The following is a 144,179-nucleotide window of genomic DNA, read 5'->3' as shown; positions in this document are numbered from 1 at the left end:
GTCGGAAGAAAAGGGTCATTAGCGGTCTGACCCAGTCATCAACCCTATATAATGGCCGCCAGGATATGTGGGTAAGCAAGGACTTTCTGATTGGATTGAAGGCCTCCACCACAGAAGCAAACACATACCTGGTGCTGTAAATCTAGTCAAGAACCCATAATTGTGAAGGTCACAGGCCCCGGGGTGAATTGACCGGTAGCCAACTGCTCTCTAAATTCCTATTTCTTTTCCAATAGGTTTTCTCAGCTCTCAGAACTCATCAGAGAAATCTGTGAAGCCAATAGTGGTTGGCACAAAAATTCACAACTTGTCTAAGTACACAGAATGACTGTTAAATGGGATGCTTGGCTCCAAATGAGGCATCTTTATCACCTCTCTTCCCTCCCCAAGGCTCACAGACCGTGAAGGAAAAGGACGCAAAAAGATTGAAGGAACCAAGACCAAAGTAAAACGGTGTCTTAAAGACAAGATGGGGCCACTGTAATCTTGAACTCGGCGCAACTGGGCTCAACTGATGAGGATCAAGCCAGACAGCCCTCTAACATGGAGGGGAGAGGTCCTAAGTCCCTGTGTCTAACCGAGGCACTGTGGACAGCTGGTGGCTTCTGGGATACAGTCAGCTTTCTTTAAGGGTGCTGCCTCTGGTGGGTTGATCATACTTCAGCGGATGACCTCACAAGCAGGGGTCCATGGGCCCCACAACTTGAACTTGAAATGTTATAATTAAAAAGAATATGCAAGGCGGTGTGGGGTTGGAGAAGCAGAGGAGGCTCTGGAAAGAGTTAGTGGAAGGAGCAAGGAGGGGGAACATGAGGATACAGTGTCTGAAATTCTCAAAGACGTACTAAAAAATAGTTGAAACCAGCATTTATTTAGTTCTCAGTTTTTGTTTTGTTTTGACTCTTTTAAGTAAGATAGGGTCTCCCTATGCTGCCCAGGCTGGACACTAAGGAACTGGGACCAAGGTGCATACCACCACACTGTGTCAAATACCTTCCTTACAGTTCCTTCCTGTTTTGCTGACCCAGGGCTCCTATAATTTTCCTTGTGCCTAATTTAAAACAAAACAAATCAAAACAAAAAACCAGAGAGAGAGAAAGATTAAGTCGTTTATAAGGTAACACATTTGGTAAGTAGAGGAGCTAAGATTTAAGTTCCCGCTGAGCAGCAAAGCCAATCCTTCTTTAAAATAAATAAAGCCTGACACACAACAGCACAAGTGACAATAAAAGTGAAGGAAATGCCATATGTGTGATTTCCCCTGTGGGGAGAAGCCATCATGGCTTTTCCCATAATCGAAGCAGTTCTTCCGAGAGCCGATACTGAAGATTGCTAAAGGACCCACAGAGAAGAAGGAGTTTTGATGCGTGTGAAGATTTTACAATGGACACTCAGGCTGTGATATCAGAACTGCTATTGACTTGATTGATAATAAGGTTTGGGTAAGATGCTCTTCACTGCTGTGATGTCATCTTCCTCCAACCTACAACATTCAATTGAATTCAACCCAATGCCCAGCCCAAATCTTAAAAGCTCTGGTCCCATTCTTCCCACAGTGTGGTCACTACCAACTCCCTCCTTTTGCGTTCACAGCCGCCATGCTGTTATCATGAGCTAAGGGACGGAGGGGTTGTTGATTTCACATGAAGTCATGAGTCTAAATTCTAAGTATGCCCGACTCTACCTTTTAAACCATGAGTTAGACACCTGTTTACAAACGCTCCTCAGGCTTCATCACTGAAGAGAGAGAGAGACAAACTAAAACCCCTAAAAGGCAAACAGATGTGCTCGACTCTCTCAGAGTTTGTCATGGAACCAAGTCAAAATGTGAGCGGTCAGGCTGAAAACAAACCCTACCTATGCTGAGTCAGCCGTTCCCATCTGATTGTTATCGTGTGTTTTATGTGATGTCCACACTCACATTTTATAACACTGTTAATAATGAGATTCTTGTGCAAAGAGCATTGTAAAACCACAGTCATTTTATTTATAAATAAGGTGTTCATTGGATTTATTAAAAATATTCATAACAGGTTCACTTAATTTGAAATCTATCTACTAGGGGGAAAAACGGAAAGTTCTGTTTAAATTCCACACAAAGTGTAAACTAAGCAATTTTTATTTGGTTAAAATCTTCCTTTTTTAGTGTGTTTTCATACATTCTAATGGTTTGAAAAGAACCACGTTCTTCCCTAATAAATACATTCGTGAACACTACTGACAGTTTTTTGGACTTTGTTTAAGCTGACAGAGATTTTTGGCATTTGGCACAAAGACGAACTGCAGTGTTTGCAGGCCCCGAGAAACAAGCTTCCAGCTTTACAGAAGGGATGCAAGACCACAGAAGTAACATTCAGAATCATTCTACAGGTGAGACAGAGGCTGAGGGATGTTTTCAAGGTCACACGTAGAGCTGAGGGATTTTCTTCAACACTGCAAAGCCCTCCAAATGTCCTTCATTCTTCCGGCTACATGATGCACCACACAGAAAAGACCTACAAATAACTTTTGGGTATTCACCCTCCTCTCTGTGTCTGGCTGCCATGGGAAGAAACAAGCTGGAAGGTAAAGACAGCACTGGGAAAGCTTGGCTCTTAACTTGGGCAGCCACAGTCACATCTCGCTGTCGGGCCTGTTTATGACATGTTGTTTTTCTTCCCTCTCCGCTTTCGAGGAACTACGCTTCAGGCTGTTTCTAAAAACAAGCAACAAAACCATTTTTACATACACGTGTATATAAATAAAAATGCATGCAAATAGAATTCTCATCATAATAGAGCCCTTCAAAGAGACTTTCATGTCCCACAGAGTCGGGTCTCAAATGACTCCCTGGTATCATGTTCAAAACCAGAACACAGTCCATTTTTACAGTAGATTTACCCAATCACAGTTGCTAATTAGATTAGCACCGCTTTTATGTCCAGCAAATTTTAAAAGCGAAGGGCTCATTAAGGCTGCTCTCCATGCCGTGGTGCCTGCGTTATTTACTTGTTGGGCTTTATCTGAAAGAAGTCTTCAAAAATCTACTTCAAGACATTATTTTTCATTTTAAGCTATACTTAAAATTCAAATACATCATTAAAAAATGACATTATTGATGTCAAGTGATATAATTAGAATGTTTTAAGATATGTTCACTTTTCTACATAAATGTAGTTAAAGTTCCATTTCTACATAGATACTGGTTGAGATTAGCACAGAGATGTTCCCGAGGCCTTCTCAGATAGCTATCGTGGGAAAGTCCTTTATATTTGGGTGATAGAAAGCCTGTAATACTATCACCAAAGTTAATTTGGTGTTAATTCTTAAGTAAAAAATTCAATATATAAGAAAATCTATACAGTTTTAGACAGAAAATGTCCATGCTTTAAATTTCTTATAACTTAAATTCAAGTACCATTTAAGCCATTGAGGTTGCAGTGGATTTGCATTTGATTTTATGTTATCCTGCATACTACAGGAAACTAAACCTAATTATATCAATGGATAAAGGATGCTGTTTGACCATGAAAAAAAAGTATTTGAACAAATCAAAAGAAGGCAACGTTTGCTTTTGCCGATTATAGGGGCGGCAAAGCAATATGCCACAAAGTTTCTGTCCTGCCAAAAACTAATTGTTTCAAATTTCATCTACTGATTTCTGTGATTCATATTTTTGGAGGATATATTGAGAATTGGTCACAAATTTTGAAGCCATAATTAAAATTCAACATCAGAAAATTAGCCATATGTTGCCTTGGACAACACACCCAGGCGATATGGTCCTCCTTTGGGAAGCAAAGTCCAGAGAAAGTTGTAAGACTCCCCAGTGTGTCTTATCTACTTTGAGGTCTCTAGCTTTAATTTTTATTAAGAAATAGTTTATTTCACTATGTACGCTGACTTTAAACTAATTCCATGATGTTTCATGTACTTACTCATTATACTATAATATAAATATATTATTCATTATAAATGTAACTATGTATAACATAAACATATAATCCATCTATAAATATGCTGCATCTGTAAATACAAATGCATATGTATATGCCATGACTGTTTGAACAATAAAACCAGCCTGGAGGAAGCACAGTTTTTTAAGTTTCCTTGCGGCAAATTCCATTCCCCAACATGGCCATGGCAGGACTAGGGAAGGCGGAAGGAAGCTGGACGGTTAATAGACCATGTCCAGAGATCCCACAAATAAATGATCAGTTTTCAAAGGATTCTTAAGTATCCAGGTGTCTAATAGATTTCCCCATGGCTTATCTATTAAAATTCTAGATGACAGCAATGACATTCACAGACATGACTATGCAATTTGGGAGACACAGAAGTGCCTGGATCCTCATTAAAAGACATTCTTTGGGGAGGTCCTAGGAAACAGACTCCATCCTTCGTATCTCCAGAGGCTGAAGAGAGAATCACTAAGCCTTTGAGAAACATGTTTTCAGCCTAAACATGCAGATAATTGTTCTAGGATAAAGCATCTTTGGGGCATTTTGTGAAAGAATTTTGGGAGTTGTGTGAGGTACAAACACTGCATTAAACTCAGCAAAAAGCCTCAGACTTAATAAAAAGAATGAGATAAGGCTCCCTAAAAACAGAACTCAAAAGAGAGGTCAGACCAGCAAATATCTGAGCAGTCTAAAGAGGATATTCCATGAAGCAAGGATGAGCGAAACCCATCAACCCAGCTGAGAGCCCCAGTGGAAAGCAGAGAGTCCACAGGGTCAGTGAGGAAGTGGACAGGGATGGGCTATGGTTACGATCGGTCATTCACCTCATAACTCACAGAGAAAATAAAATCTTCCATGAAAGCAAAGCAAAGGCCAGTGCCAAGGGAAGTCCAGAGGAAGACTCCAGAGCCGTGATGAAAATGGGGCTTGATTTGGCTTAAAGCAACATTCGGAAACCACAGTGAACAATTTATCTGACCTGAAGGACTGAGAAAGCATCGAGGTCTAGGTGATGTCATTATTGACTTCCTGTTACCCTAACAAGTCCCTGTCTCTCCATCATCCCTCAATAACTGCTTTGATTTCAGTCAGTCCATTCGACATCTAGAGCTGTCCACCATAGTTCAAGAAGTCTAGAAAATACTTGCTTTATAAGATTACATGTATTCCCCAGGCACTAGTCTGCCTTTGTTAGCGAACCTTGCATAACGGCTAATGTTCCCTACATCAGATTTTTGAAAAGTGGAGAGAAGGAAGACAAAACTTTGGTGGACTTAGAGCTCAACTTCTTCATGTCTTTAGTCTGCAAACAGCTGGTAAGGGGCTTGATTAATAGACGGTCAACCCTATGTCCTCCTTTAGACTTTTGCACAGATCTATTGCTTGGGTCTAAATATAGAGGAAAGAGGAAGGCTAAGTAAGGAGGAGGTCATGAGAAAAGAAGAGAGCTAGAACACCTAATGAAAAGAAAAGAAAAGAAAAGAAAAGAAAAGAAAAGACAGGGGAGGGGTGAAAAGGGGAGGGGAGGAGAGAGGGGAGAGGAGGGGAGGGGAGGGGAGGAGAGGAGAGGAGAGGAGAGGAGAGGAGAGGAGAGGAGAGGAGAGGAGAGGAATGGAAAGGAAGGGAAGGGAAGGGAAAGGAAGGAAAGGAAAAGAAAAAGTGAACAGGGCTTCAACTTAGTAATCCCATGGCCCCTCCACAGCCAGCGTCTGGCTTGATATCTGTGACTCCTGGTATCACCAAAGGCCATGCAAATACCTGGATGGGGCCATCACCTGAATCCAGGTGGGGATCTGAGGGTCATATTGCAGCTGGGGCCATACAGCTCTGAGTGTCCTGCATTGCCACAAGGTGCCATGATGAGATCCACCGTGGGCTGTCGCTGAGGGCCATATCTCGGTCTGTGACCCTGCTGCAGCCAGGGTCTGTGTTGATGTCTGTAGCTATGCCAATGTCAGGGATCTGGGTTCCACCTAGGGCCATGTTGGTGTCCCAGAACCACACTGCCACTGGGGCCTTACCGATTGGAGTAGCCTGCGCTGCCACCTGAGGCCAAGGTGACGTCCAAGCCCAGGCCATGTTGATGTCCCAGGGCCATGCCGCCCCAATCTGAGTAGCATGTGCTGCCGCCTGGGGCCATGGCGTCATCTGGGCCAGGGCTGCTGCTGAGGGCCATGTCTAGGTCAGTGGTCATACCACAGCCAGGGTCTGAGCTGATGTAGGTGGTTCCTGATACTATTGAAGGCCAAGGGTCTCGGTTGCCACCTGGGGCCATGTTGGTGTCTGAGGGTTGCTCTGCTGCAGGATGGGGGGGGAGGGGGCTGCAGATTTGGGTGGCCTATGCTGCCACTTGGGGCCATGGGGATATCTAAGTGCCGTCTGCTAACTGGCACCATGTCTGGGTTCATGTCCTACCACAGTTAGAGGATGTAAAGTCTATGGCCCATGACGCCAACAAAGGCCATGCAGATGCCCAGGGTCTAGGCTGTGTCCTGTGGCCATGTTTATGTACAAGTGGAGCCTACTATGGGAGTCATGACAATTGAAGTGGCCTGTGTTCCCACACGGGACCAGGGCCAGGCTGCTGTCATGGCCATGTCTGGGTCCATGGCCCAACAGCAGCCAGGGCCTAGGCTGATGTCCATGGCTCATGTTATCACAACGGATTACAAGAACCACAAGTATTGAATCCAAAGGCCTTGCTGAGCCAGCTCTGTCCCTCACTGGACACAGAGGAGAACTGGTGCCTGCCCCCCACCAGAGCTGGCCCTAGCACTGGGGAAAGATGGCCCCAACCCTCACCACAGGCTGTCCGCAGGTAGATCACTGTCAAGCATCTCAGTTCCACTGTGTTTGTGGAACTACACTGGAGTCTGAAGGTAGGTAGAGTCAACGACCCTGGACAATGAAGGTATGTAGACATGGCATTGGACACACAAAAAACTTTCGTTTATGTGCACTATCTCCCATAGGGCAAACTGAGCATTTTCCCATCATAACGAAATTCTAGCAGGCAGAAATCTTGAATTTTTTCTAAGAAGCAAGCAATGGTAGACAGAAATTAATCACAAAGTATTTGTTACTAATATGGAGCAGGTGGGATATTGTGCTTCTCCGCATTTCACGTATTATGTTCACTGTTTTTTTGACCTTAAGATTATTTATAAGAACTTCAATAGATTCCTAAAACTCCATCCTGTCTATTTCCCTGATGATGTCTTATATTCTACCTGAATTTTCTTGCCCAAGAGCCATTCAGGTATTTGGTCCTGTCAATAGGAAGAATTCACTCTATCTGCATTCTAAGGGTGGGTCAAGTCTGTCACACATATGCTAATTGTACAAGCAAAAGCAGTTCATTAGGACGCATCCAAACAAGTTACTATGTATTTTGTGTTCACTCTCCAGGACTTTCTTTTGGTTTCTCTCCCTTTCCTATCTTTAGTGAAGACGAAGAGTTATTCTCTTAGAACTTACGATAAAGGGTCCTTTATAATTAAGACTAAAATCATTCTGATAAAATTTAGAAAGATATTCAAGATTGCTTTTAATTAAAATGCCAAGAATTATGTTGATTTTTTAAATCAAGTGGATATGACGTCCAAGCCACTTCTCCATCACTTTACAATAGCGGGCTAAGCCCATAAGTGTGTGTGTAGTCTCCTTCCGTGGATTTAAACAAATATTATCCTTGGAAACAAATACTCTGGAGAGAACAAAGTTTCTAGCTTCTCCTATCACTGGCTGAGGCCAGTAAACAAAAGACAAAGTATATAAATGTATTTTATGTTTAAGTGACACAGACTTCAGAAATGAAGACCCAAGGAAACAGGTACACTTGTTTGTTTTTACGTTTAAGACCTAGGGAAGGGGAGATGATCATCTGTGGGGAAACATGGTTATTTTAAGAAAGAGATGAGGTCCAACATTAATGAACCGAGGGGAAGTTGGCAGTTCTTCAGATTTTCCTGCATCCCTGAGTCTTCAGCCTTCCAAAATGAGTGTGTTCATTTCTTCCACTTTGGAGGCCAGTGCCTCTGAAAGGGATATCTTGAGCCCGCACTGGGGAGGAAGAACAGCTGAAGAAAGTGAACATCCTCCTTCTGCCCTTCCTATCAGCAGTCTGTGGTTCCCAGGAGGCTGGTCCAAAACTAGGATGAGAAAAGGGCTTCCTGTGATTAAAGGCTGGTAGACTGAGAAGTACTTAAAAGGCCCAAGGGTTTCTTCTCCACTCTCCAAATATCATCACAGAGACTGACACCTGCTTTGTCTGTGAGTGAGTGTGGCCCTGGAGGAATGACTAACTCGTGGTGATTGGAAAAAGTTGCTATTTTCTTTAACGGTGGGGGGACCTTGGCAAGGACAATAGCACTTTACATTTGCAAAGAGCTTCACAGGATACAAAATATTTTCATTTCCATTATTTTATTTGGTTCTTAAAGCAGCCCTATGAGGTAAGTAGCAGCTGGTATTTCTATTTTACTTAAGGAAATTGAGGCTCAGAGATGGTAAGTGGTTTGCCTGAAGTCCTCAAATTGTTAAGTAACGCAGTCATAATGCAAACCCTTCCTCAAGTTCCAGCAACAGCCATCTTCTCATTGCTGCTCCAAAAAAAAAAAAAAAAAAAAAAAAAAAAAAAAAAAAGAGGAAAAGGAAAAGAAAAGAAAAAAATCTGGGTACTGAAACACTAGCAACAGCCTTCCCAAAGCTCCTGGAAACAGTTGTCCTAGAAGAGAACAGAAACTCCACGTGATGCTGACAGATTAAAAAAGTTGAAGAGATGTGGTTCTGTCTCTCTTCCCTCCCTTCTCCCCATCCACTACCTTTTTCTCTCCCTAAAACAACACTAAATCTTTTATGTTGAAGAACAGGAGAGAGACAAGAGGAGTGTCTTCACCTCCAGTCCCTGCACGGAAAACTTTGACATCTGCAGCAATCTCATCAGAGAGTTAAGACTCCAAGAGGAAGCTGCAGTTTTATTGTAACAGACAAACCAGGAAATCTGTTTCTGTGCAGTACTAAACTAACAGCTCAAGGGGGTAAGAGAACAGATCCAAGCTGCTGCCCAACATGCATCCAGCACTCTTTCCTCACAGCTTCCTGGTATCCGTCTCTGCCTGTAAGCTGTGTTATGAAATGGTGTGATTTTAATCAGTTTTGACTGCACCTTGCTCTAAAGGTTTACTCAGTGCAGTCCTTAGAGGCACATTACCGCTCGGCTCCGTTCCAGGGAAGAAGTCTGTTCTTCATCAGGGTGAGAAAGACAGGACTTCTTTTGTCTCGCCATTCAGAGCCAGCGAAGGACCTAAGACCCAGATGGCCAACGGACTTCGTCTTGTCAAACTACAGCTACACTGTAAACAGAGCAGTGTGTAATTCAATTCTCTAGTAATGAATTATCAGAGATATGTCAAAAGGCTGGAGATTCAGTCTCCAAAATCCTGCTACATTCTCTAAAGTAACTCAGTGCAAATTAAAACCCCAGGCCATCAAGAGCATTCCACAAAATTCAGCACAAACACTGTCCAGTGTATACATCTTTCTGCCTGTGGATTTCATATATTTCTCCAGAATTTCTGCAGATATTAGTATACAGTCACTCAATGCCCGGTACATGCTTTTTAATTGGTTATTATGCAAGAAATAAAATCATAGCATCATGCTCACAGTCTCAGAGAGTGATGACTCCATGGTAAAGGGCTTGGTCTTGCAAGCATGATGACCTCAGATAAAAGGTCCAGCACCCACATAGAAAGGCAGGCATAGTAATATGTTTATACAACTGCAGCCCAAGCACCAGGAAATCAGAAACAAGTTGATAGCAGGGCCTTGCTGATCAGCCAACCTACACAAAACTGTGAGCTCTGGGTTTAGAGAGAGAGACACTGCCTCAAAAAACCAGAAAAGCAGTTAAGGAAGACATCCTCAGGTCTCCCTCTGGTTACCACACAGCCACAAAGACAAGTGAAGCCACACAGGTACATACACTGTATACACACAAAGTTTATTATCTAATCAATAGACAGTCAAGCAGGAAAATAAAATAAATGCAATTACAAAGTAAGAGAAGTATGCAGAATAAATTAAATAAGGAACTGTCATAGAAAGTAGCAGTGCATTGGTGAGAAAATATTTTTATATGGGATAACCACAGATAGAATTTCCGAGGGCTTAAGCTAATGCTTGAAGGTTGAAAAGGAGATACTTATGAGAAATGCATGAGGGAAAGTACTCAAATTAATGATCTGAATGAAGGTGCTAAAGTTTAAAGACCTATAAGAAGATCAGAGCAGGGCTGGAGAGATGGCTCAGTGGTTAAGAGCATTCCCTGCTCTTCCAAAGGTCCTGAGTTCAATTCCCAGCAACCACATGGTGGCTCACAACCATCTGTAATGAGGTCTGGCGCCCTCTTCTGGCCTTCAGGCATACATGCAAAAATAATATTGTATACATAATAAATAAATAAATATTAAAAAAAAGAAGAAGAACAGAGCAGATGCAATGTAGCAAAAGGAAGTATGCTGAGTTTGGAAAGGTATAGAATAGGCCAGATCTCAGTCTGTAGTCAAAATTGTTATATTATTCAAAAGAAAAGGGTTAACTATTTAAAATTGAAGACTACCCTATCCTTAGTGACAACGATGAGTTATTCTCTTGGAACTTATGGTAAAGGGTCCTATAATTAAGGTTAAAACCATTCTGATAAAATTTAGAAAGATACAAGATTGTGTTGCTGTTCTCACAGGTTTTCATGGTTTCCGTTATGGTAACAAGCCATTGAAGACCATCAATCCAACCTCCCCCTGGGATGCCTTTTAGAGGCCCTGAAACCCCAGGCCTCAATACCCTATGTACAGATACCCACACTTGTTTGTCTTTGCTCAAAACCGTGGCCTTGTTACCATTTAGATAACAATTTAAAGTGACCACCTAATGGCACCCCATCCTCTCAGGTGGACCCCTAGGTCCCTCTGTTGCTAAACACCATCCCCCCATTATTATCCAATTACAAGACACTACTAAGTTCATTACCCAAGCTTAGTACCCCCTCTCTCTCCAGAGCCCTAGGGAACTTAAGCCTCTTAACTCTGACCTTCTAAGAAAGAAAACTACTTTGTCCCACTTTTTCTCCCTTTAACACCCCTATACTTGTTGAAAAAAAAACTAATGGAACTTTATCACCTGGTCCAAGACCTCCAGCTCATTAACTCTGCAGTGGTCCCTCTTCATCCTGTAGTGCCTAACCCTTACACACTTCTTTCCACTATTCCTCCAGGAACCTCCCACTTCTCACTTCTAGATCTTAAGGATGATTTTTTTTTCTATTCCTCTTAGCTCTCAATCTCAAAATATCTTTGCCTTCACCTGGACTGACCCTGACACTCACCTCTCCACACAACTCACCTGGACCGTCCTTCCCCAGGGATTCCAGGATAGCCCACACCTGTTTGGTCAGGCATTAGCTTCTGATCTGCTCTTACTGTCTCTCCCTAAGTCTAAACTCATGCAGTATGTAAATAATATTTTACCTTGCAGTCCATCCTTAAAGATCAGCAAAACTGATACCTCAGCTCTTTTAAATTTCTTATCCAAAAAGGGCTATAGTGTCTCACTTTCTAAGGTCCAACTGTCTACCTCTCAGGTCATTTACTTGGGATTAACTATTATCCCAATCCAAAAAGCTATTACCCTAGACAGAAAAAAGCTAATTCAGTCCCTTGCAGTTCCTTCTACAAAAGAAGAGGTTTTATTGTTCCTAGGAATAGCTGGCTTCCTGCGTTCCTGGATCCCCTCTTATTCTCTCCTTGCCTGTCCCTTATACAAGGCAGCTCTCAGCTCTCTGCACGAACCCCTTCCATATCCAATTACTAAACCCTTCCAGAGACTCCAGCAGGCCCTTATCCAGGCCCCAGATTTAACTCGTCCTTTCTCCCTGTCTGTAACAGAGAAGGAGGGATATGCCCTTGGGGTCCTAGGACATCAGCTGGGACCTTCCTTTGCACCTATAGCATATCTGTCAAAGAAGCTGGACCTCACCACTCAAGGCTGGGCAACCTGCATATGCACTTTAGTGGCCACTGAGCTTCTTATTCATGAGTCAAAGAAACTAACCGTTGGGTCACCCACCACTGCCTTCTTCCACCACAATCTGTCCCATCTCTTAACTTACAAAGGCTTACAAACCTTACCCCTTCCCGAGTCCTTTCCCTCCATGTGGCACGAGTAGAAGATGCCACACTCACTTTCCAATCCTGCCCACCCCTTAATATCTCAACTCTCCTACCTCAACCTAACATTAATTATCCCCCATCTCATTCCTGCATAGAAACCCTAGAGGATCTACTGCCCCACCCCTCACATATACAGGAGGGCAAACTGTCCCAGGCCACTTATACCTGGTACACAGAAGGCAGCTTCTTTTCATGTGAGGGGACCCGTAGAGCAGGCTATGCCATAGTGTCAGATACTGGGGTGGTGTAGGCACAGGCACTCCCTGCCCATACCACTAATCAGCAAGCTGAATTAATAGTCCTTACCCGTGTCTTCCAGTTAGCAAAGGGACAATCTTCAAATGTTTACACAGACTCCAAATATACCTTTCATATCCTCCTGTCCCACACAGCTATCTGGAAGGAGCGTGGGCTTCTTACAACAAAAGGAGGATCCGTAACTAACTCGGGTTACATTATGGACTTGTTAAAAGCCTCCCAGCTCCCCAAGGCTATAGGAATTATTCATTGTCAGTCTCATCAGACCAACAGTTCCATTATTTACAAGGGAAATAACTGGGCTGACCAAGCAGCTAGAGCAGCAGCATTCCAGAGCCCAAACCTACCTCAATCACCTCAGGGGGTTCATACAGTAAAGCACACATTCTCGCAGACACCTGTTGACACCCAGCAAATTCTGTCTTACCTACATCAACTCTTTCATTCTGATAGAAAAGCTCTGTTTCATTTTGTCAAGGCTCACCTCCAACCCACCCCCGAGGACTTAGAGTTGTTAAAAGCTACACTGCCTCTTGTAAAATCTGTCAAAAGTCAGAACCCAAGACCAAATATCATAGCTTTCCTTTTCCCACTCACCAGGCCAAGGGCTCCCTTCCAGGAACTGACTGGCAGCTTGATTTTACTCATTTGCCCACAGTCAGATGAGTTAACTATCTCCTGGTTTTGGTGGACACCATGTCTTGGTGGATTGAAGCATTTCCCACCACTAACAAGAGGGCCCAGACAGTTTCCAATATTATTCTCCAAAAAATTATCCCCCAGTTTAAAATTCCAACCTCTCTTCAGTCAGATAATGGCCCAGTTTACCTCCCAGATCTCTCAGACTTTATCTAAGGCACCACACACAGCATCATCCGCTGGCTCATGACTATACAATGTGTTCATTGGTTGGCGCTAAGGACTTTTAGTGTTTATTTAAACATTAAACGAGAAACAGCCTGAGACATGTTATTTAGCTAGTAACAGAGTTTCTCTGTTCACAAATATTAGAGTGGTTTTAAAACCAACTATTGATATGTTGTGCTCAAATAAAAATATGAAAGTGGTTAAAAGTTAAAAGTATTTTACAAATATAAACTCTGATAAAACTGTTTCATTCCCAGGGATCAAAGGCCTTCATCGTGTCATTTAAGGCCGTCATCACTTTGTGAATTTAAAGATAACACATATTATAAAAATGTTTTGTAGATATGCCTACTTCTGATGTCTTTAGTTTTCATTTTTCATATCCAGTGAGTGTTTTAGGCACAATCCTCCTTCAGTATTAATGGTATTAGTTGGATTATATACTCATGATGAGTTCCTTACATGGCATACAAAAGCCAGTACTTATATAATTCTTAATCTCTGCTGGTCATTATTCTAAAATACTGTGAACAACTAATATAACTTGCCCATTTAATAGATGGCAAATTGAGGTAGGAGGAATCAGTGGATTCTTTAAGATCACATGGCTGTTAGAATACACAATCTGATTCACTAGACCAGAGTTTCTCCCTGCCTCTGTATGGTGTATCCCTGAAGTCTAAGGCTGTGGAATTAAAAATGATCACCAAATAATTTAGAAAACCGGTCTGATTGATTTATGCTGTTGTGTGGTTTGGATTTTATTCATTTGTTTTAGTTAGATACAAAGTAATGGGTTTCACTGTGGCATTTTTATACATATATCTATATTCTTTGTTCTTATTCATATCCCCATTGTCCTCTTCTCATTCCCTCTCAATTAACCTCTTCTCAAGATGAAATAATTCCCACTTGGGGGCTGGAGAGATGACTCAGAAGTTAAGAGCACTGACTGCTCTTCCAGAGGTCCTGAGTTCAATTCCCAGCAACCACGTGGTGGCTACAATCATCTGTAATGAGATCTGGTGCCTTCTTCTAGCCTGCAGGCATGGAGACTGAACACTGTGTACATAATAAAGCTATGGGGATGTTAACGTGGGCCAATCACAGGGCCTGGTCAGCCCAGGCTACTGGGATTGATCCCCTCAGGTAAGGGGCGGAGCCAACTCCTCTAAGACCATGCCATCAGGGTTAGTTCTTCCTCACCCAAAGTGAGGGGTAGGAACAGTTCTCCTGACTGCAGAATCTAGCTCCCCCAGGAAGGTCAGGGCCAGTTCTTCTGCTACAGTGTCCAGTGAGGGGCAGAGCCAGCTATCCCAGGGCTGGTGAAGGACAAGGTGGCTCAGCATGGCCCTCTGATTTTGTCATATGTGGTTCCTATAGTCCCCTGAGGTCATACAGGCCACGGACATCAATAAGGACCCTAGCTGCATCAAGACCACAGACCTAGACATGGCCCTTGGCAGCAGCTTGGGTCCAGATGATATTCTGGCTGTGGGTGTAAGCACAGGCCATCCAGATCAGGGTGGCTCTGGTGGTGACATTGACCCCCAGACACCAACAAGGCCACAGATTATGGCCCCAAACCTGGCCTTCCATGTACCTTTGGTGGCAACATGAACCTTGGGCTTCAACACGGACACTGGCTGCAGTTGGACGATGAACCCAGACATGGTCCTCCATACCAGCTGTGACTCGATGTCACCATTGCCTCAGGTGGCAAACATGGCCCCAGCAGCAGCCTGTCCCTTGAACACTAACATAGCCCCAGATCTCGGGTATTCATATGGCCTTCGACGGTAACAGGAACCTCAGACATCAACACAGACCCTGGATGCCATAGGACCACAGACTCAGACATGGTCCCCAGCTGAAGCCCTGGTCTGGACATCACCGTGGCACCAGTCAGTACTTCTGCATTTAAGGACACAGAGTAACATCTATCCATTAATAGTAGGTCATTTCAATAGACAGGTCATCTGGACAAAAAAATAAATAAATAAACCAAGAAACATTTGCATAAAGTGGCAACCTACATCAAATGGAGCTAACAGTTATTACCTGCAGCGTATTCCATGCAAACACCAAAGAATACACATTCTCTTCAGCAGCACAGGTGAGCTCTGCTGAGATGGACCACATCCTGGAGCACAAGACAAGCTTTACAAATTTAAAAAGATTAAAGTGACTTCATACACCCTATTCGAAGATAATACAATAAAGCTTAAAACTAATAGCAAGCAAATCTCTAATAAATACACAAACTCATGGAGATTAAACAACTCATTACTGGATGATGAATGGGTCAAAGTGGAAAACAAGACAGCAATGAGAAATTCCCTGGAACGATATGAAAACAACAAAATCACTCCAGGATTCTCATGTCCCACACTGGCCATCTTCCTTCTGCATATTTCTCTCTCTGTATCCAAGTGTCTCTCTCCTTCTGGTATTGATTATTGGATTAAAGTCGACAGTAACCCAGTCTGAGTTCCTGTTAAATAAATTAGCCTTACAAAAACTTTATTCCCAATAGGTTACAAAGCAGAAACCAAGGGTTAGAACATCTTTTGCAAGGATAGTCAGTACAACACTTTTAGCTCCTAGTTCATAAAAAATGAAAATAGATGTGTCTTAGTTAGGGCTTCTATTGCTGTGCAGAGACACCATGACCATGGCAACTCTTTTAAAGGAAAACATTTAATTGAGGTGGCTTGCAGTTTCAGAGGTTCAGTCCATTGTCATCATGGTGAGACATTGTGACGCTGCTAGCAGACACAGTGAGGTAGCTAAGGATTCTACATCTTGATCCAAAGGCAACAGGAAGGGAGCTGAGACTCTGGGAACAGCTTGAGCATATATGGCACCTCATAGCCCGCCTCCACAGTGGCACACTTCCTCCAACAAGGACACACCTACTTCCACAAGGCCACAGCTCCTAATAGTACTTCTCCCTTTGGGAGCCATTTCCCTTCAAACCACCATAGATGTTAAAGAAAATCTACGTATGAATGATTATAGAGTGTAACTCATAGTAACAAAAGTGTAAACAACTCATTATGACCAACAGCTGATAAATGGATCAACAAAATGAGGCATGTAAAAGTAGCAGGAAGAAGTGAATGCTGCCAAATACTTTGAAAATATTTTACTTTGCAAAGAGAAGAGGGCCACACACAGATATATAATTCCACTATGTGAAATGTTAAGGGTAAATAAATTCAGAATCAACCAGGCGGTAGTGGTGCACGCCTTTAATCCCAGCATTCAAGAGGCAGAGACAGTCGGGTCTCTGTGAGTTCGAGGCCAGCCTGGGCTTCAGAGCAAGTTCCAGGACAGGAACCAAAGCTACAGAGAAAGCCTGTCTCGAAAAACAAAACTAAATAATTAAATTCGGAGTCAGAAAACTAGGTGTGTGTTTGGTAGAAAGCAGAAAAAGGAAAAGTGGTGACCATCAACAGTCTTTGGGGTCACATGTGAAAGCTATGTAGTTAAGTAGAATCAGGGATTTAATAAATCTATTGAAATAGCAGAATAACCCTGAGTTCTATACTGTAAAGCAGTACATCTTTATTTGCAAATTTCATCTTCATAAAAGTAAAATTTAAAGAGTTGTAGATGCAAATCTACAGTGAAAATATATTGATTTTCTCTTTTAAAATGCCTCCATAGAGTTGAAGACCCAGAAATAAGTCCATATACCTATGGACACCTGATTCTTTTATTAAAAAAAAAAATCACTGGAAAAAGACACCATCTTCAGTGAATGGTGCTAGTCAAACTGGATGTGTGTATACTAGAATCTAAATCGATCCATACTTATTACCCTGCACAAAACTCAACTCCTCATGGACCCAGATACACTGAATCTGATAGAATAGAAAGTGAGGAGTAACCTTGAACTCACTGGCACAGAAAAGGACTTTCTGAACAGAACACTAAGATCAATAATAAATGGAACCTCACGAAACTGAGAAACTTCTGCAAGGGAGAGGGTACTGTCATTTGGACAAAGTGGTAGCCTCACAGAATGAGAATTTTGGTTTTTTACCAACTGCACGTCTGATAGAGAACAAAGAGCTAAAATATATAAAGAACTCAAAAAGCCGGACATCAAGAAAACAAGTAACCCAATTTAAAAATGGGGTACAGATCTAAAGAGAGAGTTCCCAGTAGAGAAAACTCAAATGGCTGCAAAACGGAGAAATGTTCAACATTCTTATTCATCAGGAAAACATACATCAAAACTACTTTGAGCTTCCATCTTACATCTGTCAAAATAACCAAGATCAGTAAAACAAATGGCAGCTCATTTTGGTAAGGATTTGGAATAAAGGGGATACTTGTCCATTGCTGGTAGAAATGTAAACTTGCACAGTTACTGTGGAAATCAATATGGCAGTTCCTCAGAAAGCTGAAACTAAATTTACCTTAAGATTCAGCTACACCGCTGCTGGGCATATACCCAAAGAACTCTATATCCCATTACAGAGACACTCGCTAGTCATGTTTATTAGTGGTCTATTTATTATAGACAGAAATTGGAAACAACCTAGATGGCCACCGATGGGTGAATGGATAAAGAAAATTTACATTTATGCAATGGGATATCACTCAGCCATTACAAAAAAAATGAATAATGAAATTTGAGGGTAATGGATGAAACTAAAAATTATCATCCTGCATGAGGTAACCCAGACCCAGAAAGACAAATATAGTATGTATTCACTTACTTGTGAATATTAGTTGTTAGTCAAGTCATTAATAACCAAGCTACAATCCCTAGAAGCACAGAGGTTAAGTATAGAATAAGGCACTGGTGGGGGAGGGATGAAGATGAAGAGATCTTCCTAGAAGGAGAAATAGGAGAGATAGGTATAGATGGAATATATAGTATTCTGGAATGAGAAGCTCAATAAAAAGAGGTCAAGGGAAGTAAGGGGCAAGGGAGAGAAGATGGGGAGGGACAGCTAAAATAAGAGGTTATATGGAAACCTAAAACAGTAGAAGATTCCTGAAATGCATATGTATATTAAAACGATCTAAATGAAATTGCCAAATAATGGAGAAGACAGAACCCCAACTGGACATCGCTCATCATCAAATGAAGCTTCCAATACTGGGACTGGGTTACACATAATTGAGTTGTTGGCCACAGGGTTCCTATGGGAACCCCCAAACAAACCAAGCTGTTGACAAGACTATTGGTTGCTCTCCACAAACGGACAGTAAGGCCCTATCTGAAGATAATACCTACACAGCTCACTCAACATGGAGAAGGTGAGCTGGTACCTACTTAGAGTCTTCACTCCTGGGCTATGTTCATGGTACTGGAAGGTACTCTGCAGCACACAACCAAAAGAGAAAGGTCAAACCAACCCATCCATAAGCCTTTTGGTCTACATCTGTCACCTGCCTGCAATATATGCTGGTGTAGTAGTGGCCCAAAGATTATGAGAGTAACTACCCAAGACAAATTTGATTTAAGGCCCACTCCACGAGATAGAACCCATATCCCACACTACTGCTTCAGTGGTTAAGAGCCTGAAACTAAATGACCCAGGGACTTTAGATAAAACCAAACACTACTATTCAGCTAGAGGAACATGGCAATGACATGACTCCTAGTGCCGTTCTGCTCTACTCATAGAACAGTGCCTTGCTCAGCCTTCTTCAGAGAGGCTTCCTCCTGCAGCAGATGGGAGCTCATACAGAGACCCACAGCCAGACAATGGGCAACGAATGATAGACTTTGAAACACTCTGCCCTAAATGGGATGTATCCATCAGATTCCTCCCCTTGGGGCACAGAAGAGGAAAAAGAAAAAGAACCGGTGGAGTTGTAGGACACCAAAGAAACACATTCTAAACACCACGTGACTATGTGCAGATGAGCTCACAGAGACTGAGGCAGCATGCACAGGGCCTGCCTGGGTCACACCAAAGCTGGGTGGACACACACCCCATCCCTGAGCCAGAAGTTAGCTCTAAATGATAACCACCAGCAAATGAAAATTACTTTTCTCCAAAGAAGTCTTAAGGCTTCAGTTACTCTTAAGAGTGGGCCTGAAGGCTAGCAGTAGACAGCCAATCCACATGAACTCAATGGCATCTTTGGAGGTTCTTTGTCTCATAATGTTATGTTAGGGGTTATGGCTTCCAGTCTTGTGCTCATACGGGATTCCTGTGCGTGCAACAGCGGTGTCTCTGTATTGATATGTTCCTCACATATTTTCTTTGACGTTTTCCTTCTGTTTGTTTTATCCTGTTCTAACTTGTTTGGTCTTGTTTCATCTTAATGTATTTTATTATTATTCTTTAGATGTCTGTTTGTTTTCTAATCCAAGAGAGAAAGCAGAGGTGAACTGGAAGGTGTTAGGAGTGAGGAAAACATAATCAGAACGTATTGGATGGGGAAAATCTACTTTAAATAAAAGAAAAACTAAAAAGTCTCTTCACAGAGATAGGGATCACCAAAATATATATTGTTATCAGTCTGATATCTGATCATTTTAATTGAATGTGTTCATTATTTAGAGGGCGTTTACAGAGCTCTGTTACAGTCTTTGAGTGTTTTTCCTCTGGTGTGTTATTATTGGTGATCAATTGTTACCGGAAGTTAGATGGAAACTTCTCAGGTTGCTAATTAGACAGATCCCAAAATACAGTCTCCCTTCTGTTTGCGTCATTTTACCAGCACACACACAGACACACTCTCTCACACACAAACACACATCCACACACACACTCACACACACTCACATACACACGCACCCCCACACAGATACATGCCCACACGAACACTCAAAGCTACTGAAGAATCCTGCTGCAAACTCCTACGTTGAGGGTGGATTTCATACTATGTCCTAACATCCGACAGCCCAGCAACATTGCAAAGCAGTATGTTACCATCAGTGATTCAAACGAGTCAAACGGCCTCGCGTCTACATGACTTTTCTCAAGTGAGCACAATTTGCCCTGGAATTTGGAGTTGAGAGCACTTAGGAACATACCTGCAGCATATCCAAAGACAATTTTCAAAGCCACTTCACTCCTCAACAACAGTCATGTCAGAAAGATTTTTTTTAAAAGAAATTATCTTAGCTGTGAGCTTAAAACAGAACAAAATCCCAAGGCTGTATGACCACTGCTACCCCATAGATCACTGTGTGGACAGCAAGCTAGGATACTGTGCTTGTGCGTCACAGACCTGGCAATGACAGGAACTGCAGACTCAAGCACCCTCTGAAACCGGGTTTATGCTCCCGACCAAGCCATTCCTGCTCCGTATACTTTTGCTGTTCCAGTACCGACACATTGTAGCAGAAGCACTCCAGGTAGATCAGTGTTGCCCCCACTCCTTTAAAAGTCTCCCCACTTGCAGTCATTCCTGGAAGACTGCAAATAGTGACAACACTTGTCACCTCAAACTTGGCATTCATCCTTCAAACAAACAAGACTGGAAAAAAATATCAGTATCATGTGTGGCTTTATGGAAAGCCAAAGGAACCCACTTGAAGTCGCTCACCCTGTTCCTTACCAGCAGTGCCCCAGGATCCTCCACTCACCAGAAAGGCCAATTATCTTAAATAAACAAACGTGTTTTCTCTAGACATAGTTCCCTGTCTGTTGCAATCAAGCATGATTCGCTTAATGCAGCATCAGTAATCCTTGCTTAACTAGCAAAATGAACCATTGAGGGAGCTCACTTCGGGTAAAACCTGCTTTGTTATTTTTGGACAGAAATGTTGCCGTGATGAGATAGTCTCTGCTGAATTTTCCGACTTTTCTAACAGCTGCTTTCCTCAGCGTGGACGACTGTGACGAATGGTCTGGTTATGTCCACGGGTGTGAGCAGTACAACCCCAGCGTAACTGCGGAAGAAACGCGATGATTGGCCAGCTGATTTGCTAACCAAACAATCCAGACTTCACAGTGCCTTAAAGGCATGATATCCAAATTCTACTCTTCAGATTCTGACATGGTATGGATGCAGTGGCAATGAAAAAGTAAATTAGATGTCATGGCATGATGGTACATGGTGAGTAAAATGCTGCTGCGGTCTAGCTGTATCACTGCGATTTAGCCACGAAACAGCCGTGGGAAACAACAGGCGTCACATATGGTCCCCATCACAGCCCTTCCACTCTGATAGCAGAGCCTGGAAGACACCGCCCACAGCGTATAAACAAACGAATGTGGCTCTGCTCCAATAAAACAGAAAGATGAATTTCATATGCTAGTAATTCATCAAGAAATATTATCATTTTGATTTTTTTAAATCAGATAAAAAGTGTAAAAGCCATTTCCAGTCACAGAGCAGCCCAAGTAAAACTGGAAATCTGAGGAAGGTTGGTCAATGGTATCAAAGCTGGTATCCTGAATGTGATAGTATGCAATGTAGTTTTTCAGTCTGTTACTAAAGGGATTCTCCCACTTAAAGCTAAGGTCCTAGAATGGTACACGATTAATAACAACTCAGAGACAGAGATTGGGCTTCAACCTGAAGATCAGAAAAGTAAAACAGTCAGCCACTGGATCTTATCTTTACCTCAGTCAGAATCGGCGATCCTGCCTTCAGGAACCCTCAGTATGAGATTGAGAGCTATCTCCTCCCGTTTTATAATCCTCTTTAGTTCTGGGATTAAAGGTGTGCACCACTACTGTCTGGTTTCTACAGCAAACTAGTGTGGCTACTGGGATTAAAGGTGTGTGTCATTGCTGCCTGGTCTGTAAGGCTGGCCAGTGTGGCTGTTTTACTTTTCTGATCCTCAGGCAAACTTTATTTATTAAAATATAAATGAAATACCACTACACTAAAACTACGTTCCAGGAATTCTGTACAACTCCTGGAATTGCTAAAGAAAAAGCAGCGGACACCGGCACCAGGTGATTGCAAAAAACAGACAACAGATGGGTCCCACACCCTGCAGTTCCAAAAGTGGTGTATCTAGAGAAAAGAGTTCACCACATCTTACTGCTCCTATTCTGCTAACTTCCCCCCTTGCCCCTTCCTAAGATATACACTTCCACTTCCCCGAGTCCACCCCTCCTGGGTAACTCAGAAACCAGACAAACGACATGATAGGAATTCTATAAGCCACTCTATGTGGCTGTACTGAGGAGAGGCTTCTGGGAAGGAAAATCAAAAAGTTAGTTATTCCTCTCATCTCTTTTTGGGTAGCTTGCAATGCCTGGGGTCTATCCAGGAGTAGGGTTAAAAAGAAGAACAAACCCACATAGCTTTGTCTCTTCAGGGACTGCTTTAGATCCCAGGGAATGGAGAAGCTGCAATTTACAAGTCTAGTGTTGCCAGGGAGATGGGAGATGAGGTGACCAACATCAACGGTGGCAGGCTACTGTGGCGGGACTACAAGTTCCAGGAACTGTGCTATGCGGGGAAAGGAGTGATTGCAGCCATGCTTCAGAAGATTCCCCACTGTGAGAACAAACTTCATCCCAAAATGTCTCCTTTCCCTCTCTGAGAGCTGGAGTCCTTGTTCAGATCTTATAAAGACACAAGGAGAGAGAGCACGAGCAAGAAACTCAGGACCGTGAGGGGGAACCCACACACTGAGACAATGGGGATGTTCTATCAGGAACTCACCAAGGCCAGCTGGCCTGGGTCTGAAAAAGCATGGGATAAAACCAGACTCGCTGAACATAGCGGACAATGAGGACTACTGAGAACTCAAAAACAATGGCAATGGGTTTTTGATCCTACTGCACGTACTGGCTTTGTGGGAGCCTAGGCAGTTTGGATGCTCACCTTACTAGACCCGGATGGAGGTGGGTGGTCCTTGGACTTCCCACAGGGCAGGGAACCCTGACTGCTCTTCGGGCTGAAGAGGGAGTGGGACTTGATTGGGGGAGGGGAAGGGAAATGGGAGGTGGTGGTGGGGAGGAGGCAGAAATCTTTAATAAATAAATTAATTAATTTAAAAAAAAGAAGGACAGGGGAACACAGCAGCTCTTCTTGCTAACATAATGCCTGTAAGTCTAATGAGATAATGCCTATATTTCAACCTTGAACCATAAAGGCAGAGTTAATCATCACTTAATTCATTTAGTCCATTATTAACTATCAACACGCCCCCAGGGACTCAGAAGTTCCCTATCTGGCTGCTGTCCTTTATTCATTATTTAACCATGACTCAATCAAGGAATATGCTTGTATTAGGTTGCTGGTTAAAGAATTCCAAGACTATTTCAGTGGATTAGTATATAGATTTCATATCTACATTCTATGAAATTGCCATTGTGATTGGGTCAGACCTGATGTGTGTTGTGCAAACATCGCTGAGCAAAGCTGTGAGAGGAGTCAGACAGATGTGTAATTCCTGGGCACGAGAGCAAACATCTGTCCCAATCGTTCTTTCTGTTTTTGCAAAATAAAGTTTGTCGAATGTATAAGAAAAAGAAGGAAGAGCCTCACCACATTCTCGGTTACAGGGCTTTTTTAAAGGAAGAAGGGGGGGAGCTAAAGGGTGTGTGCAGCAGCAGGAAAGATGCCTCTGGCAAGTCCTCTAGCCTCAACCCTTGACCAGACAGAGGTCAGCTCTGAAGTCTCAGATGCTCCAGGAAGCCAGCACTGCAGGGTCATATGTAGAAACCCAGCGAGAGGAATGCCTCTAGGCTGTGGGAAAGAAATAATGCCAGATGGCATTCCCAATGTTAGTAGGGAAGAGCAGGGGCGGGGGCCAGCGTCTACATCCTGGAACCAACCCATGAAGGATCGCTCACTGACAGCACAAGCATCTGGGACCTGACCTTGGCTGTGACTAGGACCATCCAGAGCTGTGAACAGCATCTGGGACCTGACCTTGGCTGTGACTAGAACCATCCAGAGCTGGGAGTAGCATCTGCGACCTGACCTTGGCTGTGACTAGCACCATCCAGAGCTGTGAGTAGCATCTGGGACCTGACCTTGGCTGTGACTAGAACCATCCAGAGCTGTGAACAGCATCTGGGACCTGACCTTGGCTGTGACTAGAACCATCCAGAGCTGTGAGTAACATCTGTGACCTGACCTTGGCTGTGACTAGCACCATCCAGAGCTGTGAACAGCATCTGGGACCTGACTTGGCTGTGACTAGGACCATCCAGAGCTCTGAGTAGCATCTGGGACCTGACCCAGGAAGGAGCACCAAGGAGTGTGACAATTTTCTGCAGGCCCAGAAAGGAATGCGGAACTAAGGTCTCAACCAGGGAAGACCCTGTCCAGACTCTACACTCCACAAGGGCTCTCTAGCCATTATATTTATTCCCCCTTTATTAAGTACCCAGTGTTAATATAGCAGACTAATTATGTCCTGCTTTGTTCTTGTTCTATCTATTATCTATCTACCTATCTATCATCTATCTATCTTTCATCTATCATTTATCTCTCCATCTTTTCTTCCTTTTTCTCTATTCTTTCCTCCCTCCTTGTTCCTTTTCCAAAGGCCATCTGCTAGCTTTTTTTGTGAGATCTCAGGTTGCCAGCTTCCTAAACCCTGATGCTCTCTTAGATTATCTGCATATTCTTACCTCCCTCTTTTCATTCTACCTTTAGCCACAAGGATCTCAACCCGCTCACATTCCCCTGCTGTTGGTCCCTTCAATGGACTTTTCCCTCCTCTGCTCCTTCTCTACATACCCAGTCTTGGCCGCAGCCTTGGACTTCTCTTTTCCTTCCCACTTTCTCCTGTGCTGACTAATACCTTAGTGCAAACCATACTACCAGTTTCCTTTACTTCCTAATGTAATAAGACTTTAAAGAGTGAACTGATTTCTTGTTACTTGGCATTACTGTATGCTCAGAGAAGGCCTACCCTTGGATAGGAATTAAGACAGTATTCTACGTGGACAGGAGGTGTAGAAGACCCTGGTGCTCTGAATACAAGTATAGCAAAGAAAACAACACCTAAGCTCTGATGAACTTAGCCACTCTGGAACATTGCAAACACTTCCAATGGTGATTAAAACAAGAACAGCAAAAATCTAAATAACCACCTTTCCCCATGTACACAAGTCCAAATGCAAAAATACAGAAAACATGAAAAAAAAAAAAACAAGGCAACAGGACTCCTCCAGAAGTCACTATCCCCTCAGCAATTTCCTCCAAATAAAAGTTCAGGAGATAAAATTCCAAACAAAGAACCCAAAGAAAACACCTATATGGTTCCAAGAGAACCCAAACCAACAGTTGAATGAGATGAGACAGCAAACACAGAATATGAAAGCAAATTCAATATGGAGATAAAAAATACTTGGGGAGAAAAAACTGAAACACTGGAAATGAAAGATAAAAATTCCATTGAAAGCCTTATCAATATATTGAATGAATGGGAGGGCAGAAAAACAGGACAACCAGGCAGGATAGAGGAACTGAGACTTCAACCCATTAAAGGGAAATGTTTGTAAGAAGCACAAACATAGCATTCATGGATACTGGATAGTGGAAAGACTCAATGCATAAGTTATGAGCGTAGAAGAATTTTATCTTAATTGTATAGAAAAGGTTTTCAATAAAATTATATCAGCAATTTTCCAAACTCTGAGGAAAGAGATGTCCATTGAGATACAAGAAGCACTTAGTAGAATATCAATATTATATCATATTATAGTCAAAACACTCAGAATACATAACAAAGAAAGTATAGAGAGAACTTCAGGAGAAAAATACCAAATTATGCATGAAGACAGACCCATCAGAATGAGAGAACCAACAAAAACTTTAAAGGAAAGCAGGGCGTTTCAAGGTCTAAAATACCAGAACCACCTTCCAGATTGCTATACACAGCAAAATACCTGCTATAACTGGAAGGGAAAAGAACTGTCCATGATGAAAAAGACTAAGAAATTCATAACCACTAAGCCAGTGCACAGACAATACTGGAAGGAAACTGAGAAGGACAAAAACATTGATGAGACTAAAGAACAGGATGTATCACAGTAGAGCAGTAGTTAAGCAAATGAAGAATCAAAAGATACAAGATCCAAAATAGATCAGAAATTTAAAATAATTTTAATAATATCCTAAAATATCAGTGGTCTCAATCCCCCAACGAAAACACATACACTAGCCTTTGGGGTTTTAAAACAGGATTCAGGCAAGGGAGATGGCTTAGTGGGTAATATGCTCACTACACAGCATAAGACATAAGTCAGTATCTCCAGAACCTACATGATGACAAGCATGAGGGTACCTGTCTGTAATCCAAGCACCCCTACAGAACTGGCATGTATCCCTTTTCAAATACATAATAAAATACACTACAACCAAAATTTGTCAGAAGATTGCTTTATAGAGATTAAGGAAACAAACCCTTAAGACAACATCATAATTTTAAACATATAAGCATCAAATATAGGTGTACCTAATTTCCTAAAGTCACAGATTAACCCAAACACAATAATAGTGGGTATCTTAGTGCTCCACTCTCAAAAGTAGACAGTCTTCTTGACAAAAAAAAATAGAGAATTATGTTAAAGTAATTCATAGATCTAATAGGCCCACCAGACATCAACAGACTCTTTAAAACACATGTTCTTCTCTGGAGCTCATGTAACCTTCTGTAAACTAGATAATAGAACACAAAAATTGAAATACTATTTTGTCTTCTATCTGACTTCAAAGGAATAAAACTAAAAATCATTAAGAAAAACTATAGAACAAATGCAAATTCGTGGAGATTGAACAACACTATTAGATGATAAATGAAGGCAATTAATAAGGAACTTTATAGCTATAAGTGCCTACATTTAAAAAAATCAAAGTCTCTCAGATAAATAACTGTACCTTAGGGCCTTAAAAAAACAAGAACAAACTAAATCCAGGATAAGTGGATGCAAAGAAATAATTAAGATTGGTGAAGAAATTAATGAAACAAAAATGTAAAATACACAAAGAATCAGCGAAATAAAGAAATAGTTCTATGTAGCCATGAAAGCTACTGGGGAGAAAAGCAATCTATGGTCTGATTTGCTATTAACTCTGCATGCTATAATACCAAGCCGCAAGCAAATGAGCCTACTTGTGAAATAGTGGCATGACTATTACTGGGCAACCAACCACTTTCTGATCAGAATTTGGGCCAATCCACTGTCATGTCTTCCACAGTAAACCTAATCAAAGCCCTTAGCTAGGGAGATCCTAGGCCCCAGGAAGTTTTGCTAAATAGACATAGTATAAAGCTGCCCTCTAACTATTTGGTTTGTACCTGTATATTAGTGCTACTCTCAGATTTTATCAGGGTAGTGTTCTCCCCCAGTAGGTGACAGTAAACATAGAAATTCATAATAATGAATTATGTCATTAAAGTAAAGAGAATAAATTATTGTTGACTGATCAGCCTTAAGTGGGGTATTAATATCAGTTCTTTCAAGGCTAGGGAAACATCACAGTTTTACCAACCATGCCATTATGGAATGTTGATGCACCCAGAATTGAGTAGGTCTTAGGTAGGCAACTATCACTGCTATGAGTTCATGGATGCAACAGCCATGCTATGTCCCCCAAACAGTATTTTCCTTCCTGTTTGTAATGGTCTGCTCTGTCCCTTTAAGAGACAAACCATGCCCACTCCTTCCCCCATCTGCCTAGGCAAACTGATCTTCAGCTTCAAGCCTGATTCCCCTCACCCCCCTTCCTCTCCTCTTTTTCCTTCTTCCCTTCCATAACCCATTAAATAAATATCCAACTTTCACTCTGCATGGTGTGCCTATCCATCTAGGTCTCTTACCCACCATGCAGCTTCCTGCCTGGGACTGGCTGCCTTCGTGGCCTGCCGTGGTCTCAGGACCCACAGCCTGCTTGGGGAACTGTGGTGTTGTTTCATGGCCCACTGCAGCATTTTACTTAAACCATCACACTGTCCTCCTCCTCTTCATTCTTTCTACCCACTCTTCTCAAAATTTGTCCTCTGAACTCCATATGTGCGATATGATTAATATGTGCCTACATACACATACACACAGCATGCATGCACGCACAAACATACATATGTAAACCTTGAGACAACAAAGGAAGAAAGGATCTTTCTGGCCTACCTTGTCTTGTCTGGTAGCTGGTTAGACCTGACTTCAGGAGCACCATACTTATAAGGAAGGGATGCTGAAGCATTTGAATGGCCTTACTGGGTTTTCTCACTCAGTCTATCAGCATGATGTCATTCTCTTTTAGTCCAATCACATAAAATCACTAAAGAAATAAGTTTGAAGAGTTTCTAAATCACAGAACACCTGGAGGCTTAGAGGAAAGCAAACAATACCTCATCTACATGCTGAGAGACAACCCACACTAACTCCTGGGGACAGAAACTCTCATCTGGGACATTTCCCACCATGACCCATATACCTGTTCATCCAGATGCTTATTTCCAAATATCCTTTATAATGAATCAGTAATTGTAAGACTAGTGTTACTAAGTTCTGTGAACCACTCTAACAAATAAACCAAGGCCAAGGCAGGTATCAAGAGACCTTTAATTCATGGTAGATTCCAGGCCTGGGCTTGCAAATGAGTCTGAAGTAATGGCAGGGATGGGGACTAAGACCTCACCTTTCAGGATCTGGTGCTATCTCCAAGTGAAACAGCATCAAAACTAAATCGGGAGCTTGTGTCCAGTTGTGTTCACTGTGGAACTGGCTTCTTGCTTGCTGGTGTGGAGAAATCCCCAGGCCTTTTGAGGTCACAGAAATTGCTGGACTGATAACATTGTTATGTAAGCAGAGGAAATGTAGCTTGTTTTATCTACAGTCTATTCAGTAGATTTATCATGCACATATACATTTCCATTGCATGCCTAAAAGAGCTTCTAACTTAGTATTTTCATTTTCAATTGATTTCTCACCCATCCAATGAATATAGCATTAAATACAATTCTCAGAATGATCTGATTGTATAGGGCCCAGATCTACCCCTGGTTACTTGAGGACAATTTCTGGTCAGCCAACTAAAACATTCTGTTTGTTTTTGTGCCCCCCCCCCCTCCCGTGATTAGCTGTGGGGCATTGTTTACTCCATCTTTGGTGTGGTAATTTCCCACCTGCCTAGGGGGAATTCCTTGTGCAGCAGCTAGGTATATAAGGATTTCCACAAAGTTGAATAAAGGCATTCAGCTGATCTCCTTTTGAATGACCCAGGTCTCTTTTGTGTTCTTTGAATCTCCAAGCCCTTGCCCGGCTCGCATAGGGTACAGTGGCTTGCAAACTACCAAGAGTGTAACACAGAATCAGGTGTTACACGATTGAAATTAACAATCTTTTATCCTTGCCATTGAAACCCTTTAAAAAGTCATATGCCAGCTACAGTCTTTTACACTATTCTAGAAAATTGAGAAGACTAAAAAATTTTAAGTCCTAAAAACAAAAACTTCCAACTTCAAAATTAAAACCAAAGGACTGATTTTGCTGTCCCTTTTTCTCACAGAATTTTTTTTTTATTTCTTAAAAGACTAGAATGTAAAAATAGCAATGAGATGAAAAATGTCATGGTATTATTTCACTATGAGGGTGTGGCCAAGAGTATACCAAAATAAAACCCCATACAGCCTATGTTGCTAACTCCTGTCAGGTCCCATGTCACAGAATTTCAGGCTTATTATATAACAGAAACAGCAATAACAAAGTCATTTCACACTTTTTAAAAACTGGGTTGGATTGCCAAGAAATCTGTTTTTAACTAAGTTTCCCTGTTATTACATTGGAGCATTCAGAACCATAACAGGGTCAACACAAATTGGAATCAAGATCTTGAGGTGCCTTTGTCAGGCAGTGTTGTCCCAAAAGTAGAACACTGAAGAAACATGTAGTTTCCTTCATGTTCTCTCTCAGAAATCTGTTCCTAGATTACCACGTATCTACACAGAAGCAATATCTATTAAGCATCTATGGTGTCTTACAGTCATGCTGGACTCTGGAGCAAAGCATGATCCTGGTCTCAAGTTTCTTACTGAGGAGCAGAGAAAACACATTACATAAAAACTAGAGACACTCTTCTGGTGTTATCAGCAGACTTTTAACAAAAATCTATGTATAAAAGTATTTAATAGGGCACTATACATGGCAGGGGATGCTTTATTCTGTTTATCTGAACTCTACATAGAAAAATTTATTAGGCTTTTTTTAATAAACCAACTTTAATTTTTCTAATTTTTCAAAGACATTCATGCAAAGATCTTATTGATACCTACAATCTTCTTTTTTACTATGTCCTAAAAAAAAAAATCACACTATCACAGGATTGAACCACATGCTTTACCCAGATCTCAAGAGAAATGAGCTAATAAAGAAGAATGGATTCTCAGAAAGACAATTTTCAAGATATTATTAAAGGCTGACCTTAAAGGAGTATTCACAAGTTCTGAATCCTCCATTTCTGTTTCATGTAAAGCAGACTTGAAATAGAGGTGTTCTGACCTCATGCTGTAATCTTTAGGCAAGTTTTATGTTCACTTGTGCAGGTTGGCTAAAACTGTTACTTTATGCACACGTGATGAGCATAATATTTTTAAGTATATTGCACTTTCTTATTTAAATTTCTTATAAATTCACCGAACTTTGGAGCCTGAAGTTTCCATCTTCCGTGAGGAATGAGATGTTTAGCAGATTATTACACTGGCAGTAGTCACTTGAGCCACAGAACACAATGTTGAAGACAACTAGAACCAAAAACAGTCCTAAAAATTAAGCTTCGTGAGAGAAAAATGAATTTTCTAAATTCTTTAATCTCTCTCTCTTTAATGAATGAAGAGGCAAATATAACTGACTTGCAAATATATTCACATATTTTTACACAGAAGACAGTCAAATAGGACAGTAAATATTGGGCTAGAGAGGTGTCTCGGTGGTTACTCTTCCAGAGGACATGGCTTCAATTCCCAGCATCCATGTGGTGGCTCACAGTCCTTAACAGGAACGTAAGTGGTTTGCAGACATGCAGGCAGGCAAAACACCCATGCATGTAAAAATTTAAAGACAACATGAATTATGAAGGTCTACTTCTTCTTTACCAACACGCTTTCAGGACAGAGGGGACGACAGATAGGGAAACACCAAAAACATGGGACTTTCTGACCTACCTTCTCCTAGTTGAGACCTAGGAAAGAGAAACTTTCAGACAAGATGGAAGGACTTCTGAGTGCTGATGGGTTTGCTTTGCCCTCTGGCTCTCAGAACCAAACTTGCTACCCTGCAGAATAAACAGAATGTTTTTTTTTTAAATACAACCAAGCAGAACCAAGGCCTAACAGTCTTCCCAAGCTCTCATTTCTGGAGCGAACCCAAGGTTCTGAACTTACTTCTAAGGAATAAATGAAGTAGCAAGAAGCAGTTGGCATGGGACACTTTTGGAAAGGGTCAATCAGAGCTCATAGGTAAGGCGGGAGACAGATGGTAGGCTCAGAGCTCTCTGCAGTAGACAGTGGAGACTCGAGATAAACAGGGCATATGGGGAATTGAAATAAAGCCATCCAGACAGGCTATATCTCCAGCTCTTGAAAAGTCTAAGGCTAAGGTTACATCAGGAATTATTAATCTATAAACAACATAAGCCAATGTCAACATATTACCTACAGATGCAGTTCACAAAACCTAGCAACCAGTTAGCAACCAGTGCATATCCAAGGACCATCACAAGGCCAGGGTGTAAAACCCTCTTCCCCAAGATACTTGATCATCAATCTGAAGAAGAGTAACTCCACCATTTGCATTTTTACTTCTACTAGCAAACAGAACAAGTCACTGAGTACATTTACTGTAACATGACTGGGGGAAATGGATTTTCATAAATGGCTTCCAGATTGCCTTTGAAATCTGGAATTTCCTTTTAGGACAAAATGTTCAAATTAATTGAATGTATGTCTTACTATTTTTATAAGAATCTGATTTACATCGACATGGAATATAGTCATTATATATGCTAACTATTCCTAAGGATATTTTCATACAAATATATATTAAATGTTACATTATTATTTATGAAAACTATGTATTATAAATAAAGAATAACACTAATGAGAACTCACTGAAACCAGAGCATCAGCTATGAATTCTCAAATTCTATTTCAGATAAAACATGTATGGGCCTGTGTGTGTGTTTATGTGTGATCTGGGGTGGCTCAAATATGGAATAGATAGAATGAGTCTTTCAATAAAGCTTTAAAAGGGCTGTGTTAAAAATTTAAACACAGAGCAAAATGTTGGACATAAAACTACCACATAATCCATCAGTTCAACTCTAATAGAACTAAGAGTGGGGAATTGTACTGGGGTCTATATACCAATATTTATAGCAACATTCTTTTTTTCACAAATATATTTTTAATTATTTTTATTAAGTTATATATTTTTCTCCATTTCCTTCCCTTCCTTTCCCCTCCCCTTCTGTCCTCTCCCATGATCCCCCCATATAGCAACCTTCTTCACAGAAATCCAAAGACAGAAACAACCTAATTATCCAACATTATTTTAATCAAAAATAAAAACAGAGCATAGACATACAGTGGAAAAGTGGCCATAAGAAGCAAAAAAAAAAAAACCTCTGATATCTGCTACAATGTAAGTTAACTTTAAAAATATTGGAAGTGAAATTAGTTAGTTAGAAATTAAAAAAAAACAATTCTATATGAGTCCACTTATACAAGGTACCCTGGGTGAGAGGAGAAGGAAGAGGAAGAAAGAGGCAAAGTCTGTCAGAGAACGGATAAGAAATCATTGTTTAATGAATACCTACCTTGTTCACAGTAGTTGAGAATGCCCAGGAAATAAATAATGGTAGTAGTAGGGTAACAGATAGTGTAATTAATGGCAGTGAATTCTACATTTAAAATTGTTAAAGTAGTCAATATAGATACTATTCCCAGAACAAAAAGTGGTAGTAACTACTAAGCCTGAAATAATATCTCATCAAATACTTTGTATCTGTGAAGTGGGCTGCTGCTAAGATTCTATAGCATACAAGATAAATACGGGGCATGTCTCATTTGCTACGTGAGAAACAAAGATTAGTCAATAGTAAGCAAACATTTAAAGTAACTGAATACTCATAAAGATCAAGGATAATTATCTTATCAATGACTTTACCATGCTACAAAGTGATTTCAAGCCAAGGTATGCTTTGTTTGGCTTAGAAGTAAACAGAACAGGTAAGCATATGTTGTCCTAAAGACTTTCAAATAGTTACAGATTTGTAACTATTACAAATAGTACCTGAAATCAAGAACCAAATGAAGATTTTAAAGGTCATTGAATTTCATTCAGTCACAAGTAAATACATGGCTAAATTTAATACATATTGTTTCAAAATAAAAGTCTAATAGAATATGGTGGAGATACATAAGTTAGAACGTTATGTCCAATGAAGAGTTAAAACGAGCTGCCGTCTTTGAGTGCTCGCCCTCCTCGAAACGTGGCTTCATAAATCTGATTCATTTATAGAGTGTTTTTGATGATAGGCAATTCTTTGTTGAAAGTTAAGTGCTCTTTTATATGCATAAATAAAGAAGACTCTGGTTTGAACTAATACATGACTTTGACAAATGTTTATTGGAAGCCCAATTATGGGTTCATAAATCAAAGTTCTTTGTGGTTCATCAGGTGAGCTTACCGATGCCACCAGAGGCTATGGTGTGTACCAACAGGGCGATTAAAACAAGTCCACAGATCGTCGCCCCTTTCCTACACAGTGACGTAGTCAAAACAGGAAGAGGTGGCTTATCACCTTTTATTAAACTTACTGGATATGTTTCTGCAAGATGTTATAGCCACAACTTCAAAGGAAAAAAAAAGCATTTGTTTTCTGTTTATTGTTAGATTCAAATAGCACGGTCAAGCACATGACATTCGGACATCTCTCACAGTGAAAGATGATTCATCTGCAGGTACCCAAAACCGAACTATATTCTTAGAATTATTACTTTTTCTTTCTGATCCCTTTTTTTCATTCCTTTCCTATCTTCCACTTTTTAAATTCCTGTCATTACCCAGCCCTTCTTTTCCTTATGGAAATCCTGTCTGTTTTTAAAGAAGTCACTCTGCACAGTGCCAACTATGCCCAACATAAGGCACTTTCAGCCGCCTAGTGCAGAAACTGGAGCTGTCTGAACATTTCTACAATGAACGCACATATTCTTCAGAAGCTAAGGAGGAGTGCTGGCAAGACAATTCCTACAGTGCAGAAAGCGCGTTTTCCGCTGAGAATGGGAAAGATGCTTTACTCTAGAGACTGTTGGCACATGCCTGTAAGCCAGCATTCAGGAAGCAGAAACAGGAGAATCCAGAGCTCAAAGTTATCCTCTACTACAGAGCAAGTCCCAGGCGAGCCTGGGCTACCTGAGGTTTGTTCTCTAAACCAAAATAACACAACAGGAGGCTATTAAAAGTCTCCATAAAGCCAAGCTCACAAGGAGCGGGGAATAAGGTTCTTAATGAAAACAAGCATTTGCATATTGTAGCTAAGTAAGGAGGAGTCTTTAATATTTGATTATCTTATCCTGGTAAAAACCATAGGGAAAGAATCACACTTGAGTGACCAGCATAAATACAATACAATCTACAGGGAAATCCCCAGGAATTCACAGAAATGATCCCAGCTAAGATTCCTAGCAATAGTGGAGAGGGTGCCTGAACTGGCCTTCTCCTATAATCACATCATAGAACCTTCACCCAGTAACTGTTGGAAGCAGATGTGGAGATTCACAGCCAAGCACTGGGCCGAGTTCTGGGAGTCCAGTCAAGGAGAAGGAGAACCGCGATAATATGAGCAAGAGGTGTCAACATCTGGAGGTGGAAACCCACAGAGACAGCGGACCTGAGCTCGTTGGAGCTCATGGACTCTAGACTGACAGCTAGGGAGGGTTGGACCCAGGCCCTCCGCATGTGGGTGACAGTTTTGTAGTTTAGTCTGTTTGCAGGGCTCCTAGCAGAGGGACCAGGATCTGCCACTGGTGCGGGAGCTGGCTGTCTGGAACCCATTCGCTACCGTGGGATGCCTTGCTCAACCTTGATGCAGCGAGGAGGAGCGCGGTCCTGCCTCGCCTTGGAATGGTAGGCATGGCTGACTAGAGAGAAGCCTTACCCTTTCTGAGGAGTGGATGATGGGTGGGTAGAAAGGAGGTGGGGCAGGGAACGGGAAGAGAGGAGGGAGGGGAAACTGTGCTTGGTATGTAAAATAAATAAAAAATGTTTAAAACCTTGCACTGGAGCACGCCTTTAACCCTGGCACTTGAGAGGCAGAGGCAGGTGGATCTCCGAGTTTGAGGCCAGCCTAGTCTATGGAGTGAGTTCCAGGACAGCCAGGACTACACAGAGTAGCCTGCAGTGGTATAATATTTGTATTTTGATAAATAAATCTCGCCTGAAGACCAGAGGCAAAGCTAAAGCCACTAGAGGTCAGGCAATGGTGGCACACACTTTTAATCCCAGGATTTGGGAGACAGAGTCACACAGTACATTTAAAGAGCAGAAGAAAGACCTAGTGAGTTGAAGATAACCTGGTAGTGACGACACAAGTCAAAGAATATGGAGAAACGTGAACAGAAATGTGGCAAAGTATGAAGTGTCTCGACATGCACATGTCTTAGTTAGGGTTTCTTTTGCTGTAAAGAGACACCATGACCACAGCAACTCTTAGAAAGAAAACATTTACTTAGGGTAGTTCTCTTACAGTTTCAGAGGTTCAGTCCATTATCATCATGATAGACATGGCAACATGCAGGCAGACATGGTGCTGGAGAGGGAGCTGCTAGTTCTGCATCTGGCAGGCAACAGGAAGTGGACTAAAACACTGGGCAGTATCTTGAGCATATATGAGATATTGCAGCCTGCCTCCGCAGTGACACGCTTCCTCCAGGAAGACCACACCTGCTCCAACAAAGTCACTCCCCGAATAGTGCCACTCCCTTTTGGGGCCAATTTCTTTCAAACTACCACAGCACAGAAAGCACATAAGAGCCTGTAGCGCTCGTCTCCAAGCCTAATGGTCAGAGTTCAATCCCCAGGATCCAGACTGCGGGTCACATTTGATTTCTTTTTGCTCTATTTGTGTGTACACACACATACATGCACACATGCGCGTGCGCTGCGCACACACACACACTGTAAATCTGAATGAAAACAGTAAACAATAACCATAAGACAGTCCCATAGAAACCCAGAATCCTTATGTCTAGGGACAGGAAAAGATGAAAGTCTATTCCAGAAAAGAGCAAATTCAACTTTCCACTATTGATTTTTTTCTTTCTGTGGTAATGTCAGGTATCAGCTGGTTGATGTCACCAAACCTGCCCAGACCAGGTAAGAGCAAACCTTCCTTGTTCAGGCCACAGACTCAATGCGCTTCTCTTCTGCCTCACAAACAGAACAATGCCTTACCTGTCACCTTTCTTCATCACTATGGCAAACTGCCAACTGAAGGAACTTGAAAATTTTTTATTTTGGCGCTTAGTTTCAGTTAGTGTAGCCCATCGTGGCAGTAAGGCATGGTCATTAGGGTGGCTTGGTTCACTGTGAAAGCAGCTTGTGGTACAACCTATTTACATATTGACAAGTCAGGAAGCAGAGCTCAGGCCAATGCCAGAAGTAGATCTAACCTGCAAGGTCTGCTCCTAGCAGCTCACTTCTGCCAGCTAAGTCACAGACTCCAAAGGTCCCTCAACCTCCCCAAACCGTGCCACCAGCTTGGAACCAAGTGTCCAGATACATGAGCCTGTGGGGGTCATTTCACACACAGACCATAGCACCAGCTATCTGAAGATTCCCTCTCCATTCTTGTCCCACCTAAAATTAACAATTACATCTATTTTGGAGGCTGACAAGACCGCAGTCTCCAATGTGGGCCCATAGACTGGAGACACAGAGTGAACCAAGGCTGCAGATCACGCCCAAAGGCCAGAGTTTTTCCTTGTCTAGCAGAGATCAATATTCTATCTACCCAAACCCTCAGTCAATTAGACGTGGCCCCTCCACATTAAGAGAAGGGAGATGATGTGTTTCGAGTTCATTAATGAAGTGCTAACATCATCCAAAAGTATTCATGAAAACAATAATAATGTTTAACCCCATTTCTGTATCTGATGGTCTAGGCTATGCTGGCATTTAAAATTAACCTAATTAACTATCACAGAAGTATTAGTTAATGGTAAGGGTTTCTTTCTGAGGTGGCAAAATTGTTCCAGGACCAACTGCAGAGATGGATGAAGTTCAGAAAAGGTCAAGGTGAAGGGCTCTAACTAGAAGAACTCTATGGTTCATGACCTACATACTGACGGAGCTCTTTTTGGGAAAGAGCAGACTGCGACAGCCACTACATACCCTTGAAGAGTGCCAAAATATTATGTCACATACAGTTCTTAAAAAGCTCATTTTTATCTACCAACCATCAGGAAACACAAATCATTCTCTGGAGTAATCATCTCAATTGAGCAACCAGCATTTATAAAGGCATCCTGGCACTGTATGGAATACTAGCCAGTCCTCGGGAAGATATACATACCCAGAGACTGGTTCATCGCCTTCGACCTCATTGTTGTCAACTTGACACAAACCTAGACTTACCTGGGAAGAGGTGAATTGCAACTGAGGAACTCCCTCTGTGGGAATATCGGTGGGGCATTTTCTAGACTGCTGATTGACAGAGGAGGCCCAGGCTGCTGTGGGTGGGGCCATCCCTGGACAAGTAATCTTTGCTACATACGAATACTGGCTAAGCACAAGCCAAGGAAGATGGCCAATAAGCAGTGTTCCTCTGCAGTCTCTGCTTCAAGTTCCTGCTCTGAGTTCCTGTCTTGGCTTTTCTCAATGGAGGACTACAAACTGTAAGTTATGTGATCCCTTTCTTCCCCCAGGTTCCAGCCACTGTTTGATCACAGCCACCTGAGACCAAGCTAGGACTCCAGAAGGAAGCAGATGGCTTTCCTGTGACATGACATGGACCATAGTAAACTTTTTGAGACTTTCACATAGTCTAGGCTTGCTCCAAATTCACCAGGTATTCAAGGAGAACCTTAAACTTCTGTTGTTCCTTTCTCACCTTTTGAGTCCCTGATCCCAGACAAATATCAACACACCTATTTATGTGGTGTTGGATATTGAAGTCTGGGCTTTGTGTACACTGCACAAGTACTTTACCAACCAAGCCCATATTCGCTTTTCTAGGGATTCAAAGAGTAACAGTATTCTGCTGCTAATGGAAAACCCTGTAGACACTATGCAAAGTCATCTGAGGGACTTAGAATTCTGATCCCTTATTCAAGTGGTCTACACTCAAGTTTACAAACACAACCAGGCACAAAATAAAATGTAAGCTGGACTTTTCTGGGTGAGCGTTACCCAGTGGTTAATCTTAGAACAACCACAACTCCAGAAACCTATGGTCTAGGAAAAAGAGCAAGAAAAATAATTTATATCAATATACGTTGAATGAAGTCTGCTAGTCATTTAAGCATATGCATGCATGCATACACCACAAACATTCTTAAATACTTCAAATGCCAGAAACTAACTTGCCAACCAATCTTTCTTCATTATCTCATTCATCACGAACTGGTTGTATTAAGGGTTTCTGTAGGCCGGGCATGGTGGAACATGCTTTTAATCTCAACATTAGGAAAACCGAGGCAGGCTAGTCTTTGTGAGTTGGAGGTCAGCCTGGTCTATATAAAGAGATCATTCTAAGAAACAAACAAAACAGTATCTGTATACTACATTTTCCACATGTCAGGAATAATATGCAGCATACAACAGTCTAATGAAAAACAAATAAGTTTATGCAAAAGGATTAAACTTGTCACTTTATTTTTCACATGATTATTCTTATTTCTACTTATATAGTTTTAAAAGTATATAATAATAGCATCAAAATTGCCCTTAAAAGTACTATATACAGAAGGAGAAATTTCAAAAATAGAAAATTTGGGGGACTATTAACAATTCCCAAAATATTGTTGCATATAGCATCTCTCAAGTTTTTCACAACAGTAATAACAATTATCATTATTATCACTACTGCTCAACTGTTCCAACTCCAAGAACAGAAGTTGTGTTTTTGGAGTCATACAAAAGTACTCCAATAGCTGGAACAGAGATGCCCTGCATGGGTAGATAAAGTTGTTTCTAGAAGTCATAGCCTATTCGATGAAAATCCCAATGTCATGGGTGGGCTACTTCCATATAAGTTGTTAGTGAGGAAGGTACCTGGGGCTCCCAGACAATACAGGCAATCGCCACTTCTGTTGAATTTCAACCTAGTCAAAGTGGTAATGATGCTTGATTATTGTCAATATGTCAAAATGTATTGTCAATAAATTATGGCTAATACTCAGCCATAAGTGGAAAATCTATATTATCTGCTCCAAGGTTTAGGGAACATCAAGGAAGAACGAGGAAAAAGATCTAAGGCCAGAGGAAGGGTAAAAATTGTTGCTCAAGCTGACTTCCTTCCAGGCATGACAAAGCTGTTGTACTCTTGAGCTCATGGTAGCTGCAATTAACTGGGCCTGCCAACATTCTATCTTGGTTGGAAAGGGCCTTGGGGGATGGTGCTTTCCTCTTCCTGAGGATTTATATGCAGTTTTGGTTGATGGGGAAAGGAGCAACATTGTCTTCAACGCTGTCACCATTGGTAAGACCATATGCCTATACACAAACCCTCACCCATGCTCCTGTAAGCAATCCTAATAAAATCTGATCAGCTAGAAAGGAAGGAAGGAAAGAAGGAAGGAAGGAAGGAAGGAAGGAAGGAAGGAAGGAAGGAAGGAAGGAAGGAAGGAAAGAGGGAGGGAGGGAGGGAGGGAGGGAGGGAGGGAGGGAGGGAGGGAGGGAGGGAGGGAGGGAGGGAGAAGGACAGGGCAGAACAAGGAAGGGGAGGGAGGAGCAGGAGGGAAGGGAAGGGAAATAGAGGGAGGAAAGGAAGGGAGAGAGGAGGGGAAGGGAGGGGAGGGTGGTGTGGGAGGTCCTTCTATATATGTGCTGCTTTTATTGGTTAATGAATAAAGAAACTGCTGAGGTAGGAATTGTGGAAGAGGAGCAAACTAGGAAACTATGCTTCATGCAGAGAATCCAGACCTGCAGTCACACAGAAGAACCCCCAATATAGGTTTGAAGCTAGTTGGGCAAGTGGTGGCTAAGAACTGGAACAAGAGGAGAAACTATGGCGTTGTGGCGTAAGGAGCAACAGGTGGAATAAGCCCAGTCCGTACACAAGCCATTGTAAGTGAAGGGTTCTCATCTTTTACAGAACTCAAGTGTCATTACTGTCTTCTGAATCCTTCGTATCTCAGGGTCTACTGTATTATATCTGTGTACAGCACTGATAAAATGTACATCCAATTACACAGGTAAGCAATAATCATAATAGCAATGGTAACGATATTTGCAACTATTGGCATGCAATACTCTGTTCTCAACATATTGTTCATTATGGAATAAAAGTGTGTATATAATAAAAGAAAAGAAAGGGGAAGAGGACAGGAAAGTAGAAGGGACCAAGGGAGAAGAAAGAAGATGAACAGGAGTGGAAGAACTAGACGGAGTAATGGGGAACAAATATGGTTGCGAACACTATGTACATGCATAAATTATCACAATGAAACACATTGCTATGTACTACCAATATACGTTAATAAAATTTAAGTCTACGATACAATGAAAAGTAATTGTTGGTCAAGTAACTAATTAAGAATTAGTTGCATGTTTCATTGCTGCAACGAAACACAAGATAAAGAGGGAAGGGTGTAGCTCGACTTAGAACTCAGTCCATCCTGACATGGAAGTTTTGATGGCAGGAACAGGACACAGCTGGTCACGTTGCACCCATATTCAGAGAGTAGGAACCAATGACTGACGATACTGTTTGCTTTTTCCTTTCAGTTCTGTCCAGCAATGAGAGGGGTCATCCCATCTCAACCAATCTAATGTAGAAAATCTCCCGCGTATATGCCCAGACACCTGGCTCCCTGAGGATGCTAGATCTTGTTGCCTTGACAATCAACATAACCTGAAACAGGTGTTTAACATCATGCTCCAAAAGAGAACATGGAAGACTAACAGCATCAGTAAAATCAGCTTTCAGTTTCCACACCAGACCACACAAAAAGAACATTTAATGTTCCAGCCGGCATCTTTTGGGTGGCTTCTCATCCTGTTATCCAAGTCCTATATATAGGATAAAGGAAGTGCAAACTCGCTATATTCTGTGATGTCTATCCTCTGTCCAGTTAGGCTTCTTATACATAAATTCAATATTTTAAAACATGTTTCAGCTTTACTTTCACAAAATTAAAGATGTATATTTTAAAAGAATAGATACCACACAGTATGCATAAATTTTTCTCTTGATAAAATAGATCTAATATCAGAATGGAGTATCTTTGGACACCACAAATAGTTCCCATTAACCTTTCAAGACTACTGGGTATATGTGCAAATATCTACTATGTATATGTGCAAATATCTGCCCATGTTTGACTGTACTGTGAGTATGAAGTAGATGTTAATCAGATTGGAAGACACAGAGTGTACCGCCGACTCCCACAGTCACAAAGAAACCTTTACTCTACAGTTCGGTTGGGAGTGGGCAATAACGTAAGAAATTGATGGTAGTTTTAATATTCTCGGGGCTTGTGGTTGGCCCGATAACTGAAGGAAGAGCAAGACATCCCATTGTCTGTGCTTCCGTCGCCCTCTAGCGGTTCCTTTGAAGTAAGCTCTAACAGCTGCACTTCCAGAACCCAGGGTGTAGTTCTTAAGGTCAGGAGACAGTGGCACAGCAGTGCCTGGGAACTTCAGACAAATGTTCAAGGCTCACCTTACTCTCTGACACTGATACCATCAGTCTGCTTTAGTGGCTTCCCAGGTAATTCTGTTCACAGACTCATACTAACAAGTCCAATACAAAACATACCACACACACACAAATAAAAATCACAAGCACAAATACAAATTAAAAAAAAAAAAACTAGCTAGAACATGCAGTTTTGATGGCTTTAAGGCTCACGTGACAGAATGTGCTGTGACTCCAGATGCTCAGAAGACAGAGGAAAATCTTGGAAATGAGAAAGTCACTCCATATACTAACTGTGCTTGTGTCTCTGGCTAGTTCTGAATTATATATATAAAGGACATACTTCAAGCAACCCACCTAAGGATAAAAATTACTTAATGTTCAAAATTTAAAAATCAAGTAAGCGCCTATCAAGAGGAATATAAAACTACTCTGAGAAACAAACAGAATAAAGAGAGTCTGGTATTTGGGACAGCCAAAATGGCTCAGCAGGTAAAGATGCAAGCATGACTGCCCAAGTTCCCTCCCCTGGACCCACATGATGGAAGGAGAGAACCCACATCCACAAGTTATCCTCCAATCCCACACACATATCCTGCCTCCACACACACACATAAAACAAATAAGTATAATTAAGATTTTTAAAATAAAAACAGTCTGATAGAAATTATTTATAAAGTTGAAACACAATTCAAAATTATTGTAAGTACAAGGAAACAAAATGTGTCCCAGACCCAAGGAAAACTGCAACAAATGCAGACTAATCCCAGAACGACTTGAATATTAGAATTACCATGTAAAAATTACAAAGCAGCTATTGGAATCATAATCAAGGATATAGAGGAAAATATGCTTATGGTGAATAAAATTATATAAAATGTTAGCATTCAGAAACCATGAGGATCCCAGAACATAATAATGCAATATATGAATTTTAATTAATGGAATCAACTCAACAGAAAATTGAAGGAAGAAAAAATGTTAATAAACTAAAAACAATCCAATCAGAGGAACAAAGAAAGAAATTGGGAAAGATAAGCTTCAAAGATGTGTAGGATACTAATAATAATGCTAGCATAACTTGTAACAGAGTTCAGAGACAAAGGAAAATGGAAATAATAGCCAGAGGCTTGCTAATTTGGTAAAAACTAAAATGTACATTTTCTAGAAACTTGAAGAAAGCAAGCTGAGACCCATATAAGGAAGAAACCACGCTCATTGACACAGCTGTCATACTAGTGCAGAACAAACCACCCTCACTGACATGATGGTCAGGAGAGTACAGAACAAAACTAATGGTAAAAACAATCTCAAAAAGTATCAAAAAATGACAACACATTACACAGAGGGGAATGTGATTTGAATAAACACCAAGTCTTCCCAGAAAACATCAAGGCCAGAAAAGAGTGGTATTATTACTTACTAATGAAATAAGTGCTTAAAGGTGAAAAATATCCTACCAATCCAAAATTCTGTATCTGGGAATTTTTTTCTAAAGAAAGAAAAGGAAATCACACACAATTTCAGCTTGACGGTAAGCAACTGCAATCCCAGAACTCACAAGCTAAGCAGGGGGATCATGAGTTCAAAGCCAGTCTAGGTAATGCAGAGAGAGATTTATAAATATGTTTTCTATATATGATTCAGAGATGTATAAGATAATATCCACAGGGCTAACATATATGTGTATGTATGTGTGTGTTTGTGTGTGTATGAATGTACAAGAATGAAGAAAAAAATAAAAACATTATCAGATAGAGGGATAAAAAGGAGCTAGTTCCAGGACAGGCTCCAAAGCTACAAAGAAACCCTGTCTCGAAAAACCAAAAAAAAAAGGAAGGAAGGAAGGAAGGCAGGAAGGAAGGAAGAAATTTATCACCAATGAACATAGACCATGAAAATGCTACGAAAGTATATAGGTTATACACAAACATTATGCCTCCAGAAATGAATAAAGAAACCATTTTAAAGATTTTTTTTATTTCTGCGTGTGTATGAATATTTGTCTGAATGTATGTACATACACTATCAGACAGAAAGAAAGTACCACAATACTCAAGACTTTAGAAACCATCGAGATGGCTGGGAGTGCTACTCAGTGCTGAAATACTTGTGTAGCGTGTACAAGGCTCTGGGCTTAATCCTCAGCAGCATAAAGAAGAAATATTTTAAATAATAAAATATTATGCTCTCACCATGTACCATAACTCACTTAATGTCAAAGGTGGCAAACATAACAAACAACACAAACATATAACAGATGTTTTCTTTACTAGTTAATGAAACAAAAATAAAACATTTCTCATAGATTCATAACTTAGTCCATTAGAAAATATCTCAGTCTACAATCTCTCTGGGCTGGTTTTCCATCAGTTTCATCGTGCTGTGTTTTTACATTTCTGTTTGGGTGAAAAACCCCATAATAAACAGTAAGAAAAATAATCCCAAGGAAAAGAGCGAGAACTATGGCGGCGCTGATAGGGATAAAATAGTCTGAATTAAAAATAGAGAGAGGATAAGCCCAAAACACAGTCAAGATGCCCAGGGTGCCCAGCACCCTTACAGTATAATAGCAAGACATCGGACATTTGGTATTCTGTCCCTTGATATTAAAAAACGTAAACACAAGGATGAATCCAACAACAGTCCTATATAAGAATTCCATATGTAGAGAATTACAAAACTGAGTTTGCTTTATAAATGCCCAAATGAAACCTATGATCCAAAGAAATGACAGCAGGAACAAAGCAACCTTCACATCCACGAAGAGCAGAAGCACCACACTCAGCATCCACGACAGCAAGGTGAACAGCTTATAGAAGAGATATGTGAGTTTGGGCCACAGTCCACTGAGGTGATTTTTATCAGGTAATGATTTCCTTAAAGCTATTTGATAATCGACTGTTGACCAAGAAATAGCACAGCAGGAAACCATGATGACCGCATCTGCAAAGGAAAACACAAAAGACAGATTGGCCTATGAATGGTAACAGTGGTATCAGGAAGAACAGTAATGACAATAGTAAATTAACTCGTGCCGTGCATGCTTTGGCAGTGTAGACACGCCAACACATCAGGCAGTTGATGTATCTAATTTGCTGGAGGTAGACTTTGATATCTCCACATATCATTAGGGGAGTCAAGGTTGGAAGAAATTTATTACTCGATTCTTAACATGCAACTATAGATTCACAGAACTGAGATTTGAAACTCAAACTTCTGAAAGTTAATACGTTAATGAACTATATCATACTGCTTTAGAATAATCTTGAATAGATTCAGTAAATAAAACCTTTGCTAAATAAACCTGTGCTAAGGCAGGGCCTTATAAGCACAGATTCTCCTCTCTTGATTTTGGCACAAAATACAATGAATCTGTATTCATTTTCTCCTCTTGTTTAATTAAAATATCACTTTCCTCTAAACTTTCCAGTGACATTTCAAAATTGTTTAAAAATCTTTCACCTACAGGTGCTTTTTGCCTGCATGTGCCTGATGCCCATGGAGGCCAGGAGAAGGCACTGGATCTCCTGGAACTAAAGTTAGAGATAACTGGGAGTCATCGTTTGGCTTCTGAAACCTGAACCTGGTCCTGTGCAAGAGCAGTAAGTGTTCCTATCTGCTGATCCCTCTTTCCAGGCCAGGTATATATTTTTGTATTTGCGCGATTTCTTTGTTTGTTTTGTTTGGTTGTTTTTGTGTTTTTTGTGAAACAAAATATCACTGTGTAGCCCAGAGTGGTTTTGAACTCATTCATAGCATTAAGGCTTCTGAGTTGCTGGGATTACAAGTGTGCACCACCATGCCTGGCTTTAGTTTCCAAATTAACACATGCTCATAGTAAAAGTTCTAGAAACCAGAAAAAAAAACCAGCAGTCACTTTCTTCAGGTCCCCAGGTCACTGATCTGCAACCCCAGTCCCAGAATTCCTTAGTTTCTTGTCATTCTTTGCTATGGATGGAGCCTTATTTAGTGTTGCTTATATGTATATAAATTCAGAACTGATTACTTAGTATTATTAGATAACCAGTTAGTGGTCTCATCCCTGGGAAAGACTATTTCTCCCAGTCCCAGAATTCCTTAGTTCCTTGTCATGGGTGGGACCCTGTGAGAGCTCCCTTCCACGCTAACATGTCTACTGCTGTTATACTTCTTTGGGCTTTGTTTAGGGAGCCCTACTGTTGAGGTACCGTGGGTGAGACCTCCCTTGACGTCATTTCTAGGAAACATATCTCACAGCAGACTTCCTGGACCTCTGGTTCTTAGAAGAACCTGCCCGTGCTTCTGCAATGTCCCCTGAGCCTTGGGTGTGGGAGTTGTGTTGTAGATGTATCAGCTGGGTCGGGCATCTCACAATCACTTGTTCTATAACGGGGTTGTGATGTTCTGTAACAGCCTCTTATCTACTGATTCTATTCTCTATTCTAAAGAGAAGTGTCTTTGATGAGGGGTAAGAGCTATATATGGGTACAAGGACAAATATTTAAAATACTGTTAGGAATTATGATGGCTTAGTAAAGAGGCAGAGGCAAGTTCTCCTTGAGGTCCTTGGTAGAAAATGCATGCTTTTCCTCCCACTGAGGTGGCCTTAGAGACCTTAGGACTGTCATGCCATCCTGGTTGTCGTAGTTGATAGTGTTATAGCTGGGCAGGATTATTAGCTGCTTCCCTCCCTTGGAAGCTTGCATAACAAGTTCAGTGCTATGAAAGCTAGTTCTCGGTGGGGGGTTGGGGGCGCTTTCAAGTCAGATCCAGCCTGGAATTCCTGGTCTTTTGTCAAAAGTGCCTGCTGCCTTCAGAAATAGTACCTTAACTTCTACCTCTGGGAGGCAAACAAGGTCAACAGCAATAACCTATATTGTCTGGGGAGTCTTTTGGACTTCCCAGACCAACAACTTGGAAAGAGGGTTCCTCATACCTGATATTGGGGTTGTTTTTAGATAGCTGTGGTTCTTTGGGGAGCACTATTAGGCCAAGCCAACACCGTAGCATGTTTTAGAAAACTTTGTCCACAATCAGGCAGCCACAGCTTATGGGTTTATCCCAGACCGTCTATTCTGTTCCATTGGTCTACCTGTCTGTTTTTCTATCAGCCCAAGGCTGCCTTTGTCACTACAGCTTTACTGTATGATCTGAGTGCAGATGTTATAATACCTCCAGGTGTGGGAGTCCTCGTTATTTCACTGCTATTTGTTTTGTGGACTTTAGGGGATCCATAAGAATTCTTAGATTATTTTTACTAGTTATAGGAAGAATGACACTGAAATTTAGATGGAAACCACATTGAATCTGTAGATTACTTTTGCTAACACAATAACACAGCCATTTTTACAACATTGAGTCTGCCAAGCCAGGAACATAGATAATTTTTCCATTACCTAGTATCTTCTTTGTTTTTTTTTTTTCCAAAGTCTCGAAATTTTCACTGTAGAGGTTTTCCCTTCCTTGATTGGGCTTATTCCCAGGTACTTTATTTTTGTGAGCTATTATAAATGGAATATTTTCTCTAATTTCTTTCTCTGTGAGTTATCTGTAAGTATATGAACAGTACTGGTTTTTGTATATTGATCTTATGTACCACAGTTATACTGAAAGCACTTTATTAAGTCTGCAAGCTTTATGGTCGAGTCTATGGAGTCTGTAAGTACGAATTATGCAGCTGCAAGTAGGGACAACTGAACTTCCTCCCTCCATATGTCTATCTCTTTTATGTCTTTCTTTTGTTTATATAACAAGGACTTTAAACTCTGTATTGAATAAGAGAGATGAGAGTAGGCATCATTGTCTCATTCCCAATTTTAGAGGTGATGCTTTCAGTTTTTCTATTAGTTTAATATTGGCCATAGGTGTCTTGTATATGGTTTTTTTACATTTTGAGGTATGAGCCATTCATTCATAATCTCTTCAGGACTTTCATCATGAAGGCATGTTGAACATTTTGCAATCTTCCTGCATCTCCTCCTTAAGCCTACTTATATAATATATTACATTTATTGAATTGAGTGTGTTACACTAATCCAGTAGCTTTGGGATCAAGCACATTTGGTCATCATGCATGATATTCTTTATGGCAACATGACATTTTTATATTTCAAATAAAATATCATTTTATATTTATTAGTTATATTAAATATATATTTAATTATATTAATTATTAATATATAAATTGAATATATTATAATTAAATATAAATGTTACTTAAATATATTTATTTAATTATATTAAATATATTTTATATATTTATCATTATCAAATAATGTCTAAAAAACATTAAAAAATGAAAAAATCATTAAAATTCCACTACCAATAGCAGCCATACTTAATATTTTGGCACACTTTCATACAAATGTTTCTTTCTAGTCAGGTATTTGTATCCTTAAGAATATACTGACGGAGGCGCTGGAGAGGTGGCTCAAAGGTAAAGAGCACTGGCTGTTCTTTCAGAGATTCTGACTTCAATTCCCAGAAACCACATGGTGGCTCACAACCATCTGTAATGAGAACTTGTGTCCTCTTCAGGTCTGCAGGCGGAGCACCACATACATAAAATAACACTTGTGTGTGTATGTGTGTGTGTGTGTGTTTGTAAAAAAAGAGTACGCTGACTAAAAACCTTATAAACAGTTTTTGATTAAATTTGATCACATAAATGTTTTCTATGTCATTAAAATTTCTCTGAAAAGCCCAGTGGTGGTGGCGCACGCCTTTAATCCCAGCACTTGGGAGGCAGAGGCAGGCGGATCTCTATGAGTTCGAGGTCAGCCTGGTCTACAAGAGCTAGTTCCAGGACAGGCTCCAAAGGTACAGAGAAACCCTGTCTCAAAAAAAAAAATAAATCTCTGAAAAGACTCTTCTAAGAGCTGTATGTTTTATTCTAAATGTCTTTGGTAGAATTGCCATTTTTACTATGTTGATCCTCCCAACCCAAGAGCATGGGAGATCTTTCCATTTTCTGATGTCCTCTTCAATTTCTTTCTTCAAAGCCTTAAAATTCTTGTCAAATAGATCTTTCACTTCCTTGGTTAGAGTTATCCCAAGATACTTTATGCTATTTGTGGCTATCATAAAAGGTGAAGTTTCTCTGATTTCCCTCTCTGCTTCTCTATATTTTGTGTATAGGAGGGCTACTGATTTTTTTGAGTTGATCCTGTAACCTACCACATCACTGAAGGTATTTATCAGCTGTAGGAGTTCTTTGGTAGAATTTTGGGGGTCACTAGTGTACACTATCATATCATCTGCAAATAACAAAAGTTTGACTTCTTCCTTTCTGATTCGAATCCTCTTGATCCCCTTATGTTGTCTTATTGCCATTGCTAGAACTTCAAGCACTATGTTGAAGAGATATGGTGAGAGTGGACAGCCTTGTCTTGTTCCTGATTTTAGTGGAATGACTTTGAGTTTCTCTTCATTTAATTTGATATTAGCTGTTGGCTTGCTATATATTGCTTTTATTACATTTAGGTATGATCCTTGTATCCTTAACCTCTCCAAGACCTTTATCATAAAGGGGTCTTGAATTTTGTCAAATGCTTTTTCAGCATCTAATGAAATGATCATGTGTTCTTTTTCTTTCAGTTTATTTATATGATGGATTATATTGATAGATTTCATATGTTGAACCAGCCCTGCATCTCTGGGATGAAGCCTACTTGATCGTAATGGATAATTTTTTGATGTGTTCTTGGATTTGGTTTGCCAGAATTTTATTGAGAATTTTTGCATCTATGTTCATGAGCGAGATTGGTCTTTCTTGGTTGGGTCTTTGTGTGGTTTGGGTATCAGGGTAACTGTAGCTTCATAAAAGGAGTTTGGCAATGACTTTTTTGTTTCTATTATGTGAAACACCTCCTACACCTTAAGGAGTATAGGTATCAGTTCTTCTTGGAAGTTCTGATAAAATTCTGCATTAAAACCATCTGGTCCTAGGCTTTCTTTGGTTGGGAGGTTCTTTATGACAGCTTCTATCTCCTCACGACTTATAGGTCTATTTAAATTGTTCACCTGGTCTAAATGTCTATAAAAATTTAGTCACATTCTCTATTGCTCTCTCTCTCTCTCTCCCTTTCTCTCTCTCTCTCTCTCTCTCTCTCTCTCTCTCTCTCTCTCCATTTATTCCTTTTTATTTTTTGTTTTTGGAACAGTATTTCTCTTTGTATCTCTGGCTGTCCTGGAACTTGCTCTGTAGGCCAGGCTGGCATTGAACTCAGAGATCCACCTGCCTCTGCCTCTGCCTCTGCCTCTGCCTCTGCCTCTGCCTCTGCCTCTGCCTCTGCCTCTGCCTCTGCCTCTGCCTCTGCCTCTGCCTCTGCCTCTGCCTCTGCCTCTGCCTCTGCCTCTGCCTCTGCCTCTGCCTCTGCCTCTGCCTCTGCCTCTGCCTCTGCCTTGCAAGTGCTGGGATTAAAGGCATGCATCACCACTACCCACCTTTTATTTTTAATAAACTCTTTAAATTCTTCCCTTAAGAAAAAAAGTAATAGATAAGAAGTGAACATGCTCATCCACTCCTACCAAGAAACTATCTCCATTTGATAATCCCTTGCAAATGAAAATTTAGTTTTCTCCAAGGAAGTCTCTCTGAGGACAGAAACTACTCTTAAGCGTAGGCTGCATGCCCATCAGTAAATGCCAACAGAAAATGGGCTCAGTGGCATCTCTGGAGAATCTTTGTCTCATATCGCCATTTCGGGGCTTTTTCTTTCTTTTTTCATTTTTAACTTTTTATCTATCTGTCTATCTATCACATTACAGGTCTTTTGTACATATATTATGGCTTCTGGTTTTGTGTTTTAATGGTATTACTGAGCATGCAAACTGGTGGGTTTCTGTGTCTATATCTGCTTCTTGTGCCCTTTCCTCTCTATTTGTTTATTTTGTCCTATTCTGATTTGTTTGGGTTTTATTTTATTATTATTATCCCTTAGATGCTTGTCTGCTTTCTAGGGGGGAGGCAGAAAGGGAGTGGATCTAGATGGGAGGGGTAAACTGGGAATGGGAGAGAGGAAACTGTATTCAAGACATATTGCATAAATTTTAGAAAAGAGCAAAAGAAAAAGCAATAAACATAACGACATAATCACACCATAAAGATGCAAAAGTTTACTTGTCGCATCATTTAATACTCAGTTGTCTCCAGACAGCCTAAATTAGCATAAATGACAGAGGCTGGTAAACTGTGGTTCATCTGCCATTTGTACCATGATGCGTGTAGTAAGGAGAAGGAGGGAACCCTCCCTGCACACTGCAGGATGTGCAGGTGAAAACAAAACAAAAAGCCAAATGCTGTCTTCTTTCTCTTAAGGGAAGAAGAAAAGAAAAGATAGCGTACACTTTTCCAGGCTCACTGAAGGATGATCTAGTGACCAACAGCAGAAGTTCCCTCTGGGCAGACAAGGGAGGGAACAGCAGGAACACAAATAGAGATTATACCTTCACACATTTTGTAATATTTGAAACATGTTGCTGAATTTCATTTCAATTAGTAATTAAAAAATTCAAAAACAGTCCTGAGATTTATAAAGGTATAATAAGATTGCGGCGGCATACCTAGCCGGGGGTATTAAGAAAGACTTACACTGACTTAAAGTTGCCTGGCCCCGCTCCAGAAAGGCGTAGAGCTGAAGAATGAGCTGTGGGCAGCTTTCCAGGTAGGCCTCAAACAGCCTGAGCATGCTCAAGTCGGTGGCTATGTCTATAGCTTCTTTGTGAGGGTCCATTTGCTCCTCCGAGAAATCACTCGTTCTGCTGCTGGGTTTGAAAACCACCTGGTAACCCTGTCTCAAGGCAAACCAATACCTAGAAAATAAACATGGGTATTTCTCTTCAGTCACAGACTTTTAGACACTAAATTCATTTTAATTAACATATGAAAGATAAAATTATGCATATGTATAAGATATGGATATTTCAAAACATGTACATGTTCAAAGTTTAAATCAAGTTAAAGATGTCTATCATTTTAAATATTTATTATTTTATAGTGAAAATACACAAAAATCCTTCTAGTTTTTTAAAATATACAAACTGTTGTATATTCATATCATTGTTTACCATTATCTGAAGGCATCCTACCTTGCAACAGGTCTTCTTATCTTTTTCTCTTACTCTCTGCACTTACGCATCTTTATGATGTGTATTTATACACATATTGAACAATATGTAAGTAAGGACTTTTCCACAGACCCTCTTCAGTGTGGGTGCTCTATACTCCCTTCATGGGCTTCACTCGGATTCGGACCTCATGAAATTTAACGGCTCAGTGATGTGTGTATTAAGCACAGATGATCATATCTCATTTTTAAAATCGTCAGTTGAGAAAGCTAAGGCTGCAAAATGTAAATGATTACAAACACTTCTACAAAGAAGAGTGGGCCGACAGAAAGTCCACACACAGATCCTTAACCACTGCATCCCAAAAGACAAATTATAATTTAGTGGTGTGGTGGTTTGAATGTAATTGGTCCCTAGAATCTCACAGGGAGTGGCACTATTAGGAGGTGTGCCTTTGTTGTGTGGGCATGGCCTTGTTGGAGGAAATGAGTCACTGCGGAGATGGGCTTTGAGGTTTGCTACGCTCAGGGTACAGTCCAGTGTCTCAGTCAACTTCCTGTTGCCTGTAAGATGCAGAGCTCTCAGCTGCCTTTCCAGTACCACGTCTGCCTGCATGCTGCTCCCCGCCATGAGGATAATGGACTGAACCTCTGAAAGTGTAAGTAGCTGCCCCAATTAAATGCTTTCTTTATGAGTTACCATGGTCATGGTGTCTTTTAGAGCAATAAAAACCCTAAAAGAAGTGTTTATCAGATTATCTTAACTACAACAGAGAAAATTTCCTAACAGAACGTGAAGGCTGAAAAGGAGATTGAATCTTTTTCCATTTAATTTAGTAAATCATTAATGACAACAAGGGATTGCTGAGCATTTTCAAAGTAGAAACACAAAAGGAAAACAAAATAACCACAACAAAGCCCCTCAAAGACTCTTAAAGTGGCCCTGCTCAGGCCCTTCTTCTGAAAGAACTTTTAGATAAATACTGGCTACCAGCCTACAGATAAGATTCAAAAAAAAAAAAAAAGTTGACACTTATTTAGAGGCAATCTGAGGCTAGGAGAAAGACAACCAAGACACTATTTCCAGACTTAGAATTCATTATCTGCCATCAGTTTCTTCACAGATTAAAAAAAGTAGATACACAGAGAGACAAATATAGAGACATAGATAGATAAAATTATAGAGGAATAGAGATAAGGACATAAATTTATATAGAGATGATAAAGATATAGATTTACATGATATGTACATAGTTACAATGCTGTCTAATCCAAAACTATGGGAAATTTGCAGAGCCCGTAAAAGTTGTTTCCAAATTTCCTGCATTTTAATGTCAAATATATCCAGACTCTAAACCACTTCATACCACTTATGATGTGACCTCCATCCCCAAGTTAATCAGTCAACCCCTGACCCAGATTATCTCACTAGTTCCATAATTGTTCTTCCTGATCCTATTTAGTCTTTCGGGGAGGGGTGTGACACAGCATATATGTGGAGTTCAGAAAGTAGCTTTGGGGAATGGGTTCTCTCTGCCATATGTGTTCAAAAAATCCGTCTCAAGTTGTCCAGCTTGTGGCAGCAAGCACCTTTACCTTCTGAGCCATCTTGACCACCCTGATTCTCTTCTGGCCCCTCATCTAACCTATTCTCTTAACATCTATTTTGAACCCTTTAAATATAATTCATATGGCATTCCTCTAGCCAAAATGCTCCAATGATTTCCAGCAGACCTAAACCCCCAAATTCTTCCATATCTTCTAAGGTATCATGACTGCCTCCACACACACGAGCATCACTGTCTTTCTACTTCCCCACCAGCTCCAGTGCATCCTTGCTACTTCTCACAACTTAAAGGCCTCCATCTTCACTACTACATCTACCTAGGACCCTTCTAAACCCAATATGTTTTCATAGTTGGCTCCTTAACTTTACTTAAGTTTCTACTTGGTTGTCACATCTATGAATTATATTCACTGTGGGCTAGATGCCAGGGTAGGGAAAATGTCAACAGCAATGACAACTACATGGTCTCCATCCTCAATGATCTTACACTTCAATAGGTGTATCAAGCATATATACCACCAGCTACAATAAAAGGCAGAAGAAATAAAAAACCATTAGAATAAAAATACCACACTGTGAAAGTATAGCATGGAGAAAAATTAACATTACCTATAATAGAAAGCTTTACTTGAGTCTCTTCTGGGTATCTAGCACAACAGGAAATATCTGCTTCCTATTTCTGAAGTGGTTTATAAACCAGTAGGTTAAATACTATTTAAAAACATAAAAACTGCATAAATATTATCCATTACACATAGAAAGCCTAATTAGCACAAGCAACAAAGAGTGGTAAAGAAGAAAATGTCAGTGTTAAGAGTAGAAACTCAGACAAATGTGGTAGCATGCACATGGAGGCATGGTATATGCATACATATCCAGGAGGATCACTTGAGCTCCAGGTGACAGTGAGACCACATCTGTATCAACAGATAGGTAGGTAGGTAGGTAGGTAGGTAGGTAGGTGATAGATAGATAGATAGATAGATAGATAGATAGATAGATAGATAGATAGATGATAGAAAGACAGGTAGATGTTCCCATGGTTAGCGTTAATGGCCTATTTGGCAGAATCTAGACTCACCTGGGAGTGGGGCATCTGGGCATGACTGTGGGATTATCTTAAAGTGGTCAATTGGTGTAGAAAGATTCAGCTTACCCGTGGCCAGGCTATTCCCTGAGCAGGGGATACTGGACTCTATAAAATGAAGAGCTTAACTAAACTAGCAGGCATCCATCACTTGCTGTTCCTCCTTGTAGATGCAATGAGGCCAGCTGTTTGAGGTTCCTACTTCCTTGAATTCCCCACAATGATGGATTACACCTTGAATTGTGGGCCAAAATAAACCTTTCTCTCTTTAATAGATTTTGTTGGAGTATTTTCAATCCCAGCAATGGGGGGGGTACTGACAGAGGCAAAAACTCTAACAACATCAAAATGTTTGGATTCAGATCCAGATTCTGCCCAGTTCTAACCTCTCTTTGCTCAGCATCCAGAATTGAAAGCTGGAGTTCTTCATCATCTTCCTTCTGGTCAGTGGGCTGTGTGTCACGTGATCTACAATATGGAAGATGCCCAAGCAGACCGTGTCAAGTGCTGTGTAAGTTCCTGGGAAACAGAGTGGATAAGCTGCTTACACTTCCAGGGATGTGATGGAGGAGCTTGGCTCAGTAGTGTAATGGTTCATGGAAATTTTACATAAATCTTTGTTTATTTGAGGTTAGTTTCATAGACAGGAAGATTTGAGTATAATTTCCTGACTGGTATTCCATTATTTCAGTTTATGGAACAAATAGTCAATAAGCCCAAGAAAAAGAAACACAGTGCTTTCTTAGCATACTTTATCCCCATATATTCTTTCATTTGAGGGAAAAAAATAAGTATCTGGTCTTTTTTCCGGGAATGAATTGCTGTTATCAGGCAAACTTTCCTAGTGACAACAGATGGATTCTGGGAAGCACACACTTACTAGTGAGAAAAAGAAAAACAACGAAAATCAGGAAGGAACCCAAGGGCGTTGTGTGAGCTGCACTGCATGGTTACTCGGTTTTTGCTCTGAAGGTATCCACAGTCCAAATGACACAAAGCAGATACAGCTCAAGACTAATCAAAATGTCCTGATGGGAAATCTGAGTGAGAATCTACAGAGTAGTTAGAAATTCAGGCCATTTCAGAAAAGAGGACGCCATTGCTAAAGAACCCCAAATCTATGCTTACTTTCCTCAAGCCTTTGCCTATTCTTCAGCCCTGCACACATGGGGTAAGACTTTGAGAAACAGGAGAAAACAAGTGAATGGAACCCCTAGAGATTTTACCAGCTGGCTTACATCAAAGAAGAGCTTAGAATCTGACTCTCACCAAAGTAGAAGTGACAGACAAGTATCTCAGAAATCCCCCAAGTCCCAGAAAATGTCACCGTGTAGAAGTATAAAGTCTAACTCAAAATGAAGAGATTTTACCATGGGCGAAAAACAAAAGAGATTTGCCTGAGCTAATCCTCAACCAAGCTTCAGTAAAATATCTAGGAAATTTGCCTGTAATTTGGCTGTTGCTTTGAAAGAAACCAATGTCTTTGCAAGGTATCAGTCACCTTGTAATAGTCACACTATGAAAAGAATTACTTGACATACAGCCAACGAGGAAATGTAACTGAAAACAAAGAGGGAGAGCAGTTACAGGAAACATCGGTTAAAAGAAACGCAGTGACACACGACACTGATCAAACACTAAAGCGTGAGAACTGTGTTAAGTCTATGAAGATAACAGAGGTGAAAGGCTGGAAATGTAGAGCAGACACATGGACCTTGAATAGAGTGTTTACTTGAACTCTTCTACAAGTAAAATACACAAAATCAAAATTAACTGGATAGAATTAACAGCAAATTTAGCCAAAACCAAACAGATCATTGAACTAAAGATGGGTCCTATAACTTGAATATTTGTGTTTCCGAAAATTCATATATATTGAAAACTAATTTCCATGTAATGTATGGGGGAGAGTGTTTCAGAAATAATTAAATGATGGGATTGATACCCTATTAATAAGACCCCAAATAGTGTCTTACCTTCTTACCAGCTAGCTAGACAACTAGAAAGCAACTCCTAAGAATGAGAAAACAGGACCTCTGTAGTAGTTTGAATGAGAATGGTCCCTATAGCTTTAAGTATTTAGGGAGTGGCACTATTTAAAAGGATTAGGTGTGACCTTGTTGGAGGACGTGTCACTGGGGGTGTGTCAGGAGCCGTGTCCCCCCAAAATTTACAGGAAGCACCGCCGTGAGGAGTTTTTGCAGAGGGCTTCACTTCTCAATTGTATTGAGAATAGTCTTATTGACCAAGCCTATCCCACACCCAAATTAACTGTTAATAGAGAGTTATCTCTTAGCAGAACCTGCCTCACATTCCAAACTATCTAGGCAACTAGGTGTGTCACCTTGTGACTTCCCGACCAAGGAATCGTGACCCGACCCATCGTAACCTCTCAGACTCTGTGGACCACGTGGCAAGATCCCGTGCCCCAGCCCCCCAAGCTATTCAGGGGCTATATAAGCTGTAACCATGACCCTAATAAACTGAGGCTTTGACAAATACGCTTAGCCTCCTTCTTCTCATCAGCCTATGCCTTTCAGGTGGTGCCTCTCCGTGACCCTGGAATAACTGGCCAGCCAGGCGGGTTACAAACCCTAGACAGAGTAACCCGTCGAGGCGGCTACAGGGGTGGGCTTTGAAGTTTAAAAACCCAAGCACGGCCCAGTGGTCCTCCTCCTGCTGCCTGTGGATCCAGATGTAGAACTCTCAGCTTCTCCTCTAACACCATGTCTACCTGTGTGCTGCCGTGTTTCCTGCCAAGGTGATAAAAGACCAAACCTCTAAACTGTAAGCCAGCCCCAGATAAATGCTTTCTTTTATAAAAGTTGCTGTGGTCATGGTGTCTCTTCAGAGCATTAAAACAAGACAACTTCACTAGATTGTAACCTGCCAGGACCTTAGTCTTAGAATTCACAGCCTCTAGAACTGTAAGTTGTGAATTATTTTTACTCACAAGCCACCTAGTCTTTTACACAGATTATTTTAAATGTTACATGAGCCTCATCAGACAAAGGTAATAGCTCAATAGAAACCAAATGAAATCAAGTAGGAAAAAAAAAGGGCAGGGAGGTGAGGACCTATGAGATGAACTTCAAAACACTATGTAGAATTCAAATTCCAGAAGAAAAGGAAATGAAAACAGGAAAGTCGATCTGACAAAATATTGGTAAAAATACATTTCCTCAACATCAAAACAGCAGTTTACAGATCCATGAAGTTTAATGAACCCAGACAGAAATAATATAGACAAAGACACACATTCAGGGCCACATCATTCTTGATTGCTCAGAGTTCAATATATAGAAAAAAGACATCTTATCTTCTACACAAACAACAAAAACATTAGTTGATTTCTCATCAGAAATAAGGTAAGCCAGAGGAACACCATATTAATAATTACAATAAACAGAAATAGGTTAAACACTTCAACTTAAAGAGGCTGTCAGATTTGATTTAAAAAAAAAAAAGATCAGGGAAGGAAAAATAGCTTAAAGATTAAAAGCACTGGCAACTCATCAGAGGACCAAATTCAATTCTCTGTACCTTCATGACAACTCACAACAATAACTACAGTTCCAGGGGATCCAACACCTTGGTCTGGCCTCTGCAGGAACAGCGTGCATGCAGAACATAGACATAATGTAGGCAAAACATGCATACACATAAAATAAAAATAAATAAATCTTTTTTAAAAGATGCAAATTCATGGGACTAGCAAAATACTTGCACATAAAACACAAATAGTTGCTGGGCGGTGGTGGCGCACGCCTTTAATCCCAGCACTTGGGGGGCAGAAGCAGGCGGATCTCTGTGAGTTCGAGACCAGCCTGGTCTACAAGAGCTAGTTCCAGGATAGGCTCCAAAACCACAGAGAAACCCTGTCTTGAAAAACCAAAAAAAAAAAAAAAAAAAAAAAAAAAAAACACACAAATAGTTTCAAAGGAAATCACACAAAAAAAGTTGATCTGCCTATACTGACATCCCAGACAAAACAAGACTAGGTGAGGACTAATAAGAATAAGAAGGGAATGTTATAATGACATAAGAACCAACTCATCATGATATCATAACACAGGCGGTGGTGGCTCACACCATTAATCCCAGCACTTGGGAGGCAGAGGAAGGTGGATCTCTGTGAGTTCAATGCCAGCCTGGTCTACAGAGCAAGTTCCAGAACAGACAGGGCTGTTCCACAGAGAAATCCTGTCCCAAAAAAAAAGAAAGAAAGAGTTGGCACGATAGAATAACACTTCTATATCTGTATGCCATGTTAAATAAGACATATCATACTTAGAAGCAATAGGCACATATACCTAATAAATAATTCATGGAAATATTCCTTATCATCCATCTACTAACACAAACACCGTTTATTCTTATTTTTTAAGGAAATGGCCCTACAATTCAGGAAATGCCACATTTTCCATACTTAGCCCAGACAAACCTGTGGATTTAACAAACTGATCTACTTTTACCCACTTCTCACTACTTGTCTCAGGGGTCTTCCACTTCCTAGACTAAGGGATTACAAAAATAGAGATTAACAAATGAAGGAACTTTTGTTACTTGTTTTTCACTAACAGCCAACATAATTCAGTGGTTTTTCTTTCTCTGCGTCATTTAGCTGTTTACACAGACAAACACTGGACATCATTTTTTAAAGCTGCGTTGTGACTAATCTCCACCCCACTCCTGATCCTACTGCTTGACCCTCACCCTCCTCCACAACCACGAGTCACTGTTATTTGTTTCCTGTGGACCTTCTCAAGTTTCTTAGGTGTGTAAAGAGACATAAACACAGATGCCTTTCATGACCTTTGTCATTTTACTCAGTATAAAGAATGAAACTGTACCACTTGCAAGAAAATAGATGGAATTGGAGACCGTAATGTAAGCAAAAGAAACCAAACTCAAGAAATAAAAGTGTCATATTTTGTCTAATATAACGAACCCTAGATAGTATGACATGAAGAAAGAAGGGGTACTAGTCAAGGGGAGAAAGGGGTCAAAGATGAAAAGGATTGAAAGACAAAGGATGTAAAAAAGGTGGGGAAAAGACAAATATCACAAGTGTTCTCCCATACATGGAAAGTCGAAACATAGAAAAGTCATGAAAACAGAAATAAGAAATAAGATTGGTGGGAGAAGATGAGGAAGAGGGACAAGAGGGATAACAGAAGGGCAAATGAGTGTGAGCAAAGTATAATGATAAACATGTATGAAAATTACTTAATGAAACACAGTATATTGCACATTAATGAAAAATATTAACATAAAAACAAGCCTCTCAAAGTGTGATCCTTACATCTTTTGACCTAGCATAGCTATATAATTCTTATTGGTTATGGGTACCATGCATTACATCTTACCTACTATAGATCTGTTTGCGTACCAGCACTAACCTCTACTCCATTCCTTTGCATCTAATGAGAATGTGCACCTCCAGAACAGACTAGAATACTGTCTTTTCAGCTTCCGTAAAGCCAAAAAATTCCTCGTTGCATATTTTGTCTCTCTTAAACACAGTAAAATACCTATTAAATGAAAATACCATATTAATGAATCTGGAAATTTCTGGCAATACAGCAATGATTCACACAAACAGCAAGAGCAAAGAGCAAGTAACCTTTGTGCTATTTTCAAATACAGAACCTTTGTACCTTTGCTCATCTGACTGCTTAGCTATAAAAAATGGTTATGTCTGTTTGGATTAAAGAATAACAACGTTGGTTACAATATCTCTAGGCGCGCACTCAGTCCTGTAGCAGCCCCTGTAGGAGCCCTCCTCCCACCTCATCTCCATTCCCTGGGGACTCCACCTTTTGGGACTGACCCAGGCTGACCCTACCCATTCATCTCTGTTGCTCCAGACTTACCCTTTGCCCTACTACAATCTGCCAGCCAGAGCCCCTCCTCCCCCATACCTCCATTTCCTGGGAACTCCCTCCTGGTGTTGACCCAATCCCTACCCCAAGCTCTCTCCTACTGCCCCTCCCATCTCATTTCCTCTCTGTCATTCACCAACTCGCTGAAGCACTCTCTCCCAAGGCCCAGATAGCTACGACATTTGCCTAGGATCCACAGAGCAACAATCGAAAATCAGAACACCCAAACAACAATAGCAAGACCAGATATCAACATGAAGAAACACATCAAACATCATAACCCAAGATCCTAGACCTGAATGCAAAAGCACAGGCATGAATAGCCAAGACAAGATGCCTACACCAGAACAGTAAGCTTATTACAACAAGCCTTGAAAGCGGCAATCTAGCTGAAATACAAGACAAAATTGTAATTAAGAATATATTCAAGGAGCTTAGTGAGAATATGAATAAATCCCTTAATGAAGTCTGTGAAAACACAGATAGTTGAATAAAAGAATGAAATCAATTCAAAACATGAGAGTAGAATTTAACGGAAAAAAAAAAAAGAATCACCAAAGAAAACCAAACTGAAATAAAACAAGTAAATATTCTGGGATTGCAAACAAAAACCCCAGGGGTAAACTTACCAACCATGATGGTTTAAATAAGAATGGCCCCCAGAGGCTCAGCTATTTGAATGTTTGGCAGGCAGCAGTGGCTCTACTTGAGGGGGATTAGGAGGTGTGGACTCATTGGAGAAAGTGTGCCACTGCGGGTGGGTGTTGGGGTTTCAAAAGTCCAAGCCAGCCCCAGTGCTCTCTCTCTTCCTGCTACCTTTAGATCTAAATGTAGAACTCTCAGTTACCACATCTGCCAAGTGCTGCCAAGTTCCCCACCATGAATAGATAATAGATAAAACCTCTGAAACTGTAAGCAAGTCCCAGTTAAATGTGTTCCTTTATAAGAGTTATGATGGTTACAGTGTCTCTTCATAACAATGAAACACTGGCTAAGACACCAACAAAGTACAAGTCATTGAAGAGAAAATCTTGGGTGTTGAAAACAAGTTAGAGGATATTGAGAACTCAGAAAAATTCAGGTTCAAAACACCCAGGAAATCTGGGACACTATGAAAAGACCAAATCTATAGGGATGGAGTAAAGAGAAGAAATCCATGTCAAAATAAAATATTTTTAACAAAATCATAAAAGAAAATTTCCCCAACCTAAAGAAGGAGGCACCTATTAAGGTCCAAGAAGTATATAAAACACCAAATAAACAGGAACAGAAAAGTCCCCATGGTACACAATAATCAACACTAAATGGTCAAACAACAATGAAAAGCTATTATTGGGGTCCACGAATCTGGAATTAATACACCCCAAAAGATCAGGTTTGAGCAAGCCAAAAATTTATTTAGAAAAACTTATAGGGAGGCAGCAGGGGTCACGTCCCTGAGACGAGGGCAGCAGCTGGTTTTAAGGGGAAAACCCCACAAAGAGACAGTTCCTGAGTACCATCCAATCATAATGTAATATGGGATGAGTGGTGGGGATTTTCCACAGTGGTACACTTCCAGCCTGCCAGGGAGTTGTGTGGTTTGGCAGCCCACACTACTCTTGGCAAACCACTCAGAAGAGGATTAAATATTTGTGATTTGACCTTTAGACACCTGTACAATGTGGTTGGGGGTTAGAGCCCAGCCTCAGGAAATTGTGGGTAATAGTTCAGAGTAGAACAAACTAGAACAAAATGGAGTTCTCACTGTTAAATAGAAGCTAACGCTGCAAGAGAAAAAAAAACAAGTGGGCTGGAGAGATGGCTCAGAGGTTAAGAGCATTGCCTGCTCTTCCAAAGGTCCTGAGTTCAATTCCCAGCGACCATATGGTGGCTCACAACCATCTGTAGAGGGCTCTGGTGCCTTCATCTGGCCTGCAGACATACACACAGACAGAATATTGTATACATAATAAATAAATAAATATTAAAAAAAAAGAAGAAAAAAAAAAGTAACATATAAATGAAGGCCTATTAGAATAGCATCCGGCTTCTCAATGGAAACTCTAAAAGCCAGAGGGGCCTGTAAAAATGTTCTACAAATTCTAAAAGACTTTGGATGCCAGCTGAGACTACTATAGCCAGCAAAACTATCACATTTGACAAAGAATGAAAAACATTCCATGATAAAACCAAATGTAAGCAATGTCTACCTACCAATCCAGCTCTACAGACAGCACTAAAAGAAACTTCAGTCTGAAGAGGATAAAAACAACCAAGAAGACAGAACTGATAAATGTCAGGACAGAATTAAAAACAGAAGAAAAAAAGTACCATAACGAAAAAGATCAGAAATCAATAAACACTATTCATTGATGGATGCCCAATATTAATGGTATCAATTCCCCAAACAAAAAACACAGATTAACAAATTGGATTAGAAAACAGGATTTATCATTCTGCTTTATCCAAGAAACACTTCTTAACATCAAGAATAGACATCACTTTGAGGTTTAAGGATGGACAAATATATTCCAAGTAAATGGGCCCCAAAAGCAAGCAAGTATAGCCACTTATGTGTTTTTAACAGAAAACATAGACTTCAAATGAAAACTAATCACAAAAGATAGAGAAGAAAACTATATACTATAAAACTATGGAAAAAATCTGCCAACAGGATAATGGAATTATAAATATGTGTACACCAAACATGGAGCACCCAAGTGCATAGAAGAAACACTACTACAGCTTAAATTACATATGGACCCTCACATGCTGATAGTGAGAGACTTCTTTTCTTCCCCCCCAGTCAGGGTTTTTCTGTGGCTTTGGAGCCTGTCCTGGCACTAGCTCTTGTAGATCTTGTGAGGTTGGCCTCGAACTCACAGAGATCTGGATGCCTGCCTCTGCCTCCCAAGTGCTGGGATTAAAGGCGTGCACCACCACCGCCCGGCAATGAGAGACTTTTATACCCCACTCTTGCCAACTGAGAGGTCAACAAGACAAAAACTAAACAGAAAAATGTGGGAGATAACTGACTTCATAAATCAAATAAACCTGACAGATATTATAGAACATTTCACCCAAATACGAAAGAATATAACTTCTTTTCAGCACCTCATGGAACTTTCTTCAAAACTGACCACATACTTGAGCACAAAGCAAATCTCAGCAGATAAAAGAAACTTGAAATAACATCCTGCATCCTATCTGAGCACTGTGGATTAAAACTGGAAAATTCTTGAAAAAAATCAAGACAGAAATGAGGATGGAAATAAAATTTTAAAATTGAATTAAATTGAAAATACAACATACCCAAGTATATGGGACACAGTGAAAGCAGTTTTAATAAGAAAGTTCATAGTTGAAAAAAATTAGTGAGGGAAACAACCTAAATGCCCCTTGACCAAAAAATGAATAAGGAAAATGTGGTACATTTACACAGTGGAGTACTACACAGCAGAGAAAAATAATGACATCTTGAAATTTGCAGGCAAATGGATGGAGCTAGAAACATCATATTGAGTGAGGTGACCCAGACAGAAAGACAATTATCATATGTACTCACTCATCAGTGGTTTTTAAATATAAAGCAAAGGAAACTAACCTACAAATCATAACCCCAGAGAATCTAGATAACAATGAGGACCTAAGAGAGACATACATTAATCTAATCAACATGAGAAGTAGTAAAAGACAAGATCTCCTGAGTAAATTGGGACCATGGGGACCACGGGAGAGAATTGAAGAGGAGGAGAGAGGCAAACTGTAAAACCAAAAAGAAATTGGTGAATATATATATATATATATATATATATATATATATATATATCCATCCCAACAAGGTTAAATCAAGATCAAATAAGCAATTTAAAAAGACACATAACCTCTAGTGAAACAGAAGCAGTAATTAAAATTCTCAAAACCCCAAAAGGTCCAAGGCCAGACTGATTCAATGCAGAATTCTATTAGACCGTCAAAGAATAATTAACTCAAATACTCTTTGATTTATTCTACAAATAAAGAAACTGAAGGGATATTTCTTTTTTCTTTTTCTTTTTTTCTTTTTTTTTTTTTTTAATTTTTCGAGACAGGGTTTCTCCGTAGCTTTTGGTTCCTGTCCTGGCACTAGCTCTTGTAGACCAGGCTGACCTCGAACTCACAGAGATCCGCCTGCCTCTGCCTCCCGAGTGCTGGGATTAAAGGCGTGTGCCACCACCGCCCGGCTTCATAATTCTTTCTATTAGGCCACTATTACCCTGATACCAAAATCACTCAAAGACCCAACCAAAACAATTATAGACTAATATCCCTTGTGCCATAGAAGCAAAGATTCCCAATTTTAAAAGTTTCCAAACTGAATCCAAGAACACATCAAAAAGATTATACACCATGGGTTTCATCCCAGAGATGCAGGGATAGTTTAGCATACCTAAATCAATAAGCACAGTCCACTACATAAACAGACTGAAAGGTAAAAATATATCATTCTCATTAGATGCAGAAAAGGCCTTGACAAAAATCCAACATCCCTCCATGATAAAAGTCCTGAAGAAACTAGAGATGTCAAGGATATACAAGGAGCATAATAAAGACAATTTACAGCAAGCCCGCAGGCAGCATCAATCTAAACAGAGAGAAACACAGAACATTTCCACTAAAAGCAGGAACAAGACAAGGTTGTCCACTCTCTCCTTACCCATGCAATATAGTAATTGAAGTCTTAGCTAGAACAATAAGACAAGTGGGGGAGATCAAAGGGATACAAATTGGAAAGGAAGAAGTCAAAGTATCTTGATCAGATTATATGATTTTATATATTTCAAAATCTTAAAAGCTCCACCAGGAAATTTCTACAACTGATAAACTTTCAGCAAAATAGCAGGCTATAGAAAACTCAGTAGCTTTCCTTTATACAAATGACAAACTGAGAAAGAAAGCAGAGAAGCAGCTCATAGCCTCAAAAATATATACATCTTGGGATAATGTTAATGAAACAAGTGAAAGACTTGTATAATTAAAAGTTTAAGACATTGAAGAAAGAAATTGAATATATCACAATATAGAAAGACCTCCCATGTTCATAAATTGGTAAGATTACTATGTGAAAATGACCATTCTACCAAAATCATTCTACAGATCAACACAACCTTCACCAAAATTACAGTATGATTCTCCCCAGAAAGTAAACAATTTTCATCTTTATATAGAAACACATAAAAAAAGATAACTAAGACAACCTTGAATAATAAAATAATGTCTGGAGGGATGACAGTGCCAGATTTTAAATTATACTACAGAGCTATAAGTAATAAAACAGCATGGTATTGGGATAAAACCAGACATACTGATTGATGGACTCAAACTGAAGACCCAAATAAAAGTTCATGTACCTATAGATACCTAATTTTTGACAAAGAAACCAAAAAGGCACTCTGAAGGAAAAATGGCATCTTCAGCAAATGGTGCTGGTCAAACTGAAGGCAGCTGCATGGAAAAGAATGCAAATAAACCCCTATTCATCGCCCTGCACAAAACTTAACTGCAAATGGATCAAAGACCCAAACATAAGATCAGATACACTGAATCTGATAGAAAAGAAATTGGGAAATAGGATTGAACTCATTAGCACAGGGAAGGTCTTTCTGAACAGGATACTGATAGCACAGGCATAAAGATCAACAACTAATAAATGGGACCTCGTGAAGCTAAAAATCTCTGTATGGCAAATATTGAACACATCGTTTGAGTAAAGCAGAGGCTACAGAAAGAGAAAGGGACCTTACAAATTATACATCTGATAGAGGGTTAATATCCAAAGTATATAAAGAACTGAAAAACAAACCATGAAGAAAGCAAAAAAAAAAAAATTTTAAAATGAAGTACAGAACTAAACAGAGGGTCTCAAAAGACAAAACATGAATGGCTAAGAAACACTTAAAGACATGTTCAGTGTTCTTTAGCTATCAAGTAATGCAAATTAAAAGTATTTTGAGATTTCATTTTTTACCAGTAAGAATGACCAATATCAATAAAAACAAATGATAGCACAAATAATAAAAACCCAGAGACAGGTATCTAGGTTCAACCTGAAGGCCAGAAAAGCAAAGCCACTAGCTCGTACCTCTACCTCAGACCGAAAATGGGCAATCCTGCCTCCATGAATCCTAAGACTGAGTATGATACCTGTCTCCTCCCATTTTATATTCCTCTCCAGTGCTGGGATTAAGGCATGCACCACCACCACCTGGCCTCTATAGCTAACTAATGTGGCTTCTGGAATTGAAGGTGTGTGCAACCATTGCCAGGCCTGTACGGCTGACTAGTTTGGTTGCTTTGCACTGATCTTCAGGCAAGTTTTATTTATTAAAATACAAATAATATACCACTATAAGCACATGCTGGCAAGGGTGTGGGGAAAGGGAAACTCTCATCCATTGCTGGTGGGAGAGCCAACTTGTGCAACCACAATGGAAAACAGTGTGTCAGTTCCTCAGGAAGTTGGTCATAGATCAACCGTAAGATCCATCTACACCAGAGACTTTTGAGCCCCTCATTCACACCACTGGTAACTGGGGGGGGTCAGCATCAGAAAGAGGAGGCTCTGCTAACGAATCCAGAAAAGGTTTAAGAGTTTAACTAAGATGCACGTAAAAACTGAAGGCTGAAAGCAAGTAATATGTACCTACTTGCAAATAGAGAACTTTGCACATTTGACTATACAAATTTCAAAAATGGACCTTCTGCTTGGATAAAATAACAGTGCTGGGAATTAAACAGACACACTCACCTTGTAAAAACTCCTCCTTGCAAGCAATGGAGTAGAAGAAAAGGATGCTCATTTTCTTGTCTTGTTTTCTTTAAGTCATCCTTCAACCACGAATAGCTAAAACACTGGACTATGAGTGTTCCACAAAGCACAAAGCTTAGTGTTAAAACACCAAAAACATATTGTCCGTCGTGGAAATAACTAACAGACAGGAGGATGTCTGCAACTAAATCAGTTACATAGATTATGATGCCAAAAACTGACAAGGCAAAGTTGCATTTAGTATATTTCATTATGAATGATGAAGGCTCTTGGTTAGCTACTCTTTTTCAGATACAAAAATAGGGGGAAATACGAGAATGAATATTAGTTTATCCTGCAGTTTAGCACTGAATTAATTTCTACTCTCTGAGTCTACTTAGAGAAAAGAATATGGGGATAGAGTTCAGGGACATAGTGTTTATCTAACACTCATGAAGTCCCATATTCAGTCCCTAATACCAAAACCAAATAAATATTATGAAATTGGAACACTAAAATGAAAGTAAATAATTTTAACTTTCTTTTAAAAAATTCTAATCCAGATCCAGTGGTACAAGAAGGCTTCGTGGTATCTTCTCTTCTATCGTGATCTTCATTACAGATAACGGTGTCTAAAACAAAACAAAACATGTTTCTAACTCTTAATGATAAAGCCTGGCCCACGATATTATGATCTTATGTTTCTAAGTAGAGCATATTTGCATGAAATAGACATTTTATAGTTGGGAAGTCAAGTCTCAGAAGTATAGTCACTAGTTGTCATGTCGTCTGAAACTAAAGCACTTGTCATTTAAAACTAGGTCTTCTCACAAAAATATTTATTATAAGACCATTTATATTGGCAAAAAAAATGCAAACTACCTAAATGTCACCCAATTCCAAATCACACTACAGAGCCATGATAGCAAAGGCAGCACACCCCTTGCATAAAACACACCTGTATACGAATAGGTCAGACCAGAGGACCCAGAAATAAGCTCACAAGGCCACAGCAGTAAGATCTTTGAAATTAATAGAATGTAGGAAGAAAAATCAAAGCACAGGCACAGGCAAGGACTTTCCGAAAAGGACCCCAAGCCTCGCGAAATAAGAGCAAGAATTGACAATAGGACAGAGTAAGACTGAATCGCATCTTCACAGAGCAGGAAGCACCCTTGACTGAAGACACAGCTGGAGGAACAGAAAAAATCTGTGACGTATTAGGAGTTAGTATCTAGACTCTATAATAAAAAAACTAGAAAAATTAAACATTAAAACAACAAATTATCTAACTAATGGGCAAATAAATTTAATGATATTCGAAAGAACGAATAAAAGTAGTTAATAAACATATTTAAAATGGTCAACATCCATAGCCATTGTGGACACGATCATCAAGACTACATTGACAGGGCTAGAGAGATAACTCAACCAGCATAGTTAGTATTATCATCCCTACTGTATGACTGTTCTGAATGCAGTCTGATAGCAAGACTTACCTGACCCAAGCATTTTTGTTTTGTTTTTCCTAATTGCCAGTAGTTCACCAATATATATATATTTTCCAGGTTTCTGTCCACTCAGATTTGAGAATACTGTTTTCTATGAACTGCAACATTTTAATAATATATATGAGGTTTGTTGTTCTTATAGTAGCAATGGTTTAATTATAGAAAACAAAGATTTTTTTTAACATTTTCCTACCTTCACTCCCTAGCATGTAACTATCAAATTCATGTCTCTTTGGATTTTGTTGTTTTCTAGTGTTTGATTTTAAAAATTAGTGTTAGAGTTTCACTAAAAACAAACAAACAAAAATAGCTAAGCAGCTTTAGCTTGGGACCAGGGCAGAAGTACTAAAATGTGACTGAACATATTTCTGCCATTTTGTACTATGTTGCAAAGTGGGGTTCTCAGCACTGATCATTATAAAATATCTATCAACTCCCAAAACTTGAAGATGCTCTTTATACTGCAGTGCCGGATAGTCACCCAAGCTTGAACTCTATATGTAAAAAGAGACCAGCACACCCATCTCATCACTACTACAAATTTTTTCATCTTTAATAAAGGGTAAAATTATATGTCTACTAAAAATTATAGTAAAATAAATTTTCCCTATCATTTACTGTCAGTAAATGTTTGACCTGATATTGATTTTTGTTTGCCTGGATTATAAAGCTGCATAAAACATTTCATAAATCACAAATGGAGAAAGTTAAACTTTGCCTTATTGAGTTGTCCGGCAGGTTAAAAAAAGATAACCCATACAGCCCATAGAACCCCCTGGGTAAGCCCTGGCACACAGGACTTAAGAAATGATGGTTATTATTTGCTGTGTGCCTGATTGTCTGTGTAAGCATCTGTGTTTCCCAACTCTGACTTAATTTTCTTTAACAAGAACTGAAAAGGTTGTTTTCCATGATGTGATCTCAGAGCTTCGAGACACAGAGGAAATATGATAAAAAAAATTTTAAATGTCAACTGTAATTTAATCTGAGGAACGAATGCCATTTCAGAAGACTGTTTTTCTTCACCATTCTTTACCATGTGATACAGATTAAACTTTTCCCCTCCAAATTTACATATCGAATCCCCAGTTCCCAAGTATGACCTGTTAGGAGAGGGGAACTTGAAGGAGGCTGATGAGGAGGACTAGTCTCAGGAGGGCTGGCCATGCGGCTCAGTGCAGAGAAAACTGGCCTGGCGGGAGGCCCAGGGTTTGATCCTCAGTGCCTCAAAAAGGGGGTGGAGAGAAATGAGGGGGGGGGCAGTAGAGGAAAGGTTCTGTGAGGACAGAGTCAGAGCCAGGAGACAGGCACTTCCAGAAAACGCCCCTACCCGCTCCTTCATCTTGGACTTCAGTCTCTGAGAGTATGATTAAGTGAATTGTAATCCAATGAGTCTGTGGTGTTCTATGTGTTCCTGAACTCTCTATAAAAACATTTAGTATTCTAAAAGCCCGGAAAGGAAAGAATTACAAAACACACACACCCAAACTAGTACCTACTGTTTCATAGCATTTCCCACGTATATGCGTTAAGTTTAAAAGTCTACAGGACAATCCTAGAGGGAACTGTACTCTATCCTAGAATTGTACTCTACTTATGAAACAAGAATAAAAAATCTTAATTTCATTTTCCAGACTCTCCCAGCAAAACTATAATCAGATGATTTCAGAATATTAAAGGCTGACCAAAATGTCATAGTTGAGCTGAAATGTCACATAGGATTTTTAATGTAAGGAGCCTACGTGGTTATAGACGACGACACCTAAGCAGTCTGTGTATATTTCCATCAGCCCATCGCTAAAGAGAACTCACTTTGCCTGACATGATTGAGTAAACCCCAACAGGCTTTCGTTAACATTTTACAAGGCAGAGTCATTTCTATGAAACAAAAACTGTATTATTATCAGAACATTTCTTAATAGACTTATTAGCATAGTAATGTCCACAATATTGATTCAGTCAGACAGAACAAGATCCCCACAGGAAGCAAATCTACACATCAAGCTCATAAACAACGCGGCCATCATAAAGACATTCCACAACTCTCTGGATAATTGTACTTTTATAACTTGCTTACAGATAGCCCATCTTTCCCTCCACAGTTGACCACTGTCCCAATGACACCCGAGTAAAAACACCACCACCTACAAAATGTGCCTTCTACTTACGGACTTAATGCTCAGTTGTATGGTTAGCTGGCTGCCAGCCAAAACACATAACCTTTGCCCTAGTACACGATCACTCAGCAATAAAGCAGTTATTTAAAAAAATATTTAAAACTAGGAAAGTTTCACTTAATCAACCAAACTTAATTCATGTAAAACTAGACTTACTGGTGACAAATCTGAAAGCCGTCTTTAATTCAATGGTCCTTCTTCACAATCTTCACCTTAGGGATTTCATTTCTGCACTGAACAACAGGATAACGAGTGTATAATCCTTTTGGTTGGATCGCATACTAAAATGAAACCAAAGTCACCTGTTAGTCACATGTAAAACTCCAATCTGTTGATAAGAATCCCTCACTGAGGAGAAATCATATGTTTCCTGATTTATGTTTAGACTCTAAGCTTTAACATGTTTATCGTTTAATCGTTAAGAAAACACCATTTGATAGGGGAATATCCTATTCACAACTAAAATGCCTAAGAGCAAACCTAAGCAAGAAACTAAAGCTAAATGAACTCTACTGTTGTGAGAGGTCCTTCTGTGTTGTGTGAGTATGTGCTCCTCCCATTGGCTAACAAGGAACCTGCTTTGGCCTATGGCAGGATAGACTAGGTAGGCGGGAAATCCAAAGAGAAAGGGAGAGAGAAGGGGAAGAGAGAAGAGAGAGAGAGAGAGAGAGAGAGAGAGAGAGAGAGAGAGAGAGAGAGAGAGAGCACAGGGTCATGAGAGATGCCATCGAGTAGCCCAAAGAACAATATGCTAGAATACCCGAGGTAACGCCATTTCATTAGAAATGGGTTAATTTTTAAGTGAGAGCTAGCCAGTAATAGCGGAAGCCGAAGTAATATAATATCAATTATATAATATTAGCCTCTGAGTGATCGATTATTCTATAAGTGGTTGTGGGGACCAGAGGGTGCGAGAGAAGCAGTCCAATGGCCCGGCTGAGACAGAGAAAGCTTCCAGCTATTTGCTACAATAAAATTCTTACAGCACTAGAAGATGGAAAGACTGCTCATGCTCATGGATAGTGATGGTGGGGAGATCAGACGCTTAAAAGAAATCCCACACTAGCTCAGAACTGAGAGGTAGATATTTATTTAGGGGGAAAACCTACAAATCAGGATTCTCTGCTTGACGGTGGATGGAGATTGGATCCAAAACAATCCAAACAAGCAAAGGGGAATTGGGGGGAGGGGACTCCGCAAGGGTGTCCAGTTATTTAGTGTAAGAGGCCACGCCCCAGTAGACAGGTAATTACTAGCTATAAACCTTCCTGCAGCAGATAGGTAGAGCTAAATGTGAAAATGGCTATGTTGCCAAAAATGGTCTACAAATTCAATGCACTCCCATCCAAAGCCCAGTGATTTCTCCACAGAATTAGGTAAAAGTCCTAAAATTCTCAGAGCAACACATCATTAAAGTAAAAAAGAGCAATGTTGGAGGTATCATACTATCCAATCGTAAATTATGTCGCAGAGCCATAACAGTAAACACAGTGTTGTGTGAGCACAAAAGCAGACATGTAGACCAATGACTACAATAGACAACCTAGGATTACACTCACAGTTACAGCACAACTTAGAGAAAAGACAGTCTCTTTAGTAAACGGTGCTGAGCTGGAAGGGGGTGATGCACACCTTTAAGTTCAGCACTTGGGTGGCAGTGGGAGGCAGGTCGTTGAGTTCGAGGCCAGTCTGGTTCACAGAGCAAGTTCCAAAACAGCCAGCATTACCCAGAGAAACCCTGTCTCGAAAAAAACAAAACAAACAAATAAACAAAAAATGACCCTGAGAAAACTGGATTTCCACAAGTAAACAGATGAAACTAGATCCATATTTTTCAGTCCGCATAAAAATCAATTCAAAGTTGATCAAAACTCTTAATATAAGACTTTAAACCTTTAAATTTCTAGAGGAAATCAGGTAAAACACTTCAAGATGTAGGCAGAGGTAAGGGTATTCTGAACTGGACTACACAAGAAATAAACCCAAGAACTGACAAATTGGATTACCTGGAATTAATCCAATTAATTATTTATTAATGACATTAAATTAAGGGGCTTCTGCACAGGCAAGGAAAGGATCGCTACTCATCAAGTAGGCATGCCATCGCATACCCCACAGAGGAAGGCAGCCTCACTGGGATTCCAGCCAGATTTTTCTTCTGCATAGAGCTTTCAGCCTTGATTGTGTGGCTCAGCACTTGCTGGAGGGGCTATGTAACCACTGACATAGCAAGAAGACATGCTATCTCTCATACAGGGTGAGGAAAGGTCACCATGTTAAGATTCCCCCTGTGGATGCTCCAGATCCTGATGGCTCAGCCATATCTTACAACCCCTAGCAAAAATATATATATATATATATAAACACCCATGGTGCAGTCCAGGGGTGTTGATTGGGTTCATTTTCTCTGCCATTGAAAGAACTAAATAAAAAACAGGAAAATCTGAATCTCAACGGGCAGCGGCAGAGAAATGTCAAGCACTGCCGACAGAATCAGCAGTTGAAGGAAGGTGTTTATTGGGGGTGAGGAAACACACGTGCAGCAGACACGCGGAGAAAAAGACCCTCTGCAAAGCAGATGGGGGCACTCAGCAAAAAAAAAAAAAAAAAGATCCTGTCTCTTCCCAAGGGTTGTGAGTTTTAAAGTTTCTCAAGAGCTTTCCTCTCCTACTTCAGGGTTGGTCAGATTGACCCAGAACTGTGTGGACGTGTCCTGAGCAGGCCTTGACCTTGTTGAACAAGTTCATCAGCTGTTTGAGGCTATCAGGCTTTTGTCTCACGTCAGGAAGGTGAGGAAGAAGCTGGCCATCTTAGAAATTCACCACCTTTCTTTATTACCTTAGCCGTGGCTCCTCTCCCTGTCTGTCTACCTAACAGACTCTAACCTGCTAGTCTCTCACTAGCATAGCAAAAAGGCACATTCGCATATGCCATGTGGAAAAGGACAGTTGTATTGGAATCTCCTCCATGGACACTTCCCCTTCAGGCTGCTCCACGTGGGTTGCATGCATGGTTACCCCATAGCCAGGACCATGCCATCATGCCTCCCCAACTCATCTTTGGTTCCGTCAGGTTACGGTTTGGTAAAGTGTGACTGACGTTTCCTGGAAAGGCACAACCCAATAGTCCAAGACAACAATCAATGAGTTGGACTTTTTGTTTGCTTGTTTGTTTACTGAGGTTGCCAGCAGGACTACAGGTGAGGAGTGACTTACAAGGATCAGGGAGGACTCAGGAGCAGCTGTATCACCAGGAGGCCCACCCCAGCGTGGATGACAGCTCTGATCTGCTAAACCACAGAGAAAGAGTTTAGAGGGCAGAGAGCTATCAGCAAGCTTCGCAGAGAGCTCCAGAGTCGCAGTGTTCAGTAGGCATCACCCATACTGGCTATAAATGCATATTATTAGGATGAAACCAGCTGAGACGAATGACTTGGTATACCCCAAGTCCTCTACACAGGATATATTGTGCATCACAAAATGGCATGTGATAATTTCAATAACAGTTTTTAAATTAAGCTCATTCTTGAGACCCAGAAACGTATCCCACATAGCAAAAATGATTTAAACTCCTCTGAAATACTGAGCTGTCAATTTGCGAAGGGATTTCTTCTGCAAAGAACGAGTGATTAAAAACGACTATCCTAAAAGTCAGACCGAAGTATTAGACGTGTCCATTTCTCAATTATTTCTAAAAGGAGTAGGCTAAGGTAGTGGACATGTTCTTTATCTCTTTGGTTTTACACATTGCTGGAGAGCATAGAATCTGGGCATTTTCTTGTAGGTAACTTATAACTCAAGTCCTTAAAGTGGGAAACAATAGTTGATACTTGTCAATTGGAAGATACTTCACTACAGAGAAAAAAAGTCACTTTCACCTTGGATACAAAAGCAACTTATTTCCCTGGGCAAGTGGGTAAGATAGAGAGGAAGATAGGCAGGCTCCTCCAATCTCCACAAATGGGATCATGTGTTGATGCAAAACACATAGAGACCCAAACACATAACTGGGTTCTCCCAAACTCCGTTTTACATTTATAAAATGGGGATAAATTGTGCCGGATAAAGTGGTAGGGTCCACATGGGATTTTAAGAGTTGAGGATTAACGGAGACTAGAGAGATAACTCAGTTGGTAAAGAGCTTGCCTTGTAAGTACGATAGCCTGAGCTTGATCCCACAGAACCTACATAAAAATGTGGGGCATGATGTTACATTTTTATAATACCTGTAGTGGGGAGACGGGATTCCCCGGGGCTGTGAACAGCTGGCCAGTCTAGCCTAAGTGGCGACTCCGGGCTGGTGAGGGGTAGATGGACGTCCAGAGATTGACACCTGAAGTTGTCTTCTGGCCTCTACAGGTATGCACGCAAACGTGTGAGTGTGTGTGTGTGTGTGTGTGTGTGTGTGTGTGCTTTGAAGATTAAAAAAAAGATTATTGGGGGCGGCTCAGGTAGGAATGCTAGGTGGGCATCAGTTCCACCATTTATTATGAAAGGTAAGTTATTCTTCAATTGCACACCCTGCCACACTGCCTAAGACCTGGCCTGCCATTCCTTCCCGGGTTGGTACTCAGTAACTACCCCCATACCTGCCAACCCTTATTTCCCTCACAGGTTAACTTTCCAATGAACTAATGCCATGAAGATGCCGGACTACTTGGGTTCCAAGTCCGAAGAGACACCAGGCTCCGCGACAGAGGCTCCGAGAGCTGCTCAGGCCCGGCCAGTCCTCCTCAGGCCACCTCAGACCACAGCCACCGCCAGTCAGGCCGGGCCCGTCACGTGACGGGGGCTCCGCCCCCGCCAATCCGCTCCGGGCCGCCTCCCGCGGTGTCACGTGACCGCCGCCCTACGCACGGGACCTGGGGCTCGCCGTGCACGGAGGGACTGGGAATCTAGTCGCCGGCCGGCTTGAAGATGGCCACCGCTCTGCAGCGCATCGAGCGGCTGTCCAGTCGGGTGGTGCGCGTGTTGGGCTGTAACCCGGGTCCCATGACCCTGCAAGGCACCAACACGTACCTGGTGGGGACCGGCAGCAGGTAAACGCCCCCTCCCCGCAGCCAGCGCGGTCCCCGAGCTCCGCGGAGGACGGAGCCTGAGCAAAGCACAGACTTCACGCTGCTGATTCACGGTTTGCTTGCTGTCTGGCTGCCCGCAGGGTGCCCGTGTTGAACTGGGATTTCCTGGAGTTAGTTTAGGAGGGTCGGTGTGTTGGTGCACGCCTGCAATCCAGGGCTTGAAATGCACAGGCAGGAAGGTTCACAGGCAGGATGGCCACAAATTCGAGGCCATCCTGGTCTACATAGCCATTTTCAGACTTGGTAGGGTCATATAGCAAGGCCCTTACCCCCATGCCCCAAAAGTTTACAGTATTTGCTTCTCTCTTTATATTTTACCCAGAGCCTTCCTTCCTGAAATCTGTGACAGTGCTGAAGCCATTTCCTTACAGTAGAGGGCAGAATTTTACTTCCAAAATTCAACCCAAGTCTGTAAAACAGAAAGAGCAACCCAGCTCATGAGTAGGAGAAACTAACTCCCTTTACTTTCATTTCTAATTGCGTATGGCAAGCAGAGCTTGTTTACATCTGAAGTCTCTACTATGTTTACCCTTCTCGAGCAAAAGAAATCGACAAGCAGCTGACTGTAAAGAAATGGAAGTATTTCAAGCAGGCAAAAAGTTAAACCTAGAGTAAAGAAGGCCAGAGTCAAGTACAGGTCCTTTGGACTTCCTGCACTCTTGTGAGGGTTAGAAAATTAAACATCAGAGTGTCTGAGCTGGGCTGCCCTCAGCCCAGTGAGTTCCCAGGCATTCTCTTCGGTGTGTTATTTAAAACTCATCCTGAAGTCAGTACCTAAGATCGAAATGGCAGATAGTTCCAATCACCCCAGAGAGTTCCATAGGAGAGAGCGTCCTGTGGGAAATCGGTGGATTGATCCCAGTAAATTCAGCACAACCCGCTTTTCTTTGTGGGCTAAAATAGTGGTTGGTTTTATATGAAAACCAGATGAAAGAAGTTGGTTTGCATTTAGAGACTAAACTGTGAAAAATACACACGGTATCCTTAAACTCTCAGTCACACTCGGTGTAACACAAATGCTTCTGCTGAGGGAGACATAAACCAAAGCTAACTGATGGACAGCGGATCCATAGTCTCCCATCTTAAGCAGCTTAACAGTGACTAAGAATGATGCCCAGTGGGATCACTCGAGCTTTTTACATTATAGTTTTATTTCCGTGGGTTATTTAAGTAATAAGTAAAGCTAATATAACTAACGTGCAGATGACGCTGTTCATCATAAACTGAAGGGTGACTAGATACAAAAGTTAACTGGGTCCAAGTTAGGTGTTCCAAGATTTGTGTCCACTGTTCCACTTCACAAAATGGTCTAGGGTTATAGGTGGCTTCTGTATCAGTGAACTCAATGTCATTTTTATATTTCTGTTTCCACTAACTTTGGGACCCACTCACCAGGCCCACTTGGATTTGCTGATGCTGCATCCTCTCGCTGCTTTTCTCACGTTCTCCATCATTATCAGAACTTCACATTCCTCTAGATGCAACCCTAACTCCATTTTTAAAACTACACGTATTTATGTATTGTCTTTGTATGTACATGTGTGGACTCACACACCATGGTTGGAGTATTGATATCGGAAGATAATGGTTCTTTCCTCTCTTCCTGTTATCCCGAGAATCCCACTCAGGTTGTCAGAGTTGGGAGCAAACACCCTCACCCAGTGAGCTACCTTGCCTGCCTATCCTATCCCCTCGTGATGATTAATCATGACGGTCAACTTTACTGAATTCAAAGTCACCTAGAATACACACTTTTGGGAAGGACTTCAAGAGTGGTATAATCGAGGTAGAGTAAGCCCTACTCTGAATAGCAAAAGTATACCATGTACTCAAGTTCTAAACTGAATTCAAGAAGGAGAAAACAAGTAGATCACCAAGTATTTCTCTCTCTCTCTCTCTCTCTCTCTCTCTCTCTCTCTCTAATATGACCAGCTGCCACTCCTACTGCCGGAGCTAGAGTGGCTCTTGCCATCACATCTTCCCTTCCAGGATGGCCTGTGTCCTCAAACTGAACCAGATAAATCCTTTCTTCCATCATTTCTGCTGAGCATTGTGTCACAGCAATGACAGAAGTGGCTTATACATGCTCGTATTGCTTCACTATTGCTCAGGTGATCTCACCTGCTTCCTTGGTGTCGCCTAGCATCTGCTTATTAATACACTCTCATTTAAACGGAAACCCAGCTTCATCAGGCTCATAGTTGGATGCATTCTTAAATCTCCTGCATTATCAGTTTTTCAAGATGAGCTCATCTTTCCTATTAAAGTTAAGCCCAAGCCCTTGAATTGGTGGTCCCTGTCCTGGTAAACAGAACCATCCATGGATTTGATCAAACAAAATGCTTGAACACTCTCGCTAACATTTCCCTCCTGACACACATCTGTGATTATTATCAGCCAGTTCAATTCTGCATAGATCTCCGTATTAGCCTGCTGCCTGGCTTCTCTGCCTCTACTTCTGTCTCTTAGTCCATCCATTCCCTCAAATGTAGCCATCTTACTCACCTTAGAAGGCTCTGGTCCAGCAATGCTGACCTTCCTGGTATCCCAGATGAGGCATCTCTTTCTCCCTCCAGGCTGTGGTTTATGCTTTCTTCCTTTTCTACAATGCCATCCCATTGTAACACATTAGCTGGGATTTGTTTCTGGACTCCAGCAGTCTTGTACAGCAAAGGGAGTATTGTGAATACTTCCGGAGTAATTGTTACGTTTTTTTCTCTTAATTTTTGCCTTTTTTTTTAAATTCTTGGAGTACTGACAGCTTTAGCTGTTCATCCTGCCTTGTTTTCATCACTTTACAGATATCATAAGTCGCTAAATCCCTAGGAGACCTACTTTGATATTTAATATGCAGGTACTCAGTAAGCATTTTCCAGGGTATTGTCATGTTCTTCCTCTGTTCAAAAACCTCTCGTCACTGAAATTCTAACCTTTCCTATCAAAATTGTACATACTTTGAAGATAGACTTTGTGTGTATTATAAAAGAAAAAGCCATAGAATTTAGAATATTTTGGAGTGGATATTATTTTGAGAATCTCATATGTAAACACTATTTTACATAATTTGCTCCCTCCCACTTTTCTGTGTCTCTCCCCTCTCAAATCCATGGCCTCTTTTTATTTAGTTATTATTGTTACATATCTACAGATATCAGTACATCTGCCGAGTCCCTTTAGCATTGCTCATACATCTGGATGTTTTTTAAGGCTGACCACGTAGATACGGATTGTGTTTAAGGCTGACCACTTAACACTGAATCACCTAGTCTAGGCTTCTTCCCTGGGGAGGTTTGATTCTCCCTCTCAGAGGCCATCAGTTGCCTACGGCGCTTTTTCTAGGAGTGAGGCATTGTCAGATTTCTTCCATCCACGTTAGCACATCCAGCTGTGATGTCATTTTTCAGGTCTTGTTTGCACGGTCATATTATTGAAGTTTCGTGAGTGCAGGTTGCCTGTTGAATATAGACAACACTGTCTTGCAGCAGACATCCTGGGTCTCTGGCTTTTACTTAGTAGATGTGTCCATTGCTAGGATAAAATTTCTTTGTTATGGATGTAGGTAAGAATGTGTCTATTTCTTCTGGATAACCCATAGGTAGTTTGGTTATGTTTTTTGATTTGGGGTTTGGGTTTTTTGTTTTGTTTTAAGTTTCAAAGTATTCCTAATGGTCCTCTGGATTTTACGGATTCTGTTCTACTCAGGAAATCTATTGTTTTCTGTACTTTCATCACTGAAACTCCTGATTCCTCCTCTGTTTAGGATTTCTTTTTGTATTTTCTGCAGAGCTGGCTTGGCAGTCGTGAACGTCTTTAGTTTATGGAGGTTGTCCTTGCTTGACTGGTTAGTGATGGTATCTCTAGAGCTCGGGACATGCGGTAATACCAAATTTTCTGCTTCCCCTGGAAGAGCAATGAAAGGTATCTGTAGATGGATTTTTTCTTTGGGCCGCCAGCTCACAAATAACAACATGAAGACTTATTATTAATTATGAAAGCTCAGCCGATAGCTTAGGCTTGTTTCTAACTAGCTCTTATAACTTAAATTAATATATTTCTATTCATATACATGTTGCCACATGACTTATGACTTTTACCTTTCTTCCTGCATGTCTGTTCCCTCTGTGTCTGGTTGGTGACTCTTCTTTCTTCTTCCCAGAGCTCTTTCTGTCCAGAAGTCCCTGCTATGCCTCCTGCCTAACTATTAGTCGTTTAGCTTTTTATTAAACCCAATCACAGTGACACATCTTCACATAGTGTAAAGAAATATTCCACAACATTTCCCTCCTTTGTCTAAATAAAAAAGAAAGGTTTTAACTCTAACACAGCAAAACTATATACAATAAGAACAAGTATCAGGTAAGAATTACATTTACAATTACAGTGTTCAGTCCTTTTGTATTTGGCAAATTTAGAGAAAATACTCCATTATCTTTTTATACTCTGTGAAGATGTGTTACTCTGATTAATAAAAAGCTAAATGGCCAAGCACTAGGCAGGATTTCTGGGCAGAGGAGATGCTGGCAAGAAGGCAGTCAGCAGCCAGACACGGGATAACTAGGGTGCACATAATGGAGATGAGGTAACAAGCACGTGGAAGAATGTAGATTTAAAAATATGGGCTAATTTAAGTTATAAGTCCTAGTTAGAAACAAGCCTAAGCTATCGACCAAGCTTTCATAATTAATGGTAACTTCCCATGTCATTTTTTGTGAGCCCAACTACATACGGGTACCCTCCTTCATCTCAAAGTAGGAGTGGAGGGAGGTATCCGTAGTGACAAGCCCATTTGAGTGTCTGCTGGTCACATGTAGATTTCCAGTCTAGTTTCCTCTTTTGTTTGCTGCCCTAGAGCCAGTGATGGGGGTTCTTCATTCAGTGCTCTAAGTTGGGAGCCTGTTGTTTCCTTTGTAAAGCTAACATTCTGGACGTCTCTGGTTTTTTTTTTTTTTTTTTTTTTTTTCTGTTACTGTGGCCCTCTCTTGCCTTGCCACGTTTGCATCTCTGCTGTCATGGACTAGGTGTTTTCTTTGGTGGGGACACAGGTGAGTGCAGTCTGTCTCTGTTTAACTGTCTTCTTTCTATCAAAGACCTTTCTCTTCCTGCTGTCTATCATCGTCATCATCATCATCATCATTATTACTATTATTACATTTCTCTCTTCCTCCCCAAACCTTTCTCTGTGGCCTCCCTCACTCTTCTTCAAATTCATGACCTCTTTTTTTCACCAATTGTTATAGCGTACGTATACGTACACACACACACACACACACACGTTCCTACATATGACCTGTTCCTTTTGTGTAATATTCTTGTATGTGTGTTTTCAGGCTGCTTGGCACTGGACAACCAACTGATGTTCTCTCCCTGGGGAAGCCCACCTCCCCCACGCCCAGCTCTCCTCACTGCCTATTGTTCTTATATAGGGTTGAGGCCTCGTGGGCTTTTCTCCATCCGCTTTGGCGTGTCTATTGGCATCACCCCTTGTTCAGCCCACATTTGGGCAGTTATATGCATGAGGCTGTATGGATGTAGCTTCTGATGTTACTAGGAGACAATCTTTCTGCCCCCTCTTTTACAGTATTCTCTGAGCTTTAGGTATGGGAGTGTCTTGTAGATGTGTCCATGAGTACTGGGCTCTACAACTCTGTGTTTTGATTGGTTGTGGGTTTTTTTTTTAAAGTGGTCTCCATCTGTTGCAAAGAGAACTTTCCATGATGGGGGCTGGGTGGGGGTGTTTATCTGTGGATATCAGCCTGTTCCACAAGAGGGAAACTATACCTGGTACTGGAAACCTAGCCAGCTATTCAGTGCCAGCGAGCAGTTATTAAGGGGAATCTACGGCCTCTAATTTAGTCGGCCAGCGTGAACCTAACGATAGTCTATAAATGTGTCGTTTCACCCACAGAGAAGACAGCGTTACTCTAAGGGTGCTGTTAAGTCAAATTTTATGAGATACTTGAAGAATTTGTAAGCCAGCTGGAAGGCAGAGTAGATAAGAACACATATTCTGGAATCAGAAAAACCGGAGTTTGTATGCTGATTCTACCAGTTTATTGCAGAGTAACTACACCAGGCAGGTTGTCTAACTTCTGACTGTAATGACGAATACCCGCCTTAGGAACGCAGCTGGAGTGGTGCTGTTTCCTTTCATTGCTGTGCTAGGGCTCAAGATCACTTCTGACAGCCCTGGTTCACATTTCCATCTAGCTCTAATTCCGTTCTAAGAACTCTCTTTCAGTAAGATTACTATAAACTGAAATAATGTGTTAAAGGCAAATTTATGTATATATAATTATGTAAATATAATGTGTATATTTTCTCAAATTTAATGCAAGTTATCTGTGTAAAAAATATGCTACTGGCCGGGCGGTGGTGGCGCACGCCTTTAATCCCAGCACTCGGGAGGCAGAGGCAGGCGGATCTCTGTGAGTTCGAGGCCAGCCTGGTTTACAAGAGCTAGTTCCAGGACAGGCTCCAAAACCACAGAGAAACCCTGTCTCAAAAAACCAAAAAAAAAAAAAAAAAAAAAAAAAAAAAAATATGCTACTGTGAACTCCAGGTTCCGTTCGTGATTGTCTTCCGTGTGGTTTGCAGGAGAATCCTCATTGACACTGGAGAGCCGTCAGTTCCAGAATATATCAGCTGTTTGAAGCAAGCCTTGGTCGAGTTTGACACAGCAATCCAAGAAATCCTAGTGACTCATTGGCATCGCGATCATTCCGGAGGCATAGTAGATATCTGTGAAAATATCAGTAATGGTAAGCAGAAAACATAAGCTCACTGAGGAAGGTTATGCTTGGGAAATAATATATAATTTAAGTTCTCACCTATGTTGATATTTAATTTTTTCTTAAGTTGATATGACTTGAATACTGTCAACTTTAGCAGAGGTGACGTGGAAAGCTGCTTTCTCTCAAATCCTCTCTTCCCTTGCCCCAGTGATAAAGCTGAGCTTCAGTTTAGTCTGGGTGACAGCTACAGGTCCAGACACAGGAACCAACCACCACTCCGTATCTGCTGTAGTCAGGCGCTGCACCGAACGCTTCCCGTGGCCCCTGCGAGGTTGTCGCTGCTGTTGTCTGTTCCCAGCAGATCGTCAGGCCTTACAGAACTTTAAGACAGTTGCTGAGATATATGGAGATCTGGGTGAGATAGCAGCGTATTCATCATTTCCTCCCCTGAAACCTGGGTAGCGCTGAGAGTTTACCTGTTCTTTACCTTGCTACCACGTCCCTAGATTGAGACATTCGGGTGCCCAATACGGAGCAGGGACTGTGAACAAGTGGCTATGTTTGTCAGGAAGCTTTCATTCTACGAACTGACCTGCCCTCGTCCAAAGTACACCAGCCTGCTGCCGCAGGTGACAAATGCCAGACTGGACCCCACGGGACAGGTGACACCCTGAGAGCACTCCATAACATTGCCTTTGGGGTTGCTCTAAGAGAGCCATAGTTTTAGGTTCTATATGAAATAACAAATACCTGTATAATTTGCCATTTAGTTGCTATAAAGAAAGTAGAAGAGAAATTTGTCACAACTTTTTATAGTCGCTCACATTTTCGTGCTTCCTGGGCACGACTGAAGCCACACAGGCTGTGTGCAGACATGGTCTCATCGGCACTGGAATGGTCCCATGATGCTCTGCAGCATCATCCTGTTATTTCTCCTCTAAGTCCTTGGTCAGTACAGTCCTGGTCCCTTCGGCTGTACTGTCGTTCGCCCTGCTCCGTACTGCTTTACTGTTTAGTGACCGGTAGGGCAGATATAGTCAAGTAGTTTTGAGTGCTGGCTACCAGAATTTTTTATCTAGCTACATGTATTTTATAGGCCATACTAAACTATATAAGTGCCATTTATACGATTTCTTTGGCAAAACAGAGTAAAATCTGATGACAGATTTTTTTTTTTTTTCAAAAACAACCAGTTTAGGGCAGATTTGGCTCAGTGGTTAAGAGTGTGCCCTGCCCTTCCAGAGGACCTGAGTTCAGTTCTCAGCGCACATGTCAGGCAGCTCATAACCACTGTAAATCCAGCCCCAAATGCTCAGAGGCTATCTCTGGCTTGAATGGGCACTGTACACGTGTGCCATACGTTCACACAGACACACACATACACACATGATAAAAACAAAACAAACCTTTAAATTCAACAGAATTAGTATGGGCCACACTTTAATCACAGCACTCCGGAGACAGAGGCAGGCGGATCTTTGCATTTGAGACCAGCTTCGTCTACAGAGCGAGTTCTAGGATGGCCAGGGCTACACAGAGAAACCCTGTCCAGAAACAACAAGATAAAAACAAAACTAAAACCCAGACAGTAACTTGTCAATGTGTGTCTGTTTCCAGCACCATTGCCCTGACCTGTGTATCTTCCAGTTAGACTGTTACAGTCATTCCTTCAGGTTCTGCTCCATCTTCCCCTCCACCGTCACCACTTCCAGCTGCCACACTGACCTGTTAATACTCTCACAGTATCTTATTAAAGACTGCACAGTGACCAAGGTTAAATTCCCCTGTCCTGTCAGCTCATCTTGCCTGTAGAGCTCTTCTCCATTCTTCCCAGCAGTATTCTGCATGACAAGACAGTCATGCTATGACACACCCACACCCCACCCACTCTCGTGTCCACACCTCTCCTGATGCTGCCCCCTGCCTACAAGTTTCACCTGTACCTCTGCCATCCCACTTACGCTGTAAATCCTAGCTCAGCTTCTGTCCCAGCCCTGAATCCTGTCTCAGAAGCGCATTCTTTGCACTGTTGTTGCTTTTTCTAGCTGGGCTGTCTCTTCGGGATTCTAGCAGTCTTCACTATAGGTCTTTGTCCCCTGTGAAGAATTCATTGCCTAGCTATGTCAGATTTTAAGAACTTTTGTTCACTGTACTCGCTGTCCTGGTTAAATGATTGATACTGCGGATTAGTAAAGTATTGATTTCCTGTCTACCAGTGAGGAGTCGTGTGAGTTAAATTTATCTTAAAGGTTTACTGTCTTAGCCTCCAGGGCCCCTCTCAGCACTAACAGCACAGGCGGTCTTATTATGAGCTCCTGCCTTGACTCTCTTGCTGTTAAGTGGGCACCTACATAGAGAAAAGTGCTCACGTTCCAGCAAACTGTCTCCTCATCACCTTCCTGGTGTCAAATGCTAGCTGAGATTCTGGAGAACTACTTTGAAATTTCTGCACAGAATAGGAATGACTAGAAAAATCACAGAGGCTTTTATGTGACCTGCAGGGGCATGGGGGAATAAAACGCTCTGGGAAAAGGTAAACTAGTTTCCTCTGTGAGTGCACAGCTTCCATCTTCCTGTTTCCCAGCCGTTAGTGGCTGTTGCCTGTATGAATGCTGATTTCTTCAAAAGCCGAATCATTTAGAGTGTAACTTAATATATTTACATGTTTCATGACCAGACACCACCTATTGCATTAAAAAACTTCCGCGGACTCCTCAGAAAGAAGAAATTATAGGAAATGGAGAACAGCAATACGTTTATATAGAAAACGGAGAATTGATCAAGACTGAGGGAGCCACTCTTAGGTAAGTGAATATCCCATAGGACAAGTGAGGGGCCCGTGTATGTGTTATAAAGAGAGGTGAAGGTAGTTAGGTATATTTGCCTGTATGTGTGAAGGATTGTGAATCTGACACATTTAATGCTCTCAGGAAAGAGAGAGGGCTTGCTTGCAAAACCAGAAAAGGAAGACGTTTCTGTCTACTCTTTTTGGTTTTCCCTTGTTTTTAAATTCATACCACTGTTCTACACAAATAAATTGAAAAAATTAGGCCGAGGCATGATAGCTCACAGACATGGGAGGCTGATGCAGGACATTTGCCATGAATTCAAGGCCAATTTATGCTACCTGTTAAGTTCCAAGTCAGCCTGGGCTACAATGTGAGGCCCTGTCTCCAAAAGTAAGTTTATATATTTAAAAGTTAACATTTCCCCCTTGGGTGGTGGAGGGACCTACCTGAACTTCAATGCAGGACCTTCCCAATGTTCTCATCTTGAGAAAGAAACCCAGACCTGTTTGAAATACTTTGGGGTAGACCCATGACCCTTCATGGCCTGTGTCTGGGATAAAGCATTTCCAACTCCGATATTTTAAACCTGAACTAGTGGTAGTTCTCAGTCTCCTAGAATCTGTTCTTGCCTTGCAATCTTAGGACATCGCTGTGCTCTGCACAAGGGATGGTACCCAGGGTCCCCTTGTGATCTCAGCACATCCCTGTGGTCTGCACAAGGGATGGTACCCAGGGTCCCCTTGTGATCTCAGCACATCCCTGTGCTCTGCACAAGGGATGGTACCCAGGGTCCCCTTGTGATCTCAGTACATCACTGTGGTCTGCACAAGGGATGGTACCCAGGGTCCCCTTGTGATCTCAGTACATCACTGTGGTCTGCACAAGGGATGGTACCCAGGGTCCCCTTTCATGTTGTCACTGCTGTTCACCTTTACCGTTTCCCCGATTCCTCATCACGCTGCCTTAGATTCTGCCTGAAGTGTTTGTCAGAGGCAGTCAGATGTTCAGTGGGTGAAGGCATTGGGTGTCAAGCTTGCTGGCCTATGTTGAGTCACTCAGACCTCATGATAGAAGGGAAAGAACTGACCCGCAAAATCTGTCCTCCCACCTCCACACACACCACGCCCCCACCCAACCCCACAGATAAATGAAAGTGATATTTGAGCAGAATTAAAATGAAGCGTTTGCTAGTGCTGTCCCCTCTCCGTGTCTTCTGCTGCTGCTTTCTCCCTAGCCGTCTCTAGGCCTTCCCCTCTCTAGTTTCCCTTGTACCCATTTCACCGGGGCCTTTGATGATTGCCACCAGCTACAATGTCTGCTGTCTCTGCGGTTCCACGGTCAAGCCCCAGACCACATTTCTGCTCTTAGCTCCCACTACCCCACTCGCACGCACCATCAGCCGTATGTGAAGCCTTGGGCATGTCAGAGGCCTGCCCCTCTGGTTATGTCTCCCTGTTGTCTGAGACTGCCCCTGTTCTCAGACTTCGCTCCCCGGCACACTCTTGTTCGCCCAGCTCACACGTTACTGTGAGTACCCTTCCTGAGCAGAACTCACTGCCCCCTCCTCCAGCTCTCTTACAGCTCCTGCTATTTCTTCCGGGCACTCAGCAATGCCACTAGCGTTTGTGTATGTGAGCGGCGTCTCCTCCGCACTGACAGTTTGTGGTAGCAGCGTATGCCAGTTGCCATAGCAAGCTAGCTTAGAAACATAATGGTTCCAACATTAAAACAATGTCTAAGTCATATTAAGTCCAAAAATGATTCCTGATTTGTAAGTGGCCTTTAAGGTGTTCAGCAGGACAGTGACTCAGGTTCCTTTGATTTCTGTGACTCCTCACTCCTCTGCACTTGGCTGTCAGATCCCCACGCTTAGCTCAGAACAGCAAATACTAAAGAACACGGAGAAGATGTCATGTGGGAGGTTCAGGGGCCAAGGCTTCGGCTCCATTAGCTGTAACTGCAGTCGTGGTCCACACCTGACTGTGTGACACAGGGACATTAACCCCATGCCAAGGTCCAGGAATTCGTAAAAAAATTCCCGGTATAATTTCTATGCCAGCTAGTTAGGGGTGGGTTTCTTAAATTACTCTTGCTCACACACACGCACACACACAAACACACACACACACACACACACCCCAACACACACACGAGATGTGTTCAGTACCACGGCCTTGCCAAGCATCTCAAAGGCCCTCGTGTGTACTCCTGGTGCTGCAGGAGAACAACATACAGAACAGATAGACAGGTGCTTGGCTGCATTCTCTAATGATAACAGATTTTCTGCTGCCGTGACAAAACGTATGATCAGAATGTTAGAGTGTTAGCGTTAGTCCGCACGGCAAGGCACAGCCATGCCGGGAGGAGCAGCTGAGTGCCTGCATCCTCATCTGCAAACAGAAACAGAAAGGGCTCTACCATCTGTCCCCAGGCAGATGTTTCTGTTGTTGCTCTTTGTTTTCTAAGACAGGATTTCCCTGTGTAGCCCTGAACTGCCCTGGAACTTGCTCTGTAGACCAACCTGGCCTCAAACTTAGAGATCCATCTGCCTCTGCCTCCCAAGTGCTGGGATTAAAGGCGTGCACCACCATGCTTAGCTTAAATTTTTAAAAGCCTTTATAGTTTCAATATTTAATATTGAGGATTTGGCTACTTCTTATTTTTTGGCAAAGGGGAATTCCAACTTATAGTTATTTCATTTTATTCAATACTATAATTTAATAGCTAATTTGTCAAAGGTCCTACAAATTCTAGAGAGATGAACTTGTTGGGTTTTGCCGTAGCTTCCATGTCTTTCTAGCACTTGTACAGTATTGAAGCACAGTTCCTCTTCTACATTTTACCAGTTCAATGTGTTTCTTATTCTTTCCTTTAATATATTGTTCACTCCTGCTTTGTTTTGGTTTTGGTTTTGAGGTAGGGTTTCTCTGTGTAGCTTTGGTGCCTGTCCTGGAACCTCCTGTAGACCAGGCTGTCCTCAGACTCACAGAGATCTGCCTGCCCCTGCCTCCCGAGTGCTGGGACTAAAGGCCTGTGCCACCACCCAGCTGTCACTACTGCTTTGTAACAGTTCTAGCGAGTTGGTAATTTATTAGTCAAGTATCTCCAAAGACACAGAATAAAAATTTGTTAGAAAAAAATTATTTAAAAGTCAATAGTGGAGAAGAGCAAGAGAAGCTCCAAGTTAAGAGTGACAGAATTGGGAGTGGGAGCCTGTCCAGACAGGATGGAGCAGTTAGGAGGTAGGGGACAGCAGAGGGTCAAGTAAGAGTGACAGAACTCAGGGTCGCATCATTACTGTGTCCAACAGAACCAACTGGTAAGCTATGTTTACTGGCCCTCTCCTCTACTCCAGTTTATTGTATGCAGTCTTATTTGGATAGTTTTCCATGTTACCACTAATTCAACTGTGATGATATAAGTCTTCCAGGGTGTGTAATATAGCAGGGATTCCCTCCATTACAGCTTCCAAAAGAGCCTTCCGTCTGTGACTCCTAACTCCTGGTAGACTTCATGTCCTCTACACTGGCTTTCCTGCAGGGCTTCAGCCACTGTCAGTGCAGACACACACACACACAATCCCACAATCACACTCACTCACTGCAGGTGACATCACTCTTACCTGAGCTTCCCTTCCTCTGGTTTTCTAACTTACCCCTTTCTTTTTGAAAGCTCATGTCCATTGGCTCCTGGAACTGGAGTGAATTGTTGAGGCCTGTGGCTAGTCTTTTTCATCAGACTGGTTTTGGACCTCCAGCCCCCAAATAATAACACAGAGACTTTATTAATTATGAAGCTTGGCCTTTAGCCTAGGATTCTTCCCTGCTAGCTCTTAGAACTTATCTATGTTCTGTCACATGGCTCTTTACCTCCCCTCTATTCTGTGAGTCTGACTCCCTCCATGTTTCAATGGCATCTCCAAAAGAGACCATTCTTCTGCTCCGCCAAAACAAAGCAAAAAACCAAAACAAACACACGACACAAAGTCCCTACCTCTGCTTCCTGGGCATCCCTTTCTCTTAGTCCAGGCACCCTCTGAATCTCTATGATTACTTTCTGTCAACTAGTTGCTAACTTGGTCTCCTGACCCAAGGTTAATTTTATTTAATTAATGCAAATGTGGACTTGGGGTTCACAGTGTGATTGAATATCCCACAACAGAGACCTTCCATGTCTGACTGTGTCTTTTAAAGTGCAGCCTTAGGCTGAGATGTCACTCGTTTGCCTGGCATGCACAAGGCCTTGCAAAATTAAAATATAACTTGATTTAAGATATGTTGAATGGCCGGGCAGTGGTGGCGCACACCTTTAATCCCAACAGTCAGGAGCCAGAAGCAGGCAGATCTCTGTGAGTTCAAGACCAGCCTGGTCTACAGAGTGAGTTTCAGGACAGCCAAAGACACACAGAGAAATCCTTTCTCAAAAACAATAAATAAAGATATGCTGGATGAGTTCTAAGTTACAGGTAGATAGAAGTAAGAAGCTTTGGTGTGTTACTGCCCAGTGAGATGGCTACAGGCAATGCTGATGTACTGTTCAAAAAGCTAAAAGAGCCAGATGGTGGTGGCACACGCCTTTAATTCCAGCACTCAGGAGCAGAGGCAGGTGAATCTCCGTGAGTTCCAAGCCAGCCTGGTCTACAAAGTGAGTTCCAGGACAGCCAGGACTGTTACACAGAGAAACCTTGTCTCGAAAAAACTAAAAAAGAAAGAAAGGAAGGAAATTAGAAGAAAGGATTTTGAATACTTTTAGCATAAATTACCAGTGTTTGTAGAAATAGATATGTTTAACCTTATTTAAACATTATATGGCATAATATATGTTTTTAAACACTACATGGTATGCCATAAATAAGTACAGCTTTCATATTTTATGTCAATTCAGTTAATTAAAAATGGTTTTGTTTTTATGAGGACCCTAAGAGAGACATACATAGATCTAATCTACATGGGAAGTAGAAAAAGACAAGGTCTCCTGAGTAAATTGGGAGCATGGGGACCTTGGGAGAGGGTAGAAGGGGAGGGGAGAGGAAGGGAGGGGAGCAAGATAAATGTAGAGCTCAATAAAAGAAAGAAAAAGTTGGAAATCAAGTGGAAGAATCTGAGGCAGGAGGACCATGAGTTAGAGGACAGCTGAGACTGCAAAGCCAACCCTGTCAGAAAAGACACATGAGTGTGTGAGTGGGTGTGTGAGTGAGTGCATGAGTGGGTGAGTGCATGAGTGGGTGTGTGAGTGGGTGTGTGAGTGCATGAGTGGGTGTGTGAGTGAGTGCGTGAGTGAGTGTGTGAGTGCATGAGTGGGTGTGTGACTGAGTGAGTGTGTGAGTGAGTGGGTGTGTGAGTGCGTGAGTGGGTGTGTGACTGAGTGAGTGCGTGAGTGGGTGTGTGACTGAGTGAGTGCATGAGTGGGTGTGTGAGTGAGTGCATGAGTGGGTGTGTGACTGAGTGAGTGCATGAGTGGGTGCGTGACTGAGTGAGTGCGTGAGTGGGTGTGTGACTGAGTGGATGTGTGAGTGAGTGAGTGGGTGTGTGAGTGAGTGCGTGAGTAAGTGCGTGAGTGAGTGAGTGTGTGAGTGGGTGTGAGTGTGTGAGTGGGTGTGTGAGTGAGTGCGTGAGTGGGTGTGTGAGTGAGTGAATGAGTAAGTGCGTGAGTGGGTATGTGAGTAAGTGCGTGAGTGAGTGAGTGAATGAGTAAGTGCATGAGTGGGTGTGTGAGTGTGTGTGCGTGAGTGCGTGTGTGAGTGATTGGGTGAGTCAGTTTGTGAATGCAGATTAGATTCCAAGTTGAAATTGTTTCATTTTGTAGGTAAGGTTTTGTTTTGTTTTGGTTTGGTTTGGTTTTGGTTTTTCGAGACAGGGTTTCTCTATGGTTTTGGAGCCTGTCCTGGAACTAGCTCTTGTAGACCAGGCTGGCCTCGAACTCACAAAGATCCTCCTGCCTCTGCCTCCCGAGTACTGGGATTAAAGGCATGCGCCCCCACCACCCGGCTGTAGGTAAGGTTTTATTTTCTTCTACTTTCAATGCTGTATTTGATAAATACAGGCCCTTCTGAATCCTGAGATTTCTTGTTATCTGTTTTTTTCTGGGCATCGTAGGGGGGATTTCTTCTTATCCATCTTTTCCCGAGAGTCATAGTTTTGTGCTTTAGTGCATTTGTAGCTCTAGGTTCTGACAGGGAGAAAACTGCTCATGACCTGTTACTGCAGACAGACTTGAAGGGATCCATGGAGATAGATACAGGGACCCTTCCGGTGAGGCCGTGCTGTGGAGTAGAGCATTGGGCTCCACAGCTTAGTAAGCACAAGTAGGGAGTGAGCTAAGGGTTCTGGTATCCACAGGAGAACACTTCTCCTGATATGGCTTACTCAAATTAGCTTCCTCCAGGACAGCAAGGAAAACTCAGTGTCAGGCCAAGTCAGCATAGGAAAGCAGTGTCTACTCCATCTTCTACGGGCCTTTGGCTAGATTGGAAAATAGAATTGAGAAAGACAGAAAGACAGGGAAAAGTAGCTTTAATGTCTTTCTGAGGCACTGGGGTATTTAGAAATAAAGACCCAAATTAGCAGGGAACACGAGTTCTTTTTATGCTCTTTGATAGAGTAAATAGTCATAGAGAAGTGTGACCAGCCGAGAGGTGACCTAGGCTTAGGGAGCTGTGCAAGGCTTGTTTGCGCAGCTTCTTCTTCAGAAGTAAGGCTGTCTGTATCTGAGCATGAAGCTGGCGAAAGTCAAGAACAAAACTTAGTCAAAGTGGGAAGACATTGGGAGTTCAGAGAAACTCTCCTGTTTTCCTGTGTCTCTGATTCCCCTGCTTGGCCCACTCAGGATGCTGGAGGAGGCTGGTACAGCCCTGTCAATGGAAGATCCTGGAGGCTGCAGAGGTGGCTCAGTGGTTAAGAGCGCCAGCTACTCTTGCAGAGTACTCAGCCACCTGGTACTCAAGTTTAGGGGATTCTATGCTTTCCTGTGAACACTCTAGGAACTAAGCATCCATATGGTGTGCATATGGATATGAAAGCACAACACTCATATACATGAAATAAATACACTTTTTTTTTTTTTTTTTGGTTTTTTTGAGACAGGGTTTCTCTGTGGTTTTTTGGAGCCTGTCCTGGAACTAGCTCTTGTAGACCAGGCTGGTCTCGAACTCACAGAGATCCGCTTGCCTCATAAATACACTTTTTAAAAGAAAAAGAAAGAATTCATGGGAGCCTGACCAAAAGTTTTTACCAAAGGAAGAAATCTTTATACAATTCCAAATAGGAAATATGGCTTTTGATTCTAAGAGATTTTTCTTGAAGTTGGTCCTGATTGCATCCTCTCACCTGCTTCTTAGCTGATTTACTAGCACTCCAGGTCTTCTGTCAGAACTCCTGTGCGCATCTGCTCCATTCCCCCTCCTGATCGCCCTCACATTCCTTCTCCCTACACCTGGGAGGTTTCTGTCTTTGCTCTCTCACTCTCTTCATCTTGCTTTACAATCAGTGGGGTTTGTTTTCAAAGGTTTCTTCTTTGTAGTTTGTTGCCACTAGATTCCTTTGCTTTTTCTTAACCCATTGCATGCAGTGTGTTCTAATTATCTTAGTTACCCTCTCATATCTCCTGGTTTTATTTTTTGATGAAAACTGCAGAGCTAATTCTGAGCCCTGAGAATTGGGGATAGAGGGTTGGCAGCATGAGCCTCAAGGTGCGGTAATCTAGATGAAGTGCTTTGTTGGAAACCCATCTTTGACAGTGGAGCCGTTCCCGAGGTTGTAAATAACTTAGGAAAGGCTTTTTTGAGTTCTTCAGGAAGGGTGAAGACCTCACCGACAACACTATGTAAACTGATGTGGAAAGGGAATCTACCTGTGTTCAAGTAATCTTCATTTTCTTCACATACTATCTCTGCTTCCGTCTGTGCCTGTTTTACACTTCTGGAAGATCGAGTCCTTTCTGTTAACAGGCTTAGATCACATGTCCAACTGCTCAGAGTAAGAATGGAGCTTGAATAGCTGGAAAGTTTCTATTTGGGGGCTTTATTTGGGATTTTTAGTGTTGAGGATTAAACCCAGGGTCTCACATGGTCTACACCGAGCTATAGCCACAGCCCTGAATATTTGTTACGCAGGTTTTCAATCTTTTGTTTGTTTGTTTGCTTATTTTAACCTCCTTTCCCCTTCTGCCCCCACTTCTCCCAGATTCCTGATACCCCACATCTGTAACTTTCAGGGACTTCTCCCAGGTGATCTAGGCTGTTCTCATCTTTCTCTGTGTGTTTGGGTCTCACCTCTCATTTCAGCATCTGCAGCTCTGGAATTGTGGTCTTCCCGCCCATTCTTTCCCTTCCTGGGAGGCTGTGCCATTACAAAAACAAAAACAGAAAAAAAAAGAAAAAGAAAAAACCTTTCCTTTGGGGTTTCAGAAGGAAAACAGATGTAGATGTACACTCTGCTGTCTTTAATCAAAACCCAACATTGAGTCCCTAAGTTTTAAATATAAATGTGCAGTTATATTTTCCCTACCACCTAAATCGTTCATTATTGGAAGTTTTACTTAAAATATTCCAAGAGCATAAAAATCAATCTCTAAATCAGACAGAACGGTAAGGTTTCTGAAGCTAAGTAAAATTAAGTTTGAACTACATTCTTCCACTATGTATTGCTATCTTCCGTGTCACTATCTAGAAGGGAGAGGGAGTGGAACCATCCCAGGGCAGTGTACGGGGTAAATGTGCAGTCCTCACAAGCCCCTGAAGTCAGTGCCTGAGACTTGGAAAGCTATGGGCCAAGATCAGGTGCCACTAAGAGCTGAGTGCCGGGACTAGAGGGAGCCCTGCCTGTCAGGAGACTGAAGGGTGAACAAGCAAGGCAAGGTGTAGCCTATAAAATGCAAATGTAGTTCAAGGTACATAAGTAAGACAGGGAAGCCACCAGTCCCAAGGACAAAATCTTTATGTGCTGAAGTCAAGAGGTGCTTTGCAGAACAAACTAGTTAGACTTCTTGTTTACTGTTCGTATAGATATAAAACCTATGTGAATATGAATAAAGCTCTTGAACTGTTTCTCATGACTTAAGGGTATCATAAAGGGTTTTTGTTTGCAATATCAGTTATAGACAATAATGGATTTCATGATAACATTTTCGTTTATGTATATAATGCATTTCCTACTTACTCCTTTACTATCCTGTGTCCTCTCTCACTCCCTTCCCACCCTGCTGACTCCTTTCTTCCTCCCAACTAGTCCCCCTTCCACTTCCACATCATTTATTTCTCTCACTCTGTGTGTGTGTGTGTGTGTGCATATGAGTGTGCATGCATTTCTACCAATGAATTTGATTAGGATTACTTACAAGGGCATAGATGAAGGGTTATTTAGAGCTTGGGCAATCAAACCAGTGGCTGCACTACCAAAGAAAAGCACACATCAACTTCTACATACCCATAATTAGGATTATTTAATGGGTTCTCATGTGATTCTAAAGGCTTCTGTATCCTTGTTTCTGTATCACATTGTTTTAAATATTTTTATTGTTTACAAACACTCTTGATATTAATAGGCACCTCACCTTTATTTATTTAGGCTTTTTTAATCAGTTTGAGTGTTTTGCACTATATATTTATATATGTGTGTGTGTGTGTGTGTGTGTGTGTGCTGCAGAGGTCAGAAGAGACTGTTAGATTTCCATGGAATGAGAGTTAGAGATGGTTATGAGCCACCATGTGGGTACTGGGGACTAAACTTGGGTTCTCTACAAGAGCAACAGGCACTCTAACTGCTAAGTCATCTCTCCAGCCTCTACACTTACATAAAAAGTAAGTGGAAATATGTTGGCTGAGGTTTCTGTCTCACCCAATCCCACAGCCGTTCCATCCCAAAGAAACACATTGAGGTCTACATTAGTCATAAACTGGTTGGCCTATTAGCTCAGGCTTCTTATTAACTCTTTCTTATATCTTAAATTAGCCCATGATTCTTGTCTGTGTTAGCTATGTGGCTTGGTACCTTTATCAGTGAAGCATTCTCATCTTGTTTCCTCTGCCTCTGGGTGATGACTGCAGACTGACTTTTTCTCTTCCCAGAATTCTCCTGTTCTCATTGCCCTGGCTTTACTTCCTGCCTGGTCACCTTGCCTATACTATACCCTGCCTGACTAGTAGTCAATCCGTAGTTTATTAAAATACAAGTAAAAAATCTTTGCAGGGTACCAGACCATTGTTCCACAGCAGAAACAAATACATTTAAGGATGTTTCTCTTAAATTTTATATAAGTACTAGTAGAGTACATTTTATTTTTGAAACTTATAGAATTGTGCCAAGTATTTATATAGAGCACTTGGGTATTTGCCTATGAAAAGTATTTAATAGCATAGAAAATATAATGAAGTAATAAAAACTTCCAAAGTTAGTTTTGTTTTTAATTATTAATGAAAGAAATTGAAAAGCTATGTTCTTACTAAAAGTACTATTTTTCAATAATCTTAATTTTAACTTTTCTATATTTTCATTCATGTATTTCAAATTTGTTCTTATCTTTTTATTTATAAGATAAGAAAATATGCTATTAAATTCGTACTTCTGAATAAGAAATGTGATCTAGTAATAGGGGATATTTGTCTGTGCTCAACTTTCCATGAGGAACCCCTGAAAAAACTGGGATAATGAGATTTTTGACTCGTTGGTAGCATGTTAATGTCTTGTCTAAAGATGATATAATTATTTACTTTGCAACATTTTCCCCAAGCCTAAGAATTCATACTTACTGTTTTGTGATTCATAACTTCTGTTTTTGACTAGGGTTATACACACACCTGGCCACACTGATGACCACATGGCTCTATTCCTGGAAGAGGAAAATGCCATATTTTCTGGGGATTGTATCCTAGGAGAAGGAACAACAATATTTGAAGACCTCTATGATTATATGAACTCCCTGAAGAACTTATTAAAAATCAAAGCTGATATTATATACCCAGGTGAGTAGTGTTTTTAATCTAGCAAGCCATCTTTTCACGTGATAAAGAATGTTCATTTGGCTTATCTCTGAGTTGACATATATATAGGCAGCTTGAAGTTTTTGTATTAACATATACTAAGTGTTCAAGTACTTGGTTTCAGGATGGCATTTTCATGCTTCTGTTATAAAATGTGCCTTCATCATATTTACCTTCATTTCCCTCTTTTACTCCCTTTTCCCACCATTCCTCTCCTGCAACTTTCATTTTTTGAAGATTTTATTTTTAATAATGTATACGTGTCCGAGTGTGGATTTGCACATCTTAGTGCGGTGTCTGTGGAGGTCAAAAGAGGGTCCCCTGGTGCTGGCAGGTGTGAGCTTCCCGACTGGAGTTCAGAAAACTGGACCCAGGTCTTCTGTAATGGTAGTGCATGCTCTTCCCTTGGAGCCAGCTCTCCAGCCACCTCATTCCTTTTCTTTTTTTGTTTTTAATCTTGACTACAGTTTCTTCTCCCTCCTCTCTTCCCAGTCCCTCTTCCAACCTCACTTCCTCCCACCCACCCCCCAGCCTCTCCTCCTGTTTCTCTCCAGAAATATCCATGGATATCAACCAAACATGGCATATCAAGTTGCCGTAAGACTAGACATCTCTCCTCATATTAAGGCTGGATGAGGCAACCCAGTGTGAGGGAAAGGGTCCCAAATGAGGGTAAAAAGAGTCATAGGCAGCCCTGTTCCCACTGTTTGGAGTCCTACAAGAAGACCAAGCTACACAACAGTAACATATATACATAGGGCCTAGGTCAGTCCCATGCCAGCGCCCTGGTTGTTACGTCAGTCCCTGTGAGCCCTATGAGCTCAGGTTCATTGATTCTGTGAGTTTTCTTGAGATGTCCTTACCCCCTCTTCCTCAGGATTCCCCAAGCTCCACCTAATGTTTGGCTGTAGATCTGCATCTGTTTCCATCAGTTACTGGATAACGGCTCTGATGACAGTTGGGCTAGGCACCAGTCTATGAGTAGGGCAGAATATCATTAGGAATCATTTTACTCGCCTTTTCTTTTTTCCAGTCGTGTTTGGTTTAATCTAGATGCTACATATAAGTGAGACACGTGATACTTGACTTTCTGAGGTTGACATAATGATCCATCCATTTTCCAGCAAATATGATTTCATTCTTGTGGAATAATAATATTCTATTATATATAGATACTTTTTTCATTTCCTTTCCTCCATCAACAGGCACTTGTGCTGATTTCAGAACTTGCTGTTGCAATTAGTACCCAGATAAGTGGGCATTTAGGTATGCCTGCTGCATGTGACTGTTCATCTCTTTGGGTAGATACACTGTCATGGTACATCATGTGATGGTGCTCTTTGTAACTTGGTTGGTTGTCTGTTTGGTTTGGTAGTTCTGACAGTATTGAGGGTGGAACCCAGGGCCTTGGACATGATAAGCAAATACACTGCCTCAGAGCTATATTCCAGCTCTGGTTTTTCATTTTCTGAGGAACTACATGCTTATTTCTATATTGACCATACCAGTTTACAGTTCCCTCAGCAGTGTTTAATGGTCCCCTTCCCCCATCCTTGCTAGCATTTCTTGTTTTTTCTCTTCTGGTAGCCATCCTGGCTACCAAGGAAGTAGAATCTCAGTGTAGTCTGGATTTGCATTCCTCTGGTGGCTGGTGATATTAAATATTCTTTTCATGTATTTATTATCTGTTTGTACTTCTTCAAATTTGCTTCTTTGAGGCACTTTTGGATATGGTGTATGCTGCAACGCTAGTTCTTGAGGTAAGAGGATTACTATAAATTCAAGGCCATCTTCAGTCACAGATACTAAGTCAGAATAACATAAGATCCTGTCTATTCCCACTTACTGTCCCACTTACTGTCTGGACCATTTGTCCTTTTGGTGTTTGGTTATGTCTTCGTGTGTGTGTGTGGTGTGTGTGTGAGAGAGAGAGAGGGAGAGAGAGAGAGAGAGAGAGAGAGAGAGAGAGAGAGAGAGAGAGAGAGAGAGAGAGAGAAAGAGAGAGAGAGAAATTGATTGAGAAGTTGGTGGCTGGCAAAGATTCCTCCTGGTCTGTAGGCTGTCTGTTCATCATCCTGATTTTTTCCTTATTGGCACAGAGCTTTCTAATCTCCCCTCTTCATGAGACCATTGCTTGAGCTGCAGAGCCCTTTCCAGACGCCCCTCTCCATGCCTTCCTTTGGAAGTGTTTGCCACATGTTCCGCTCTAGTAGTTTCAAAGGTTTGTGTCTTACAATGAGACCCTTGATCTATTTTGAATTTCTGGTTTCCAAGATAAGAGACGGGGATTTTGTTTCATTCCTCATCATGTGTGTCAGTTTCCCTCACTGTTTGCTGCAAGACTGTATTTCTACCATTGTGTTTTGGTTCCTTAGTCAAGAATCAGGTAGCATAGCTGAGTGGGGGTTACTCTGGGGTATTTCACCAGTCTGTGTACCAGTTTTGATGCCAGAAGCATACTGTTTTTGCTATGATAACTCTGTATAATTTGAAATCAGATATCATGATACCATCAGCATTGCTTGGGTTTGCTTTGGCTATCTGTGGTCTTATGTCAATAAATTTGATAACTCTTCTTTCTGGTTGTATGAAGGATGTTACCAGAATTTTGATGGCAATTTGCATGGAATCTCTTTATCAGTTTGGGTAATAAGGCTCTTTTCACAATATTTATTCTGCCAGTCCACGTATTTGTGTCTCCCTCTGGTTATTTCTACAGTGCAGCTATGACTTGAAAAGGCCCTTTCCTAGTGACTGACTTCTGCTACCTAGCCCACCTCCGAGAGATCCCACACAGGCCAAAAAAAAAGCAGCACTAGCTGGCTAGGTGCACAGGAAACAAGTTTATGGGAGTTCACACTCAGACCACACAGTATTTCTTTCTCTTTGCTATTGACTCAGCTAAGAATTCAAACATCATATTGAATTAGAATGAAGACAGTGCACATCTGTAGCACAATAATAAAAGCCTGGAGTCAGATGTTGGGGTTCAAGCTGAAGATCAGTGAAGTAAAGCAGCCAGCCACTAGAGTTCTTACCTCTACCATGGCTGTGAGAGCCTGTCCTCAGTGTGACGGCAGACTGACCGCAGACTGAGACCCTGAGTCCTGTCTCCTCCCATTTTATATTCCCCTCTAGTGCTGGGATTAAAGGCGTGCACCACCATCTCTTGGCCTCTATGGCTAACTAGTGTGGTTGCTGGGATTAAAGGTGTGTGCCAGCACTGCCTGGCCTCGATGGCGGACTAGTGTGACTAGCTTTGTACTCTGATCTTCAGGCAAGCTTTATTTATTAAAACACAAATAAAATATGACTATAGACACCCTTGTCCTGTTCTTGAATTTAGAGGAAATGCTTTGTTTTTCTCCAGTCTGTACATTAGCCACTAAGCTTTCCATACATAGCCCTTATTGCGCTCAAGTCTGGCGCTCCTGGTCTGTGCTCTTCAGGGCTGTTAGCACAGAGGGAAGCTGAGTTTTGTCAGCCTTCTCTGCTTCAGATGATATGGGCATTTGATTTTTGTCTTTGATTCCATTTCTGTACTGTGTTGTGTTTGCTACTTGTATGTTTTGAACCACTCTAGAATTAAATCAATTTGGTCATGATAATATCGTATTTTATGGTGTTATTTAATATAGTTTGCTAGGGTTTCATTTTGTTTTAGGATTTGTGTTCATTAAGGACATTGGCCTTTTCCCCTTTGTTGTTGGATCATTGCCCAGCAGCATTAGCAGCAAGGTAGCCCTGGGTTATTGTCCTGGGTCTGGAAGGATTACTTCCTCTTGTGTCTCTTTATCTCTTTATCACAATATGGAACAGTTTGAGGATTGTCTTAGTTAGACCATGGCAACTCTTCTAAAGGAAATAGTTAACTGAAGGAGTTTGCTTACAGTTTCAAAGGTTCAGTCCATTATCATCATGGAGGGGAGCATGGTGGCATGCAGGCAGATGTGGTACTGTGGTAGCTGAGAGTTTGACATCTTGCAGGCAACAGGAAGTTGACTGAGACAACAGGATATCAGGGCGATATCCTGAGCATAGGGAACCTCAAAGCCTGCCCCCCACAGTGACACATTTCCTCCAACAAGGCCATGCCCACTCCAACAAAAACATACCTCTTGATAGAACTGCTCCCTGGAGACTATAGGAACCAGTTACATGCAGACTACCACAAGGACCGCTCGTGCTAGTTTTCATTAAAGGGCCGGTGCTCTTCTGTAGTGAATTCTTCACACCCTGGCTTTTCTTCCTCGAGGGCCTGCAACGTGACTTCAACTTTATTTCCCACTACACATCTGTTTGGTTGTTTCTGTCCTCTTGTTTCAACTTTGGGATATCATATGTGGCTAGAAATTGATTCATTTATTTTTGATGATCCAATTTATTAGACTAATTTACAGATTAATGTACTGTGATCTGCTGTTCAGTAGGCGCCTACAGTGTGTCCTTTCTTATCTTCAATTTCATCTAACTCTTATCTCCTCCTTTAGCTTAGTTTGGTTAAGGATTTGAGAATCTTGCCCATTTTTTTTTAAAAAAAAAAAAAGCAGCTCTCTTGTTGGTCCTTTGTATTCTTTCAGTCACCATTTATATTCACTACTTTCTCCTCTGGGCTGTTATTATTTCTATTTATTAATCTTGGGTTTGACTTTTCTTATTTCAAGACATCAAGGTGCTTAGTTTGGTTACTTGTTCTATATCTCTGGTTTTTGATGTTTATTTACATGTGTGTATATGTGTATGTGTGCACATATGTGCATATATAGCACACATGTGGATGTCAGAGGACAACTTTAAGGAGCTGGTTCTCTCCTTCCACCATGTGGGTCCTAGGTGTCAAGCTCTGGTCAGCAGACTCAGCGGCAAGGGCTTTTACCCACTGAGCCATCCGACTGGCTCCTCTCCGATTTCTTAATGTGGAGCTTGCATGGCTTGTGTGGCTTCTTGTGAGATGCAGATTAATTTAGTTTGCACTCGAAATGGGAAGTTTTTAAAGGGTAACTTCACTGAGTGTATAATAGGCTTGGTTGACAGTTACTTAGTCTCGGGGCTTGAAATGCGTCAGTCTGTGCTTCCCAGGCCTTAGGGTTTCTGCTGACTTGTCTGCTTTTATTCTAAAAGGTTTTCCTTTGTAACTTGACATACCCTGTGCAGCATCAGCATTCTTTAATTGTTCTGTACTCTGGGCATTCTCACTACACTGTGACGGAAAGGCTGCTTTCTGGTCATGTTTGTTGAGGGATTCTAAATGCCTCCTGAATTTGAAGGATCATTTCTTCCCCTCCTTTTAAGGATTAATCTGCTATAACAGTACTGAATACGTTTTCTGAGTCTCTTGTCAGTAACTTAGTTTCTTTTTCAACACTACACATTTCATAGGCTTGGTCTCTCCATCTGTTCCAGAGGTCCTGAGTGTTGTGGCCATGGTTGCTGTCATTTCCTTTTTAGTCTTATTGATATTTGAACGTAATAATGTCTTAATGTTGTCAATTTTTGGTGCTCTTTCTTCTCGCTAGTACTGGGTCTTCCTTCACATTAGAGCCTCCTTCTTATGTCCAGGAGTCACTGCAGCCCCAGCTTTTATGGCCTTTGAAGCTAGGCGAGTTCTCACCTGCTCCAGAGGTTCACCAGTTTTTGCACCAGGAGGTGGCAAATTTCTAAGCCAAGGTGGTATCCATACATGTGTCAGTTTCTCAGTGGACATGAAAAACTGAAGAAACTCAGCAGTCTGACCACTAGTCTCAGCTCCTCCAGGCACTGCCAAGTGCTGAAGCACCCCGCAGGAGGGAGGCCAGCAGGCAAGGCTACTGCTCTCCCATCCCTGGCCTCAAAGCTCTCAGTCCCTCACTGACACATACAGAAAGGCAGCTCCCAAGGCCAAGCACTCAGCTCTCCATCAGCAGTACGGTACGTTCCTGACCACACAGAGCAGGGCCACCAGTCACAATCCCACAGCCCACGCTGCTCCTGCTTCCTGGGCTTCTCGGCAAATTCCCATTTAGCCCTCCTCTGTCTGCATCACCGCTTCCTGCGGCCTCTTCCATGCAGACAGACAGCGGCAGCCTGCCTCCCGTCTCCCTCCCTTGTGATCACTCTTTGATCCAGGTCCCGCAGTGGGCCTAGCTCTCCAAGGTGTGGGAACAAAGTAATAGGTTGCTGCTTTGCAGTTGGTCTGCTACACAGGAGTCTCTGTCACACTGAACCCCCCACTGGATTTAAAGCCTTTAGAAATTGCGGATTTCTCCAACAGCTGGACAGTCTGTTGACATCAGGCCTGCCTCCCTTCCCTTGGGATTGCAGTTCAGCTTCTCTGCTCAGGAGCTGGGGGTGGAGCTGAAGATGGTTTCCACACCTTTGTGTTTCTGCCTGCCTCTTCAATGTCCCTGTACCTCTCTCCTGATTCCCAGTGCTCTTCCCTTCCTCCGCCTCAGTTTAGTGGGCTCCTCGTCACCCTGACTCTTGTCCATGGAGTTAAACAGAGGAAGCTCCCAGTCACCATCTCACCTGAGAAGCCCTACCCTACTTCTTTAAATTACACGCTGGTTATTTCCTGGCTGAGAACCATGTCCATTTTCTGTAAGTTTTCTTCAGCTTCCACACAGCTAAACCGTTGAAACAAAACAAGCTTACAAGGGAATAGGAAAATGCTTTAGTCCCTGTTGTTTTTAACTGACTTCTCTCATCAACCACAGTTTAGCTGTGAAATTTTGGGTAACACTTGCCCTCTGTACTTTAACTCACAATGTTGACATGACAGGTTTCCATAGCAACTATAAAATGGTAAATTTCCACTCTCCAGAAGAAGAGCCCTGTTATATGTCAAATAGCACTGCACTGCTTCAATATGAATGTTCTCTCCATCGTAGATGCTAAGAAAAGCCCAGCAAGAGTCCCAGAAGGGAAAGGGGGATTGGTTCATTTTCTAACTTGCTCCTAACAACAGCCATGGAAAGAGCTGTCAGGACACTTGCATTTTCTCTTGAGTTCTGGGTGCCTAGGAAATAGTAAATGCACCGTATAGCTGGGCATGTGTGTTATCATGGCATGAGAGGAGTAGGCACCGACGGCTGCATGAAAGGCAGAAGGAGTAGCTGCTCAATGCACTCCCAAGCCAGGCCAATGAGAGGCTGCCTACAAAGGTTCCCAGAGTGTTTGGATCCAGTGGACATCTTGTATTAGTAACAGGGAAGTTGTTCTTATGTAAACTATACTCAATCAGCATAGCTACCATACAGTTAAGACTGCTTCCCTGCAGGTATCATCAGGGGGCCTCTATAGCTATGTGCTCACTGAAGCCCTGTGAAGTAGGTGCTGGTAAGTGCACAGCTAAAGAAACAGGCTCAAAGAGAAAGCTTCCTCCAGGCTAAGAAGGAAACAGCCGGTACAAACCCAAGTCCAGCACTCTTTGTGTGGTTCTCGGTTAGCCTGTTTTGTTTGGTTGGTTTTGGGGTTTTTTGGGTTTTTTGTTTTGTTCTCGAAGATTTAAAATATCTCTTTTGTGGACTTCTGTACCATTCTGGACTGTTTAAAGCGCAGGTGGATTTCAGTGTAACTGCATCTGGGTTGTTACAGGTTCTGAACTTGTAACATTTGCTCTATTTTCCTTCTACCCTGGGTCTTGGACACTTTTGTATTCTCCCTTTTCAGGCTTTTGTTCATAAGCTTACTACAGTGGTTAGGACAGCACCCACAGTGCTCAAAAACTGCCTAGTAGGAATCTCAGCTCCACCCCTTCTTAGCTATACAGCTGCAGGCAGGTTCTGTACCTTCCTGTGGATAGTAATAATACCTGCCTCACGGATCCTTAAAAGTACACAATACTTCAAGTATGTGGGATAATACTGTGTACCCAGTAAACACTACATATCACCTACCATTATTGTGATTACTGATATAATGCATATACTATTGCTAAAATAGATCTTATATTTTAAGGTCCATAATAACATTATATATTTTTATTTGACATAATTCTCTAAAGGTTTTTGGCATTATGCACATTTTTTATAGTTGCCATCAAAGCTTTAGTTTTCCCCAAGCAGTCTATAATGTAGTGCTTTTTATTAGCATATATTAGTTATACATAATAATCAGTTTCATTATGACATTTTCATAAGTTTATATAATGTACTCCGAGAGGCTCCCATGTAGAAGGCTCACATGCACTTGTAACAGCAGCTCCAGAGGAGTCAGTGACTCCACAAGCACCCATATACTCATACACACACCCACACAGGCATGCACATACACATAAATAGTAGAACATACCTTTAAAAATATATTTTGATTATATTTACCTCCTAATACATTTCTTGTTCCCCACCCATTCCCACTGACCCCTTCCCCTGCCCAAAGCCCTCCCCACTCTGCTTTCAAGCCTTTGTTTGGTGATCCAATGAGCTCAATTAGGGTTGCTTACAGGAGCTTGGGGGAAGTTGTTTACAGGAGGGGCATAGGCAGTTCACCAGTGGCTACACGACTGAATAGGTAGGCGAGTCTCATGAAACCTCCCACCACAGAATGTTCTTGACAGCCCCTTCTGAAGGGCCTGTGCCGTAGCTTTCCAAGCAATGAGTATTTATGTACTTAATGCTTTTCAGTGCTGCATATGAATTATTCTCAAATAGAGTGAATTATTCTCAAATAAAGTGAATTAGCTTTGTACTTAGTGTTTTTATTTGGTTACAGAAACTTGTGTAATTCTTTTAATTCAGGACATGGCCCAGTAATCCACAATGCTGAAGCTAAAATTCTGGAATATATTTCTCACAGAAATAAGCGAGAAGAACAAGTTCTTACATTAATCCGTGATAACTTTGAAAAATCATTTACAGTGACTGAACTTATGAAAATGGTTTACAAGGTAACTTTCTTTCATCTTATCTGTACATGACTACCGTTTACTAGGGTATTATTTAGTAAGCTATGTGGTAAACTTAATATGTCCCAGGTGAAAACAAGTCTTTTGACTATGCAAGTAATGCTAATTGTCTTGACTTGAAACCAGTAGTTTAAGAAAGAAAAAGGTCCATAGATAACAAGAATCTCATCCTGAGCCATCACTAAACCCTACTTACCTGACTCAGCAGGAGAAACTGCTCTTGAGTTTTGTAATGACACACACTGTTCTAGCCACCTTGGCTATCTGGTGTCCAAGCCTTCAGTAAATGACACAGAGTGATCTTCTAAGCAGAAACAAAATAAAAAAAAAAAAACAAAAAAAACCCGAGGATGATGGCGGTGGGAAGTTGTAGGCGAATGATGGTGATGGAAAATGTGCATCAGAATCATGAATAGAATACTTTCTGTGGGGAAGAACTCCACAGCAGTGGTGGCCTCTAGTTGCATCCCTGGAGCACTGTGTGGTAGTCAGGCCATGCTGCTCAGTGTCCTTACAAGTTTAGCATCTGCTGTGCAGGCAGTGGAGCTTAGTGACTCAGTGTCCAGTCCTGTATGGTGGACACAGTGGCACATACATATAGTCTTGGTCCTCGGGAAGCCGAGATGGAGCTATTGAGGCTAGCCTGGGGTACATAGTGTTGAGTTTATACGGTGCCTGGAGATGGTGGCAGCAAGAGTAAAGGGCTTTAGCATACCGTAGACTTATGTCAAGCTGTGACATCGTACTCAGTGTGCCCCATTCCAGAGACAATGATGAACAGATGAAAAGCTACCTGTGGCTGGGCTGTAGCTCAAGAGCAGAGCGTTAGCCCAGCATTTTCAAAGCCCTGGTTCAGGATGCCCAGCACTATCTGGAAAAAAAAAGCATTGGGAACATGAATACCGTAGGCCAGAGTAGAGCAGAGAAGAAATCATTCTAGGTAGTGAGAGCATGTTCAGACACTAGAGCAATGGTAAGCCGCTGTGTTGGCAAATCCAAGAAGACATGTCCCAGGAGCACAGACTGCAGATGTGGACAGACAGAAGAGCATCCCAGAAGGTGAAGTAGGAAGAGTAGATGAGATCAGATCACAAGAAGACTTCACTGCCAGCTAAGAGTGCTAGTGGTGCCCAATAATCTGGGAATGACCACTTTCAGATCCTGCGTGGATAACTTACGTGTTGAGATCTAGAAAACCACACTGGTGGAGGGTCGGTTGATGGCGCTGGTGCTGAAAGGAGAACAGGAGCTGAAAATTCAGATTCGGAGTCACCAGTGTTTATTATCTCTGTGTGTGTTCACTGAGTGAAAAATGAAAAGGGAAACTGAGTATGGGGTCCCACACCTGTAATCCCAGAACTCGGAAGGCTGAGTGAGTTTGAGGCCAGCCTTGCAGACAGTGAGAAGCCAGATTGAACTGTCTCAAAAGAGAGAGAGAGGCTGGGGAGATGGCTCAGCGGTTAAGAGCAATGCCTGCTCTTCCAAAGGTTCTGAGTTCAATTCCCAGCAACTACGTGGTGGCTCACAACCATCTGTAATGAGGTCTGGTGCCCTCTTCTGGCCTGCAGACATACACACAGTCAGAATACTGTATACATAATAAATAAATACATAAATAAATAAGAAAAAAAGTCTGCTACATATGTTTCAAAAGAGAGAGAGCCAATGATACAACCCTTTGTAAACACCGGGGTTTCTTTGCAAACATCAATGTTTAAGGTAAATCTAGGGGGAAATATGCAAGAGGACTATAAATGCTAAGTGAAATGAGATAAAATGCAGAAAAAGCTGTCTTCAAAAAAGAGAAACAAGCCAGTACAGTGAGGGTATAGTGAGTGAGACAAAGCCATTGAATTTTGACCGAGATAATCTGATAGTCTTGTCAAATAAGATGAGGGAGCTGAGAAGCAGCATTCTGGTTCCATCCCATCGCTGTGGCGAGTCACTCTGACACAGCCGCTTATGAAGAGGAGGATTTATGTGCTGTATCCTTGCAGGTCACAGCCCATCACTCAGGGGAGTCAGAGCGAGAAATCAAGGTGGGAACCGTGGAGGAAGTGCTTTAGCAAATGTTTTTGTTTTATGTAACCCAGGCCCCACCTGCCTAGGGATGGGACTGCCCACAGAAGGCTGGACCCTTCCAGGTCAATTGATAATCAAGACAGGCCCCCACAGACACACCTATGGGACAATCTGATCTAGGCAATTCCTCACCTGAGGCTCTCTGGTCAGATGTCTGTGGGCTGTGTTGAGATAACAATTAAAGCTAATTAGGACACAGAGATAGTAAGAGAAAATTGACTTCATAATTGCAATTCTTATTTAAAGAATAAAGTACATTTTCTCTTTATTCAAATGGCATGTCAACATTACATTATTATTTTAGCAAGAGTAACAGGAAACCGTGAGTCATAAGGTACAAAGATATTATCATAATACCGAAAAAAGTATAAAGCAGATTCAAAACTATTTGAATACTAAGAATAATTCTGATACTTATAAATATCATTTATAAATATTAATGAGTTTCTACTGTGTGTCAGTATGCTACACACTAGGAATTCGGTAGTGAACAAAATAAGGCACTGCTATTGTTTTTATGGCATTTAATCTCTTTTATCTGTAGAAATATAAAAGGATGGTCTGAAGCAAGAACATTTGCAAGATAGAACTGGTTTAGGTTGGTATGTTTTTTTTTTTTATCTGGTTTTGCTTTTTTGAGGCAGGATCTCAGGTGCTGGCTTCACAAAGTAGCCAAGTATGACCTTGAACCTTTGGCTACCCTGCCCCTACCTCTGAGTGCAGAGGTCACCTTTTTAGGTGGTGCTGGGACTGGAGCTGGGTTTTGAGCCTGGTAGGAAAGCTCAGCCAAGCCACATCCCTGACCTCGGTTAGCACTAAAGTGTGCTCAGGTTAAACTTCCTTTACTGTTGTGTGTGTGTTGTTTAAAGATTCCAGAAAGCTAAGTGTCCAGAAATGAGACTCGCATTCATTCCTGTTTTCTTTTCAGAATGTTCCAGAGAATTTACAGAAGATGGCAGAGCATAATCTCCTGCTTCATCTGAAGAAACTCGAGAAAGAAGGGAAAATATGTATGTATGTTTCTGAGTGCTAACGCATTTACTACTGGCAAGCAGACGTTTCTGCAGGTGCACGAGTTCCATCTTAAAACAGCAGACCCTGAGTCCTCCCATAGTGTCCGAGTCCTCCCATAGTGTCCCTGAGTCCTCCCATAGTGTCCCTGAGTCCTCCCCTAAGTGTCCCTGAGTCCTCCCGTAAGTGACCCTGAGTCCTCCCGTAAGTGCCCCTGAGTCCTCCCCTAAGTGTCCCTGAGTCCTCCCCTAAGTGTCCCTGAGTCTTCCCATAAGTGCCCCTGAGTCCTCCCCTAAGTGTCCCTGAGTCCTCCCCTAAGTGTCCCTGAGTCCTCCCATAGTGACCCTGAGTCCTCCCGTAAGTGTCCCTGAGTCCTCCCATAGTGTCCCTGAGTCCTCCCGTAAGTGTCACATTCAGGGGAGAGGACTGGAGAGGATCCAGACCCTCCTGCCCTCACGGCATCACGGCTGTGCACCAGGAGGATGGCCTCTTACAGTGACATGTGGGACACCTGAAAACAGACGCAGGTCTTAAGTGTTAGTAAGAATAGTGACATCAGAGATAGTAACGTGTCCTATAATTATTTCCTTATGGTAATTAATTTGTCAAATCAAGCATTCGTATAAATGTTTAGTCCTTAAAATTGAGAAGTTTGCCCAAGCTGGAATGTTGTGTGAAAGCCTTAGCCATGCTTACATACAAGGAGAAACTCATATGATAGTCATCAACAAAATTCCATTAAAGAATGTGTATATCTTATTACAAAATAATTGAAAGCCCAGTTGGACATACTTAGCTTTTGTTTTTCTTTCCGATTTTCTTTCTGCAGTTCACATCACAGAGCCTGACAAGAAGTGGAGAGCTGTCCTTTAGTGTCAGGCGCTGAAGCTGGCTTGCTTGCTGGTAGAGGGTGGTATGTTCTTTTAGCTGTAGATTATTCATAGAGAATATCGAATGTGGGACTTTAAATAACCCTCGATATCTTTCTAAAGTATGTAAATTATATTGTACATCTGTAGGGCAGGTTATTGATGTAACCTTGGCCTTGGAACATTTTTCTGAATCTAGCACTTTGTCAATTTCCTATGGATTAAGTAAAATGGTTACTTAAGAATAATAAAATTTGCACAGTTCAAAGCAGTTACTACTTGAGTTTGGCTATGTATTAGCATTTGTCAGCAGCACAGATGTCTGCATACTCCTTTTCTTCAACCCTGTCTATACCTTTTACATACCAAGTTTCTTTCATGTTTTTATCAATTAGATCATCTTGGCATTGATTCTACATCTCTATGTTATGCTTGTTTTCTTACGATGGCATCCATTAATGATTCATAAGTTTGTCATTGAAAAAATATTAAATATACCAACTTGAAATACTATGTGATTAATAATTATTTTTAAAAATGTATTTATTTTTATTTTATGCGGATAGATATTTTGCCTGCGTGGGTGTCAGTGTGTTACATGCATACAGTGTGCACAGAGGCCAGAAGAGGGCATTGGAGCCCCTGGAACTGAAGTTCCAGATGTTGTTAGCCACCATGAGGGTGCTGGGAACCACACTGCATTCCTCTGCAAGACTAGCCAGTGCTCTGAAATGCTGAGCCATCTCTCCAGACCCTGAATATTTATTTTTGTAATTCATTGCTACAACCAACATGCTTTGCATGTTTAGATTTTAGTACAGAAATACTCATCAGTTTATATATAAGTTATATATCAAAATATTTTCTTTTCATTAGAAGAATTAAGGTAGGCCATTTAAAATATCAATAACATTCTTAAGTAATGGCTAGATTAGCAGTGGTGTGTAGTAATTTCCTACAAATTGAAACATTCCGTTCTGGGGGAGGTTCCTAAGACTCAGGAACCTTAAATTTACAGGGCTCAGGAAGTAAATAACTTGCGAGTCTCAGGAGTTTCCAGAAATTTTAATTCACTAAGTCTCTCCCCAAGGTTATCTAAGCAATAATGATGGCTGGGGAGAAGGAGCTTTGTGGCCGCTTGGGCCCGCTCCAAGCATTCAGGGGAGCTGCAGGAACGCAGCCTTCATGAGCCAGCACACCTGCTGGAGCGGTCTTCACAGTCCTGCGGCTGCCTCTGGGTCAGCCACCTGCCTAAGGGAGCTTCACCACATACTGGAAGTAGCCCGTTGAACTCGATGTTACGAGGCTTCCGTAACTCGTTTCTCTTGTCTGCCTTTCTCTTCTATTCTGAATGGACTTCCCATCTTCACAGAAAACCCTGTGCAGAACAATATGGTTCAGCAATGCTTAATCGCCCCATACAGGTGTAAGCTATAATACTAAAATAAGTTCAGAATTCTGGGTGTATATATTCCCTTACTCTTCCTTTAAAGTAAGATTTCAATTTATAAACAAAATCTGTTCTTAGCACCTTCACCTCCCAGCATCTTTATGCAATCTTAACACATGTGCTCTTGTTTCACGGAAGTAAAATGACAGAATAACTATAAACGGAGTAGTTAAAAGCCAGTGACCCGATTCACAAATGGATAATTTCCCCAAAGAAGATGTCCAAGTGAAAAGATGTTTAGCATCACTCACTAATCAGCACAGATCAGAACCACGGGTACCGCTTCCTGCCCACTTGGATAGCTGTGGACTTCCAAAAGTAAGGAAAGAACAGCTGCCGGGGCGTGGAGAAAGTGGAACCTTTATATACAGCTGATGGGGTGGTAAAATCGTGTGGCCTCTGAAAAATAGGTGGCCCTCCTCCAAAAATAAAACAGAATCACAGTATGGTTGAGCATTCAGCCTCTGAGAATCATTCCACAAAGCTGTCTTAAACAGGGATCTGTGGAGCTAACAGAAAAACGTCTTAAAAACAAAGGAAAACCTGGCATATGCTGCGCCATGCGTGAATTCCGAAGACGACACTAAGTGAAATAAGACACCAAAGACAAACACTGTGACCCCGCTCGCATGAAGCACCCACAACAGCTGGGTGCGGAGACAGAAGGTAGAATGGTGAATTCGGTGATCTGGAGGAAGAGGAATGGAGAATTTCTCATTTCTGCAAGGGACAACGTAAAAGTTCTGACGTGAATGGTGTTACCAAGTAGTATCCCTAAAACAATCAGTAATCTAAGTGTCCTCCATAATGCCACCACCAAAAACTAAAAATGTGAGCACATATAAATACAATTGAGACAGAGAGAATATAACTTTCTTGGTATGTGAATAATTAGCTTCCCTCTTTCCTTGCTTCCCGTCATTCCCAGAGGGGTGAATATAGACACTATCCAAACTGGTCAGGTCAGAACACAGAAAACTCACTCTGCTCTGCCTCCATCTCTCATGCCCAACTCTTCCCTGGTCCAGCTCCAGAATTCATCACTCCTACAGTCGGAGCTGCTTAGTCCTAGCCATCCTCCTGTCTTCCTGACCCAGTAAGATGCCTGCTAACACTTGGCTCCCTCCTCCGTTCTTGAAAGAGGCTGGGGAGAAGATAAAGAGGGCATTTTGAGTTGAGGAAATCTCATTTTAACATCCACACACCTGTTACATTGCTATGGCACACTTCAGATACCACACATTGCAAGTAGACCTTTTCAAAGAAGGGGGAAGGATGGGAAGCTACTAAATCTATCAGTCATTTCGAGAGCCTAGCAACCGCGCTCTAACAAAAGCCGTGACAGATTAAAGGCTCTGTGCTGGGGACTGCGCCAGATACCGAGGAGACAAAGGTGAACGGAACAGCATTTGGACTCTCAGAGTGAGCTCATCGTCTTGTCAAGACAATGTGAGCACTGTTAGGTTTGTTTGTGACAAAGGAAGAATATATAACCTGGGGGAGTTATAGAAGGCTGCTAAGGGGCACCTGAGCTCCATCTGCACAAAGCAAGTGGTAGTCACATGAAAATGCAGTGTTGGTTTAGAGGAGACGTGTTTCAGTGTGCATAAACAGACAGAGAAAGGCATCCTGTGGTTGAACTAATTCATGTAGCTGGAATATATGGTATTTGTGATTGAGGTCACAGAGCTACTCCAAATCTCATGAGAGCATTGAAATCACAGGAACTGGCGTACTAGAGTCACAGATCATGGGGCGCAGCTGTAATCCCAGGGGTACTCAGGAGAGTAAAGCTGGAGGGGTTAGTTCAAGGTCAGCCCCGGGCATATGGTGAATTCTCCGTCTCTAGAATAAGTGATGTGATATATAGATAGATAGATAGATATATCCATGCTCAATGAACTACAGTGATATTGAGCTATAGGGAATACATTCTAATACCTCTAGTGGATAGCAGGTGATCCCACAGATGATACTGAATCCTGCACACACACTACAGTGAAGTTTGGTGTACAGAGACAGTAGGAGGTTAACAACGACGAGTAATACAGTAGAGCGATACCAGTGTAATGAAGACAGGTGCACCGCCAGGTGTGGTGACACATGCCTTTGATCCCACGCTCGGGAGGCAAAGGCGCATGGATCTCCATGTTTTTGAGGCCACCCATAGAGTTCCGGGCCAACCAGGGCTACATTATGAGAAAGAAAGAAAAAGGTAAGTATTCTCTGTCTCCCTCCTCCAAGTATCTTAGTGTATTTTTCTCTTCAAAAAAGCACTTTCCAGCTTCTCTTGGGCTTAGCTAATTTGCCAGCATTGCTTCTTTTACACTTTGAACACAAGTAAAATAAAGGTTATCTGCATACAAGCACTGATTGCAATCCTGTGGCGAGCTGGTGATCCACGGGGCCACTAAGTGACTAAGAGTCACAGCACATGCACTGCGCATAAATGGGATGGAGGATGATTCACGTCCTGAGCTGCCCAGAACAGGACTATAGGGGGTCTCACCTCATTACCCGGGGCAGCGTGCAGTGCAGGTTCCAGGACTTAGCGTAGTTAATGGAATTATCTAGGATGATTGTACCTCAGTAGCAAGTGTTTGCCTGCTGCCGTTATAGCTACACCATCCCTGTTTCTGGCACGTTGCTTCCCCATTCGGTGTAGCCAGTAGCTTTGGGTTACTCATTTCTGTTTACTCGAGACTTTATACAGCCCTTTCAGCACCTCTGCCCTCTCTCTTTTATAACCTCAGGTTGTTTGCAGCTCAGTAGCCCTTTATGTCCCAGCTGGAACCAAGAGGAAGACCTAAGCAAATATTGACTCTTGAGTTTTCGCCATGTTCTCTTACATGTCCCTGGCCAGCCTGTGAGATCGCCGTTCCAAACAGCCATCGGGCTAAGAACCTTACACACATAGGCACTGGGCAAGGTGGGTGAGGTTTGCAGTGCAGAACGGGAAGTACAAAAGCAGAGACGGGTTTCAAAGGAATGGAGGACAGCAGATATGAGTGCTACTTAAAAAAGAGAAATAACACCCAGGGGAGTTGGGGCCATGGCTCAGGGGCCAAGCATGATAACCTTGAGTTTGGATTCCCAGTGCCTACATGAAAAGCCAGGCATAAAATTACACCTGTAATTTCCGCATTGGAGAAGCAAAGGCAGAGGGATCGTTAGAGTCCACTGGCTAGCCCGTCTATCCAGTCAATGAGCTTTGGGTTCCATGAGAAACCCTGTCTGAGGAAAAAGATGGAGAAGAGATTGATGAGGACACCTCTAGCCTGCACACTCAGTCAGATGACCCCATGGACACATTAAAAAAGAAAAAAAATAAAACCCAAACTGCTGTTCGATCTTTGAAAATGGGAGTCAGGTGGAAAGACATCGTAAGGAAGCTGTGGATGCCTGGTTTGACCCTGAGTAGATACTGATCAGCAGTAGAAAGGATATAAGGCGCAGGTGCCGCTGCACCCCACGTGGACGACAGAAAAGATCGATTTCCCTGCGGCGACGAGTCTGGAGTGCCTGAAAACACCCAGCATGCGCACAGAATACAGAGATGGAACTAAGCAGATGAGGTGTATTTTGATGTGGAATGGAAGCTCTTGTGCTCAGGCACGAGGATGGTCGGTACAGGGAACTGACCATCAGGGATGAGAGGGACAAGAACAAGAATCTCTCACCTTCCCTTCTGTTTGGCAGATCAAAGACTCTCGGTATATTGGCTTATGCACAAGATGGGGACCTGGCCGCGGGCAGCCCTGAGCTGCCACCCTACCAGCAGGAATAGCCGGCTCTTCCAGCTTCCATATGGAAAAGTCTTAGGGAAAAGAGTCAGTGACTTAGGCTCCCTACCCATTCCTCTGTTCGGTCCACGTGGCCCCCTGTTAGTGGCATGCCTACTCTGATGGCTGAAGTGAGGAAGGCGCGCTCCAAGGAACAGTGTCCCGGGAAGACTGTGGACCAACACTGCCTGCTGACCCCAAGGTTTGCTTTTTTATTTTTTTTTATTCTGAGTATTTTTTTATTAATTAATTAATTAATTAAATTATTAAAGATTTCTGCCTCTTCCCCGCCACCACCTCCCATTCCCTCCCCCTCCCCCAATCAAGTCTTCCTCCCTCCTCAGCCCAAAGAGCAAGCAGGTTTCTCTGCCCTGTGGGAGGTCCAAGGACCACCCACCTCCATCCAGGTCTATTAAGGTGAGCATCCAAACTACCTGGGCTCCCACAAAGCCATTACGTGCAATAGGATCAAGAACCCATTGCCATTGTTCTTCAGTTCTCAGTAGTCCTCATTGTCCGTTATGTTCAGCGAGACCGGTTTTGTCCCATGCTTTTTCAGACCCCGGCCAGCTGGCCTTGGTGAGTTCCTGATAGAACATCCCCATTGTCTCAGTGTGTGGGTGCACCCCTCGCGGTACTGAGTTCCTTGCTCGTGCTCTCTCTCCTTCTGCTCCTCCTTTGGATCGTGAGACTTCAGTCCAGTGCTCCAATGTTGGTCTCTGTCTCTGTCTTCTTTCATCGCCTGATGAAGGTTTTCTTTCTGAATGTGTGAGCAGTGCTTGATAGACCAGCTGTATGCTGTTTAGCTCAGCGGCAGGGCAACCTGCGTCTTTTTAAAGACAGGGCCATTCATGTAACCCAAGCTGATCTTGAGCTCTCCCTGTAGCCCCTGCTGACCTGAAACTCATCCTCAGGCCTCGCTCGGCCTCTGAGTACTGAAACTGCAGGCATGTGCGACCTACCATGCCTGGCCCTGCGACTTTAATCCCGAGTGTGTTTCTGTGGGACTCTGAGCGTTTTATCTCTAGGTTGTCACTTCAGGAAAAAGTTTGTGAAATGGCTACTGGATGGCAATAATAGTGGACAATCTTGGAAAAAAAAATGAGAAAAGATTTATGTGCTAAGATTTAATTGTGTCTTTTACCAGTACCCCTCCCTCCAATTCCACATGTTAATCAGAGGGACAAATTAGAATGAAACTTGCTGCCAACTTCTGGGCAATGTTGGAAGATTCTCATTGTTGTCAGTCCTTCCGCCCCATTCTGGTTATAAGGAGTTGAAATATTTTATTTTAGTTGGGGGAAAAAAAAAACAAAAAATATTTTGGCTTAGTTGGGAATTTGAAGTACTAACCAAGAAAATTAATTCTACTTGGGACTAGAGATATGGCTCAGTGGTTAAGCGCACTGACTGCTCTTGCAGAGGACTGGGTTTGATTCCTGTCACCCATAGTGATTCACAACCATTTACAATCTAATCTCCAGTTCCAGAAGATTAGATGCCCCCTTCTGGCCTTTGCAGGCACTGCATGCATTTGGTGCACAAACAGATAGACATAGACATAAATAAAAATAATAAATCTTTATAAATCTTTAAAAAAGAAAGAGAATCAGTTCTACCTGCATGAGTAGACAAATTCAGAATGAAAATGAAAACCTGGTGATAGATAGATACATACATACATACATGTGTTTGTTTCTTTTTGTTTTGTTTTGTCTTTGAGATGGGGTCTTGTTACCACGTAGCCTGGAACTTACTATGTAGCTGAGGACGACCTTGAACTTCTGATCCTCCTGCCTTTACCTCCCAGGTGCTGCAATTAGAAGATGTCTGAGGTGCCCTACCAGTTTGATGCTATGCTGGGGATGGAACCCAGGGTCTCATGCATGAATGGCAAATGCATTTATTTCTATATGAATACTATCTTGAGAAAAATACAAAAATTTAAAGAAAACAATATCATTTGTTTACATCTCAGAAGAATTTAGAGGTCCCTACAAGAAAAGAGCCAGCACTGGAAACTTTACAGCATACGCTTATTTAGCATTTTGAAATTTTAATAGTTTTATATTTAAAATATAAATAATAGAACATTTTAATCAAAATAAAAGGCCCGTTCAGGTATAATGACTACTTCCCATAATACCAGAACTCCAGTAGCTGAGAAAGGGGACCACAAGTGAGGCTCGCATGGGCTACTACTTAATACATTATTAAGTGAGCAGACAAACTGGTCCATACCCGTTCTGTGAATCCACTGAGAAAATCCACATCCCACACAGTGGAAAAGCAGAACACGTGTGGGCTAATAGAACACGAGCTACCACCCTCTGGTTACTGAGAGGCTCGTGAACGAGGGCTGGGTCAGAGATGGAGCGGGAAGCCATGGGGAAGTGCATGCACCGCCTTGGAGTTGAGGGAAAGCTGTGGGAGACCGAGAATGACTCAACAGGGAGAAGGCATCATCGGGGCAGCAGTGCCACAGCAAGGGTGCCAGGTGTCTGAAACAGGAAGGTAAATATATAGTAAGCATCTTTCCTTGAAAATTTTACTTTTTTGCTACTGATTATTTGTAGTAGATTGGCCACATATTTATTATTACTGCTTTCTGAGATCCATTTTAAAAAAATAATAATAATCAGTAGGGCTTTCTCTATAGTTCAGTGGCACAGCATGCAAGCGTGCCTGAGGCTCTGGGTTGCGTCCTACACACCATCAAACAAAACAACAGCAACAGCAAAATAGCAAGTATATAGAGGTGTATATAAAAGCAGAAGCAAAAATTATAAGCCTGTGTGTTAATTAGTTTTCCATCGCTGTAACCAACACGTAAGGTAAGTCAAAAGAAGAAATGGCCTGAGGTTTAGAGTTTTCGGTCCGGGGTCATTTGGCTGTGTTTCCTCGTGGTTGTAGCAAGGCAGTGTGTTATGGTGGGGGCACACGGGAGAGAAATTGCCTACCTTACACAAGACCTTGTGCAACTCATAAAGGGGCCGCCACCTCCCCACAGGCTGATGAGCCTCTAGCACCTGGACCCTTGGGGGAATTTCATACTCAGACCATCAAAGCATGCCAAAGTCAGGTCCAGATTAAAGCAAGAGGAAGGGGGTTCAAGAGAGGTCTCCAGAGGGTCAGGGGACTGGAGGAATAGGTTACCTATGAGAACACCCCAGGGAAAGCAGTGCTAGTCACAACAGAAGCTGTACTAAGCATCTGAGAGTGGCGGTGAATTCATAGAAAGTCAGACTGGGAGATAAAATGAAGCAATTATTGATCCCAAGAAACAAGTTATGCAAGAAAGGAAATAAATATAAAATAATTTCCCTCTTTGCATTTTTATGGGCAAGTATAAATAATGATTAGAATTTTTATCATAAAATAACAAGATTAAGGAAGTGGGGTTTCAGAGTTCTTTATTATTTCCTATGACAGCGGAGAGTCTGAAATTGGCAAATACAGCCAAGAAATAGCTGTATAGGACTGGAAAGATGGCTCATTAGGGCCATGACTAAATCAGGAAGGATTTAGAGCAAGTAAGAGAAACCAGAAGAATGAGACACTCACATAGCATCTTGCCATGCAGTGGCCTGTCCTGGTTTTAAATCTGCTAGCAAGAAGGTCATCACTGTGCGCAGCGCCTAGATCTGTTCCTCTGGAACTGTGAGCCAAATAACTCTCTGAACTGGCTAATCTTGTGCCAACTTGACAAGAGCTAGAGTGAGTCATTGGCAAGGAGGCGACCTCAGCTGAGAAAATGCCTCCATGAGATCAGGCTGTTGGCAAGCCTGCGGGGCGTTTGTGATTGACAAAGGAGGGGCCAGTCCAACTGTGGGTAGGGTCAGCCTAGAAAAGTGGTCCTGGGTACTATAAGAAAGCAGACTGAGCAAACCAGTAAGCAGCTCCCCTCCATTGCCTCTGCATTAGCTCCTACCTCCAAGTTCCTGCCCTGAGTTTCTGTCCTGACTTCCTTCAGTGATGGACTGCAGTGTGGAAGAGTAAGTCAGATAAACCCTTTCCTCCCCAACTTGCTTTTTGATCATGGTGTTTTGTCACCGCAATAGAAACCCTAACTAAGGCATTGTCTCAGTCTGTGAAATTGTGCCAGTAGCAAAAATTATATGTAAAAAACTATTAAAATGTATTTCCTCTCTCCTTCCTAGGCTAATGTTCTGTTCCCAACTAAAATAAACTACCAATCAGTATTTGTGCATGTTTCTTATCATCATGGTGGTGGCAGTCCGTCTGTCCAGGCAGCTCCTCATCTGTACTCACAGCAGCAGTACCTCCTTCAGCAACTTGCTGTCCATGCAGAGTGGGCCACTGCTTAGCACGGAGGTGGGAACCTAACAATTCTAGTCGCTTGCGTTGTGTTGTCATTCTTAGTAGTTTTATAAGCACGTGCCGTTATGATTATTTCCATTCGAGTTGGAGCTAAGTGCCACCATGTGACAGATTTAGTCTTCGGTGAGAGTTTATCCACATCTTATGAAATATAATTTCCATTCATCAGATTGAAAACTGAATACAATCGTTTTCAGACCTTAAACAGGTGATCTTTTCCTTAGCCTGTCTCCTCACTTGGAATAGGCATAACACATTCTGTACTGACAATAAGGTTAAAACTGATGGTGTGTATGGAATGTGCTTCAAGGAAACGAAGGTGCTTTAATTTATTCCCCTGTGCTTGAGCTTTGTCCTAGAGCCCACAGGCTGATGCAAACAAGGGAAGGGTTCCAATAATCCTTGGCCGTGCTGCCAAGACCTTGGCTCTACTAGGCACTGGGCCACGTCCCATTTTTTTGAAGATTACCAGATATCTGCTTCATCCCATCACGCAGAAATTCCGGAGGCATAATTCCTTCTCGCCTCGGAGGCAGTTTATGGATGCACTTCGCAGAGAATGGGGCGCTTCATGCTAATTGGGACCACAGTCACCCACTAGGTAGCCTCCCTGGCAGAGTTAAAGAGCCCCCAGAAGCTCCTGCCTCCAGCATGTGCCAGCCTTCCCAGGAAGCAGTTACCTGCCACCGTTTTCCTGCTCTCTCTACTCAGGAGAACCAGAGCTTTCTTTTTTTTTTTTTTTGTGATATTCTTTCTTTCTTTATTTATTTATTTATTTTATTATGTATATAGTATTCTGTGTGTATGCCTGCAGACCAGAAGAGGGCAGCAGACCTCATTACAGATGGTTGTGAGCCACCATGTGGTTGCTGGGAATTGAACTCAGGACCTTTGGAAGAGCAGGCAATGCTATTAAACGCTGAGCCACCTCTCCAGCCCCAGAGCTTTCTTTTTTTTTTTTTTTTTTTTTTTTTGGTTTTTCGAGACAGGGTTTCTCTGTGGTTTTGGAGCCTGTCCTGGAACTAGCTCTTGTAAACCAGGCTGGTCTCGAACTCACAGAGATCCGCCTGCCTCTGCCTCCCAAGTGCTGGGATTAAAGGCGTGCGCCACCACCGCCAGGCCAGAGCTTTCTTAAAAGCAAATCAGAGCTTTCTTAAAAGCAAATCAAATCCAGCTAAGGTCTCTCTGTGACGGTCCATTGTCTTGCAGATCCACACTGCCACATATGACCTCCCTCGGCCATTTTCCTCGTATCTAAGTTGTTCCATGCCTTCTTTGGCTTACCTGTGTTCATGCTGTAGCAACTTTTTATCCCCTGATCATTTCTATCCCACATCTCACTGTCTCTCATCTCTAGAACCCTTCACCATGTTCTCTGAGACATGTGGGGTAGTTCTTGGTCTATTTGCCCAACTCGCCTTCCTGTGCGTTTTACTGATTAGGCAAATCACATAACCAGGATGGACCAGAGTACTTGACCCAGTAGCCTAATGTTACCCCTATTTCAGAGGAGGTGGGCCTCTTTCAGGCTGGTAGGGTCATAGACTGTTATCACTGTTTCAAACAAGAACACGGGCTCAGCAAAATCCCTTGTTTAAGGTCTGATAACTATTATATTAACTTTTGACTTCCATCATGGAGAAGGTGAATTTTGTAAGTCAGTAGGGTTTTACTAAAGAGTGGCTGTTATATTTTGTGGCAGTTAGTTGCATCAGCTAAAGCCTCATAAAGGACTGTATGAACATACTGTAACAACGATGGAACTACAGCATCTGATGCCTGTGCTAAGCCCCTGAAACCACCTAGTCAATGCGAGTCACTGAGTAAGGCCAATCAGCTTCTCGACATTGCAACAAAATACCTGCGATAAACAACTCTAAGAGGTAAAGGCTCCACCCTGGTTTCAGAGGTCTCAGCCAAGCGTTAGCTTAGCTGCTTTGTTACTTAGTCCTGTGACAACGCAGAAACAGCGTGCTGGAAAGACGTGGTGTAGGACAGCTGCTCACCTCGTGAGACCCGGAGCAGAGCAAGGATCGTGGTCCAAGCACAGGGTGTACTCATCAGCGGCTTTCTCCAGTGACCCACTTCCTGAAATCATACTGCATGCCCTATCAGCCATTCAACTTTGAATGATTAATTGATGAATCCATTGATGCCTTTGGTTTTCTCATGAGCAATCACCTCTCTAAAATTCTATCAGCAGCGAACCAAACCGTCAAGACTCACTCCTGTCAGGGGGACCCTTTTTATCTAAACTGTATGGGTTAATTTCTTGTTGCTCTGGTGTGTCATAAGGGATGAAAAGTTTATTTTGGCACACTGTGTCATACCTGCGAAGAAATTACTGCTGACATAGCTCAACATGGGAGTGGGAGCTTGTGGGCATAATTGTATCTTGATGGGCATGGTAAGGGAACTTAAGCTCGGATCAGCTACAGTATCACCTTCAAGGCCTTCCCTGTGGTGGGCTACCAGTGTCATGGGGATGCTGTGTCCCAAAGGCTCTACAACCTCACAAAACAGTACCACTGGCTTAAAGCCATAACTTTGTGTCACTGGTCTTGGTTTCATAATGAAGAATTCATTTATTCATCTCCACGTGTTCTCTGAAAGGTATTGTCAACTTGACAGCACCTGGCATCCCACAGGATGCAAGCCTCTAGACATACCTGTGAAGGGATAAGGCTAAGTTAGATTAGGTTAGCCTCTGGCCATGCCTTTGAGGGGTTATCCTGAACTGAAGTTGAAAGACACAATGGATGAAGCCCTTTCCTGGTAGGTTCTGGGCTGCATAGAAAAGAGAAATCTAGCTGGGCATGTGCTTCAGCTGCCTTGGCTTCCTGCCTGTAAATGCAATGTAAGCTGCTCCCTGTAGGTGGAGTTTTCCTGACCGGGAACGCCTGCTCCCAAATAACAACTGACTTGGAGGCTAAACATAAATTATAAATGCTCGGCCAATAGCTCAGTCTTATTACTAACTAGCTCTTGTAACTTAACCCATTTCTATTAATCCGTGTGCTGCCCCAAAAAGCTCATAGCTTTTACCTCTATTTCACTTTATGTGTCTGACCTGTTCTCTGTCTGACTGGCCACGCTAGACTCCACCCTTCTTCCTCCCAGCATTCTCCTAGTCTGGCTCTCCTGCCTAACCTTATTCTGTTCAACTATTGACCAGACAGTTTGTTGATTAAACCAATCATAGCAACAAATCTTCACAGAGTACAAAGGGAATAATCCACAGCGGCTTGCTCAAGCTCCTGAAGCTGAGATTTCTCCATCATAATTGCCAGGGCCCTCAAACCCTGAGGTAAAACAAGCCCTGTCTCCCATTAGCTGTTTGCCATGGTATTTCATCACAGCACCAGGAAAAAGGACTCAACTGCCCCACATTCTTAGAAGTGCCAAGGCCAGAGTCTCCCTGAGACCCAAGGCAAGTTGTTATAGTCCCTATAAAAATCAAAACAGTGGCCCACAGTCTTCCAGCATGAAACAGGCGCAGAGAAAACACCTTCTTCAAATTGGGGGCAAGAGGGGGAAACCACGCAAAACTGAAACCCTTAAGGGCAAACACCAAATCCTATAGTTCCATGTTGAACATCAGGGCACATGTCAGCACGATCAAGCTCCAGACACTTAGGTCACCCCATCCCATAGCCTTGCTGGCTGTAGCCCACGTGGCTACTTCTCTAGGATGGCCCTGGTCACTGCCTATGGCTTTCCTTAGTAGATAATGCATAGTCTTAGCATGGACTACTTCTTGCTGTCTCTGCTGATGCTTCTGCGTCCTTTCCACAGCTTCAGGATCGGGATTCAAAGGTTACCCAGCTTCCATTGGAGATCCCAGCCTTCCCCTTGGAAACCTGGGAGGAAGCTTCCTTAACTCTTGCCGATGCAAGTGTGTAAAACCAACCCTAAGTGTCACCATCAGCTTCAGTGGTAGCCAGGTACAACTGTGTCTGGCTGTGTAGATGCCTAAGCCCCTCCCCCAACACTTCTCTGCCTCCAAGCAGCCCTATCCCAAAATACCACAATAGAGCTCTCTTCTTGTTTCTGTTTGTTATTTTTCTATTTTTAGCCTAGGTCTTATTATACGGCCCTGGATGGCCTTGAACTATCAGAAATAGGCCCTCTGCGATTTCTCAGAAAATTAGGAAACAACCTTCCTCAAGACCCAGCAATACCACTTTTGGGTATTTATCCAAAGGATGCTCAATCGTGCCACAAGGACACGTGCTCAACTATGTTCATAGCAACATTGTTTGTCATAGCCAGAACCTGGAAACAAACTAAATGCCCCTTGATCAATAAATGGATAAGGAAAATGTGGTACATTTACACAATGGAGTACTACACAGCAGAAAAAAAAACGACAGCTTGAATTTTGAGGAAAATGGATGGAACTAGAAAACATTATTTTGAGTGAGGTAACTCAGACCCAGAAAGACATTTATCACATGTACTCACTCATAGGTGGCTTTTAAACATAAAGCAAAGAAAGCCAGCCTACAAACCACAATCCCAGAGAACAACAATGCAGACACTGAGAGAGACTTACATGGATCTAATCTACATGTAAAGTAGAAAAAGACAAGATCTCCTGAGTAAATTGGGAGCATGCGGACCTTGGGGAAGAGTTGAAGGAGGGAGGGGAGAGGCAGGGAGGGGAGCAGAGAAAAATGTAGAGCTCAATAAATATCAATATAAAAAAAAAAAAAAGAAATAGGCCCTCTGGCCTCTGCACCTGCCTCTGCCTCCCCAGTGCTGGATTTAAGGTGTGTGATAGTACACCTGGCCCAGACTACCCTCATCATCCTCATCTTCATCCTCCTCCTCCTCTTCTTTTGTTTATATTAAAGGGGGATTTGTTCGATTGGCTTACAGGATGTAGTCTGAGCAGTCCAGCAATGACTCACACACAGGACAGGCTCCCTAAGCCGGAAGTCTTATCAGTCCTAATCTAGTGCAGAAGGCCTGGAGGATTCCTGGGACTGCTGATCTTCAGTCTATGTTGAAATCCTGAAGAAGTCAGTTCTAATATAAGTGAAGGAATATCAACAAGAACATAGGTGCACTTGCCAGTAAGAGTGAGGGGCAAGCAGGCAAAAGACAAAGTTTCCTCCTTCCACTGGGCCCTTGAACTGTCATGGGGGGTCTTGTTGATGCCTGAGCCACCTCTTTCCAGATCTCATTATAGGTGGTTATGAGCCACCATGTGGTTGCTGGGAATTGAACTTAGGACCTCTGAAAGAGCAGCAGGTACTCTTACCTCTGAGCCATCTCTCCAGTGCCCAGCTATAGCATTCTTAGCCCAACTTTAAGCATGCCCCCCTTCTAGTCAAACTGCAAGCTTTACAAAGCCTTTGATGCTGTGTTTGTGGTCATGGTTCCTTTCAAAGGCACAATACAGCCTTCCTCCAAGTGGGCCACATGTTCTGATGAACTCATCAGAACCCATAGCAATAGGGGCCATCTAGGGACAAAGCCTTCAGAACATTAAGCCGTTTGAGAGACACTTCATGTCCAAATCACAAGAATCTGTAACTAGTCATTCACAGCAAATGAGGGGTTGATTGGACAGATAATGTTACAAAACATTTATTATTACCATGATAAACAGAGACCAGGAGCCGGCTACGGAAAGGGAAATCGGTTATAGAGGTCCGGTTTGTTGCTGGGGATATGTCGCAAGATCTCAGGTATACCTGTAACCATGGATAATTTGAAGTGCTGTAATTTAATTCCTTTTCCATCTTAACTAAGCACCCACCACACATTATAGCCATGTTTTTGCCATTGAGGTAACCCAGCCAAACTAGCATAAATTTCTTTTGCGCTCTTGATAATTTCAGGGATGGACACAGTTTAGGCGTTTTCTTCAGCATATTAAATTTCCAGTATCATTACTCACACCAAGTGGGGCCACCAGAGAATAAAGTCGGGGTTACTTGAACACAAGTTCTGAAGATCTGATAACCAAAATTTCTAAGTAACTGATGGGTGGGTAGTGACTACTGCATGGAAACGCTGCACCAGAGGTAACTGACGCCCTGTTAGTAACTGATGGGTGGGTAGTGAATACTCCATGGAAACGCTGCACCAGAGGTAACTGACGCCCTGTTAGTAACTGATGAGTGGGTAGTGAATACTCCATGGAAACGCTGCACCAGAGGTAACTGACGCCCTGTTAGGGACCGTGTAGAATGGGGCACAGTTACATCAAGTTAGCTGGAATGAATCCTATTTAAAACTTATGAGTTAGTCCTGGAATTTTTGATGTAGTAGTTTCAAACTGTGGTTGACGCCAGATAATTGAAACCACAGAAAGCAAAGCTGCACCGAACGGGCAGACTACTAAAGTGGTAGTTTATTTTAGTAAGAAAGGGTCACTAGTCTTTCCAGTACTGGGGCTTTTTAAAAGCAAAGGCAGTTGGTTAGTTTAATCTCCAAAAAAAAATCATGTCCTCAGAGGACAACTTGTAAGAGTCAGTCCTCTCCATCATGTGAGTTCCAGAGACGGAACTCAGGTTGTAAGTCATGGCAGCAAGCGCCCTTACCTGCTGAGACATTTAGCTCCCTCCAAGATGTCAGTTTTAAGGTGAGTTTCCTCATGCTTATGTCTGATTTTAGAAAACAACCAAATACAGGGTCCCTGTAGAGAACAGATGCTGCAGGCCCAGGGCTGATGGATAGTTCCAGATCAGCACACATGTGGAAATGGCTCAGCCCGGCAATAACAGTCAACACCCCGAAAGATGAAAAGCAGCAGCCCTTCGAGGGGGCGAAGAAAGAAGAGCAACAAAGTGAGGGCGTCCCTGTCAGCGAGGCTGCGGGGGACGAGGGGCCTAACTATGTGGATGGCGCTTTAATAGCAATTATTTTCAAACAATAGAGCTTACACATCTCAAAAAGTCTGGATGATGAAACTGTTTAAAGCTCACAATGGTCTTTCATGCTAGAATCCGACCAACTGATTTATTCTGGGCTCAGATGCTATTGTGCTGGTTCAAGAGACAGAGTTAATTCAAGTTATATCCTCTGGATCTGAAATACATTAAAGACATATTGAATAAGCCAAGTAGTAAATGGGAAGAAAGTAAGGATAATAATTATATTAAAGGACTTAATCCCAAGAAAAAAAAATGTGCTATAAGACTAGCTTCTGTGAAGCCAGGGCCAAAAAGTGACAAAGCCAATCAACTAGATGGTCTTCCAGTCAATCACAGCCCAGGCCAACAAGTGCAGGTACCATCTTTAAATGTTTGATGGCACTCGAAAGTGATTACATTTTCTGTTATAAATAAAATGTATTTAAAAAATACATTTAATAAAGACATTCTGTTATGTAGATAAAATCTATTTATAACAGAGGAAAGGACGCCAAGTAGGAAAGAGGGACGCAGACAAGAGAGGAAGAAGGCAAGGGACAGAGAGGGCCTGGTGAGTTCAAATGGACAGTTCTAGTTCTTAAGATCCACACTACAAGCCGGGCAGTGGTGGCGCACGCCTTTAATCCCAGCACTTGGGAGGCAGAGGCAGGCGGATCTCTGCGAGTTTGAAACCAGCCTGGTCGACAAGAGCTAGTTCCAGGACAGGCTCTAAAGCTACAGAGAAACCCTGTCGAGAAAGAGAGGAGAGAGAGAGAGAGAGAGAGAGAGAGAGAGAGAGAGAGAGAGATCCACACTACATCCTGGCTCCTGCAGCATTTTGGTTTTTGGTTTTTAAACTTTTTTCTAATATATGCCCTCTGTAGTCACTTACAACTAACGTGATTACAACGCCTATAATCTAGGCCTTTAAAAGAAGAGAACCAGCTCCTCCCAGTCCTCTACCAGTGCGCAAAAACCTGCTTCCAACACGCTGCTTCTTCTGTGTCCTGGACCTCAAGCCGCCAGTCTGCTTCAGCCCCAGGAAATGAACTCCGGTCCTGATGTTGAGGCCCTGCTATCTGGGGTGTGGCTGGCAGATTCCCGGGTCTCCACACCATTCTATGATCCCAGTACAAGCCATTACTGCCCTCCCGGCCTTCTTCCTTTCCTCTTCTTCCTATCCCTCTCTTCTGCACTCTACCAAGAGTTAATCTTGAGATGGCTCTAGCATCTTCACACCTGAAGTTCTATGTCAGCAAACCAGGAGTTCAGCTTAGGCCACAGTAAAGTGCAATGTAAGCTCAGCCACTCAGAAACGGTCAGCCACAGTAAGGCTCGGGCTGTCCACTGCCACAGTGCGGATGGGCACACCAGAAGACAGTTTGTGGGGTCAGCTCTCCCCAGGCACCTTTAGGTGAGTTCTGGGAACTGAAATTGCATGTCCAGGTTTGTGTGGCAAGTTCCTTTAAACACTGAGCTGTCTTATCAGCCCAAAAATAAACTTCTTAAAGGCACTGTCTACACTTCCTTTTTCTCTTTCCCTCTTATTTATTTATTTATTTATTAAAGATTTCTGCTTCTTCCCTGCCACCACCTCCCATTTCTCTCCCCCTCCCCCGATCAAGTCTCCCTCCCTCATCAGCCCGAAGAGCAGTCAGGGTTCCCTGCCCTGTGGGAAGTCCAAGGACCACCCACCTCCATCCAGGTCTAGTAAGGTGAGCATCCAAACTGCCTAGGCTCCCACAAAGCCAGTACGTGCAGTGGGATCAAAAACCCATTGCCATTGTTCTTGAGTTCTCAGTCGTCCTCATTGTCCGCTATGTTCAGCGAGTCCGGTTTTATCCCATGCTTTTTCAGACCCAGGCCACCTGGCCTTGATGAGTTCCTGATAGAACATCCCCATTGTCTCAGTGTGTGGGTGCACCCCTCGTGGTCCTGAGTTCCTTGCTCGTGCTCTCTCTCCTTCTGCTCCTGATTTGGACCTTGAGATTTCAGTCCGGTGCTCCAATGTGGGTCTCTGTCTCTGTCTCCTTTCATCGCCTGATGAAGGTTAATATCCAGGAGGATAACTATATGTTTTTCTTTGGGTTCACCTTCTTATTTAGCTTCTCTAGGATCACGAATTATAGGCTCAATGTCCTTCAAACTCTATTGCAGAGTTACAGTGTTGAAAACAGCTTGGTATTGGCATAAAAACAGAGAAGTCGACCAATGGAATTGAATAGAAGACCCTGACTTTAGCCCACAAACCTATGAACACCTGATTTTTGATAAAGGGGCTAAAAGTATACAATGGAAAAAAGAGAGCATCTTCAACAAATTGTGCTGGCAAAACTGAATGTCAATCTGTAGAAGAATGAAAATAGATCCATATCTATCACCATGCACAAAACTCAAGTCTAAATGGATTAAAGACCTCAATATCAGTCCGAACACACTGAATCTGATAGAAGAGAAAGTGGGAAGTACTCTACAACATATGGGCACAGGAGACCACTTCCTATGTATAACCCCAGCAGCACAGACACTAAGGGCATCATTGAACAATTGGGACCTCCTGAGACTGAGAAGCTTCTGTAAAGCAAAGGACACTGTCACTAAGACAAAAAGGCAACCCACTGACTGGGAGAAGATCTTCACCAACCCCACAACTGACAAAGGTCTGATCTCCAAAATATATAAAGAACTCAAGAAACTAGACAGTAAAAGGCTAATCAATCCCTTTCTCTCTTATCCATCACTTTCTGAAAATGATCTTTTATCAGAGAAATGGTAGCTCAGGCCCTGAAGTGCTTCATACTAGAAAGGTTAAAAATATTCCCTCCACTTTGTTCATAAAGTTCTTTAGGCCTCAGGGTCTCAGACAACCGCAGAGTGGTAGGGGTGGGGGTGTCACATGATTTTCCTGATCATAACCAGCCAATGGGCTTGTTCAATTGTCAGATCTGTTATGATTTAAGTAAAACGTTGCAGGTCCCCGAGTGACGGCAGTGGACAGCAGGCTCGAGACCACAGCAGGCCACGAAGGCAGTCCAGGGAGGGAGCCCCCAAGTGGTCTGCAGGCCATAGGGGCAGTGGATCCCAAGCAGGGAGCCACGTGGCGGGTGAGAGACCTGAGATGAATAGGCATTCCATGAGACCATGCCGCAGGTCCCTGAAGGTGGCAGGTCCCAGGCAGGGAGCCATGCAATGGGTGAGAGACAGAGACATGGATAGGCATGCCATGCAGAGCAAGGTTGGATATTTATTTAGTAGGTTATGGAAGGGAAAGGGGGAAGGGGAGAAGGGGAAAAAAGCAAAGAGGCAGAGAGAGAGAACGAGAGAGAGAGAGAGAGAGAGAGAGGGAGAGAGAGAGAGGGGGGGGAGAGAGAGAGAGAGAGAGAGAGAGAAGAGGAGAGGGGAAGGGAGAAGGGAGGGGGAAGGGGGGAGATGAGGGAGAGGAGCCAGGCGGCAGCTACCTATTTGGGAGAGAGATGGAAAGGAAGGGCTCAAACTGGAAGCTGAAGGAAGATCTGTTTGCCTCAGAGGTGGACAGGGGGAGGGAGTGGGCGGGCTATCTCTTAAAGAAACAGGACAGACCATTACAGGGTCCACCTGCAAGTATGTGTCATTCTTGCCAATCTGATCTGCTACCTATGATACTGTGTCTAAATTGCAATATACTCAAAGAAGTTATGTAATTTCAAAGGGCAACGGAGTGGGTTTGCTTCCTCAGAGAAACAATTTCTGTGAGTTTAATTTTACACTTTCAATAATTATATAATGATAAAATGTGAACAGATACATAACCCGCTTTCTTTTAAAAAAAAAAAAATACGGTCTTGTAGAGGCAAAAGCAAAACAAAACAAAAACAGAAAGCAATTTCCTGAATGTGTTAGGGATGGGGTAAGATTAGGAATAACTGTTCAGAGTCAGTCTAGCAAGTGAGACCTGGAGAACTGTTTATTCACATGGAGTAAGAATGAGCTTGAAGCGGAGCAGTGGTGATGCACACCTTTAATCCCAGCACTCAGGAGGCTGAGGCCGGAGGGTCTCTGTGAGTTCAAGGCCAGCCTGGCCTGGTCTAGCAAATTCCAGAACAGCCAAGGCTACACAGAGAATCCCTGTCTCAGATATATATAAAAAAAAAAAAAAAAAAAAAAGTTTGATGGACAAGTCTCTTTCTGAGCCTCGGTTTCCCCCAGTTTTCAAACTGTTTTAATGTTTATGAGTATCTGAGTGTGTATTTATCACAAGTGTGTGTGCCCAGAGGCTAGAAGGACTAGGATCCCCTGGAGCTGGAGTTACAGGTGGTTGTGAGCCTGAGCCCAGGAGACTGGGCGGGGAGAGGGTAGGAGCCAAGCTCACTCATCTGGAAGAACAGGAAGCGTTCACCTAGCCAACTCTGAAGTCTCCTGTTCTTGGTTATTTTTATGGGCACTTTCTTTGCACTTCCGTTCACATCATCTCAGAAGCATTTTCTGCTCTTCCATTCGTCTCCTCTGGCTTGAGTAGGTAATGCTGCCCCACAAGCTGGGGCGTTTGAATACTTAATCCCCAGCATTGGCCCCAATGCTACCTTCGACGGCTGTGGAACTCTGAGCGGGTAGGATCTAGCTGGAGAAGGTGGTTCTCTGGAAGGCAAATCGTAGGGTTATAGTTTAAGCTGACTTTCCACCAGCTCTCTGCTGCTCTGTAGTCCACTGAGATGGGAATAAGCCAGGCCTCACATTCCCCTCTGCCATGACTAGACGCCACCATGAATCCCCTCATGCCATCTCCATCATGATGGGCTGTATCCTCTCAAACCATAGGCCAAAAGCAAGTCTCCCCTAAGCTGCTTCTTTGGGCATTTCAGCACAGTGACAAGGACAGTAACTGAAGCAGCATCACATATACCCAGGTAGACTTAACTTCTCTCTGCCAGGTATTTTGTCAGGGTGACGGAAAGCTAACTAACACAGTCACCTGTCCCTATCCATCCCTTAAGAAGATGCTCCTAAAAAGGAAGCTAAAATTAGAAGTCATTCACCACTTCCCAGCAAGGCCACAGATAATTTCACCATGCCTCAAAATCCTTCCTATTGGAAAAGTTCTCAATATCAAATAAAGTCAACCATGCTGAGCCCCAACAAGAGGGAACTGAGAGGCCATGATAAGAAGCCCCCCTCACACACGTGTGCCTATGAAAGAACTCCTCAGGGCTGTAGTATTCCAGGTGGCTAGCACAGAGATTTTTGACTAACCGTGCCTGTCTCTGTTAATGGCAACTCCTGAAACCGCCTGGGAACCAATGGCATTTGCCTTAAGGTGGCTTGGATGGACTTCTCTTTGTCTTTTGTTCCTCAGAAGTGCCTGCTCCGCCAGAGAATTTCAGTCCCTTGCTCTCCCACACACTTATTTGGGGCTGATGTACTTCCTGTTGTCCGTGGTCAAACCTCTGTGTCACTCAGAATCACCACATTCTCCCTACACTGTTCTGTCCATCCCTTGGACGTCAGCTGAGAGTCCCTTCTCAGTCTTCAAACCTTTCCGCCATATCCCCTAGGTGTGCCACTTGCAAAATTCTTGGCAGCCCATACTCCCTGCCTCTTTCTGGATGTTTTCTTCATTGTCTTTCTTAGAAGTTAGGTTACAGCCTTAACTGGAACCTGGAACCTGTTTTCCCTAGATCATTCTCAAGAAGTGGCTGTTTCCCCTCCCACGTCCCACGAACCACAGAGCCCGGGGCAGAGTCTTTCGTGGCTCTCATTGCTGCTGACAGGCAAGTCTCAGCCAGCTGAAAAACCCCAGTTCTTCTGAAAACCCACACCCTCAAATTCTGCCACCCACTCACCCCCGGAGGGAGTCATCTGCCAGACTCCTGTTCCTGGTTCACAGCAGACATTGGTGTCTGGATCACAGGCTGGCTCCCTTTCCCTCTCGCTCTTTCAGTCATTTTTTGTTTTGTTTTGTTTTTCGAGACAGGGTTTCTCTGTAGCTTTGAAGCCAGTCCTGGACCTAGCTCTTGTAGACCAGGCTGGCCTCAAACTCACAGAGATCCACCTGCCTCTGCCTCCTGAATGCTGGGATTAAAGGCGTGCGCCACCACCACCCGGCTCTCTTTTGGTCAGTCTTCATAGCTTAATGGCTACCTAAAATGTGTGCCAAGAGATTAGTCTCCTAGAGCCTAGTCTCCCGCTTCCATTGCTTTCTCCTCTGGACCTGCCTCAGCTACCCCCTCCTGTAATCCTATCGTCAATCTCACGGTCAGGAAACAAGGTCTGCAGTCATGTCTATCATCCCTATCTCTGGCCATACCCCCTATCAAAGATCTGATCCTCAACAACTCTTTAACCTCGCACGTGCCTCCAGTTGAAAGACCCTAACACCATATCTCTATCCCCCGTCTATATCAGAGAAACGGCAAGGAAAACATGACCCACACGAAACGACTTGGGCAGAGAGAGTTTCGTGAAGGGCTTAGTCACACAGTAGCCAGTAGGCTAAGGGACCAGAAAGAGATAACCAGGTGTTCAGAAACAAGGCATTCCAGGAAGCCATTGCCACTAGCAGCCTGAAGGGGAGGGGAGGAGGTCACTGAACTGAGGAAGAGGTAAGAGGTAAGCATGGTAAGAGAGACTACATGGGAGGAAAGTACACATCCCACTCTCTGACTTTTAGCCAGCATCTTCCATTTAGTTCCCAGTCCTATCCAGCTGGAGGAAAGAGCCAGGGAGCCCTGGGAATACAGTCTATAACCTTTTGCCTTTCACCACGGGGAGGGAAGAGTGTGACGTCATGGAAACAGGTTGGCCCTTCCTCTGCGGGCCTTGCTTCGTCATCCCTGTCCGCGGATGCACACATATTTAGTGTCCTTGCGCCGCTGCCACACCAGCCTGACAAAAACACGCCTATCTCCTCACACCTGGATGTGGACAGGAAAACATGGTTGCTGAGAAATGATGCGAATCTGCTTGTGAGTTCATTTCATTTCCTATCCGAAGATCTCAAGAGGGCCCGGCTGTCTGATTACGTTCCTCTAATCCATTCACCCTCCCGTGAGTTTTCCAGTTCTCTTCCCAAATACGTTGACGCTGGTCCTAACATTTTTTTTTCTGAGAGAAAACAGAAACAGCAAGGGAAGATGACTGCATCGTGGCACAGTGATGTCCCTCTGAGGTAGGGTGCAATCTCCTCCTCGTCACCACAGGTGAGCAGCTGGATGTCATCACCTTCGACCCACTCAGGGTCTTTTTTTCCTGCAGTCCCTTTGGCAGAGGAATGACTTCCTGTAGGCTATTCCACTGGAAACCACAATGTCAAACTACATTATAAAAAAAGAAAAAGAAAAGCAAAATCTTTCTTCGGTGCTCTGGAACTTCTTGTTCATTTCTCTGCTTTGTCTCCCAGAAAAAAAGAAAGAAAGACGAAAAAAAAAGCCTCATGAGTTCTTACGCTCATGTTTCTATCACTTCCCATTCTCCCTGACCCCACTCTAGTCAGCATCTGTTTCTTCTAGTCCAGAGAAGCCATTATCTTGATATCAGTTAGGTTGCTACCAGGAACAAGTTGTACATTCAAATCGATGGTTTGGGCAAATTTTCCTAACAGGCATGGGCAAAGGGAAAGGAAGCCACATGGGATGATGTAAGGTCTGAGACTACAGACATGTGCAGAGGGTCTCCTGACAGAAGCAAGACAGATGGCAGATGACTGGTCGCATTGCTGGATAGAACCTTCGGTGTTTAACTGAGGACAACAGGAGCCCAGTGCCTGGCCATCCCTTGCAGCGTGGGACTCCTGCAGATGCTCTCCCTGGGATGGTCAGGACTCCTTCAGCCACAGCTCGGTCCTCCTGCCCGACCCCAGTTGTCTGCCCTGCGTCGCCATCAGAAAGCTTTCCTTGCTTTTCCTCTGCCCGTTACAGCTGTCATAAATGTCACCACCAATAAGCTAGATATCTAACTCTGTCTGACACCAGTGTCCTGGATCACCCAAACTGAGGCTCCATCTTGCCAACCCCAAACGCCACTTAAAGTCTTATGGCTAACCATGGCTAACCAGATGTGGTATGTTTCAACAACTGAAGTAAAAGCCGCAGGGGGTATTTTCTCATAAATGAAAGAGTGACAAATAAGTTCATTTCAGGTGTCTATAGCTGAGTAGAGTGGGCTCCTATCTTAGAGAACGCAGAGTCAAAGTAAAACAAAGGAGAGGAAGGATCACCTAAGACAAATAAGGACAGCACAGGAGCTCTTTGCAAAGCAATACCCTCCTTGAAGAGAGGAAGATATGGATTCTATTCAGGAAGCTTGTATGTATGCGTGTGTGTGCGTGTATATGCACATGTCATGTTTGGGTTCCTATTGCTGTGAAGAGACAGCACAACCAGAACAACTCTTAAAATGAAACATTTAATGAGAAGGCTGACAACTGCAGAGGTTGAGCCCGTTTTCATCATGGTTGGACATGGAGGCATGCAGGCAGACCTGATACTGCAACTGAGAGTTCTACATCTTGATCAGCAGGCAACAGGAAGTGAACCGTCTCACTGGCATGGCTTCAGCATATGAGACCTCAAAGCCGGCCTCCGCAGTGACACACTTCTGTCAATAAGACTGCACCCCCTCCAGCAATGCCACACCCCCTAATAGCTCCACTCCCTTTAGAGGCCATTTTCTTTAAACCATCACATTCCTCTCCCTGGCCCTCAAAGGTTAGTAGCCATATCATAATGCAAAAAGGCATTCAGTCCAACTTCAAAAGTCCCCGTAGTCTGTAACAGTCTCAAATATGTTTAAATGTCTAAAAGTTCAAAGTCTCTTCTGAGATTTATATAATCTCTTAACTGTAATCCTCTATAAAATAAAAATGAAAAAAACAGATCACATACTTCAAACATATAATGACATAGGATACGCACTACCATTCCAAAATAGGGAAGCAAGCATAATGAAAAAATACTGGATCAAAACATGAACAAGAGCGCTGAGCAAACTCTGAAGTCTGCATCCCCTATCTGATGTCAAAATGCCCTTCAGATCTTGAGTTCCTTTCAGCTTTGATGACTGTAACACACTTCTTTCTCTTGGGCTGATTCCACTCCCTGTTAGAAGCTCTCCTCAGCAGCTATCCCATAACTCCGGCATCTCCAACACCTTGAGGTCTCCAAGGCAATCGATGCTTCAACTTCCCAGCCTCACAAAACGGGTCTCTCTAGTTTTTGATTCGGAGACACCCCTGACACTGCCTTTTCGGTGGCTTTTCTTAGTTACAGAGGCAAATTTCATAATCCTTTCTTCTATCCTTAACTCTAAAGCAAGAACCATGTGGACAAGGCTGCCAAGGACTGGAACATGGCCACCTTGTTTAACTCCATCCTCACCAGATTCTATTTTTGATGGTTACTTCACTGCCTAAGCTTGGCTGTCCTAGAACTTACTTTGTAGAGTAGTCTGGCCTCAAACTCAAAGATCTGCTAGCCTTTGCTGTCCAAACACTGGAATTAAAGGCATGCACCACCACTGCCCAGTTTTTATTCCGTCTCTTAATCTGTTTATCTCCTTGAACATAGGACTTGGCTCCATTCCACTTCCTAGTGCTTCTTTTCTCCTCAAATTTTATATTTTATAATTTACCCTGCTCAGCTTGCTCCCTTTCATTATAAATCTTCATTAGAGTTACCACTGATAACCACACAACAGAATCTATACTAGGCTGTTATGAGATTTCCTATGCCAAGAGAATTAATCCAAAACTCTTTAGCCTGGGGCAGACTCTTCAGACAAGAGCAAAATGCAGTCACTTTCTTCACCAAAATATCACAAGAACAATCTCTAGGCAAACACACTAAAACCAGCTCCAACAGTTCAAATAACTCTTAGCACCACTGTCTTCATGCTTCTAATATTATGTCCCATTAAGTAGCACTTAAAGCATTCTCCTAACCAAAACTACCAAAGTCCAAATTCCTTCAAACAAAATTGCTGCAGGACAGTGCTCTTGTACCCTGTAAAAATTTGTCACTTGTATTGGTTTAATAAAACACTGATTGGCCAGAGCCAAGCAGGAAATATAGGTGAGTCGACCAGACTAGGAGAATTCTGAAAAGAGGAAAGGTTCAGTCTGCAGTCACCAGTCTGACACAGAGGAAACAAGAGAATGCCTCACTGATAAAAGGTACAAGCCACGTGGCCAATCATAGATAAGAATTATGGGTTAGTTTAAGTTGTAAGAGCTAGTTAATAAATAAGCCTAAGCTAATAGCTAACCACTTTATAATTAATATAAGCCTCTGTGTTTTGTTGGGACTAAACCGCTGCAGGACCAGGTGGGACAAAAATCTCTGTCTACACAAAATCATGGTCAGGCCTACCACAGCAAAAACTTCCTGGTACCAACTTCTGTTTTAGATTTTTTTTTTTTTTTTTTTTTTTGGTTTTTCGAGACAGGGTTTCTCTGTGGTTTTGGAGCCTGTCCTGGGACCAGGCTGGTCTCGAACTCACAGAGATACGCCTGCCTCTGCCTCCCAAGTGCTGGGATTAAAGGCGTGTGCCACCACCGCCCGGCTTTAGAATTTTTTAAATTATTTACTCATTATGTATACAGTGCTCTGTCTGCATGTGTGCCTGCAGGCCAGAAGAGGGCACCAGATCTTACTACAGATGGTTGTGAGTCACAATGTGGTTGCTGGGAATTGAACTCAGGACCTCTGGAAGAGCAGCCAGTATTCTGAGCCATATCTCCAGCCCTTAGAATTTCTATTGCTGTGACCAAACACCATGATCAAAAAGCAAGTTGAGGAGGAAAGAATCTATTTGGCTTTCACTTCCATTTTGTTGTTCATTATTGAAGGAAATCAGGACAAGAACTCAAACAGGGCAGGATCTTGTAGGCAGGAACTGATGCATAGGCCATGGATGGTGCTGCCTACTGGTTTGCTTTGCTCAGCCTGCTTTCTTATAGAACCCAGGGCCACCATCCCAGGGATGGCATCACCCACCATGGACTGGGCATTCCCCATTGAACACTAATTAAGAAAATTCCTTACAGCTGAATCTCATGGATGCATTTCTTCAGCTGAGGCTCCTACCTCTCTGATGACTCTAGCTTGTTCCAAGTTGACACACAGCAGTACAATATAGCATATACATATATGTGTGTGTGTATGTGTGTCTTTGTGTGTGTGTGTGTGTTCCTACAGAAAAGCATTGGCACATTCTTGAGCATACCCAGTTAAGGAGCGCATTTCCAAGCCCAGTGGTGGTGGCTCATGCCTTTAATCCCAGCACTTGGGAGACAGAGGCAAGTGTTCAAGACCAGGCTGGTCTACAGAGAGAGTTCCAGGACAGCCAGGGCTACAGAAAGGGACCCGTCTTAGTGGGGAGTCGGGGTGAAAAGTACATTTCTGAGTATGCTCAGTTTAACGTCACACTTGAAGACTGACACATATCTTGGCATGCTTTTCTCAAGGTCATGGAGCACATTTATAAGGACATCAACATTTTAGGCAGAAATGCTTCTGGGCATAGTTGGCTTGCACTATACCATCTTAGCTGAGCATAAAGGGCATTTCAAAGGTGCACGGATATAGAGGTCTGCCCACAATGACTCCTGCCCCTCATAGCAGATGGTAGCAAAGATAGTTAATAGTCTGAAAGAACAAGCATCGGTTTGAAAACCAATGTCACTTTGCCCCGACCCTTGGAGAGCGCTCATCATGTTAGCAGCCACTTTTGATAATCACCACCATCGACTTGAGGAGACTAGGGATCACCAAAGAGACACATCTCCAAGTATATCTTTGAGGGAGTTTTCAGAGAAGACTAACTGAAGGAAGACCTGCCTTGAATGTGGGAGGCCCCATTCCATGGGGCTGGGATCCCAAACGAAATAAAAGGGAGGCAACAAGAAAGGCAGCAGAGCACCAGCATTCTTCCGTCTCTGCTCATTGCCTGCAGACATGACGTGATCAGTCACCTCAAGTCCCCACAGCCACACCTTCCTGGCCCTGAGGGGCTGTGCCTTCTCAAACCATGTGCCAAAATAAATCCTTCCCCTCACTTGCTTTCATCAGGTATCTTGCCACAGCAATGATAAAAGTAAAAAAAGCTACAGAAAACCTGCCAAGAAGCAGGAATGTGGCTGTGACTGCTTCATGATATGGTTCGTAAGCCTTCGGGACTGGTCTGTGAGCAGAAGGGATAAGAATATGCACCTATGGTTCTCAACCTGTGGGTCTGACCCCTTTGGGGGTCAAACGACCCTTCGCGGGGCTCACATATCAGATATCCTGCAAATAACATATTTATATAACAATTCATAACAGTAGCAAGAGTAACAGTCATGAAGTCACAATGAACGTAATTTTATGGTTGGGGGCCGCCAAAATTGAGGAACTGTATTAAAGGGTCACGGCGCTAGGAAGGTTGAGAACCACTGCTCTAGAGTGTCATAAGCAGAGCTGAATCGGGTATGTTGATGGGAGTGTGAGAGAGTAGGTCAGAATGCCAAGAGAAAGTTTAGACAGAAAGATTCCGCTCATAAGGCTTCAGAGAGTAACAGGACTTTATTGGAAGCTGGACTAGAAGCTATTCATGACATTCTAACAAGGAATACAACTGCTTCCTGCCTGTGTCCTGAGAACCCAAATGAGACTGAATTCAAGTGGTCAACCCTGAGACCGTCATATACATGCAGCTAACATACATCCCTAGACTCATGTATCTAGGAATATGTATATGTATATATGCAACAATGAAAGAAAAAAGAGGCCATGAATTTAAGAGACAGAGCAAGAGAATACATAGGAGAGCTGGTGGGGAGGAAAGGGAACAGAGGAAATTAGGATATATATAGATATCCTAATTTATATTAGTTTCTTTTCTGTTGCTATCATAAAACACAATGACCAAGGCAACTTAGAAAGGGAAGAGTTTATTTGGGCTTATGTTTCCAGAGTGATGAGTCCAGTACAGCAGGCAGCAGGCAAGGGGGCAAAAGCAGGAAGCTGAGAGACCACATCTCAACCACAAGTACAGAGACAGAACTAGAAGTAGGTGATTCTCTATACTCTCGGAGTCTGTTCCCAGGGAGACCCTTCCTCCAGCAAGGTCGTTGAAATTACCTGGCACAAATGAGAAGGAAACACGAAACATGCAACAAACCTGCTTAGGAGTTTATTAGAGGAGGTCTGGGGAAGTCGGTGTGCAGAGAGAGAAAAAGAGAGAGAGAGAGAGACAGAGAGACAGAGAGACACACAGAGAGAGTAAGATGGCACCTCCAGCTTTTTTTGTTTGTTTTTATTTTAGGTTTTATTGATATTTATTGAACTCTACATTTTTCTCTGCTCCCCTCACTGCCTCTCCCCTCCCCCGTTCAACCCTCCCCCAAGGTCCCCATGCTCCCAATTTACTCAGGAGATCTTGTCTTTTTCTACTTTCTACTTCCCGTGTAGATTAGATCTATGTAAGTCTCTCTTAGGGTCCTCATTGTTGTCTAAGTTCTCTGGGATTGTGGTTTGTAGGCTGACTTTCTTTGCTTTATGTTTAAAAACCACCTATGAGTGAGTACATGTGATAATTGTCTTTCTGGGTCTGGGTTACCTCCCTCAAAATAATGTTTTCTGCCTTCATCTATTTTCCTGCAAAATTCAAGCTGTCGTTATTTTTTCCTGCTGTGTAGTACTCCATTGTGTAAATGTACCACCTTTTTCTTATCCATTCTTCAGTCTAGGGGTATTTAGGTTGTTTCCACGTTCTGGCTATGACAAACTAAGCTGCTATGAACATAGTTGACCACATGTCCTTGTGGCACGATTGAGCATCCTTTGGATATATACCCAAAAGTGGTATTACTGGGTCTTGTGGAAGGATGTTTCCTAATTTTCTGAGAAATCGCCACACTGACATCCAAAGGGGTTGTACCAGCTTACATTCCCACCAGTTACCTTTTCCCCACAACCTCTCCAGCATAAGTTGTTATCAGTGTTTTTGATCTTGACCCTTCTTTTTTTTTTTTTTTTTTTTTGGTTTTTCGAGACAGGGTTTCTCTGTGGTTTTGGAGTCTGTCCTGGAACTAGCTCTTGTAGACCAGGCTGGTCTCGAACTCACAGAGATCCGCCTGCCTCTGCCTCCCGAGTGCTGGGGATCTTGACCCTTCTTACAGGTGTAAGATGGAAACTCAGAATTGTTTTGATTTATTTGCATTTCTCTGATAACTAAGGATGTTGAACATTTCCTTAAGTGTCTTTCAACCATTTTAGATTCCTCTGTTGAGAGTTCTCTGTTTAAATCTGTACTCCATTTTTTTATTGGATTATGTGATCTTTTGATGTCCAATTTCTTGAGTTCTTTGTATATTTTGGAGATCAGACCTCTGTCTGATGTGGGGTTAGTGAAGATCTTTTCCCATTTTGTAGGCTGTCATTTTGTCTTGTTGACCGTGTCCTTTGCTTTACAGAAGCTTTTCAGTTTCAGGAGGTCCCATTTATTAATTGTTTCTCTTAGTGTCTGTGCTGCTGGGATTATATTTAGGAAGTGGTTCCCTGTGCCAATGCATTCAAGTGTACTTCCCACTTTCTCTTCTATAAGGTTCAGTGTGGCTGGCTTTATTTTGAGGTCTTTGATCCATTTGGAATTGAGTTTTGTGCATGGTGATAGATATGGATCTATTTTTATTCTTCTACATGTTGATATCCAGTTATGCCAGCACCATTTGTTAAATATGCTTTCTTTTTTCCATTTGATATATTTCTTTTTTTGCTTCTTTGTCAAAAATGAGATGTTTGAAGATGTGTGGATTGATATCCAGGTCTTCTGTTCGGTTCCATTGATCCTCCGGTCTGTTCTTATGCCAATACCAGGGTGTTTTCAGTACTGTAGCTCTGTAGTAGAGTTTCAAGTCAGGGATTGTGATGCTTCCAGTTCTTTTATTGTATAGGATTGTTTTGGCTATCCTGGGTTTTTTGCTTTTCCATATGAAGTTGAGTATTATTCTTTCGAGGTCTTTGAAGAATTTTGCTGGGATTTTGATGGGCATTGCATTGAAGGCACCTCCAGTTTTTAAGGGTTGCCTAGCACATGTGCACAGGGGGATGGTGTGGTTACGTCATCACGCATGTGCGCAAGGGCTCATGCAACTGCAACATATGTAGATAATGCAACCTTGCTGCACGTGGATCATGGGACCTTTAAGATTCCCGGGGCCATTAGGCACTTCTGGCTGAAGGCTTGTCTGCACATGCTTGGCCCTGGAACCCAGAAGTGTCAGCCATGTTGTGTGGCTGAATCATTACAGTCATAAGGGGCAGCTCTGCCAGTGCAAATAAATCCAATTAGGTCAAATCAAACCAAATCGATGCCCATCGTTTTATTAAGCACAGCGCTCTCGGGTGGCCAAGCACTTAACGGGGAGATAGGACAGCAGGTAGGCGATGCAAACCTGAAACTGTTCTTCCTCCGGGAGCCCAGTTAAATACCCTGTGGGTAAGGCCCTGAACCTGTCCCCCCCAGGGGTCAGGACCTGGTATGCTGGGATTTGGAGTCCAGGTCAGGGAGGCTGGGATGGATGCCAGGGGCTGGGGGCTAAGCTCCCAACTTAACAGTATCTCCCAAACCTATCCAAACAGTGCCACCAGCTGAGGACCAGGGGTTCAAATGCCTGAGCCTATGGCAGTCATTTCTCATTCAAACCAACTGAGAAGCATCTCCCTACCTCCCAACCACTGATGAAGTGACCAGCAGCCTCACATTCCCACCCATGGCTTCCTCATCATGATAGAGTGAATCATCTAAACCAGGAACCAGAATAAGCCTTTCCCCCTATGTTGCTTTGGCCATGCATTGCAGGACAGAACAAGAAAGATAACACACTTGCTTATATTCAAGTTTCCATTCCAGGTATGAATTCTAAGAAGGAAGACTAAGCCTGTCTCACTTGCAGACTAGGAACTCAAGACTTGGCTGATGTAACACTAAGTGCCCCATTGCGTGGTCTAAGATTAGTATGTTTGTAGGGTATAGTTCAAGTCATTTTAATATTCGACTCTTCGGTAGAGTGTCTTCAAGTTTCATTCTCGTCAATGTAAAGTCCTTTTTTAATGAAACTGATTGAGTTTCAATAAATTTCAATTAAATCTTGAAGGCCAGGTGTGGTGCACATGCCCTTTATCCTAACACTCGGGAGGCAGAAATGGGCAGATGTCTGTGAGTTCAAGGGCACCCAGAGCAGCACAAGAGAGACGCTGTCTAAAAGCAAAGCCTATGGAGATGCAATGAAAAGATTCCATATTCCTTTGGAACACTGGTGTCTACCACTGTGGCGGTAAGTTTGAGGTGGTGTCATAGTGCCTTTTGATTAATTTAAGTATTTAATCTTCCTCTTCCTTGGATCCATTTGGTCTCTCAATTGAACAGATTTCTGCTAAACAATTTGGTGCTATAGTCTCTTGTTTAAAAACACTTAATAAAATGTTATTAATATATGTTAATATATGCAAAAAAAGAAAGAACACTGGTCTAGTGGGAAGGCAGGTTTTCAATCAGAATACAGCATACCATGTCAGAAAAATGAGTATGCTGCCGGGTGGTGGTGGCGCAGCCTTTAATCCCAGCACTCAGGAGGCAGAGGCAGGCGGATCTCTGTGAGGTCAAGGCCACAAGGCCAGCACGGTCTACAAGAGCTAGTTGCAGGACTGGCTACAAAACTACAGAGAAACCCTGTCACAAAAAAAAAAAAAAAAGAGAGAGAGAGAGAGAGAGAGAGAGAGAGAGAGAGAGAGAGAGAGAGAGAATGGTAATCAGCTTTCTGTTGTTGTGACAAATAACTGACAAAGACAGCTCAATCTCAATTCCATTTTCAGAGGTTCCAAGGTGTGGTTGCTTGGTCGAATCAAGTCTTTCTCCTGGTGAAGTGAGATCTGAGGGATGGGGTGGAGCAAAGCTGCTTATGGCAGGAGAAGGGCGGGGAGAGACCAAGACCCGGAAGTCTTAGGAGGGAAATGGAAGCCGGGGTCTTAGGAGGGAAATGGAAGCCGGGGTCTTAGGAGGGAAATGGAAGCCGGGGTCTTAGAAAGGGCAGACCTCTTTCTCTCTCCAGCCAGGCAGGTGGTTCACGCCTATTCAGCATTCAGGAGGACGAGGCAGGAAGGCGGCAGTGACTTTGCAGTCAGCTCAGGCTATAGAGTTTGAGGCCACCCTGTGTTAGGAGTGAAACCCTGTCTAAAATACAAAACAACAACAAAAATAGGAACCTCCTAGCGATATACTTCCTCCAACGAGGCCTCGGCTCCCAGAGTTTCTGTTGCCTCCTCATAGGCCCCCCAGCCCTGGGTGACACTTTTAGTACAAGCGTTGGGGGTCTTTTAACATTGACATCAGAACATCGGTAGTCGGCACAAGGTTTCTTCAGGAGAAAAAAACTATATCCTAAAGTTAGGTTATGGTGATAGTAGTGCAATTTTGTAAATAAAATGTGATAAATTTTGTAAATGTGATAAACCAATCAGATTATACACCCCAAATAAGTGACCTCTATAATTTTTATATCCAAGCTTCCTTAGACTACAGCTGAATCCTAAGATAAGACTGGCTAGGCCAATCATGAAAATCTGTGAAGATTTCAAAAATGTCACTCATCAGCTAGATTTGAAGGAACCACAAACTCGGCTAGGTAGAAGAGACAAGCAAATGTTCCAGACAAAGACAGCTGACACAAGGCAGAAAGGCACTTGGGAAAGCATGGCCTTGCTTCTTAGTGAGTATTCAGTAATGTAGGTCAAAGAGACAGGTCAGAGGGTGCTGAAGGGCAAGACCTAGCCTGTTTGTGCAGGCAGGACCAGTCAGTCACAAAGGGATATTTGGTCAAGCAGGCTTTCCACGAGGAAAAGGGGGAAACAGCGAAGAAGAGTCTCAAAGAACATTCAGAGGGGGGACTGAAAGGTGGGAATCACTGTGGAGAAGTGAAACTCATGGTTTTAACCAGAAAGGAAAATAATAATACTAAGCCTAGTGGCCTCTTGGTTAAACACTCCCCTGGCAGCGGCTCCATTAATTGCTAAAGTGAGCACCACCGTCCCTCCCAACAGATGAAGCCCACCTGGTTTGTGCTTCCTCTACTCTCCTTGGGGAAATGCAGCTTCCTGGTGCCCTGAGTTTTTCTCCTGGCGCTTCAGTTACATTTAACACATTTCACTTTCTGCATATGAACCAAGGTCCATAAGAATAGGTTAGTTTGAATTTTTCCTTGAGTTCTGAATTCTC

The 144,179-nt window shown here is 42.3% G+C and overlaps 2 protein-coding genes across 3 annotated transcripts; one reads left to right on the top strand and one right to left on the bottom strand.

The window, feature by feature from the left end:
* Window positions 1-44,039: 44,039 nt before the first annotated feature.
* Xkr9 (XK related 9) lies at window positions 44,040-74,506 on the bottom strand. Of its 2 annotated transcripts, XM_057790904.1 has the most exons (6): window positions 74,319-74,506; window positions 72,736-72,841; window positions 71,260-71,384; window positions 67,416-68,047; window positions 51,633-51,853; window positions 44,040-45,004 (listed from the first exon to the last, which is right to left on the bottom strand). In XM_057790904.1, exons 4-6 carry the CDS (start codon window positions 67,685-67,687, stop codon window positions 44,376-44,378), a joined length of 1,122 nt encoding a protein of 373 aa, XP_057646887.1. In that variant the 5' UTR covers window positions 67,688-68,047; window positions 71,260-71,384; window positions 72,736-72,841; window positions 74,319-74,506; the 3' UTR covers window positions 44,040-44,375. The 2 variants fall into 2 exon arrangements, with proteins under 2 accessions (XP_057646887.1, XP_057646888.1); XM_057790905.1 differs by lacking the exon at window positions 72,736-72,841 and having other exon boundaries at window positions 74,319-74,381.
* Window positions 74,507-75,939: 1,433 nt separating this feature from the next.
* On the top strand, window positions 75,940-109,936 carry Lactb2 (lactamase beta 2). The gene is made up of 7 exons (XM_057790777.1): window positions 75,940-76,141; window positions 82,775-82,938; window positions 85,589-85,715; window positions 96,479-96,657; window positions 105,390-105,538; window positions 108,567-108,648; window positions 109,479-109,936. The coding sequence occupies exons 1-7, from the start codon at window positions 76,020-76,022 to the stop codon at window positions 109,520-109,522; spliced, it is 867 nt and encodes a 288-aa protein (XP_057646760.1). The 5' UTR covers window positions 75,940-76,019; the 3' UTR covers window positions 109,523-109,936.
* The last annotated feature ends 34,243 nt before the right edge of the window (window positions 109,937-144,179 follow it).

Source organism: Chionomys nivalis, chromosome 16, assembly GCF_950005125.1.
Source record: "Chionomys nivalis chromosome 16, mChiNiv1.1, whole genome shotgun sequence".
Classification (NCBI taxonomy): Eukaryota; Metazoa; Chordata; class Mammalia; order Rodentia; family Cricetidae; genus Chionomys; species Chionomys nivalis.
Note: the sequence above shows the minus strand (reverse complement) of the source record. Positions and strands in the feature narration are given on the sequence as shown.

Bases quoted from the DNA above. Each gene is read 5' to 3' on its own strand.
- Xkr9 (XM_057790904.1), bottom strand. From the start codon at position 67,687: ATGAAATATACTAAATGCAACTTTGCCTTGTCAGTTTTTGGCATCATA. The intron at 51,854-67,415 runs GTGAGTGTGTCT...TTTATTTTCTAG, and splicing joins CAAGGAGGAGTTTTTACAAG to GTATTGGTTTGCCTTGAGAC. The intron at 45,005-51,632 runs GTAAGTCTTTCT...TTTCCTTTGCAG, and splicing joins CCAGGCAACTTTAAGTCAGT to ATGCGGTCATCATGGTTTCC.
- Lactb2 (XM_057790777.1), top strand. From the start codon at position 76,020: ATGGCCACCGCTCTGCAGCGCATCGAGCGGCTGTCCAGTCGGGTGGTG. The intron at 76,142-82,774 runs GTAAACGCCCCC...TGTGGTTTGCAG, and splicing joins CTGGTGGGGACCGGCAGCAG to GAGAATCCTCATTGACACTG. The intron at 105,539-108,566 runs GTAACTTTCTTT...TTTTCTTTTCAG, and splicing joins TTATGAAAATGGTTTACAAG to AATGTTCCAGAGAATTTACA.